At 55.1% G+C, this 140,692-nt stretch overlaps 3 protein-coding genes across 6 annotated transcripts; 1 reads left to right on the plus strand and 2 right to left on the minus strand.

The window, feature by feature from the left end:
* Positions 1-19,640: 19,640 nt before the first annotated feature.
* Positions 19,641-26,615, minus strand: LOC309660888 (uncharacterized protein; the record flags this gene model as incomplete). Its single annotated transcript, XM_082461956.1, has 4 exons — positions 19,641-21,708; positions 21,821-21,987; positions 25,295-26,324; positions 26,594-26,615. 2 exons carry the CDS (start codon positions 26,613-26,615, stop codon positions 25,405-25,407), a joined length of 942 nt encoding a protein of 313 aa, XP_082318082.1. The 3' UTR covers positions 19,641-21,708; positions 21,821-21,987; positions 25,295-25,404.
* An 8,562-nt stretch (positions 26,616-35,177) lies between these two features.
* Positions 35,178-82,785, minus strand: ACOX3 (acyl-CoA oxidase 3, pristanoyl). 4 transcript variants are annotated; one of them, XM_082464360.1, is made up of 18 exons: positions 82,582-82,781; positions 75,728-75,883; positions 75,171-75,401; positions 74,194-74,268; positions 73,612-73,701; positions 71,111-71,254; positions 66,595-66,683; positions 61,327-61,423; positions 59,320-59,502; positions 57,503-57,625; positions 55,855-55,975; positions 53,655-53,777; positions 53,299-53,412; positions 48,418-48,533; positions 42,905-43,079; positions 41,695-41,762; positions 39,255-39,341; positions 35,178-35,922 (listed from the first exon to the last, which is right to left on the minus strand). In XM_082464360.1, exons 2-18 carry the CDS (start codon positions 75,869-75,871, stop codon positions 35,803-35,805), a joined length of 2,100 nt encoding a protein of 699 aa, XP_082320486.1. In that variant the 5' UTR covers positions 75,872-75,883; positions 82,582-82,781; the 3' UTR covers positions 35,178-35,802. The 4 variants fall into 4 exon arrangements, with proteins under 4 accessions (XP_082320486.1, XP_082320487.1, XP_082320488.1 ...); XM_082464361.1 differs by lacking the exon at positions 39,255-39,341 and having other exon boundaries at positions 82,582-82,784; XM_082464362.1 differs by lacking the exon at positions 57,503-57,625 and having other exon boundaries at positions 82,582-82,783.
* A 3,859-nt stretch (positions 82,786-86,644) lies between these two features.
* TRMT44 (tRNA methyltransferase 44 homolog) lies at positions 86,645-110,225 on the plus strand. The gene is made up of 11 exons (XM_082464359.1): positions 86,645-87,774; positions 89,446-89,560; positions 92,107-92,326; positions 94,300-94,368; positions 95,160-95,267; positions 96,509-96,580; positions 100,008-100,114; positions 101,415-101,598; positions 103,480-103,885; positions 105,093-105,209; positions 109,511-110,225. The coding sequence occupies exons 1-11, from the start codon at positions 87,066-87,068 to the stop codon at positions 109,738-109,740; spliced, it is 2,337 nt and encodes a 778-aa protein (XP_082320485.1). The 5' UTR covers positions 86,645-87,065; the 3' UTR covers positions 109,741-110,225.
* Positions 110,226-140,692: the final 30,467 nt, after the last annotated feature.

Raw genomic sequence — 140,692 nt, forward strand, 5'->3', positions numbered from 1 at the left:
GGCCTGGGCCGTGGTCTCGGCTCGGCCCCTCCCTGGCTGACCTCTGTCAGGGCCCTTGACTCTACGCTTCTGCATCCAGGGAGGCCTATGGATGCCACCTCCCGGGCGGAGGGACCCCTCGCCTGATGCTGGGGGCCGCCTGCTCGCTCGCCCCAGCCGGCCCTGCAGTGGTGGGCTCTGTGGCAGTCAAGGCCTCTGTCCTCCGCCAGCCACTCAGCCCTGACCGCCCCCCGCTGGGCAGAGCTGGCCTCTCCGCGGCTACTCCGGCTGCTCCTGGAGAAGAACAACCTTCTCAGAGCCCCCCAGCTGCCGCCCAAGCCGTGTGCAACCCCCAGGCTCCTGACGCAGCCCCTGGTGGCTGAGCTCACAGCCCACCCCCTACTCTGCGTCCCAGGAGCTGTAAACAAGGTGCTGAGAAGATCAGAGCCCCGTGGGGAGGGGGACCCCTGCTTCCAGCCTTGGGGTCCCTCCCTAAACACCTGGAGTTCCAGAAGGATGGGACTGAAAGGGGCATCACAGCTTACCAAACAACCCATTGCACAGAAGCTGAAACTGAGGCCCAGAGAGGAGAAGGACCTGGGGTCACACATGAGCTGGGGGCTGGCCTGCAGGGGACAGGGCTGGGCCGGAGCAGACAGCTGTGGTCACAGCTGCAGCTGGACAAACATGCGTCTGCCCGAGCACGTGGGACCGGACCGGGCCAGGAGCTCCCAGAGCCAACGTTCCGGGGTAGGGTCGCTGTGAGCAGCAGACCTGCAGGTCATGGCATCTTCCTCCCAGAGTTCCTCCGCGGCCCCCTCCGGGATTAGTGGATGCAGAACACAGAGACCAAAGATGCAACTTCTGGAATGGGTCAGAAACATGCGAGGGAAACAGCAGAGGACCTGGCACTGACACCCCAGCCTTGAGCCGTGCCTGGGGGAGACCAGGCTGGGGCCCACCTGCCAACACTGCCCAGCTCTGTGTCTCCATAGGGCGGGTCCCGCCTCCCGTCACCCCCTGCCCTCCACCGCAGGCATGGAAACTCACCTCCCTGCCTCCCCGCAGCCCCCATGGCTGCCCCGCTCTTGTTGCATGTTTATCAGGTCTTTCGGGATCTGGCTCTGCTCTCATCTCCCTCCGCTCACTTTCCCCCGTCCCGCCTTTGTGCGAGCCGCTCCCTCTCCCTGGATGCTCTCCCAGGCTGCCTTGTGCCTGCTTCTTTCTACTGACCATCCCCTCCTGAAAAATGGTCCCACAGGTGTCCACGTCATACCCCCCGGAACCTGTCATGTCACCTCACGTGGCCAGAGGGACCTTGCAGCTGTCATCAGGTGCAGGATCCTGAGATGGGAGGTCACCCTGGATTCTCCGGCGGGGGGGCACGTGACCACAGCGTCCTGATAGAGCGAGGCAGGAGGGTCAGACAATGGATGCAAGGTTGGGGTGACATGAAGGGGCTGAAGACTGTGGGAGCCCCTGGAAGCTGGAAAAGACGGGGAAATGGGTTCTCCCCTGGAGCCCCCAGAGGAACCAGCCCTGCCCACACCTGGAATTCAGCAGTGACACTGACCCTGAGAACTGTGAGAGTAAGTTGCACTGTTTTAAGTCACTGCATTTATGGTGATTCGTGACAGCAGGAGCCTGAACCCTCTCTAAAGCCCATCCATCCTCTCTCCCCAGGAAGCCTGGCCGCACCAGGTCCCCAGGGAAGTCCCTGCTTCCCACATCCGGTCTGTCCCACTGTTCAGTTGTATACTGACCGCTTCCTTTCCCAGAAGGCCGGCTCCAGGAGTTTGTGAATTTCTCTGAAGTCCCAGCCACGTCCCCAGAGCCAGCCTGGTGCCTGCAGCAGAGCAGGTGCTCAGGGAAAACACTCCACTCAGGTGGGGCTCGTGAAACCAAGGTCCTCTTAGCTCTAACATTCTGGGGCCCGTGCCTGCCGCGTCACTGCAAGCCAGACCCCCAAGTTCCATATCAGGGAAGGCCAGATACCCAGGGGCGTGGAGACTCGGGGAGGGGAGGGGAAGGGCGATAGGGGAGGGCGGAGAATGGCCCCAATTTCCTCATTGCCACGGATTTCTCTGAGCCCCGGGAACAAGCCTCCCTACACCCACAGGTGTCCACTCTGATGGAGCAGACCACGTGCTGTCCCTTTACCCACCCGGAGTCACCAAGCTCCACCCGGGACCCGCTCCAGGCTCTGGGGACATCTCTGGCCAGGAGAGCCTCCTGGGGAAATGGACCGTCCTCCTCAGTTTGGCCTCCATCCCGTTCCCTCCCCTCACTTCAAAGGAGGCTCCCCCACTCTGGGGCCACCCCTCCAGGGCTCCTCAGAGGCGGTGAGCCTCTCCCCTCACCCCTCACCCCTCACCCACTGAGAGGGGCCCTCCTCCCTCCGGCTGCCCAAGTCCTCTCTGACGTCCGTCATCTCTAAACACGGTGGTCACAAGCCACACACTGTCCCACAAACAGCTGCCCTCTGTCTTCTCAGGTCCAGAGGCGAGGCCAGAGTCTGGCCCTTACCCACCTCTGCAGACCCTCCCAGACTCACAGCCCCGGCCCCTCCAAACCCAGGTAAACGGAACAAGATGAGAAAGCACACGCGCTCACACTGCACACGTGACTATGCACACGGCCACATGTAAATATACACACGCAGACACATGTGCACACACACAGCACACGTGAGTGTGCACAGGGCACACACGTGAATATACACACAGACATGTGCACGCACACACAGCATACACGCACGCGATCGCCCCGCTCCCCACCGCACCTCTGTCGGCGTGCCGTGTCCTTGCGCACATTTCTTTTCATTCCACGTGTCAGGTTATACCCACTTTTCTTGAACTCAATGTCGTCTTCTTCTATCAATGTCTTTTTCGTTTTGGTTGAAATGCTTCTTCAGGTAAATGTTTTCTAAAAACGGCACAGTGGGTAAATGAAGAGTTGACATGCTTGAAACGTTTTTATTTTTTCAGAAACATTTTTCCTGTGAAATGTGACACATAGAGAAAAGGGCCCACGCCTACGGTGGAGGGTATCATCTGAAAACAAACCCACACCACCACCCCCCCTTGTCAAGAACAGAAGCCTGACAGCCCCCAGACCGCCTGCAGTCCCTCCCACGACGCCCCCTCCTTCCCTCACTTTGTGGTCATCATTTCCTCCCTTAGCTTTAAAGTTTTATCACCTACGCCTGCATTGCTAAACACAAGCTGAGTTTCACGTGCATCTTTCACTATTAAAAATGGGACCCCACGGTGGGTCCTCATTTGTGTGTTTTACCAAATATGGTGCTTGTGCGCCTCATCCACAGCGATTGTGGCTTTAGTTATTGATGTTCATCAGCACTGCAGAGCGTCTGGTCCACGAGTACCTGTCTCCTGGTGACAGACCCTTGGGCTGTTTCCAGCTGGGGGCTGTGCCCCAGCTCCTCCACGCAGCCGTGAGCACGCGTGTGTGTCTCCAGCGACTGGGCGAGCATTTCTGCTGGGTGCCTTTCTAGGAGTGAAACGGCTGGGTCATTGGGTGCATGTGTATCCCGTTTGGGTGGAAATATAAGCTTTTCGAAGTGGTTTTACTAACTTGCACTCCCCGCGCTCCCCGCGTGGATGAGAGTTCTCACTGCGCCACACCCTCACCAGCGCTTGATGTAGCCAGCCTCGAATGTGAGGCATTCTGTGGCCACGGAGCAGTAGCTCTTGATTTCAGTTTGCAAATCTGTGACTCCTGGGAGCCTGGGCAGCTTTGCAAACACTTGTTGGTCATTTAGATGTGCTCTCTGGTGCAGGACGTTTCACATCTTGCCCGTTACTCTCTAGAACAGCCTTTTTCTTATTGCTTGGTGGTTCTTTTATACACTGTAGAAATGAGCTCTTTTCAGGATTGTTGTGCTGAGAATACCTTCTCCGTCTCTGTAGCTTGCATTGCCACTCTCCAAACGGTATCCTTTGATGAACAGAAGGGTTTGTTTTAATAGCCCAATTTACCCATCTTTTCCTTCCTAGCCAATGTTTTTTATATCTGGCTTAGAAAGTATCTTCCTACCTCAGGATCCCTACCTTCCTGATAGCTTCCTGAAGCTTTATTATTTTACGGTTTACACTTAGATACATAATCCAGCTGGAACTGACTTTTATGTGTGGTGCAAAGGAGAGGTCAAGTCCCATCCTTTTCCATCTGGACATATGGAGATATCATTGTCCCATAAAAGGCAATTATTTCTCCCTTTGTCAGAGCCCAAGCTCCCATATATGCCTGGTCTGTTTCTGGACTCTTCTGTCCTATGGCTCTGCCCCTCTATCCTTGTCCCAACACCATCCAGTCAAAATCACTTTAGTTTTATGATATATTTTATTATCGAGTACAGTAAAACCATCCACATTGTTCTTTTCCTTCAAGGGTGCTTAGCTGTCCTTGACTCTTTGCTTTTCTGCATATATTCTAGAATATGTTTGTCAAGTTCCACCTCTTGTGAATTTCATTAGTATGGCACTGGATCTACAGATCAACTTTGAGAGAGGTGACATTTATAATATCCAGGCTTCTACTACATGAACATGGGTATTCCCCCATTTATTTAAATTTCCATTAATTTCTCCAAAAATGTCATATAGTTTTCTGTGTAGATAGCTTACATTTGATGTTGTAAATAGTATCCTTCAAAATTTTTTAAAACTTTCTGACTATTGCTGATATATAGCCTTGTTATTATGATTTTTTCCTTATTTTTCAATAATTTTGTATACTGGTCTTATATCCAGCAACCTTGTTAATTCTAACAATATATAGAGAGGGAGTATTTTGGATTTTCTACATACTCAATAATATCATCTATAAATAATGAGTTTTGTTTCTTCCTTTTCAATCTTAATACATTTTACTTGTTTCTCTTGCCTTGTTGCACTGGCTAAAACCGCTAGTTCAATGTTATGTAGAAAAACTGATAATGGACATCTTAATCTTGTTTCTGATCTCAAAAGAAGAGATTTCCACATTTTACCATTAAAAATAATGTTTCCTGTAAGTTTTTTATACTAACATTTATCAGCTTAAGAAAGTTTCCTTTTATTGCTAGTTTGCAATAATAATAAAAACTATGAATATTGAATTTTAACAAAAGCCTTTTCTGCTTCTACTAAAATGATTAAATGATTTCCTCCTTTGCTCTGTTACCGTACTGAAATACCTTGATTTTAAAATGCTATACCAACCTTGCACTACTGGACAAAATCTTATTATGGTGTAATATCCTTTTTTAATATTTCTGGCATTTTGTTTGAGTTTTCTGTGTTCATTAGTAGTTGGTCTATAATTTTCCTTTTTCCAGGTGTTCACTTTGGAGTTTTCTATCACGATTATTCTGACCTCATAAAATGACTTGGGCAGTGTTTAATCTTTTTCTGTTCTCTGCAAAAATTTGTATAAGATTGACATTATTTCTCTCTTAAATGGTGATAGAATTTTCTGGTAATGACGTCTATTCTTGGAGTTTTCTCCAAGAACCTTCTTGGGAAGGTCTGAACTATGGATTCAACCTCTTTAGTGTAACAGGGACAATTCAAATTTCCCATTTCTTCTTATGTCAGCTTAGGCAAGTTGTGTTTCTCTGGGAATGTGTTTATTTCATCTAAATTTTGCAAGTATTGACAAAATTGTTCATAATTTCCTCTTTTTATTTCTTTAATGGCCTCTGTTTCTCGCATTATGTCCCATTTTCATTCTTGACATCACCATTTGTGCTTTCCCCTCTTTTTATCCTGATTAGTCCTATCAGGGGGTAATACATTTTATTACTCTTTAAAGAAGATTTGACTTTGTCGACCCTTTCCATTGTATATTTGTTTTCTATTTCACTGATTCACAGACGTGTCTCAGTGTCCAGCCCAGAGTGGACGCCCAGACCTGCTGTGCCCCAACTCCTTGTTCAGAAGATGAACCATTTCCAAACAGACCCAGCTCTGTTCTCAACTCCCCTTGGCTCACAGCTTTCCCAGGGCTCCCGCCCCAAAGCTGGCATACCTTTGGGCTGGGATGGATATGTCTGAGTCTCTGGGGGTCAAGCTTAGGCGCAGCTGATTCCCCGCCACCTGCAACCTGCTCACACACGCGGACAGCGTGCCATCCCGCCCTCCTCTCTGCCACCCAGGCCCCCCTCTCCATCAGTCAGGGCTGAGCTTTGAGCAAATCTCCTGACAAAAGACTGTGCATGTGAAGAGCTCAGGGACCCAGGGCCGAACCAGCCAGGGGCCAACAAGGCCCTGTGTATATGCTTACGTTCACTGAAATAAAACTATGAAGACCACCAATCTGTTAGATGATCTGTCACGACCCAGATCACAGGGTACTGAGAGGCAGGGAGTCAGTGAATCAGTGTACTGAGAGGCAGGGAGTCGTGAATCAGTGTACTGAGAGGCAGGGAGTCGTGAATCAGTGTACTGAGAGGCAGGGAGTCGTGAATCAGTGTACTGAGGGCCAGGGAGGCCTGGGCGCCTGCTTTCCCTTCAGTCCAGACCTGCTCTGCTGGCCCCACAGAGAGCAAGAAGCGTGCCCCTCTGTGTTCACTCCTCCCGGCCTTCTGACCCAGCATCCTCACTCCTGCCTTCAGGCCCACCTGGATTCCTGAGACCCTGAGCAACTCCGCTGCTTGACATGCTGTGGGCTCATCCATCCCACAGTCACCCAGGGTCGCGGCATCCCCGCCGGGCTGTGCCGCTTCCTGCGCCCGGTCCTCCTCCCGCACCTGGCTCCCTTCCATGGTTCCAAGTCCAGGCTCACCTGCGCGTTCTCAGCCTCTTTGAGGCCCCAGGACTTCTTTGCAAACCCTCTATTCTTCCCAGCCATCGTCTTTACCTTTATCTTCTATCCCCACCTGGGACCTCTTTTTCTGCTTGTTCTAAATAGTAACGACAGACTTGTCAGATAACAGAAGTCATTGTCGCTGAGCGGCAGGTGTGCAGGAAAAAACACCATATCCTGGAATTCTCTGAAAAGAAGAGTTGGCAGGAGGTGAGGGTTGGAGGCACACCAAGGTCGAAGCATTTACACACGAGGTGTCTGAGGCCAGGTCCCTCAGATGTTGACCCTGAGCCATGGATTCAGGCGTAGGTGACCCCCAGAAGCCCTGCAGGGAGTGGGGAGTTGGGACAGGGAGGGAAAGGGAGCCAAGAACCTGGTGATTTCAGAGGCACCTGGGGCGTGATCCTGCTGGGGGAGAAGGGAGAAGGGGGAGGAGGAAGGGGAGGAGGGGGAGGAGACAGAGGCTCCTGTCTGAGCCTCCATTTTCTCATCTATGAAATGGGATAGCAATGTATCCATCTCATGGGGTGGTTATGTGGCTTGAGAGAGGATTCAGGTGAAGTATTAGTACAGCACCAGCCCATAGTGAGAATGCAATGAATAACTAGGGGCTATTATGATTTCTGTGTTCCTGAGATGGTCCAAAACTCCCAGTTCCCACATCCAGTGGCTTTCTAACTCAGGGAAGCCATGATAACGATAAACGACATCGAGCACACTCCTTTAGCAAGTAGGATCCACTGTCTGCCTGAGGTCTGCCTGTTCCCGCATGCCTGACACCGAGATCTGCCCCAGGAAGAAGTGCCTTTTTCTGAGGTTAACTGCAACGTGTTTCTGCAAGCATTTTTATACTGTATTTGGGTAGGAAGCATCGATGTGTCCGGGTCATCCAAGGGCGGGGCTGTCTGGATCTGTCCGCTGAAGGCGAAGCCTTGGCCAGCAGGCCATGACATCCACAGATAGAGCCATTTTCTATTTTGGTGTCGCAGAGTGGGCTGCTCGTGGACAGGATCCAAGTTGGCCACTATCTTGACAATGTGTTTGCGTTTGGAGCTGAAATGGGTCTAAAAGTAGGTCTGGGAGAGATGGCTGCTGAGGCCGGCATTCTGAGTGCCCAGTGGCAGGTTTGGGGGCTCAGGATGGAGCCCCGGCTGAGAATGTGAGCAGAGCAAATACAAGACCCTGCCTGCTGGCCTCCCCAAGCTGCCATCTGAGCACGCCTCCCCTTCTCTCCAGGGCCAAAGGCCACCTCCTCCAGGAAGCCTTCCCGACCCCTCAGCTGAGGTGGCTTTCTTGTTCCTCCCCTGTGGTCAGTTTACCAGCCTGTCTCCTCCATGAGACTGTGAGCTCCTTGAGGCAGGGCTGCTGCTTCTTTGCCTTTCTATCACTTGGCCTAGATGCTTAGTGAAAGCTCTGAATCAAGCTGACATGAATTTTCATCTTGTCTCTGAGTCCCCAGCTCTGTGACCTTAGGCACAGGCTCTCCCTCTCTGGGCCTCAGTTTCTGCACCTGGGAGGCAGAACAGCAATCCCTCCTCATAGGGGGTGGTTGTGAGGCTCAGCACATTCAGGCACCCCCTTCCTTGGTGCCCTTGCACTCTTACACCTGCAGGAGCAGCTCTTTCACCTGGAGCAATAGGGACATGGAACTCATGCTGGGAACGATAATGGTGTACACTTAGAGAGGGTTCATTAGGAATAAATGGGATAAATCAGGTAAAATAAAATTAATACTGTGCCTGAGACTTAGTAGGTGTCCCCAAGTATTAGGAGCCATCATCATGATTACCATCAACATCATCACCATCACCATCACCATCATCGTCACCACCACCATTAACATCATCATCATCATCATCACCATCATCATTACCACCATCATCATCATCATCACCATCATCGTCACCACCACCATTAACATCACCATCATCATCACCACAATCATCATCATTACCACCATCATCATCATCACCATCACCATCACCGTCATCGTCACCACCACCATTAACATCACCGTCATCATCACCACCATCATCATCATTACCACCATCATCACCATCATCACCATCATCATCATCATCACCACAATCATTATCATTACCACCATCATCATCACCACCATCATCATCATCACCATCATCATCACCAACACTACCATCATCATCACCACTACCCCATCATCAGCATCACTATTGTGATCACCATCTTCTTCAGTACTTCTCAAGAAGAATCCTCTTGCAAACTATATGAGAGAAATATTGACTACTGAAGATTTCATGGAGAACAAGGGAGGGAAGGTACATCACAGCCTCACAGCAAACAACTTAAAAATGTCTGCAAACTACAATAGGGTTGCTTCCCCTGGAACCCCAGTCCTCACTGGAGGACCGCCTTCCACTCTGACCCCGCTCCACCTGCTCTCTGCACACTCCCCCTTCCCCTCCCTGGTTTCCCCAACGAGCAGCAAATCCCCTGCCCTGGTTTGCAGAGTATCCTCCCAGCAGGCAGGCTCGCCACGAGGCATTCCCTGACTCAAGCACATCCATGGTGGCTTCCACACACTTGTTCCACAGTGTTAATGAACATGCACCCAGCCCCATGCTAAGTATTCAGGGCACAGCATCTCATCCAGTCTTTCCAGAAGAAGCTACAGCTCAGAGATGCCAGAGGACGCACACTCAGGGCACAGCTGTAGGTGGTGGTTCCCACAGAAGCACTGCCGAGCAGGGTCAGCTGTTATGTCATCAGCTGTTCAGTGGAACTAATGTGGGGCCTGGAACTGGCTGAGTGGGCCTCAGTTTCCTCACCTGTAAAATGGGGATAATAATACCTGTCCTTGTGGTTTGGGAAGGACGGACACAGGCAGGCGGAGAAGGCGTCCACGAGGCTCCTCTGAGGAAAGTGGGCCCAGCAGGTTTTTCTGTGAAACTCCGAGGACGGTCACGGCTGGTCTCAGCCACACAGTTCAGCGGGCAGGCCCGAAGTGTCCGGGACAAACCCTGCCCACTGGGGGAGCTGCCCACATACAGAGAGGGACGCCTGACCCAAGCAGAGCCCCTCGTCTCGGGGGACAAATGCTCTGGCCCCAGAGGAGCCCACCTGTGGATTAAGGTGCCGCCTGCCCAGCTGCTTCTCTGACCCTCCTTGAAGCAGGAACAGCTGGGCCCGGGAGGCTGCGGTGGGGAAAGCCTTCCTGGGTTGTCCCCACCAGGCTGGACTGTGTGCCCCTCCCAGCGCCAATGCTCACCAGCATCATGTTGGTGGCTCAAAATCAGCCACTGTGGGAGAATTTACACGTGACAAGTGGCAGACTCCACAAATCAGGGCTCTGTCTTTGTTTTACCCACGGAGCCAGTGGTTAAACAGGTACCAGCACCTGGCCCTCCCTCTGCACCTACCTCCTGCATTTACACGGGACCCAAGTGTGCCTCTACCCAGCCACCCTGGGGAGTCAGCCAGACAACCCCCTCCCCGCCTCCCAAAGCCTCAGTTTCCCCATCTGTGAAATGGGGCATCTGGGCTCAGACTTTTGGAGTCTAGAAAATGAAGTCTTTCTAAAACTGGGACAGTTTTTCTGCCTCACTTCTCCTAGCGCTGTTCTTAAATAATTACCGTAGACTCAGGGCGCCTGAGTTACCTTCCACCCCCCTGCCTGCAGGCTTCTGACCGTCTGGGAAGCCAGCCGTCCAGGTAGTGGGCTGGTCTGTCTCAGCCTCAGCATCGGCCCCGCAGGCTGCGGTCCCGGCTCCCTGCTCCTAGGGACAAGGCCTCCGCCACCAGAGCCCCAGTGAGCGCTGCTGATGTTCCCCAGAGAGGGGACGTGTCCCCTGCCTGCTTGTATGAGGACAGGGCCAGGCACACCACACAGAGGACAAACAAATGTCAGCAAGCACAAGGGAAGGGGCCAGCGTCACCAGGAACGGGGGATGGAAAGTGACAACCACCACGAGATGCCATGCTACCATCACCAGCGGAGCTTGGAGGCACTTAGGTCCATCCGGGCCCAGGTGCGGAGACAGGCCACACACCCACCGCGGGCAGGAGACCTTCTTGCAGGGCAGTTTGGCCCATGTGTCTATTAGAGGGTTAAATGCTCATCGCTCCAACCCAGAAAGCCATACCAGAAAAATACACGTCTGCGCCAAAGTATGTGCACTCCTGGCTGGTCCACTCATTCCACGGCTAACGAGAGTCTCGCAGGGCTGCCCTCGGGAAAACTGTGGTCACTTCCCCGGCTTCTGCTTCCCACAGGCCACCCCTCCCTGCTGCTCTCCCTGGGGCCACTTGCCCTGACAGGAGGCCTCCCGGGCCGGCCACTCTGCAACGTGGCTTCAACCCCTCCGCCCTGCAAGCGCTGGTGCTCCTCCCCCGTCTCCCTGCTCGCCTGGTACCCTCGGATTTTCCACGGCCGCGCCCAGCTCTGTGCGGCTCGGAGAGACATCTTTCTGCCGGCAAGCGGTTCTCTCCAAGCCCCGCACCCGGCTTGGGGCCTGCACGTGCCTCTCCTCTCACCTGCGGATGGAAGCGCACGGCTCCCGGGCAGCTCGCCCCCGAGCACACTCGCTCAGGTCCCTCTCAATCACGATCACCAGAAGCGGGTGACGGCTCGGGTCGGTGTGCCCAGCACCCCTTAGTCACCCCTCAGTCACCTTTTCAGAGAGGTTCTGGCTCCTTCTTTAGAAAGGGTGGGCATTAGCCCGCTTTGCTCTCAGAAACAAATTCTGGGTGGGGAGAGCCCCATCTCATGGCCCGTTACCATTGTGATGCTGTGCTGACCGCTCGCCAGGTGGAAGGCGGTGCTCTGAGCACGTGACGTCTGGGTGGCATGGAATCCTCTGATGACCCTGTAACTGAGTTTGTTTCCCACTTTTGCAGATGAGAGACGTGATCAGAGAGGTTAAGGGTGTGCCCAGGCCACACAGCACAAAGCGGGTGGAGCTGGAATGCGATTCCAAAGTCAAGCTGCGAGCTCCGCGCACACTGCCTGCAGGGCCAGCGCCCCTCCCGGGCCCGAGCCTGTTTTACAGGGACCAAGGGTCCTGCTTTGACTCAGAGTCTTGGAGCTACTACCAGCTCCTGTGACAGCCTCAGGTTCAGGGCCTGGCAGATCTGGGGCTGCCGATAAATATTGGTTGGATGAATGAAAGCTTGTCGCCTCCCCGGGATGGGTCAGAGCTGGCACGGACTCTCCCGGCTCTGTTTTCTTCATCAAACCTCCGGATACCTGCTCTGGGAGCAAGGAGAGAGGGGCTGGGGGACGTGGCAGGCGACCTACCTGGGTCCTCAGCCTGCCTTGCATCAAATGTCACTCCGGGCTAGCGTGGGGGGCGCAGCCTCTGGGGTCCTGTGGTTGCCCCAGGACACGGGAGGAGGCGTGGTGACGCCCCATCCCCTCCCCTAGGCCAGCCCACCTGCTGACGGTCCCGTCACTCCAGCCAAAGGCTGCCTCTGTCTGCCATTTCAGGCCAAAGGACCAGCCTGCAAGTGTCCCAGCAGGTGCCCAGGCAGGACGGACATGCCTGGGAGGCTACGCCCAGGAGCGGCCCTCAGCCAGTGAGGGATGGCCGCCTGCGGGTGATGCCAGCTTCCTCATGCCTGGGTGAGACCACTCGAGGTGTGCTCCACAGTCTCCCAGGGGGCCCCACTGGGATTGAGCCCCAGGAGCCTGCAGCTGGGATTCTTGATGCACCCTCCGTCCCCCACTCACTTCCTCACTCCCCTGTCAGGGGTCACTGGGGTCAGCCTGATCCCCTTCCCTAGGTTCCGCCACGAGGAGAAAAAGCTCAGTGACCCAAGACAAGGGCAGGTCAAGCACACTAGGACACCAGGCAAAGGGGTGAGCACTGTGGGCCCAGGAAACCAGAGGGGGCTTCCTGGAGGAGGTGGCACTGGAGAAAGGCCTTAAAGCCAGAGCAGAGTCCAAGGAGCAATGCCCTCACAGTCCTTGGGCCTCCTTGGGGCCTTTCCGCTGCAGGCTCTGTGGACAGGGGACTTGACCGTGAGGAACTGCAGTTGGGCTTTTCGGCAATATCTGCTCCATCATCTATTTCAAAAGCCTTTTAAAAGAAAGGACTCCAGCTGGAGAAATAATCCCCTCTCGGCCCATCCAGACCATAGAAAATGGATGCTTCCCAGGTGTTCCATCTCCGCAGATGTAAAATGCAGAGAGGCCCAGACCCCAGGCCAGTCTGAGTTGAATTTCACTGTGGGACTATCTCTCCAGCAAAGCGCTTGGATGGGGCAGGCTGGGGGCGGGGTGCCCAGACACCGGGAAGGAGACGTATGACAGCTGGCCCCAGTGACACTCCTGGGTCCCGTCCAGCCAACTCCAAAAGGCTCTGCTGCTAAACTCTTCTGCCCGGCCCCTCTCTGCTTACTTTTCTTTCTTTCTGCATTTATTTCTTTTAAAAAATATATAACTTCATTGCTCTTTTCTAATGTTAAAAGCAGCGTATGCTCATGGCAGAAAAATCAGAAAAGCACAAGTAAAAAAATGAAATCACTCGTAATGTCAGGGCACAGTGGCAGTATCTGCTGACTTTGCTGTGTCCTTCTAAGTCTTTTATCGACGTCCACAACAAAACAGGCTGAGATTTTAATTGGGTTGCTGTGAATCTATAGATCAAGTTGGGAAACTGACATCTTGACAATATAGAGGTTTCCTGTCCACGAACATGAAATACCTCTCCGTTTATTCTCTGATGTTCGTCTTTTTCCTATGTCCGAATCTTGCTGCATTGAGATCACACTGTAGGTAAATTTCAGTGCTGCTTTCCCACTTCATATTATGTAACGTTAAGCCTTTCTTCAAGCACAGATGCTAATTCCTGCCTAATTTTCCGATATGTGGAGACACAAGAATGCACTAATCATCCCCCATTATTGTACCTCTAGGTTGTTTCCAGACTTGTTTTGAACTATAATAACAATAATGAAGAAATGCTTGTCTTCTGTTCGCTGAAACTTGAAAGCGGTTCAGCAAAAAGCTCAGGAAACGGTTCATGCACGCTCAGTCAGCTGTCCTTCTCACCATGCAAGCTGCACCCACCCTGTGTGATCACTGAGACCTACTGTGAGCAGGCCCGGGGCACTCAGAGCACAGGAGAGTCCTAAAAGCATGGGGTTAGGACAGGAGACCCATTCACCGATGCTCGACCAGCCTGAGGGCACGGGACTCACCCCCACCCCCACCCCGGGCATAGATCCTTCTGTTTCCAAAGCACCTCAGACTGATTCCCTTGGGGGCCCTTTGAGCCTCTGCACACCGTGGGCACCCTCAGAGCTCGCTGTTGATGTAAGACCCTGAAACATTACGACATGTCCTTCATCCTACTTTCCTGTGATTCCTTTGTTAATGAACCTTCTCCTGGCTATAACATACATACAGAGCAGCTCTAATCATCAGGGTACAGCTGGTGACTCTTCACAAGGTGACCGTGCCGTGCACCCAGCCCCGGATCTGAAAGGGAACGGTACCAGGAATGCCTAGGGGTAACCTCTAGTCCGGGGCTCTCGGCTGGGGCAGTGTTGACCCCGGGGCACGTCTGGCAAGGAATGCAGACACTTTTGATGGTCACAACTGAGAGGGCGCTGCTGGCATCGAGTGGGCAGGGGCCAGGGACGCTGTTCAAAACTCTGTTCTGCACAGGCCGGTCCCCAAATGGAGGACGATTCAGCCCCAGGTGTCCACAAGCCTGAGTCTGGGAAGCCCTGCTCTCGTCTATCCTGACTTCCAACTGCATAGACTAGTTCTGTCTGTCACTTAATTCAACGACCAAACCCAGTTCAATTTGGTCTTTCCAGAATCAGTTCACAGTTCCCATCCATTCCTTCCTATCCTCCCCGACCTCTGAGTCCAGACTCTCATCACATCCTGCCTGAGTGAGGGTCAAGCCTCCCCAGCCCAGACGCGGCGTGGTGCCTGACTTAGAGGTCAGGGACGAGTGAATGGAGGAACAATGCCTGCCACATCGAGCGAATGCTCCCCAGGGCTGGGACAGGTCACCAGGGTCCCATCTCTGAGCAGGACCCCAGCGCCAGGCAGGCCCCCAAGTCGGGTTCTAGAGAAACCCCAGGCCCCTGGGAAGAACAGCGATACCCCAAGGGAGGAGGGGTGGTCAGGGACTCTCCCACGCTGGGCACCCGGAGATGGACCCAGGAGGCCCGTGCCCCTCAGGAGCCCCTGTGCCGAGCCCGACCAGGAAACAGTCAGGGGACCTGCAAGACAGTGACTCTGGCCAGTGGCTGGGGGGCAGCAGAGGCAGATGGAGAAGCGGGAGGAGTGTCAGCCTGGGAGGAGGCCGGAACGGGGGAGACCAGGAGAGATGGGGAGGCCGTGACTTCTCAGGGAAGCAGGAGGCCAGGTGACGGTCCTGGGGGAGGGGACAAGCCAGGCCCAGGAGCTGGATGCCGGGAACAGGGGCCAGGAAGGCACACGGGGTGTGGGGGACGAGGTGCAGCTGAGCAGCAGGGCCACCGGGCTGGGTCCCTGGCATCGGGTGACACCCCCATCCACACTCCTGGCAGGCTGGAGGCTGCCTGGCAACCCAGGAGAGGCAGCTCTGCCCTCTCCGTGCGCCACAGCCGCTGGTCACCCAGCTGCCGAGCAGGCATCAGGCTGCACCTAGGATGCCCAAGTCACGCCTCTGCACTTGCACGCCCCCGAGAGTGGGCACCTCGTTAACCTGTGCCCTGGGCACCCACCCTAGTCCAGCCCTGCGTGAGCCACTGGGAACAGGGACCCATTAGCACGTGAGGCCCCCTGGGTAGGGCCTCACCCTTCACCTCCCGAGCGCCAGGCCCAGGAGGACGGCACCCTGCATGGAGCTGGCTCGTGAGGGAGCCGTGTGGTGGAGACACCCGGGACCTTCCGGGGTGTCAGCGTCTCCCCAGAAGCCAGCAGGGAGCAGACGGGCTGCCGACTGAGGGTGAGGGTGGGGAGGAGGGCGGGTTTCAGACCCCTGTCCCAGTCGGCTGTACAGACCGCATGCTGCTTCTGAGGGCACTGGAGGTGGCACGTTTGATGAGACTATGTTATTCTTCAAACCAGAAAGAAATGAATTGTATCTAACCGAAAATTAAAGCCTGAGAATGTTTTAGCACTACAGCCCTCCGGGGAGAATTGCTCCTGGAACCAGAGATCAGACTCCCCGGCGTGAGACTGGACCAACTCCGGAACATCGAAGCCTGGAGTCCTGGATGCCTCGGCTGGCCCTCGCATTCTTTTCTTTTTGGCCATCCGCGCGGCATGTGGGATCTTAGTTCCCCGACCAGGGATCGAACCCACGCCTCCTGCACTGGAAGCTTGGAGTCTTAACCACTGGACCGCCAGTGGAGTCCCCTGCCCTCTTATTCTAAACAGGTCCTTGCTGCCCAAACCATGACTCCCGGCCCCCACTCCCACCCCCTACCTGGGGGGGACCAGACAAGGAAAGCGAGGCACCCGGCGCAGCACTGGAGGAGGTGCCGCTCGCAGGCCGACACCCGAGAGAGAGAGAGCTCGGCCTCCTTAAATGTTGCCCCTGGTGCCTCTCTCCCCTCGCCTGCCCCACCCTGGGCTCAGGCCTCGACCTTGACTTCTGGACCACAGAAGACAGCGACCTGTCACCTCCTCACCACGTGAAAGGCTCCAGCAGGCTCCACGCTCAGCCTGAGGCTCGTTGGTGGCATTTCAGGAGGTCATTGGGCCTGCTGTCATCAGAAGGCAGGGAAGTGCATCCTGGCCCCTCCACCCACGGCTCTGAGACCCTGAATTGATCAGTTTACTTCTCAGACCTCAGTTTTCTCATCTGTTAAATGGGTACGGGCTCTACCCCACAGGGTCACTATGAAGAGTCTCCGAGACCACCCCTGGGCGAGTGGTCCAGCGCTGCACGCACTGCCTGCCCCTCCGTCCTCATGATGTGAGTAGCAGGATGAGTCTGAGACACGAACCACACCCACCCACCCACCCCCAGATCCCACACCCAGCTCGAAGCAGACTCAGGAACTTTTGTCCCCTCTCTTGGGCTGGCCGGCTGGCCGTGGCCATGGTCCCGCAGCTGGCAGCCCTGGGCGGGTGAGGTAGTGTCTGTGCCGGGCCCGGCTCTGGTGCCCGCATGATGTGGGTGCAGGAGTGGGGGGCTGGCGGTGCAGAGCGGAGGTCTTTGGGGAGACTCAGGGCACAGCAAGCTGGCTCCCTCAGGCAGGGGCCCAGGTGGAGGGCACTGGGCCACCCCTCAGCCCCTTCCCCTCGTGGGACCACCCCCCCACCTGTGCTGCAGGAGAGAAAACTGAGCTGGCCTCCTGCCCAGGGGACTCAGGGAGGTGGGCAGAAAGATGAGGTCACAGGGACAGAGGGCGTCACTTGTTTACAGTCAAACACCCACAGCCAGAGACACTGCATGGACACACACGCAATCCTGTGGACAGACAGCCCTGCACGGAGAGGGTCAGGCAGGCGGGGCCTCAGTCGTCAGCCGGCTGGCATGTCTGGACAGCAAGGAGGTGACACATGTCACATGCAAGCAGCGGGCTATCAGGGCTTCCGCCACATGGCCCAGTAGGAGCCGTGCACAAGGCTCCCTGCTGGGCTCCACACGAGGGGCCCAGGCACAGCCAGGAGACCTGCACGGGGAAGGGGCCCAAGGGCGAACCTGGGTGGCCTCGGACCCATAGACAGAGAGACCCCGAAGGCCTCAGAGGGACCACAGGCCTCGGTCTCCCCAGGGCACCTGGGGGACCGGATCACAGAGGTATCAACCCCTCCTGGGTTTTTTGTTTTGTTTTGTTGTTGTTTTTGGTTTTCAGGTTTTTTGGCCAGGCCGCGCAGCTCGTAGGATCTTAGTTCCCCGACCAGGGATTGAACTCTTGCCCCAGCAGTGGAAGCACCAAGTCCTAACCACTGGACGCCAGGGAATTCCCAACCCCTCCTGTTGTAAAGCAGGAGCCACTAAGGCATGTTGAACGGGAGTGAGGGGTGACCAGGAGTGTGCCAGGTGGCCTGGGCTCCCCTGCCGCCCTGGGAGAGGGGGAGGCGGGCAAGTCTGGGGGCTGCAGTGATGGGCAGCCAGGAGGTCACCAGCCAGGAAGTAACACACACCCCTACTGAACTCACATGCACACTAGGCGGACTCACAAGTTCCCACCCACTGAACTCACGCTCACACACACGCACACCCCGTGCAGTCCCAGCCCCAGGAAGACGTGGGCGGCCCTCCTCTCAGCTCACCAGCTGGCACCGCATCCCACACGCAACACCTGAGCCTCCGCCGCCCAGAGGAAGGGAATGAGAACACCAGGTCCACGTCAGCCTGGTGGCAGGACACCGCATCCCACACGCAACACCTGAGCCTCCGCCGCCCAGAGGAAGGGAATGAGAACACCACGTCCACGTCAGCCTGGTGGCGGGACACCGCATCCCACACGCAACACCTGAGCCTCCGCCGCCCAGAGGAAGGGAATGAGAACACCAGGTCCACGTCAGCCTGGTGGCGGGACACCGCATCCCACACGCAACACCTGAGCCTCCGCCGCCCAGAGGAAGGGAATGAGAACACCACGTTCAGGACGCGCACAGCTACCTCCCGCCCAGAAGCCGCCAGAACCAAGGAGGCTGCCCTCAGACGACCCCTTGCCTGCGGTCGGCAGGAGGAAATTGAAAGAAGGGAGCAGGTTGACCCGCCCACAGGTGAGATCAACGTACTGCAGCCCCTGAAGCACTGCTCGAGCACCATTTATGCACCAGGCCCAGTGTCTGTCCCACGAGACAGAAACTACTACTCACTGCTAACCAGGGGCTCCCAGGGCTGTGGACGGGTGGTCTTCACCACTGGGGCAGCCGAGCTGGCACTGCGGGACTGCTGAGAGAACAGAGAGCCCGTCTGAGAGGCACGGAGGGGTCTGGGCCCTGGCAACACTGTTTGAGCCCTGGATCCAGCAGTGCCTGAATCCTGACGTGCACTTAGACTTATCAGTCACTGAGTCAATCAGTCACCCTTTGGCTGAAGCTGGTCTGGGTTGTGTTTCTGCACCTTGTGACCAAGAGGGTCCAAATGAACCCAGTAAATGTTTTCTGAGTCTGAAAGTCATCATTTGAAGACCTGTGTCCTGAGGAAGCACGAGGAGACACCGCACGTGCACCCCACTTAGCCCACATGCCTACTTTGCCCAGGGCTGTATGATGACCTCCGTGGTGCTCAGTACTTCTGCTTTCGTGGATTCCTTCCTTCATTAAAAAATATTAAAATTATATTTTACAACTGTGTTGGTACAAGTATGAATGTGATCCAGGCCAGATTCATTATTATGTATTTACTATTATTTTCACTTTTTATTCTATTTTAAAAAAAATTAAAATCGAACATTTCCAGGGGCCCCTAGGAGCCTGTCAGGCCCTCAGGTATGTGGGTGCTGTGTCTGCTGGAGAAGTCGGCCCTGACCTAGCCCAGCAGAGACCGGGTGCTGTGCCCACCCAGCAGCGCACCCTAAATGCGGGGCGAAGCTGACACAGAGGAAAACCGCCCTCCTGGCAAACTGTGTTCATGGAGGGGGCAGGAGGGGGCAGAAATCCTGCTCAAAACTCCCACAAAGGCACCAATACTCGAGGACCCCGCTGACTTGGACCCGTGGACCACCAGGGAAGGGAAAATCCCAAGGATGGAGACCCGAGAGGCGTGATCCAGGAGACAAAGATCAGAGCATCCCAGGCAGGCCCTGGGGACACAGAGGGAGTCCTCCCCCCAGCACCTGGCCAGGTACCCAGTGACCTCCTGGATCCCTCCCACCCGCCCCATCCCGTCACAGAAATCATTCTGGACACCGCCCGCTCCCTCAACCCCACGTCCGGGAAGTGCACACTGTCCGGCGGCCCCTGGGGTCCCCAGGGTAAGGGCCGGTTCCTCATTCCAGGGTTCCAGCCTCTGCCCATCTCTGCCTCGGGTCCACCCTCTGTAGCCACGCTCACCTGCCTGCAAGAGAGGCTTCCGACGCGATCCTCACCCACGCCTGGAAGGCCCACCGGCCACCCAGCCCAGGCCTGCTCACGGACCCCAAGTCCACGTCAGGCCCTCCTCCACCGCCTTTCTGGAAGGTGCAGGTCCCCTGGCTTGACCCTGCTGAGCTGACGGCACTCGGGCTGTGACGGTCCCAAGGGGACGGTGAGCCATGGCGCTGCCCAACAGGGAGGGGTAAGGGAGGTGACAAGTCCTAATGAGAACCAGAGGGGGAGGGTGGCCCAGCCCTTCTTGGCGGGAGTCCCCCGCCTCCCAGAATGCCGCAGCTCCAGGTCGGGGACAAGGGGGCTGTGGTCCGCATCAGGCTCCAGCTCCCTGGGGACAAGCCTGGACCCTCTCTAAGTGGAGCCTCAAGGGCGTGTATCACAAGTGTTAGGCCCACCAAGGACCCCTGGCTCCTTGGCAGACAGTCTGACGGTGAGTGTGAGGACCCACCTTGTGCCACTAAGTGCTCATCAAACCATACCTCGTTATTGCTTTAATTTTCAAAACAGCTCTCCTCTCCCCACTTTACAGGCGTGGAAACTGAGGCCCAGCGGGTCAAGCCCCTAACCTTGGTTTACACGGCTGTGAGGGCGGCCCTATGATTTTAACCTTCTAACCCATGCTCTAACCCAACCCAGCATGATCCCACTCGAACCCAAGGCAGACAGGTGGAGGGGACAGAGTCTGCCTCCCTCGGAGGGTCGCCTGCAGCATCGGGGGCCTCATGTGCTCCCCACTCCACCCCGAGTTGGGAGAGATGCACACCGTCAGCTACCTGAAGGGCCGTGGGGACCCGGGAGGGGGCTGATGTAGAGGCGGCTGGGCCAGGTGGGCGCTCCCGCGGGTGCATGGGAGGAGGATGTAGGTGCCCTGGTGCAGGGGATGATGGGGCTGGATGCTCCCCCTGCCAAGGGCCACTGCGTGCCGGGCACTCCACACAGCGTCCGCGGCCAGTTCTGCAGCACACAGACCCACGGGAGTAAGATTCGTGACAATAAGGTTCACCCCCCAACCCTCACATCACAGTGCCCACTGGCTCCACACCAGATGGAACATAAAGCCAAGATTTACTCCTGAGATTAATCTGGGGCGTGAAGTCAGCTCCCCCGGACATACGTAAAACCAAGACTTGCTTTTGCCTGTTTGAAAGATGCAGGCGTGAGGGCCAAATGAGAGCATTCACAATTATTTTTTAAAATTACTTTAATTTTTGAATAAGTAATAGAAGAGCAAAAGGTCACACGTGAAGTATTAGGGATCAGGATGGCTTTGGACTTGACAATGGTTATACCAGCAACTAGAAGATGATAGAGAAATTCCTGCAAAACTGGCCTCTGACCACCCTTTTCTATAGGGAAATGATTTCCAAATTAGAATTTTATACCCACTGCGATAGACTGAATGTTTGTGTCCCCCACCCCCAAATTCACAGGTTGAAATCCTAACCCCCAATGCGATGGTGTCGGGAGGTGGGGTCTCTGTGAGGTGATTGGGCCACGAGGGTGGAGCCCTCATGAGTGGGATTAGTGGTCTTATAAAAGAGACCCCAGAGAGCTCACACACCCTCCACATGAGGTCACAGCAAAATGATGGCATCTATGAACTGGGAAGCTGGTGTCACCGGACACTGAGTCTGCTGGCGCTTTGATCCTGGACTTCCAGGCTCCAAAACTGTGAGAGATAAGTGCCTGTTGTTTCTACGCCGCCCAGTCAACAGCATTCTGCTGTAGCTGCACGGACGCCTTGGGACAGCCAGCCAAGCTATCAATCAAGTGTAGGATGGCATGGACCTTTCCAGACAGTTGAACTCTCCCCTGCACTCTTGTTGGAAAGCCAGCAGACTACAAGCTCCCAAGACAAGGGAGTAAATCCAGACCAAGGAAGATGCAGAACAGCCCATGTGTCTGAGGTCTGGAGATTTAGACAAGAGGCAGAGGGTCTGAAGCTGGATTAACAATAAGCACATGAAGAAAAAAAAAAAAACAGATAAAACAACATAGCGATTGATAACTGTAGGGGAAAAAGGTAAGGCAGGAAAAGTAATGATAGTATATTACCTGGCTCTGCCGTAGGCTCCATTTACATGATCGTGTGAATGTAACTGAAACTATGCTCTCTGCATCGCTGGGCTGGTGCTGGGAAGGAGGTGGTAGGGGTAGGGGCAGTGGATGAGGGGAAATTTATGCCTCTTCTCCATAAGGGAAGTCAGTAGATCCTAATTCAGCTGAAAAAACAAGAAGGAGCAATACAAGAATGTTATTTAGGAATACAGACAGAAATACCAAAAGAATTACTTTTTTAGAAAAGAGGAAGTGGCCGCCTCTGGGGAAGAATAACTGGGGTGGGTGGGGTGGGGGGTAGGGGATTGCTGTTTTTTTATAAGAAGCCCTGGGAATGACTTAACTCCTTAGATTATATGCACATACAACTGTGATTTTAAAAGACTTTAAAAAAAGGTTTTCCTGTGAGCTGTGGATAAGCGAGAGCTCAGACTGCAGCTCAAGGGAAGTAGGCCCAGGGAGGCGGATGGAGACCCTGACTTGCCTGAGAGGCACGGGGGAGGGAGGACAAGTGAGAGCCAAGGGCCCTGGGTTCCCTGGTGGAGACGGGGATCTCAGAGACCACCAGGCAGCGTGGCGGGTACCCGCTCCGTGGGGCATGTCCACCTCCCGTTGCAGGTCCGGAGGAAGACCCTCGGCAGCAGGGCCCCGAGATGCTCGGGGAAGTCACAGCGGACAGGCCGTGAGGGGTGGGACCCAGGTCTTCCCCACCTGGTCTTGCCTCCCCTTAGATCCTATCTGGAGACCCTTAGGGGCGGGGACACAGGCTTGGGCGACACTGGTGCCCCGTACTGAGCTGACTTGGCTGCCCTCAGGCCATTCCGGGGACTCTGTCCTCCCATTTCCAGGTGCAAAACCAACACTGGATTTTTGCCATTTGAAGGACGCGGGAGTGAGGGCCGAGATTCCTTTGTGTTCTGAGAAAAATACAACATCTGGCCCCTCTGCCCCCAGTGTGGGAACAAACAACCCTCAAAATGTGTGGGCGTGCGTGCGTGTGTTTATGTGTGCAGAATCACACTCCTAGGCCCCATCTGTCCTTTGGGCTTCAGGATAGTTTCCTCCACGTTGCTGACAAATTCTGCAGTTCTGACAACAGCTGTGAATACTCCGCTTAGTCTCTGTGAGCCCCATGGCCACACAAAGGGTTCAGTCTGCCGGTCCCTAAACCTGCCCCCAGCAGTGTGCCGGGCAGTGACATGGGGGGTGAGGGGCCAGCTCGGGGGCCTCGATGTGCTGGGCCCGTGTCCTTGCTGCTCAGAGTGTGACCGCAGTTGGGCAGCTGGGTGTCACTCGAGAGCTTGTTGGACAGGGGGCTTGCCAGTGGCACCCCCAGATCTACCCACTTGGGACCCGCGTTCAAGCAGATACCTGGGAGGTCAAAGTTCAGGGCTACCTGGTTTATAGGACTTAATGCTCACTCCAATCATGCAAGGTTGGGGTGTCACCTGCAGGTGAGAAAAGTGAGGTTCAGTGAAGCTGGGTGACTGACCCCCCTCACCCAGCCATGAGTAAACGCACTGGCCTTGACCCCAGGGCCGGGCCAGCTTGGCTCAGAAGGGCTGCCGGCTGGTCTGGACATGACCTCTGGTGACATACAAGGGACACCAACTGTCTGGGGCTGTTTCCTCAGCTGGAAGGTGGGGAGGATCGGATCTTAGGGCACCTGCATTTCACACACCGTTATGAACCCCACTCCGCTGTGGGCCAGGCAGGCCCGGCCAGAGCCTCCGAGGGGCCAGACACAGTCACGGGGCAGACAGGCGGTGGGCGGGCAAGGACCCAGGCAGCCAGATGCACGCACCAGGTGCCTATCTGCATCCTGACTCTGCTCCCGGCGGGCTGTGTGACACTAGGCAAGCGACCTGCCCTCTCTGTGCTTCAGGTTCCTCCTCTGTGAATGGAGAGTAACTGGAGATGAAATACTTTACTACCTGTAGGGTGCTTCCAACAGAGCCTGGCTTGACAAGCACTCTAGACTTGTTTCTTAAACAGATATTAAAAAAAAAAGCGCTAGGCCAAGTTCAGCTCAGGGGCAAGAAGGAGCGGGGGGTGAGGGGGTGGTATGTAACAGCCAGAAGGGAGGTGGGATCAGGGGAGGCTTCTGGGAGGAGGAGACCCCCAGGCTGAGATCACCTGGGACAGAAGGAGCAGGGGTGAGGGTCCAGTGGAGAGAAAGGAGACCAGGGGCCCCTCGGGGATGGGATGCACCCCCGGGAGCTGGCTGGTCCCAGTGGGGTGGGAACAGGTTCCCGGGCAGGTGGGGAGAGATGAGGGAAGGTGGGCCTGCTGGACCCAGTGCCCACCTGGTGGGTGAGATACCAGGTCCTCAAAGTCAGAAACGATGCCCGACCCCTAAGTGAGATGTTTCCAAAGAGCTTCCTTTGTCTTGTAGAAAGAGCTGAATGAAGGACGTTGCCAGGAGTGAACGCTGGGCTTGGGTTTGGACTGCTGACGGCTGCAGCCCAGGGTGCAGCTCACGGGAAGGATCCCAGGCCACTGTGGGCACAGAACCACACTCCATTACGGGCACCCCCTCTTTGGGCACCCCTCCCAGCCTCTCTTCCTTCCCAGGTGGGACAGGTGTGGACCGGTGGACCGGGAGGTGCCCAGGTGAAGGGTCCCGAGGTCCAAGGACACAGGCTCCGGACTGGGCAGGGGCAGGGAGGTCATGCAGGAGCAAGCTGGGCCACGGTGTGGAGCTGGGGGACCAGAGTGACCCCTGGGAGCTCCAGGAAACGGTGCCCAGGGATGGGGCAGATGACCAGCCTTCAGAGGAGCGGCACCAAGCACGGACGTGTAGGTGGAAGGCTTCCCGTGCAGGGGATGCGCCCAGACCTGTCCAGCAGCATGTGTGTCTCCTGAACTGTCAGGAAGCAGACTCAGGACTTGTCACCTGTCCCAAGTCACAAGGTAACAAACGGCTGGGCTCAGGCCCATCCGAATCTGCCTCCTGGCCACCTTCAAAGTCAATCTATCCCTTCAGGGTCTACCTCCTGGAGACTGTCATCTGACCAGCTGTCACCCCTCTGTCTACCACCATCTCAAGCATCTGACCAGCAAGTCCCAAAGGCCTCACCACCCGCAGACCTAGAACTTTCCCACCACCTCGCTCGGAGCCACCATCAGCTGGTGGCTGTCTGCCTATCTCCCTGCTTCCGCCCTTGCTGCCCGCGGCCTAGCCCTGCCCCGCCTTTACTTTCCCCAGAGCACATGGCGTGCTCTGTTTACTGTTTACGCTTTAATCTAATTCTCCCCATGGGGATGTCAGCGCCATGGGAGCAGTGCTGCTTTCTCCCTTTGTGCCCCCATCCTACAACAGCATCAGAGAGGGCGCAGGCAGGGAGGCCAGCTGGGGGGCTGCACTTCTGATGGAGAGAGTAGGGGTGCTGACCCAGGGGCCCAGGAGGGCTCCCTGGAGGAGGTGTGACTCAGTCGAGTGGGCTTGGCTGTGCACGCTCAGTGACTTACATCAGCAGAGGCTCAAGAAGGACGCCTCACCTCCCTGCTAATCAGGACGCAGCTTTGAAGGAGCATCTGCAGAGGCCCGGCCCTGGCCACTCAGCTTTGTGCCTCAGGAGTCAGCAGGCACCCAATGCGGTAGGACTCCGTCCCGCAAGTATTAAAAGGACTCTGTCATTTATATGCGAGGCTAGAGGAACCTGCAGGGGAACCACAAAGCCGACTTCCGCGCGACAGCACGTCTTCCGTGCGAGAGCACGTTTCCGTGCGAGAGCACGTTTCCGCGCGAGAGCACGACTTCCGCGAGAGAGCTCGTCTTCCGCGCGAGAGCACGTTTCCACGCGAGAGCACGTTTCCGCGAGAGAGCACGCCTTCCGCGCGAGAGCACGTCTTCCGCGAGAGAGCTCGTCTTCCGCGCGACAGCACGTTTCCGCGCGAGAGCACGCCTTCCGCGAGAGCACGTTTCCGCGCGAGAGCACGTCTTCCGCGAGAGAGCTCGTCTTCCGCGCGAGAGCACGTTTCCGCGCGAGAGCACGCCTTCCGCGAGAGTACGTTTCCGCGAGAGAGCACGCCTTCTGCAAGAGAGACGTGTCCGGAACGCAGGCAGGCCACCTGGGGCACAGAGACGGGGAGGCAGAGTGAGGGTCGGTCTGGGAAGAGGAGCTGCTGGGAGGACAACGAAGGGAATGGTGTTGGAGGCAGAGGGAACAGCCTGTGCAAAGGCTCTGAGCAGGAGGCCCCAGCTGCCTCTCTGTCCTCCCAGGGACCTGGCGGGATTGTGGGAGGACAGCGCTGGGCCCGCCATACCGCAGTTGCAGCTCTAGGGGTGGGTGCAGGGCCCTGTCAGGTGGACTTTCTCCAGCACAGCTGTTGGCTTTGCTCACGTGTCCGCCAGCGGCCTGGCAAACGTGCCGCTGAAACCCCACTTGGTTGTTCTGGTTTGGGTTGGTGTTTTTCTTTTTAAGGAAAAACAGCTGCAAGGCCAGGAGAGAATGGCCGTTTTGGAGAAACTTCCGATGCCATGGGCCTGGCTTATACACTCAGGGCCAGGCCCCAGAGCCACCCCCTCCCAAAGGCCTGGGCACTGGGCTCCCCCGTCCAGCAGGATGCCAGCCCTGCCCCCTCAGGCCTCGGACTCAGGCCGGCACGACATCGATCTCCCTTCAGCTTTCTCAGACGAGGGCCTCCCTCCGGGCGGAGCCCAGACCAGCTGCTCAGCGTGCTCTCCGGAGCCCAGCTCGCCAGGCCGGGCTGAGCCCAGGGCCCGTGCGCAGCTGCCCCAGCCGGGGCTCCACCCTGAGCACCTGCCAGGCCTGGGGCCGCCCGCCATGCCCCCAGAGCCCCAGACGGCGCCGTCCTCCCCGCCGTGAGCCTGCACAGCAGCAGGTGGTCACCACCTGCTAGACGTCTCATGGGAGCCCGGCCCACTATCTCCTCAAACCCTCACAGGAGCCCTGCCATGTAGGCGGGCCGCCCCATTTTACAGGTGTGGAAACTGAGGCAACAGCAGTTTGTGTCGCTTGCCTGATCCCGGGAGCAGGGGTCGGGACCCCTGATGTCAACACACAAGTTCTCTCCCCTCCGGGTATCTGGGTCCAGCCTAGAAAAGTGACGAGAAGAGGCACGGCCCCGGAAGTCCGAGCCTGGGATTGCAGGCTGGGCTCTGACGTCACTGCCGCCGGAGAGGCTGGAGATGGAGTCCCTACCTCCCTCACCCTCCACCTCTGCCGTCCCACGACCAGTGTGGGAAAGAGGGTCCCCACGTGCCTCTGAGGTGAAGCGGAGAGGGAGGGGCTATGGTGGCCGTGGGGGCAGAGGCAGGGGAAGGTCTCAGAGAGGGTCCAAGCCGAGGCTGGCCAAGGGCTTGGTGAGTGGCCTGAGGTGACTGGTGCTGGGCTGCAGGAGCAAGAAGGGGAGCAGGTGGGGGGCGTGGAGGCTGCCATGAAGGGCCCTGAATGCCGTGCAAGGAGCTCCCCCCTGGCCCCCAGGGGCAGGGAGCACGGAGAGGCCTTTCCATCAGGCCCAGGTGATGGGCGCTGGCTCAGAGAGGTTCACGGTTGGGCACGGAGAGGAGGGGCTTCTGAGGGAGGGGGCACCCCGGGGCCTTGTCAGGACCAGGTCGCTAGGGGCCAGCGGTGACTCCAGGGTGTCTGGCTGGGGCTCCCACAGCTGTGCCCTTCCCTGGGGCGGGACCTGGGGAGCAGAGGCGTAAGCTGACCATAGCCATCGGGGTGGGTGAGATGGGACCCCGGGGCTCCCGGCCTGCCCAGCGCTCTCCACGTCCACCCTGCCTCCCTCTAGTCCTGGCCCACCTACTAAATTTAAATGTCCTGCAGTAGCAGTGCCTGCACTGGGGGGTAAGCTGACAGCCGCATCCCCAAGCCTCACTGTTGACTTGACAAATTGGGGTTTAACAAGTGTGAAAAGCAAACTTACATGAGCCGGTAAACATCAAAAATGTGCATGGACCTCGACCCAGAAGTCCCACTCTGGGAGGGCACCGTATAATCCCAAATACACAGGGGAGGACACGCACATGACCTTGTCCACGCCTCGCTGGGCCATTTGTCATAGCGGGAATCAGAAAACAGCCTTCACATCCAACCACCGGGAAATGGCTACAGCAGCCGTGGCCCTGCTCGCTTGATGGAATATCACGCAGCCACTTGAAAAGATGGGTGTGAGCGCTGTACGGTGCCATGGAGAATACTTAGAGTCGAATATTAACAGAGGAAACAAGAAAAACCACGTGAGCCCAGGAGTGTAATGACGTCCAGAAAACCCACTGCAGGTGAAGGTGGGTAGGGCTCCCCACGATGAAGGATTTGCTGTTTGGAGGCGTGTGGCTCAGGCTGTGGGTGATTCTCTTCCTTCAGCTGAGAATTTTATATGATGTGTTTATGTTGTTTTTCTGATTTTAAAAAGAACCCTTAACAGAGAGAGATGATGTCAGCTGGAAGGCTCAGGGTGGAGCTTTGAGTTCACACTCGCTCCTTCGGTAGACGGGGAAGCTGGGGTGCAGAGGGGAGGGGAGGTCCGCCCAGGCTGGGGGTGCTGCCCCAGCACCAGGGCCACCCTCTCGCCCCCCGCCCTCCGCTGGGCCAGGAGCTCTGGGGGCCTCCAGGGGGCCCGACCCGGAGGCAGGGATGGGGTGGGGGAGGGACTAGGAGACGCCCCGGGGAGGGGGGGAGATGAGCACTCCCGGGGACCTGCTCTCCTCGACCTGGAACCACGTGCTTCCCCGACGCTGACAGGCAGGCAGGTGGGCTAGGCAGAGGGGCTTCCCAGAGTCTATCCCACTCTTAAAACCTCCCCCAGAAACCCCACCCCCAAACTTCTGATTACACCTCACCGCCCAGACCCACAAGGCACGGTGTGCTGGTTTCCCGGGGCCCCCGTAACACAGAACCAGACTGAAGTTTACTTCCTCACAGTCGTGGAGGCTGGAAGTCCGAGATCAAGGTGTGGGCAGGGTTGTTCCTAATGAGGCCTCTCTCCCTGGCTTGCAGACGGCCACCTTCTCCCTGTGTCCGCACAGGCTCATCCCTCTGTCCCTGTCTGTGTCCTGGTCTCTTCTTACAAGGACACCAGTCATACTGGACTCAGGCCCACCCTCAGGACCTCATTTTCCCTTAATTGCCTTTTTAAAGGCCCTAACTCCAAATGCAATCACTCTGCGGTACTGGGGCTGGGGCTTCAACATACGGATTTGGGGACAGAAGTCAGCCCGAAACACACGGCATCCCCAGCTGCAAGGGAGGCTGGGAAAGCAGGCCTGTCAGGCCCAGCCGCAGAAAGCTGTAAATCACGCACACGTGGGTCTGCGAACCAGCCCCGAGTCTGGTGAAAGGCACACGAGGATCAAGAAGGGGGCCGCGGCCCCGCGTGTCTGTGTGACCCTTCGTGCCCAAGGCTTACTGTTGATCCATTTAGGCTAAGATTTCTCTCACGATGCCATGGTTTCAGCTGGACCATATTCACGGGCTCTGCCGCGGTGGGAAGTTTGCACAAAGGTAGCAAGTCGTGAAATTCCATCGGCTTCAGCTTCTGAAACTCCGCTGCTGTTGTTGGAGCCCCTAGCTTGTGCCCGGCACGGCGGAGCGCTGGGAGCACAGAGGAGGGTCCCTGAGAGTGGCCTTCGCGAGGGTCCAGGGTAAGCGGGAGCTGTCCAGAGGCAGCGGGAAGGGTGTTCCAGGCAGGGGGAGCAGCCCGTGCAAACAGTCTGCGGACGGGCTGGAAGGGGCATTGGCTTGAGGGCAGGGGGAGCCCTGGGGAGATGGGAATCGGGCTAGGTGGGGGGGCGGGGCGAGGTCGGAACAGAAGTGCCGTGGGGAGTGGAGGCGTGAGGCTGGGGCAGAGGGACACTGGGCAAGAACCATGAGCGGCTGCAGTGAGAAGGGAGGCAGGGCGGGTTCGCCCGGACATCTGGCGTGAGTGGACGCACGGTCATTGTGGCTCAGTTAAATTTTTAAAAATTGCTTTAAGAGGCCCCATGGTGCCAGCCCTGTAGGGCAATGGCGCTCCCCGCAGGTCCCCGTCCTGCTGCGTGGGGCCCTCTGTCTGCCTCTGCAGGCTCCCGGGGTGGAGGCACGCCTGCCCACTCACCACCGTCCTCCATCCTTCTGGCGCTAGGAGGGAGGGAGACCCAGGCTGCCTGGCCCTGCCCACCCCGTCCTGACGCTGGCTCTGGGCTGAGCACCTGGCAGGTCTGCCCAGGCTGCTGAGTAGGGGACCCGAGGCAGCAGGCCTTGGCACGTGACCTGGGGTGGGTCTCGTGACCTTGCTGAGCATACCTACTGAAATCTGGGGGAGTGGGGGGTTCAAGCGGTCGCTTAGCTCAGGGGTCTGGCGCAGCCTTGGCGTGCCAGGTGGCAGACCGACTGCTGCAGCTCATCTCTGGACCGGAGCTCGGTGGCACCAGAGTGGTTAATGTACTGCCTGGCAGGAGGCTGGGAATTCGACAAAGGAGTTGTCAGAGTTTACCAGGGGGCCTCTCTTCCCAAGACGCTCGCCCTGGGGGCCTGGGCTGTCTTAGAAGCCCCCCTGCTGCAGGCGCCCCTGCCCGGCTCCCAGGGTTGGACCTGACCCACGATCGGGCCGATTAACTGGACAGCCGTGACCTCACAGGGCGGCTCCGCACAGTGCCCAGTGCTCGGTGATAAGGGACGGACAGGGTCCCGCATCTGGGATGGATCAGCCGCCCTGAACAGGCCGCGGGCCCCGGGTCAGGCCGTGCAGAGACCGCCGGGGCGGGAGAGCGGATGCCGCAGCGCAGGAGTGCGCGGCACAGCCGAGGGGAGCCGGGCACGGAGGAGCAGCCTCCCCTGGCCGCCCCGGGTCAAGGGCTGTGTGTGGCTCTGCTAGATTTGGAAGTGCCAGGCGACCGAGCCGGTGGCAGATGTGCTGCATCTCCTCCACGCCCACTGCTTGGGTGCACACTCTGCGCCCCAGACTTTGTCCCCACAGCACCCAAGAGCCAGTCAGCGGAGATGCGGAGCCGCAGCAAAGAGCACTACAGCGGCCAGCCCCCTGCTGGGCAGTTCCAAGCACGGTGACCACGGAGCACCTCCACTTCCTCACCTGCTCAGAGACCAGCACACAGCAAACACTTAGTGGGTGTTTGTTAAATAAATGCTCGGTGGTGCAAGGGGCGGGGCTGGGTGGATGTTGGGGAGGGGCTGGATGGAGGTGGGGGCGGGGCTGGGTGGATGACGGGGAGGGCCTGGATGGAGGCGGGGGCGGGGCTGGGTGGATGATGGGGGCGGGGCTGGGTGGAGGTGGAGGTGGGGGCGGGGTTGGGTGGATGATGGGGGCGGGGGCTGGCGGGTGAGGTGCCTATGGCTGCCCCGGCCCCGCTCATGCCTCTCGGAGCCCATCACCCTGGAGTTTTCCAGGTTGCTTCAGGGAAGCGTGGGACCTGGTCTAAGGCTGAGATTTGTTGAAACCACTGTGGTCCTGGAGCAGAGCAAGGAAAGGAAACCTCTTCCTGGTGACCGGACTGCGGGGGTGCTTCTCCAGCCTGGCTGTAGGAAGACGTCGTGCAAACACAGACCAGACACCGTCTGAGGCCAGCAGCTGGGCAGGATGCCCGCACCTTCTTCCCTCCCGTCCCCACAAAGGGCTCTTGTGTCCCCCTGGCTGGGCCGGTGTCACCGCTTTCTGAGCAGTGTTGTCTCTGCTGCCTCTGGCGCCTGCGGGCCAGCCAGGCAGGGGTGGGTCAGGCACCGTCAGCAGAGCTGTCACCGTCATCGTGGCTGCAGACGGAGAGGTGAGGGTCCTGCAGAGGCGCCACCAGGCCCCCAGGCCTCCCGCCTCCCCGAGGGCATCCCTGGGAGCAGGGCGTCTTCCTGGAAATGCCCACCCTCTCCGGGAGGATGTTTGCCTGGCCCCAGACCTGGGCTCCTCATGTGCGGCTCTCCCGACCTCAGGCTGCGAGCACGCCCTGGGGACCGGCCGGATGCCCGTGGTTCCTCGCCATCCTGGGGAGGATCAATCATCCCAAACCCCTCTGCTTTCCACTCCTAACATGGTCACCAGTGTGACTCTGAACACCCGCCCACCCAGCGCTCCAGACAGAACCAGCACACTGGTCCTGAGGCCCCTGCTATGGACGAAGGAACCTTCTGGAAGGACGATTTCACCACAGACCACCTGGACAGAACGCAAGGCAGCCGGTTTCCTCTTCCACACTATTCTTAGCGCACGACGGTTCTGCTGCCACCTTTGGACTCACAAAGTTAGCCCTGGAGGGGCTGCAGCCCCCAGCCCGGGAGCCCCGCCCCGAGGGACGGTGGAAGCACTTGGGACTGCAGGCTGGTCACTTGAGCTCTCGAGCAGCAGTGTCCTCACCTGGAAAATGGGGACGATCCCTACCTCTGGCATCAGATGTACACGGCCTGCAGTTTCTCCCCAGTGGCAGGCCAGTGCGCTCTGGAGCCGGGGAACCTGAGTCTGCATCCCAGCCCCTGAGTGTGGGCTGCCTGACCCGAGAGCCCACTTCCTCGCTGTGGCCACCACCCCCGGGGCTGGTGGAAGAGAAGGGCAGGCAGGGGAACGCCGGCTGTGAGGTGCCACCTGGACACCGGTCCCCAGGCCAGCCCTGCACACGTCTCCTCCTGGCTTCCCTTTCAATGTCCCACGCCAGCCAGCGCCCACATGCCCACGATTTCCCCGGAAACACACACTTAGTCCCTGTCCCCTTAGCCTTTTCCCTCTGGGCACCGGAAACACAGGTTGAAATCTGCCCACTCTGGGTGCAGAGTGCCCGCTGTCAGAGGAGCCCTGGACCAGCCACCGGGCCACCCGCTGCAACAGGTGGAATCTTCTGGCCCCTGGCTGGGCTCGCAGAGATCATACGGGAATGGGTCCTGTGCATTTCCTTGCTTGGGCTTCTGAGCCACAGAAACTGATTTCCTCACAGCCCTGGAGGCTGGAAGTCCAAGATCAAGGCGTGGGCAGGGCTGATTTCTTCTGAGGCCTCTCTCCCTGGCTTGTGGACGGCCGTCTTCTCCCTGGGTCCTCACGCGGTTATCCCTCTGTGTGTGTCTGTGTGCTGATCCCTGCTTCTCGTAAGGACACTAGTCTTACTGGATCAGGACCATGTGTATGACCTCATTTTACCTTAATCGCCTCTTGAGAGGCCCGTCTTCAAGTACAGTCACATTCTGAGGTGCTGGGGGTAGGACTTTGGCATATGGATTTGGGGGACACAGTTCAGCCATAACATCTTGTGTGGTCATTACTGTGGGGAAGAAGGACATCAAGTCCAAGGTGCCGTAGCACTGTGGTCACAAGGGAAACCCCCGGACTCCAAGTCCTCCCTGCTGAGCTCCCCCAGTTCAGAAGATGCCGAGGATGCTCCTTCCCTGGGCTTGCTCTTCCCACCTGGACCTCCCTTCTGCTTTTCCCTTCCTGTAAGTTCTCGTGGAAGGTCAGCATCCGCTCGCCGAATGACCAAGCCTGAGCATGACCACTGCTGCTTCCCTGGCCAAGTCGAGTTCGTGTTCACAAAGCCTTTATCCAGCATTCTGTCATTTGATACATGATTTTCTACATAGGAGTAGAAATACACTCGTTAAAAAAACGCTTGGTTACTGAGACGGGCAAGTGAGTAGCTCTGGAAATAGCATTTGTTCATTTAATAGGGCTGGAGGGGAGCAGTGGCTTTGGCTTTTTTTTCCTTGTGATGATTTTTAAAGAATATCAACTGCAATGATATTGCAAGATGAAAAATGGATTTTTCGCTGGCTGGTGGGCTCTGTCTGGTCACACTGTACTCCAGCATTATTTTCACGGCGGTCCACACATCCTGCCTGCTGTAGACGGGATGCCATTGGTCTTCATTGTGAAGGACGTGTCCACCCCTCTGCTCACCTCTCCCTCCACGGAGCACCTCACTGGTGGCGCCCTGTGAGGGGCAGAGCTAGGAGACCATCCCTGGTCCCGGGGATCTAGAGGGGAGGCAGCCCCACCCAGGGTAGAGACCCCTGGCTACTGCCTTGGAATGGAGCTGACCAGAAGCTGCAGCCAGTACTGGAGCTGGAAAGGTGGGCAGGGGTCAGCATGGGCTCAAAGCAACAGCACAAGCCCAGGATGGAGACAGGAAGGCCCGAATCTCACACAAGAAGGCAAGCAGCCCCACTTGATGGAGTGATTGGGACCACAGCAGTACCTGCCATCGCTGGGCACTGGGGCCAAAATGGTCCTTCTTCCTTCAGCAGCATCTAAATCCACCCAAATCATTCTTTTACTCATTCATTCATTCGTTTCTTCACTCATTCATTTGTGAGTTTTTTCATGCAACTCATTCACTCATTCGTTCATCCATCCACCCGCCCATCCATCCACCCATCAATCCACCCATGCCACCACCCATCCACGCATCCACGCCTCCCTCCAGCACTTGCCAAGCACTTCCCGTGTATGTGGCCTCGAGCTGGGAACTGGAAACAGGTGATTCAGACCTGGTCCCTGACCTCAAAGAGCTTCCAGACCAATGGGAAGACTGACTACAAGCCAGTCAGTGCTGTGCTGTCCAGGGAATTGGGCTACTCACGTGGTAATGGCAGCATGTCACATAATTCCTTCTGGCAGACGAGTGACAGCTCAGCAGGGCAAGGGACAGGCCCCCCTGCTCAGATACCAGGTGGGAAGGGAGTCCGCTGCCAACACCACATCCGTGTCCACACAGAGGCCATTGGTCGGTCAGGGAAGGGGGACACGCCAAGGAAGGACGGAGGGAGCCGGGGTTGGGACGCCACGTGGTCAGCCCTGGGACAGAGCAGATCGTCCGTGGGGCCCCTGGCCCTCGACAGCCAGGTGTTGAGGGCGCTCACAGACAAAGACCACGTGACCAGGACTCCCCCGGAGGGCAGGCTTCTGTGCAGCCCAGTATTTGCAGAGAAGGGCCAGCCTGGAGCCACCTGAAGCTCCTCCTGTGGCCCCACTGGTCCCTGGTCCTCAGACAAGACCCTCCGCCCAGGCAAGAGGGCTGGAGGCCAACGGCAGAGCCGGTCCCGGGCACACGCAGGAGGTGGGGGGGCTGCACCTGGCCAGCCTCCATCCTCCATCTCAGCCTCTTCCTACGGCCACAGGACGGCCCCTCCCCTGCCCCAGAGGCCAGGGGGAACGGAGACGGGGTGTGGCGTGAGAGCCCACCCACCAGCCATCGTCCTGACCTGGGACACTTGAGTGACAGGTGGAGACGCCCATCAACCTCTTCCATCTGTCTCCCCCCACCACCCCATCAGGGCGCTCAGGACCGCGGAGCAAACGCCCCCCCAGCGGAGCCAGGCAGCAATGGTTGTTCCATTGCCTGTAGGAACAAACCGATTCACGTAACAAAGTGACAAAGTACACAACTGGGAGGTCAGAACTTAAGGATGACCAGACGTTCAAATCATTATGCATTTTTTTTTCCTTTGGAAACATTTCTTTGATGGAAGCTTCCAGTTCCACACAACAAAGTAATAAAACTGATTTTCTTTTCCTTCAAAATCTTCAACTATGTCATTCGGGTGGTCCATGGTGCAAATTAGTAAGGTTATAATTTAATTACGTGAGAAAGTCAAACCAGAGTGAACAAAGAATCAGACTGGCATCGTATAGGGCTTACTGAAGCAGAGCCTTGTAAGAAATCTCAGATGAAGGCAGAATATTGCCTAACGCGAATTACCAGCGGCCAGTTTCATAATTAGCATATGAAAATAGAACGTACAAAGCTCTAATTATCAAAAAGTGCTCAGTCCATCAGGAAGAAATGATCTTACAGGTTTTCTTTTCACCCAGCAAATCAGGATGGACCCAAATCAGCCCTGCCCTTCAGGCTTTACCCATCCTGCTGAGACTCGGGGTGGGGGGCAGGCCAGGATGAGCGAGTCCCGCCTCGGGCTCGACAGGACGAGCAGCCGGGCAAGGGCAGAGCTGTGGGTTCGGAGAGCGGCAGTCACCTCTGGGGCCTCCGGAACTTGAACTCGAGGTCCATGTCTTCACGGCTTCATCGTAGTTAGCCAGTGCGACTACAGCTTTGATTTCAAACTTCCTATGACGGGCTTGTTGGCAGAGAATTCCGACCACCACGATGCCCTCTCTAGCACCTTGCTCTCCTGAAGCACAGCGCTCCAGAGGTTTTTATAGAGCTGCAAAAAATACATACAGAACACACACGTATGTAATAAGAAAGATTTTGAGTGTGCCAATGCAACTGTGAAAACCCAGGAAGTTCTCTCCTGTCACTTCATGGAAACATTTTAAGATGATTTAACTTTAATTTACGTAAACCAGTCTTTGTCAGTAGAGAACAATTGTGAAAATGCAACTATAAAGGACCATAATGTGCACTTAATGATGAAGACATCCTGCTTGCCCTTTGCTTTGGAAGTTCTCGTGGAAGGTGGATTCTGCAAGTTGACATTTCTCTCACACCCACGTGGCTGCTGGCTGGCCGGCAGCGGTGCAGCCAAGCAGCAGGATGACGGCTTGTCCCCTGGGCCACAGGGCCTGGGCACGCACTGCCCCCTCTCTGCCTGCCCCGTCAGACTGTGCCGACTGGGCCAGCTAGCCGTCGCCTCAGGGCCCCCCAGGCGGAACTGCTCTCAGTTGTTATCTTAGAGGAAGGTCCCGAGCGTGGCAGGCAGCCGCCTGACACCTCCCTGCTCCCAGCACGGCCAGCGTCCAGGCTGAGGTCCGTGGAGACAGGGAAGGGGCCAGTTTTGTATCTGGCTGATGTTGACAAATGTTACTTTTAAGAAGCCACCCTCCCCTGCACCTGCTAAACACACTCAGCAATTCCGCCCAGGTTCTGCTATTCTTGGCTCCCAGGGAGACACAGAGACAGGCTTTGTCTCCACAGGTCATCAATCCGAGGCCTGGAGCATTATGCTTCACTTACCGATGATCTCAACCTCCTACAGCTGTGCTTGTTCATCTAAAATGAATTTCTGGGACTTGCCTGGTGGCACAGTGGTTAGGAATCGGCCTGCCAATGCAGGGGACATGGGTTCGAGCCCTGGTCCAGGAAGATCCCACACGCCACGGAGCAACTAAGCCCGTGCACCACAACTACTGAGCCTGCACTCTAGAGTCCGTGTGCCGCAACTACTGAGCCTGTGCACCACAACTACTGAAGCCTGTGTGTGTCAAAACTACTGAGCCCATGCTCTAGAGCCTGCAAGCCACAACTACTGAGCCCACGCACCACAACTACTGAAGCCCGTGTGCTACAACTGAGCCTGCGCTCTAGAGCCTGTGAGCCACAACTACTGAGCCCACGTGCCACAACTACTGAAGCCCATTTGCCACAACTGAGCCTGCGCTCTAGAGCCTGCGAGCCACAACTACTGAGCCCGTGCTCCACAACTACTGAGCCTGCGCTCTACAGCCCGTGCGCCACAACTTCTGAAGCCCGCACACCACAACTACTGAAGCCCGCGCACCTAGGGCCTGTGCTCCGCAACAAGAGAAGCCACTTCAATGAGAAGCCCAAGCACCTCAACGAAGAATAGCCCCCGCTCGCCGCAACTAGAGAAAGCCCACGTGCAGCAACGGAGACCCAACGCAGCCAAAAATAAGTAAATAAATAAATTTATAAAAAGTAATGCCTGACATTAAAAATAAAATGAATTTCTTACCCAGGAGCACCTAGTTCAAACCTCAGCCCTTACACCAGCAGGAACACGTGCTGTGTAAGGCACCCTGTTGGGTGAAGCCTCGGGCTGGCTCTGGTGTCAGCGTGGAACCCGGGGCCCCTGTCTCGGGACAGGACAGGACGGGATGGGATGGCCCTCCCCTACTCCTCCGCCGCCCGCCCGTGAGTCAGGGCCGCCGGGCGCCACCTGTTCGGGGCTAATGCTCCCGTGTGTGCTGCCTGCTGCTGGGAGCCCCGTGTCGCAGAGGCCGGCCCCTCTCCTGTGGCCTTGTGAGCACGTCCTCCTCGTGCTCCCGCTGGGGCCCTGGCCAAGAGCGAGGTTCACCCTCTCCTGCCTTCCCTCCCCTCTCCTGTGGCCTTGTGGGCACGTCCTCCTCGTGCTCCCGCTGGGGCCCTAGCCAAGAGCGAGGTTCACCCTCTCCTGCCTTCCCTCCAGACAGTCCATCTCGGCCCCAATCCTGGCTCCGCTACAACCCGCCCGGCCCCTCCGGAGGCTGGGTTTCTCCCTGGCGAAGTGGACGTGGTAACACACACAGTGAGCGGGGATGCCCCGCCCAGCTGCGCAGCCAGAGGACAGCAGGCCCTCCACAGATGCACGGTCCTCGCCGTCCTGAATTCGATGGGGGACTCGTCCGAACTGCCCACCCCAGTGCCTGGTACTCCTGTCCCAACCCCAGGTGTGGCTTGGGCTGGTCAGAGGTCCAGGCGCCGGCCCCCCCAGACTGATTGCAGTGTCCCCTGGGGACAGACGGAGGGTTCCTAGCACCCTACGTTCAGTCTCCTGGGTCAGCAGAAGTCTCGGCAGAAAGAACACGACAGCCCTGGAACCCCAGCACGGGACCTCAACACTTTGAAATGCCACGTCTCCATGGAAACACAGGGACAACCACCTGTGGTAGTGGGCGGCATCGAGCAGACCCGTGGGTGTCGTCCGGCACGGGCACCTCCACGTGGTGGAGGAGGTCAGGTAGGGGTACCTGTGGGCACTGTGAGGGTCCCACAGCAGGACAAAGTGGGGCCACTCTTGGGGGTGGCACTTCAGCTGGAGGCCGGAGAAGACCTCTCTGAAGAGGCGGCATTCCACTTAGAATGAACAGAAGTGCTCTGGCAACAGGAACACAGGTGCAAAGGCCCTGGGGTGGGAATGAGCCCAGTACGACTGAGGAACAGGAGGACAGTGAGACTTCAGTCCAGAGGGTGGGAGGGGCGCGGTGTGAAATGACCTTGGAGAACCGGGCAGAGGTCAGGCCGCGTGGGCTGGGGACACAGGAAGGGATTTGGGTGCCATTTCAGGTGTGGGGCATGTGCAGGTGCAGGGCTCCATCACAGCAGCTGTCTGACAAGGTCTGCTTTCTAAGCCATCATTGTGGAGCGTGGGGAGGAGGGGGAAGAGAGGAGCTTGGGAGCCACGTGCGGGCTGCCGGGGAAGCACAGGGAGAAGGGTGAGGGGTTATGAGCTAGTGCTGTGAGACGGTCAGAAGACCCGGGAGTGGAGAGGCTCCCAGGAGACCGTGAAGAGAGCGAGACAGCTGCAGGGCCCCGAGCTTCGCACAGGCTCGGGCTGACCTCGGCATCACGGCCCAAGAGGGCGGCAGTGCCATCCCCTTTCTCGGAGGAGGGCGGGCTGGGGGACGGCTAACCCGCCCATGACCACACCCACTTCTCCCAGCCACTCCCTCCCTGCTGCCCACGTGTGACCAGAGACTCCCGAGCCACGCCATCATCTCAGGCTCTGCAACGACCGCCATCAGGCCCCAGAGAGCCCCCGGCTTGGGGTCCCGAGTGCAGTGCCCCCAAGCGCCACGGGAGCGGGCTGCCCTTTACCTCGCCGTCAGCTCTGCCGATCGGTGAGTCCAGGATGAAGTCAGGAGGGGCGATCACATCCACCAGGGCAACAGAATCATCTTTCAGCTGTGGGAAAACAAAGTCCGTACACTTGGCAACTCCCGGCATCTCCATGGCGACCACCGAGCAACAGAGCCTACAACCCACTAGCAACGGTAACTCCAGCAGGCAGGCGCATGCGGCTCGATTACTAAAGCCTTATCTTTTCATTGGCCTGGATTTTAGGTTCCCTGAGTGTGTGTCTGAATATTTTCACCATGTTGCTATCCACTCAAGACTTCCAGTGTTCTATTTTTTTTCAACAAGGTACGGACCGCTCGTAAAACTGACGATTCTGTAGCTCATTAATTGGCAACTGTCTTCAGAGGTTTGTCTCTGAACCCTGACTCATCTGGGCAATTACTGTTCCAACAGAGGAAAATATGTCCGGAAAAAAATGTAAGAGAAAAAGCATTTATGAGCACCTGGAAAAGCCATCATTCCAACGCTCTTCGGTTCCCAGTAGTTTTATTACCCTCCCGTCCCATTATACAAATTATTCTTCAATATGACAAGTGGAATTTATATGAGAAGACTCCCAAGAATTTTCTTGAAATGCAAAAAATAGTTTTCTTAAAATAACTATGAAATGCCGTGGCTGAACTGAAGAGAATGCTGGAACGGAGGCGACTTCAACAATGTATTACAGCAACTGTTGAGCAAAGAGTCACAAGAACAGAGGAGACGCAGCCCGCTTCGTGGTTCACATGCTGCCCCGCGGCCCCCGCACACCCTCGGCACCACGGTGGGTGAGGGGAGACGAGCCTGCCCCGCTGCAGCGGGAGACGTCAGCAGAGCAGGGTCCTGGTCTCGACCGGGGTCGGCCATCGTTTAATGTAAGGGGCCCACAGGAAAGAGCCCGGCTTCGTGGGCCGCAGGGTCTCTGTCTCACGCTCACCACTGCTGCGATGGTGTGGACAGACCCACAGACGATGCACAAGGGAATGGCTGGACCAGGGAAGGAGCTGGCGCCCTCCGCCCGGCCGACCCCGGCCTCCCCGAGTCAGGACGAGCCTGGATCTGCCAGGCGGCTCGGGCTGCATTGTGGTCCAGGACCGCCAGCCACCGGCTCCGTGGTGTAAGTGTCACGTTTGAGAGCAAGGAGAACGATGGCTGTACTTTTTATAATGGCAACTCACCACCTGTGGAACACACGAAGGAAAACCTCCTCCTGTTTAAGTAAACGTGGCCTGTGTACGCAGCACGATCACAGAGACACCCTTACCCAGAGCCAATGTGGGGAGAGACGGGCACTTAGGAAACAAACCCGGGGAGAGCCTTAATGCCAACCACAGAGCCATCACCTGGAACTACATCAATTTGAAAGCCCTGAAAGGGGAGAAACGGAGCGGCCTGTCGCCCGTCGTGTGAGACACTGGGCAAAATGCTGGGGACTTTGGTTCATGTCTTACCATCGAAAGTAGAGAAATGCCTCTAACTGCACCGCCCGATACGGCAGCCACGACACACGTGACTGTTTCGTTAAAATTAAAGAAAACTGGACTTCCCTGGTGGTGCAGTGGTTAAGAATCTGCCTGCCAATGCAGGGATCACGGGTTCGATCCCTGGTCCAGGAAGATCCCACATGCCACGGAGCAACTAAGCCCGTGCACCGCAACTACCGAGCCTGCGCTCTAGAACCCATGAGCCACAACTGCTGAGCCCATGTGCCGCAACTCCTGAAGCCCGCATGCCTAGAGCCCGTGCTCCGCAACAAGAGAAGCCACTGCAATGAGAAGCCCGTGCACTGCAACGAAGAGTAGCCCCCTCTCGCCGCAACTAGAGAAAGCCCGCATGCAGCAACGAAGACCCAACACAGCCAAAAATAAATAAATAAAATATAAATAAATTTGTTTAAAAAAAAAAATTAAAGAAAACTAAAAATCCTTGGTCACACCAGCCGCCATTCTACTGCCAACAGCCCCAGGTGGCCAGTGGTGATGGTATGGGACAGCGCCACCCCAGAACACGTCCACCCCCGCAGAAAGCTCCAGTGGACAGAGCGCCGCCAGAGCGTGACGTGGGGCTGGGGCCATCTGACTTTTCTGGGCGACAAAAGTAGAAGGATGCAATAAAAAAGGAAAATACCATGAAACGAACTAAAATTGGAGGCTAACTTGAAATGCTGGAGAGAATTATCGATTTCGCTGTAAAAAATATCATTAGAGCGAGCTGAACGTGTACAGATTCTACGACGGTCCCTGAAAGTGACGCTTCCTGAAATTTCTGACATAAGCACGTTCTCTGTAAGTTTCCCGGCTGTGCTAACGGTTGCACACACACACAAACGAGTGGGAAGCTAAGGTCAGTGAACGTTAATATACAGGTGATCGCGTGTAATATGGAAAACGTATAAGGATATAAGGCGATTTCAACTCACCTGGGCACACAGGGCCAGGATGGCGTTCTCTACCATTTTACCTGCTTGTTCACCAGAAAAGTAGCCACCTGTAAGCAGAGCACTGGTTACTCTGGGGTCTGCTACCCTAACTCCCAAATTACCCACAAATTGCAAACATGCTGAAACAGCTTTCCAAAATAGCCCATTCTGTGTGAAAATGCCTCGCTACTGCTGCCCGAGCCCCACTGCGACCCCTTCACAGAACGGCACCGGCCAGGGCTGGGTTCCTGTGTCCCCCTTCCCGCCAGCTCACTGAGCCTGTGCTGGGGGTCAGAGCCGGGAGCTGGGGAGGTGGAAGCCCAGGAAGGGCGGCCTTGGGGGGCTGGGGGGAGACCTGCGGGGCAGGGCGGGCGGCAGGCAGAGCGCAGCGTGGGCGGTGGCAGAAGGCTGGGCTGGGGGCCGACAGGGGCTGCGGGCACACAGCTGCACCTGCGGGCATGTGGGCGTCTGTAGCCACCAGGGGCTGGGCACGAGACCCAGCTCCTCCGCCTCACCTCCTACACTGCGGCGGGCTGTGCCGTGCCATCCAACAGGCCTAAAGAGGTGGCCCCGATTTTGCTGCGGGACTGGCTTTTGTCTGACTTTTGCCGCAGAGAATGGCGCCCGCTCACTCAGAGTGGGTGGGGTCCTCGCGCCACACCCCGCTGCTCCCTCCACCCGGGAGCCCTCGGGCATCACCTCCCAGGGGCAGCACCAGCCCCAAGAGGGAAAACATGGGTTCTTGGCAAGGGGGAGGGGAAAAAATCTACTCCTCACACAGCCCAGATGTACACACAGAACGGGAACAGATACACAGAATAGCTGTCGTGTTAACACGTCATGGGGGTGGTTAGGAGAAAACGTCTAAAAGGGCTCCTTGGGGGATAATAATGAAAACGAAGGTTGAGAAACTCAGATTTACCCCCTTCCCACCAGTCTTCCAGGAATCAGGCCATTCATCACCGCCTCCAGGAAGCCCTCCCGGATCCCCGGTCTGGGCATTCCTGGGGTGCTGCCCCAGCAGCCCGGGCTCAGCCCTGCGGGCGCCACCCTGCTGCCGTGCTTGTCTTCTTGTGGCCTCTGGGCTCCTCTGCTCCTCACTGAACATGTGGCGAGTGCTCAGTAAATGGCACGGAAGGGGCACCACACGGGCAAAGCAGAGTCTCCTGGGTGAAGCGGAGGGCGCCCAGCTCCTGGGCAGGGGGCTCACCTCGGTACAGCAGGGCCGTGTGCTGGTCCAGGGACCACAGGGCGTAGAGAGCACTGAGCCGCCCGAGCACAGCCCGCAGCGAGGGTGGCACGTGGGGCTGGTGCACGTGCTCGTGGAACCTCCGCACGACCGTGAGCTCCAGGAATGCCAGGGCCAAGGGGCGGCAGCAGTACACCTTCAACAGAACACAGCGCACCGCGTTAGGGGACGCACACCAAGGTCTGCGTGCCAGCAGCACTAGTGCAGCAGGGGACAGACGGGGCTGGGCAGTGCCTCTGGGGAAGCACCATGGAAAGGCCAGCTGCAGCGGCTCTGGACCTCAGGCCCGGCGACCTCTCTCAGCTCAGTCCCATCTGGGACGCGGGGTGACCCCACAGCCAACACACAGGCACGGCGGGCTTGTCCAGCGCGGCCTGGCACTGCGGAGCAGTGGCGTCTCCAGGAGGTGGGCTCCCTGAGAGCACAAGGTCAATTCTCTTGTACCCGGGGCCACAGACAAGGCTACTCCGGGGAATCACCTGAAAGTGACGTCAGCTCGTCCAAGGGTGTGGCCACGCCCCTGCCTCGCAAGTTTCTAAAGATCAGCCTTTGTCTCCCACTCTCCTATCACGTCCAGGAATAAGGGAACCGCTGAACAGGGGCCAAGATGTGCAGCCGTTCCCAGCCGAGTCTTACTTGCGTGTGAGTTCTGATGCTGGCTTTGTTTGTGGAAGCAGGAAGTCACCACGGATCTGGTGACCAATATCCAAAACATCTGCTGCTAATCATTAGCTTTGCTTGTCAGCTTTTCTTTCCCCATCTCTAATTTATCAGTTTACTGTTTTTTTATTAGAACAATTATAGATGCGTTCCTGATTTGTTATAATGAGCATGTGTTGCTTGTGTAATTAAAAAAATAATCCAGCAAGGAGGTGACCGGGGATAGGGCAGGGTGAAGACCTTTATTCGGTGCCTGCCTACTTTGCCCCCGAACATCAGCCAGAATCAACAGAGCGCGGTCCAGAGTGCGGTCCGGGGGGGGCGGGGGAAGGGGGCGCAGTCACCAAGGGGCAGGAGCTATGATTTCAAGGCCTGCTCTCGACTTTCAGAGCAAACACTGGGTCGTCCCTTGGTCACTTCCGAGGCCGAGGCTCTCCCAGGGCCTGCCCGAGACCAGGCGCCCTCAGGAGAGAATTCAAGGGGAGGAAGCTTCCCCGGCCTCGTGCCAGTCTGCCTGGTCCGACCCCAAGACCCCGCTGGGCTTCTGAAGCCGCGAGGGCACACATCCTGCGTCCCCGTGTCCTGCCTGGAGGGCCAGCCCGGGGCCTTCAGAGCGGCTTTGTCCCCTTCCCTCTCGCACATGCCGTGGTGTGTGCGCCCTTGGCTTTGGAGGGTGAGCGTTGGGGGAGGCTGGGTGAGGAGACCTCACAGGAGGGAAGCTGACAAAGCTGACGACGGAGGTGGGCAGGGAGTACCCCACCCTCACCCCAGGCCAGGCACTAAGCTAATAAGAGCCAGCAGTTTATCACCTTGATCCTCCCTGGACCCCACGGATGAAACAAGGTCACGCAACGGGCAAGAGGTGGAGACACAGTTGAACCCAGGCAGGCTGGCCCCAATGTCCACCCCTTCACTATGTCGCTAGAGCATGTCATTACAGTAACCACCAGCACCCCTAAACGTGCTCACGCGCTGTGGGCTCCGCTCTGCGCGGGGACCCTTGCGAATCCCAGAGGCCGGGCTCAGCACTGAATCCAAACTCTCCATGCCCTCCACTTTACTCTCTCCTTTTCAACCACGTGGACTTTCTAGTATTAAATCGCATTGCGTTCATCTTATTTTCCCGTGCAAGCAGCGCACGTCCATTTCAGCTATGGCATCAGCTGGTGCAGGCCTGGAAAGGCGGCGCCACCTCTGACCTCGCCACCCGAAAAACGCATCCTGCGCCCCGCTGAGCTTTGAGTCACTGACGCAGAAGTGATTCAGGGTCGAGGGGACCAGCTTCCAAATCCACTCGGCTTTTCCAAATGTGCACGTGTGGACAAGTGGTTTCCGCCCCAAGCCCAAGCTCCTTGGTCTGAGAAGAGGGAGCGTCAGGGTGCAGCCTCCGAGCGCTGCCGGCAGAACCATCGGACAGCATCTCACGTGTCCAGCAGCTGCTCGGGGTCCTAGAAGCTGCTCTGTGATGGTGGCTGCTATTCTACTCTGTCTCAATCCCAGGGCTCGGACACGCACGAAGCTGCTACGTGTGCTTCTGGAGATGTTCAGATGAGGCCATCAGCTAGCTGCCTGGGGGACATGGGCTTTGGGGGGTCCGCCCCACCGCGACCTCCGCGCCCAGGACGCCTGATGCAGCAGCGGGCTCAGGAGCCCACGTCTACTCCCCACCCCGCGGACTGGGCGCCAGGGGCTGGCTGGCTGGCTCTCCGGGCCGCCCGCCAGGCCACCTGACCTACTGCCTGAGAACCTGAATGAACAGCCGTGGAGAACACAGTGCACGGGCAGTATGTGCCGGGCCTGGGTGGTCACGTGGATGCAGGGTGACGGCCACGCCAGGCCATGGGCAGGCAGGAAGTGTCTGAAGGGAGACATGGCAGAGCCGAGATTCCACGAGCCACAGAGAACGGACCTGCTTCCGCTTCCCATCAGCTCCCCGCTCCACACAGGAGGCTCCGCTGACTCAGGGGTCCTTGACTGGGGCTGGTTTGCCCCCTGGGGCATCCGGCACCATCAGGAGACAGTTTGGGTTGTCACGACTCGGGGGTGCTGTTGGCATCTTAGTGGGTACAGGCCTGGGGTGCTGCTGGGCACCCCACAATGCACGGACAGGTCTCCCAAAATCACACCGCCCAAACATGCATAGGGGTGAGGGCCTCACTCCAGCTCCCGTGTCCTCAACTTCCCTCCCAAATCCTTACACACGGTGCCCGTCCTTGACTTCTCCCGGACAGCCTGTCCTTGCCGCCAGCAGATCTGACCGCACTATTAACAGACGTGGGCCAGTGCCCACAAAGGGTCCTGTATGGTGTCCACTCTGGGGCCGTGGTGGGGACAGAAACACTCAGGGGTGGTCCTACCCCCCGTGGCACAAGCCGCTCCATACTCAATGTTTCTGCCGCTCTGTCATCATGAAAAGCTCCAGAGAGAGACCAGCAGTCTGACGTGTGAGGCCAGGAAGGTCCGTTCCCCTCTCCCTGCACGGGTCCCAGTGCCACGCTCCTCCCTCTCATGAATTCCCGCCCCCAATAAACCTACAGCCCCAGGGAAAAGATTCGGATCCAGGTATCAGTTTCTGGTGTGCTCTGATTTCTGAGTATATTTGCATTTTAACAAGTAATAAAAATTTTAGGCAGAAAACAAACTCTGAACTATCCAAGTGTGGACATCAGCCGTGCAGTGTGGGGAAAGAGCTGGGCTCAGGGGTCAGCTGGCTTGGGTTCAATGCTTGGGAGTTCTTACAAGCAGCAGCAGATAAAGAAAAGTTTATCAGCCCCCCCCCCATCCCCCCGCTGAGTCAAAGAGTGAACACGCTTTATATTTTCACAAAAGCAGCCAGTAACCTCCCCCAAAGGGCACAGAAGATCACACCCTCGGCTGACGGCTCACGGAGTGGCCCTTGTCCGTCAGACACTGTCCTCTGACCCGCACATCCCTGGCCCTGGTTCACGGTCAGCGACTGCTCTGGCTGCCGCCTCGGGCCAGTGGCTGGTTTCCGGGCCAGGCTCACCCTCAGTCTGTAGGGACTCTTTCCTACCGTCGGTTACGTACGTTCCATGCTTCCCCAGACTGGAATCTGTCTCCTGACGTCGCTTGTAGTACCTTTTGCTGTTTAGAAAGGGTGAATGTGTGTGTAGTCAGAGCTGACGGTTCTCTCTTCTTTCACAGCCTCTGAGTTTCCTGTCATACTTGAGCAGCTCGGCCCGCCGAGGGCACGTAAACACTCGCTGAAGTTTCCCTCTCAGGCTCTACTGCTGCTCCGATCACCATACGGGCGGGGACCACATCCCCACAGGACCCTGAACGTCCAGCCCAGGGCTCTGAGGCGCTCTCAGCTGGCAGGATGACCCAGCGCTGACTCCTAATGCTCCGTGATCCAGACCAGGTCTGGAGAATGCAGCCCCCCTCTCGGGTCACCTTCCCCTCCAGGCCCCGCGGCCGCCTTCCAGCCCACATCACGGCCGCTCTGTCTGGCTGGACCCAGGCTGGGTACGCTGGCTCCTCCTATCCTCTGCCATGAGGCTCACTGAAGTGCCCTTACCAGTCAAAGGTCTAAATGTGAATTCCTTCTCAAACGACCAAGCCACACACTCGGGTTCTGTTTTCTGTGTGTGCAGGTGCCGGGCACAGGCCGGCGGGCACGGCTGTGTCGCAGAACGGCTCAGACGAGACCTGTGGTGACCTTCTGGGCAGCTCTGCGGGATGCGGATGTGGTGGGAATGGGCGGCCTCTGTGTCCTCCAACTCTTCGGGATCTTGGGCTACAATGCAGAGAAAGGAGGAGCTCCGCAGCCGTCCGTGTCCGAGTGACCGCGTGTGCCGCGGCCCCAGCCCACGCGGAAGGATCGTGTTCACACCTCCTCTCTCGGGTTCCTGGACTGAACTAGGGTTTCACCGACCTTGACGTCCGCCGAATTCATTTAAGACACAGGTGTGATCTTGGTTCATTCGCCCTCGGTCGGAGCCTTTCCAGTCGAGACCCATCCTTGTGAGCCCCTCTCCCTCCCTGGGGCAGGCATGCCCAGCCGGTCCCTGGATGCCTGCTCTGCTCTGGCTGCATCTGCTCAAGGGCGTGAAGCTGCCCCTCGCAGCACAGGGGGCGGGGCCCTCGGAGGTGATGGGCAGACGCGGCCCCAGGCTCCCGGGGGAGGCTCCATTGCCCAGTGTCCAAGGAGAAGGGATGACACCAGTTTTAGAAGCTTCCTGGGCTACGTTTTTCCCAAATGACACCCGTCACTGTAGATGCACGGGGCCCACGGACCACAGCAGGACCAGATCCCGCGTAAAGAGGTGTTTAGAGCGGCTGTTTTCGTGCTGGGGATTCCAGACACGAGAGGCAGCCCTGTCCCGGAGTGAGAACCAGAGCTGCCCTTGGGCCGATCTCACCAAGCCTCCTTGGAGAGAAGCACGATGACTAAGGAAGCAAATGCAGACAGAGCGCGGGTGGGACCTCACAGGAGTCACCGAGCCGTCACTCTGCTGGTCGGGAGGGACCCTGGCGGCTGATGGGCTCCACTGTGTGCCTCAGGCTCCCACAGCCCCGGGTCCCCCCTCCAACCAGCACAGCTCCGGCCGACGGGCCACACACTTGTCAGGCACCTTAGATATGATGCCCACAACCTCTTCCACACGGGGCAAGGGCGGCGCCACCGTCCCAACAGCAAACCAAGGTGCGGAGAGGTCAGGCCAAGTGCCCGAGGTCACAGGGGCTGAGCACCAGGGCCTGCCACCACCAGGACGTGCAGCTCACCAAGGACACGACAGTGCGGGAATTAGGAGCGAACCGTTAGAAAAGCAACTTTTAAAACAAACACATACCTGACAGTTGTTTCTTGCTTCAAAGTCGTTGCTTCCCGATTGTTTCTCTTGATTTAATTTCTGATAACTCTCGCGGAGCAGGTAACAGACCAACCACTCGTAGGCCGCCAGCGGGACTTCAAAACGAGAAACAGAGAGAACTGTAACCGATGCAACCGCAGGGCGCCTCACCCTTGTCGAGAACTCAGTTCTCCAGTTTACACGTGCGGAAACTGAGGCCCAGAGACGGGGGACTGCCCGCGGCACCCCCCCAGGGGGTGGCCGGGCTGGGACAGGCGCAGGTGAGGGTATTTCCTGGCTCTGCTGTGAGGCCAGCCGTGTTCTACACGGTTCTAGCGGCCACGGAGTCCACAGGGCCACGGAGTCCACAGGGCCACGGAGTCCACAGGGCCACGGAGTCACTCTGGGGGCAGCCACCTGGTTTACGATGAGGATACACAGTCTGGAAGGAGCTCGGATCCGCACGGACGTCGGGACGACTTTCCAGCAGGTGGTAGGAGGAGGGGCTCCCTGTCCACCTGGCCAGCCCGGCCCTGGGGCCCTGGGCCTCACACCGGCCCCCCCGAGGCCTCGCCCGAGAGCCCTGAAGGGCAGAGAGGAAGCACCACGGCAGGGGTGTAGACAGACAGGGGTGGGCTGGAAGGGGCTGGAGGGAGACCCCCGTCCTCCTCCCCATCCCCCAGCGCTGTGCCCGCATCTGCGGGTCCTTCTCGTCACATCTCCGCTAGTTCCGAGGCCTCGGCGACCTCAGAACACACACCCTGCCCGGCAGGACTGCTACCGCCTCTTCCGTTAAGGACACAGGGCGTGAGGAGGAGCCCAGGCACATGGCGAGTGAGCGGGGCAGGGGTTAGGAGTCTGAAGCCACCACGCTTTCACCCCCGACCCAGGCAGAGGGCCCAGGGCCAGGGCGCCCAGGCCTGCGGGACCTGCAGCTGCTCTCGGCTCCGGACTCCCGGGTGGGATCTGGCCGAACTGGGTCTGGGCACAAAGGCGGGCCACAGGGGACCTGGGATCTCCTTCGAGGTCACGCAGCCCGTTCCCTGGGAAGATGACACACGGTACCCACGGGGGTCCTGCTACAGACCCCCGACCGTCTCACGCTGTCGTATCCGTTACCTCAAAGCACAGCTGAGAACTTCATTAAACAGCAAACGATCCGTCTCACTGGGCTGAGGAATCGAGGGCTCCAAGGCTGCAAGCAGCCCGGCCGAGCTCACACAGCTGTTCTCAGGGAGCCCAGTGAGGCGGGGGCGGGGACCTGGGACGAGGCACCCCTCCCAGAGGCCTGCCAGGTGGAGTGGCTGGAACGGGGCCCCCCGAAGTCACATCCATGTCCTAACCCCCTGAAACCTGTGAATGCGCCCTTACTTGGGCACAGGGTCTTTGCAGATGGAATGACGTGACAACACGGGGTCATCCTAGATCAGGGTGGCCCTGAATCCAATGAGAAAAAGGAGAAGCGCAGACACAGAAGAGAGGCCGTGCGAGGGCAGAGGCAGAGATGCGGGATGCGGCCACAAGCCCAGGGACGCCTGCAGCCCCCATGAGCTGCGGAGACGAGGAGCGAGCCTCCCCGGAGCCTCCGGAGGGAGTGCGGCCCCGCCCACACTGGGACTTTGAGCTTCGGTCCAGGACACATTCCTGCTGTTTTCACACCCGGTCCTGTGCCACGGGACGTCCACAAACCAGTGGCCCAGGGCGCTGCCCTTCAGGACATCCCTGAAAAGCCAGGTGGATGCTGGAAACCAGCTCTGATGCCGACGGGGCCCACTCTGACGCACGTGTGTCCCAGGGTCTTTGTGGCTAAACTCTTCCTGCCAGATGGACCGTCACCAAGACGGTAACAGGTGGGCGCCACGGGGACTCAGATTTTCCATGATTTATTGACGTGGCAACAAAACCCAAGGAAGTCGCCAAGGCCAGAAGCCGCTCAGGCTAATTCCTGACTCCAGCCAGAGGCCCCACCATCCCAGGACGCAGCAACCGCGGCTGCTCCGGACTGTTCCCAGACGCTGCCCGGGCAGGCGACCCTCTGCAGAAGTGACCGGGCTCCCCGAGGGTCCCGCACCACGTGGAGCCACCGTGCCTGACGTCAGCAACCTGTTTAGTTTGCTCTGTGCTCCGCGTGAGAAGCAAGCTTGATACGTGAGTTGCTGGAACGTTTTTCTTTAGAAATTCCACGTTTAGCCCTTAATTCTTCAGAGAGAAGTGGGTCACGCTGCTCTGTGCCCACACGGAAGTGGGGAGCCCCCAGCGAGCACACAAAAGGTACAGTCGTAGCCGGGCGGCGTGTGGGCCACTCGGAGAGTCCGTCTGGGCGTGAGGAGTCGTCGGGAACAAACGGGGAAACTGGCACAGGTGGGCGGTAACGCTGCTGCTTGGGGGGCTGCTGAAGGCCCAAGACAAATGCTGCTTCAACTGCAGTCCTCAAGGCCTTCCCGGTCTCCTGGGTCACAAATGGCCTTTGAGGAGCTGCCACACGGGGCCTCCTCGGGGCTCCCCTGGCTGCTTCCCTGCATCCCTCGAAGGCCCTGAGCGCCGCCTGTCTCCCCATGCCGGCCCCCCAAACCCAGGCGTGCTCCCAGGGCGGCCACTGTCACTACCGTCAATCACTCCGAGGTCTGCCCACCTGCATGGCCTCTCAGCGTCGGGGCTCCCCGACACGCCCACCGGGCACTCAACGTGGGACACCTGAACTCCCAGCTTCACCAGCACCCACCCACCCCGGGGCGGGGCCTCACCTGGCCCTCCATCAAATGTACCACTCAAGCCGTCCTTTCCATCTGACCATCTCCCCTGCCCTCACCCAGCTCTCCCAACTCTCTCCTGCACTGCCCCTGCCCGGGTTCTGGTTTCCTGGCTGGTCTCCCGAGTCCAGCCTTGCTCTGCGTCGGCACCAGAGCATGCCTTCCAAAGTGGGGCTCTGGCCCAGGTGCGGCCCAGAAAGCAAGGCTTGGCCACCTGGCCCCAGGTCCTCGGCTGGCACACAGCCCCAGGTGTGGGAGCCACCTGCTCTCCCATCACGCCCACCCCACGGCTCCTGTGTGGCTGACTGCCCCCCCCCGCACACCGCTCTGAACCTCCAAGACCCACCTCGCAAGCCGCCTTCCTGGGAAGCAGCTAAGCTCACACTGCAGGGGTCGCTCTGCACCCACCATTCCCAAGGGAGGGCCCCAGCTCATGGTGGCGAGCCCCCCACGAGGGCGGGGGCTACCGCATTCCCTCCTGATACCTTACAGGGGAAACTGAGGCTCAGAGAGGTTAAGCATCTAGCTCGAGGTTACACAGCTGACTCCAGACCCTGAGCTCCCAACCTCTGGGCGGTGTGCTGACCGCACCATGTACCCCTCTGAACACGTGATGCTACACAATCCTACTGTCCTGTGTATGTACACAAGGGTCAGAGCAGCCAACACGCTGAACTCCAATTATTTAATATTTTTGCAAATAAGCCAACTAAAGGAAAGAACTGGGCCTCAGTTATTAAGCGACGTGCAGCTCCTCAACGCTCAGGACCATTTGTTACACCCATCCTCAGCACACACGCACCCTCAGCACATAAATCAGAGGAACCAGACAGAGAACTGCCCCACCCGGCCCCTCCCTCTCCAAATAAACCTTTTAATCCCTGAAGGAAAAATCTCCTGACCTTGCAGACAGCCCTTGCTCAATACTGGAAAGGTCCTGAGTGTCCAGCCCTACGGAGCCCCAGGGTCATATGTCATTTACGGACTTTTTACCAAAAATGCAGCTGAGACAAAGGCTGGCCCCGAGATGTGGGACTTGATGATCGAATGCCCTGGAGACCAACGGCTGGCCGTGGGCGCCCTTCTCCACGTGGGGAAGATCGTCAGTGTTGGATGCCAAGCCCCTGTTGTCAAATGAATTTTGTTTGCGTTCTTTGCTCCAGAAAATGTTTTCACTTTGTTGGAACGAGCAGAAATTAGAGCACCCACAAGAAAAACAGATGGCGCTGCCCTGGCGTGCTTCCTGATGCCGGTGCACAAAACAGCTTCTGCGCCCACAGTTCCAGCGAGCGGGGAAGGGACACAGCAGGCATAGCGGACACATCCTGAAGCTGGCACACCACGTGTTTACGTTCTGATTTTACAGTGGGGGACAGTATTAGGGGAAAAAATTCCGGTGGGGTTGATGTTATTAGAATGATTAGGTCATTCCCGGGGGCTTCCTGGAGCACCATTTGGGGAGCTCTGTAACCATCAGAAAGAGATCTTCAAGTGTGTCCCTGCGTCCTCTTAGCGCTTTAAAAAGGGAGATGAAGGAGGTGAGTTATTGTCAGAAAAGCTGTAACAAAGCGTGGCGAGGGAGACGAAGCAATTACTAGCAGCAACGTTTCTGGCTGATGATGGTGATGAAGAAGATGGAGGAGAGACGGCTGGCAAGTCAGCCCAGCCGGGGTCTGACGCCTGCTCCGGCCGCTGGCACGCACTGGGGTGGACTGGGCAGCCGTGGTCTCCTCTCCTGGAGACGTGAGCAGCGGTGCAGCCCGGCGGGGTCCCCCAGAGACGGCACGCCCAGTGCCCGCAGCTGCCGATGCTGCGGTGTGTCACACGCCCTCCATCCTCCGAGTAAGGGAGGGGGCGGCTCCTTCACCCGGAGGACCCGGCGACCCGCCCCCAGGGGACACAAACACTCCGTAAAGCCAGGTGCCCTCCTGCCACGCCGAAGGCTCTCTGCTAACAGCGTTCCGTGGAACACACAGCATCTAGACAGCGGATTTTGCGATTAAAATCACAACCGTAACACGGTGGGGGGCCAGGAGCAGACCCAGCGCCCCTTGCTCTCTGGCAGATGGGCTGCCATTCCAGCTTCTGCCGGGCACAGTGCCCCCTGGAGACACGGAGGGAGTGTACTTACCTGACGAGTCCAAGCAGTCCTCAGGGCTGCAACCCTCGAACCTGTGGCCAAGGATGTTGGGATAGGCTTCCAGAAAGTCCACAGTCTTCAGCGGGCTCTCGATGCGGGCACCGCCTAGGAGCACAGCCAGTGACTCAGGAGAGCCAGGGACCCCCCCCCCCAACCCCAGGGGATGTCTGGCAGAAGGACCCCACCTGGCCCAGCCCATCACTTCAGACGCTGGTCCATCCCCATTTGATCACACATTTCCTTCCTGCAAACCCAGGGTCCATCCTGACAGAAGAGCTAACTCAAGGGGGCCTGGGAACCGCACCCTCCCACCCCCAACTGGGCTGCAGGGGCACCAGCCTCCTCACCTTGGTCCCGGTGCACCAGCAGGCCAAGCAGGTAGTTGCTGGTCTGCTGCAGCAAGACGTTGTTGTCGCCTTCGTATGTGCAGTTCGGGTCGTTGTCATCTCTGAGGTCTCCCAGACGGTTCACTGCAAGGAGGCCCCAGCATTCTCGTCACTGGGGGTGCACATGTGAGAAGTGCCCCCCAACCCCCAACTGCCACCTGGGACTCTGAGGTCCCAGGCCCGGCTGGACCGGATGAAGCACTTCCCACCCTGCTCCCAGTGCCGACTCCACCCCCGACCCGCGGTGTGCCCTCTCGATCCAGCTGCTCCCTCTTTAAAGACATATTGGTGACACCCGCAAGGTCCCCAGGAAGGGAAGCGGGTGGCTCCCCATGAAGTCCCAGTGCCGCGCTCGAGAAGCATCTGCTGGCATCAGCCTCCCTGTCCCTATCATGAGCCTCTCAGGTCACCTGGCAAAGCGCCCTCCAGTGGGGTCACTGACAGAGCTGACTACCTGAGCGGCGGGAGGGTGCCCTTCTTCCTCTTCCAACTGAAGGAACCCTTCTTTTGACACGAGACATTTCAAATGTCTGAAGACAACTCTCGTTTTTCTCTCGTCTTTCCTACCAGTGAAATAACCCAATTCCTTTGCAGATTTTATAAAGTATGCTTCCCAGATCCTCACCACCTAGGTTTCCATCCTCTGACAGAGAATATTCTCCAAACGTGAGGCTGAGACGGGAGAAAGGGTAGGACCTAACTGCTCACACTCACGTATTGCTATGAACAGCCCAAGAGGGTGTAAGATGTTCTGCAGCGGACGTGAGGCTTGTGGTCACCTATGACACGCTGATCGTCTTCCTCTGACTTGCTGCCCATGCCACAGTTAGACCACTGAACATGAAGGGCTAAGAGTGCCCTTAGAGAAGTGATTTGCAACTGATATTTAAATCTAGATAAACGGCTTTACATTTATCCCCGCTGAGTTGGGCCTCACTGGCTTCAGCCCTGTTTGTATTATGTGATGACACTTCCTTTAGTCATTTTTGTTGTCTGCAGGGCTGCATGATTCAAGTTCCTCCTTCTAAACTATTTATAGTGTCTCTATGAGCTATAACAACAAATAAATACTACAAAGAGCATTGCACAGAGGACAAAACACATGGATGAGTAACTTCTGCAGCCCCACGGTTACCCACACGTCAGTAAACGTGGAGTGTGGAGGAGGGGAGGGGCCCCCCTGCCTGCTGCCCCCGCACGAGGAGTAACTGGGACACATCCCAGTTACTAAAAGCTCCTAAAAGGCTTCCGGAGGAATAAACTGTCAAGAAGGTCTCTGCCAGTTCTGTTGTTGCCTTCTCTGAGTAACCAGACTTCAACCAATCCGTTACTGAAGATTAGCACATGGGCAGTTAGGCAGGTAAGCTGCAATAATGATGATGACCACAATAAAAATGATAATAATAACAGACCAAAATAACCGGGCACACGCCATATGCCCCCACTGTGCTAAACCCTTCACGTGGGTTAGTTCACTTACTCGTTGCAAAAACCCCCGTTGTGCTATCCTATCATTAGTCCCATTTTATGGAGAAGAAAGCTGAGGAGCGGTGAGGGTGGGCAGCTTGCCCGCGGCTATGAAGCCCGTGACCGGCAGAGCCGGGATCCGGTCCCGGGCTGTCGGTCACCCCTCTCTCCACCATCCACCAGCTGACCGAACAGCTGCCAGTGTCAATAAAAGCCAACTCTCTTTTTCTAAGTTTCAGAATTTTTCTTCGGAACAAAACTTGGTGCCGGTTTACTGCCAAAGTCATTAACTAAAAAGTTCCAATTCAGATGAACAGATAAGCTCCTTTCTGTTCTGGTTTTCGGTCTCCACGCTGCCTCGTGACACCCGGATTTCGACAGAGGAACATCAGGTGGCAGCGAGCCGAGGGACTGGACTAGAGCAGGGGTTGGCAAACTTGCTCTAGAAAGTTCCAGCCAGTAAATGTTTTAGGCTTTGCTGAGACGGCTCAGCTCGGCGAGTGGAGTGGGAACACGGCCACAGGAAGTGTGTAAACGAATGGGCGTGACCGGGGGCCAATAAATCTTTATTCACAAAAACCTTTACCCACAGAGACAGCCTTTGGCCCGCAGGCTGTCGTTTGCCGACCCCTGGCCGTGAGCCGCATGGTGCGGGCGAGGACAGCAGACCAGCCCACGTGTCCCCAAAACCTACTGGCCAGATAGCCGTGTCCTCCGCACGCCTCCCGGCACTCCTGGATTCCGCGCTGGGCCGTCCACGAGGCCAGGGGCTTGCCGGCCGACGCCAAGGCGTGGATCTCGCGTCCCAGCTCTGCCTTGGGAGAGAGAAGCCAACGAGAACAGGTGAAAAAAAGGCTCCGACCCCAGAGGTCAGGGGTCAGTTCAAGCACAGCCTCAGAGGCTTACGTCCCCTCCAGTCTAATCCGAGGTACCCGACAACTACAAAGGAAAGAAACCCAATTTTAGTTTAAAAAACAGGATTCAACTAAACACGATACCCTGCAGTACAGTCACACAACTTCATGACAGTGAAAATAAAGGACCACAGCTCTGCCTAGCCGGTAAACACGGGGTGGGAGTGCGGGGGAGCGGGAAAGGCTGATCGCAGAAGAACATAACGTTATGACTCGGTTTACGCGAAGTTTGCAGCGGAGACTAAGAAGAAACCCAAGGGGTGGGAGGCGGTGCTGAGACACTGCCCCCAGGGGAGAGGGTGGCAGGCGGCCCCAGAGGACTGCACAGACATGGCCACTCGGTCCACACTGCGCGGAGGGCCCAGCCAGCATCCCCAGCCTTAAAACGTCTAGTAGATACTCTTTCGCCTCGACTCTATGTTCAATATGAACAATTACAAGAAAGACACACACGCACACCCGCTAAATAACGTGATGTGTTTTACCAGCATTTTCAACTTCAGAGAAGGGCTACTTTATAACCTGTGCCTGGGCTGAAGCACTGAGTTTCAGAAAGAACAGAGCTCGATGACACTTCAAAACATTTTTAACAGGACAACTCCATTGTCAGCTGGCAAAAGTTTCAATGACTCACGCTTGGGAGAAAAAACACGCGTAACCCTGCACTCCTGATGAAACGGTCTTCAGGGTCACGGTCGTCGCGGTCGGCCTGACTGCTCAGCAGTGCACACTGCCGGCAACCCCCCCCCACCCCCCCCCACCTCTTGACTCCTGGATGTTTACGCTGAATATTCCAAAACGTGCTAATTTGATACAGGCTTTTCAGGGTGTGGTACATAACCCCGATCTGCACCATTCCTAATCAGTTTTCAGACGCCCTTGGTGTGATTCACATTTCACCGCTGCCCATGAGGCAGCATAAGGGGGGAAGAAAACAACACATGAACCGTCCACATAGAAATTAGCGGAGGACCCCTTTCTACGAAGGGGCCGATCTCAGTGGATTTGCACACTCATTTCTGGAGCAAAGCCTCGCCTGTCAAGTCAAATCCAGTCAGCTGGATTCAGACCTTTGTCGGGTTGTTTACAAAGGGATCAGAACCGTGAAATCGACGGAGGGGCCGGTAATGTGGATTTTGCAAAACCATCATGTTCTCAAGAGGAGAACAGCAGCTGAACTCACAGACGGGAACCAGGAGACGTGTCAGCACATCCTTGAGAATCGGGAATGTGGACACGTGCCTGACACGTTCCCATCGCAGCGAGGGCTCCAAGAGGACACAGCCCAGGGGTCAAGTCGGACGGAGCCTTCATCCCCGCAAATCCACGCACTGAGGTTGTTTTGAAAGAAAGGCTGAATCTGTGCTGTCCAACCCCAGTGAAATTTAAAGGATGATAAACGCTGCGGAGAAAAGCGGAGACCCTCACCTGCCTGGTGCTCCGGTCTTTCCCCAGAAGGCCTTGCTGAAGCTCCACCAGATCCAGGAAGAGCGATTTGGAAAAGTGGTCCAAGGCATAGGCCGCGGCCAGGTACGGAAGTAGGCGCCATTGCTGAAACAGACAAATCCCTGCCTGGAGACCTCCAAGTGCCCCCAGGGCCCGCCTGCCTTCCCGGGTGGGCAACAGGGCTGGAGCGCCAGGAACCCGCTGCCCACCGTCCCCACTTGTTGCAGAAGGTCCTGCATGTCTCCCGGACCCACCCCTGTGACACCTGCCCCCCGACGCTCTTCCAGTGCGGCCAGGTCTCCCGCACCACCCTGATGACCCCACTCAAGGAGAAACTGTGCCGTGTGCACCGCCCTGCACGGCCCCCTCACCGCTCTCCCATCCACGTGACCCCTGAGCCAGAGCAAATGCTGATCTACAAGAGAACTAAGAAAGCCAGGTGGCCGTGCCTGAGCGCGGGGCCCACCCGGCGATGCCTGTGCTTTGGGAGCTTACGGGCGATGAAGCGACCAACCCCCGAGCCAGACGGGGAAACAGGCTCACGGAGAGCCGAGGGAGGGTGTCTCTTTCACCAGTGCACATCCGCTGTTGCGTGGATGGAGGGGGCGGGGCCTGAAAGGACCTGGGAGACAGGTGCCACCATCGGCAGCACGATGGTCACCTGCCGTTTCCTGGGTGTGGTCACGGTGCCAACTGCTTCTCATGCACTAACGTATTTAATCCTTACAGCCACTCACAGAGAGGTCTTATCACCAGTCCCAACTTATAAAGGAGAAAACTAGAGCACAGAGAGGTTCAGTGGCTTGCCCAAGGACACACAGCAGGGAGGGGGTGGACCTGGGGTCAGGAGCCCAAGCATGTGGCTCAGGTGGGCTCTCGTGACCGCTGAGCCAGGCCTGATGCCCAGGCAGTCGGACGTGCCGTGACCTCACCAAGGCCACGGGGTTAGTGGTGTGGTGGACACTGTGCCAGCCAGGCATGAACCAGGCACTGGGCTTTTCCTTACTTGTTTATTTGGCATTAAAACAGGTTCACGGCCATAGCAAAAGAAGTGTTAAAAGAAACAACTTCGATTCAGTTACAATTTCCTGAAACTTTCGCTCAGATACACCTTTGCTCACGCTTAACTGACCAAGACCTGGGTCCGATTTAGCTGCTGACTCTGGCAGGAGCCACCGACTCGATCCTCGGGGACCCACCTGGAACCTGGGGACAACCACCAGCCCACCTGGTGTGCAGGGCAGCTGCACGGTGTGCACGGAAGGGCTGGGGGCTGGGGGCACCGGTGGGGGCTCGCTGTGATAAAATGCATCCCCCGCCCCGCCCCGGCGTCCAGGTGAAGCTCAGCCTGAGCTGCACCTTTGCCATCGAGGGCTGCCTCATCTCGGAGGACCTGGGAGGTGAGCATCCCCTCTGCCTAAGGACGTCACCACGAGCAGGGTTGCCCACGCAGCCGCTGGGTCCTGGGGTCACTGCCCAGGGACGGGACGGGCGCGTTGGAGCGCGGCCCGGACGTGCAGGGCCCTGCAGGTGGGCTGAGCGTGCACACCTGCTCCCTCGGCCTCACCAGAGCGCCTCCTGCTGGTCGTACACGCTCCTTTTCAACTAAAGACCGCTCATCGAGACCACGCGGGGCCCCAGACGCCGCACTCCTTCCCTGGGAGTGTCTGTCACTCCCGCTGTGAACTCCCGAAGAGGGCTGATCAGCGACCAGTAACCCCGGTGCAGCGACCTAAGAGAGAAGCTATGCCTGCACGCGGAGCAGAAAGGAAGTGAACTCACGCCTGCGCAAGCTGTACCTGCATCGGATACTCCAGCACCGGTGCTTCCTCCTCGTCTGCTGGTCCAAACTGACGCCTGGTGGCTGAGAAACGCAGAGCTATGGACACGGCCAGCTTCAGGTTCACGACGGACATGCCCGCGATGGCGACCCGGCCGGAGGACAGGCTGCCCAGGGACTCGCTGAAGTGCTGCCTGGCGTCCTGCAGGAGGAAAGCAGGTGAGGGCGGACCCGGGACCCGCAAGCTGCCTCGGGGACGGGCAAAGACGTGGAGGGGCGCTCCTTTATTCATTCAACCCTTCCAGGCCCTGCCCCCGGGGCGCCCCAGACACAGGGCCCTGGGCCCAGGAGGCCAAGCTGCATGGGGGCCGGCGTCCCCGTCACGGGAGGCTGTGGGGGGGCATGGAGGATGCCCAGTGACAGGAGGACGGGGCCCCGGGCAGATGCACCACCTGCAGAGACCTGCAAGCTGCCCCCTGGAAGTACGAAGCCCTGCTCCCGATCCCACCGAGGACCGGACAGCGTGCTGAGAGCAAGGCAGGAGCCGAGGGCAGAGGGCACGGCGGGCACCGACATTTCCTTCGTAGAACAGGCTCCTTCCCCCACCCCCTCACCCCCGACCTGGGATTCCTCCTGGCCCATCAAACCACCATTCTAAGGGGTGTGATGGTCATCTGTTGTCCTCTGTGATCTTTGAAACTGGGTAATTGCCTGCGTGCATCTATTTTTAATGTGTGGTAAATCACAATGCACTTATCGCTGTTTCCAACAGTGGCTTGTGCTTTAAGGGCCGTCGGCGGCGTTAGGGTACATCCGCCCGTAAGCCTCACCAAATTATTCGATCACGTACACCTCCCTTACCCTCTGCTGCTTCTCCCGGGTTCACTTATTTTACTATTCGGGCTTTTCTTCCAAAATTATGTCCACTCTGGTATTTGTATGGCAACACTTCAAGCCTCTGGCCGAGAATATTTATTATGTTCCCACGCACGAATGACAGTCCAGTTGGATTTAGAAGAAGCATGTTTACAGTTGTCTTCCCTCAGTGGTTTGAAATGTCATCTCGCTGACTTCTTGCGTCTGGCGTTGCGCCGCAGAGCTCTGAGACGAAAGGGGGTTTCATTCCGTGGGAGGTGGCTCAGCGTCCTGTCTCCGGAAGACCTCAGCATCTTCTCTACGAGGTTCTGCCATTTCTCCACAGTGAGCATGGGATGGGAGATCCTGACTCCCCCTGTATGCGCCCCTCCGTCAAGGTTTTCTTCCTTCCTTACTTTAGAGACATTTATCTTCATCATTTCTGCAAAACATTGTCTCCGTGGTTCTCTCCATCCCTTCCTGCCGCCTCCTTCACTCTGATTTCCAACCGCTAATTCACTCTCCCGCTGTATGCACCCCATCTGTCGGGTTCTCTCAATGACTTACTTTCGTACTTTTCGTTCATTTTTTTATATCGCTGTTTCCATTCTTGAACGGCTTCCTGTGTCACCTCTAGCTTCTCTCGTCATCTGAAGGTACTTGTCACACTCGTTGAAGCCCTGTTCTCTCGGCTCCAAGCAGCCGACGCTCAATGTCAGGCAGGGATCTCACACGCACACGTGCTCCCGGGACGCGTCATCCCGGCCGTGGGTTCAGGACCGGGAGGGCTCAGCTACCCTGACTTGGCCACGTCTGGAAAGTGCCCGGGGCCGTGCCACTGCATGTCTACACTCAATGAACTTAGGGGCGTGGTCACCCCCGTTGGTGCACAGCCCACCAGGCGACCCTTCACTCTTAAGCCCCTGGTGGGAAACAGAACTGGCGGGGGCAACCTCCCTAACTGAAGTGCCGGGGGGCTGGCAGGGGCGGGGCGGGGGGAGGTCATCGTGCTTGGGGCCCTGGGGGTGTGGCCGACCCATGCACTCCCGTCCCTGTTGGCGGCACTGGGACCTGATCCTAGGCAGGCCTGCACGGGCCACGGGCTCCTGTGGTGACTATCCCCCTCTGAGCACAGGGGGTGGGTGTCTTGTGGGCCTGGAGGCAGCTGTACCTTAACATGGGTGACGTAGGTGCCCTCGGGGGTGATATCTCCTGATCGGTTCAGCAGGTCCTGGCGAGGAATCCTGACCTTGTGGAACATGGCAAATCTGTGCGGAGACACAGCGCTTCTGGTTAAACTGGGGTCGGCCCCCGGGGCTTATCTCCTCTCCCTCCTGAAACTCAGTCAAATAAAAGCAAAGGACAGCTCAAAAGGTGACATAATCCCCAAAAGACCAAAAAAAAAACCCAGAAAACCCAACAAGACAAAAACGCAGGAGAGAGAAGGCACCAGTACACAGGACATTTCAACAAATTTTTCTATCCAAAAAAGCAGGCGTAAGCAAAAGGTGGTGTGAGTGATGGGCTCTGCGTGAGATAAAGCGGCCGTCTGCTGGTAATGATGGAGGCCAGCCCCCCCACCCCCCTACCCCCGGCGCTTGGACCTCAGGGCTGCACGCGGGCTCCCGCTACACTGCACGCTGGGAGGAAACGTCCTCGCTCGCTGCGGCCAGAACACCTGGGACCGGTCATTCAGCAGAAAAGGCGGGACCGTTTTCGTAAAGATGAGAATCTCCGGTTCTCACACTTGAATCCCACGCCAGAGTCCACACACGGAGTGACAAAGTCAGCAATCTGAGGTTTTAAACGTCCCACGTCAAAAAAGAGAACCGCACCATCCCATTAGGGCTCCAGAGGCAGGCGAGTCAGCTCCCCTGAGCAGCTGAGAACACGCGTGCACACGCATCCCTGGGGATCACGCGTGTGTCAGTAATCGAAGGTATTTTCTGTGGTTGTCACAAGGAAAATCTATCTCATGATAGTGCAGGGAACAAGGTTATGTGAAGTAACAGGTGGTACAGACACTGTGCAAAAAAACCCAAACCATCTTAAAATATCAATAGTTCCGACGGTGCCTTATCTGATTTCTAAGCAGTTTCGATGTCACACGGAACATTCTTTTACGGAACCACAGGAAGCGGCTCTGGGAAGAGCAGCGGCGCCCTGCGGAGAAGGGGGTCAGCTCCTCGTGCCACCCCCCAGCTCCTCCTTGGACCCCAGGCTGCGCGGCTCCCCAGGCACCGTCCCGAGCCACGGTGCTCCCCCCGACCCCGAGCTGTGTCTCGATGGTCTGTACCTCTTCTTGCTCCATTTCCTGCAACAGTCCCCCCCTCAGCTCTCTCCAGACCCCGCCTCGTGCCCCTGTCCCGCACACGGGAGCAGAGGCCTTTTTAAACTTCAGCTCGGAACGGTCACACCCGGCACGAGAATCGTGGGTCCCTGGGGCCAACAGAATCTAAACCCGTAGGAAAACGTGGTAAGCCCTCCGGCGGGACACCTGTCAGCTGCTGCAACAGCACCGGCCTCCTGGTAGCCCGCAGCCCACAGCTGGGTCACATCTGCCTGCGACCGTCAAGCCGGCCAGGCCCTCTCCTGACCTCTGAGCCGACGGCCCTCAGAGCACTGCCACCTCCTCCAAGATGCCTGCCACGATTCTCATCCCTGCCCCGAGGTAAGCACCCAGGGGTCCCACAGCACCATTAGGTGGCGGTCCTGGCCACGTTGCCCACTGAGCCGCTTGCTTCTCGGTGGCAGTTAGTGACCCTGTTATAAGGGGGCCACATGCCTGGCACCTAGCAGACACGTAATAAGTGCCGGGGATGAGTCGACAGCGGCGAGACATCGTCCTTAGGGCGCTGGTGCACCTCCACAGAACCCCGAGTCCCGGGGCAGCCTTGAGGGGTGACACAGCCAGTGCACCTGGGGAAGAGCTGAGACCCGGGGCTGGGCGCGGGGCGGCTGGAGGGGCCCCTCCCCAATTCCTTCGGAAGCGACTAGGATTTCTGCACGTGAGGCCGCCAGGCCCCCACCAGCATCCAGGCCAGGGTCTCCCTCCGGCGTGTGAAACGCAGGCCCGGCCCAAGCATCCGAAGGCACTGCCTGGAGGGAGCCACTCGTCAGGGCCTTTGTGGGGTGGCTCTGACTGGCCCCAGGAGGCTATGGGGGGGTTCAGACACCCACGTCTCAAGAACGCCCGGCCTCAGTGCCGATGTCCCTGGTCTGGTCCAGCTCGTCACTTGAAAGGCAAGGAATGCTTCTCCAAGTCTGATGTTGTCAACTCAGAGCGCCCTTTTTAAGGAGTGGAAAATCTTCACCCCTCCCTGCCGCACAGGGATGCAACAAGGCTGAATATATTTATAGTTGCGAAAATATTCGCTGGACTTTAACTGAAATCAAAATTTTACACATTCTCTTTTGAGCACTGCCATGTGGCAAAGGCTGTTCCAGAAACAGTCGATGCTGGCCAGCCTGGTCAGAATCCCCAGTGTCCCCAGAGGGCACGGGGGGCGGGGGCCCGCATAGGTTGTATCTGACATGGGGTGTGCGTGACTTGGGGTGTGTGACACGATAGTGTGAGCATACGGCAGGGCTGGGGAGCTTGCGGGCGGCAGGCCCTGCTCCCAGGCCCCGCACCCCCTTCCTCCCGGGCCTCTCGCTCCACGTCCCAGTGACCTTGCTCCTGGGGCCTCTCACTGCTGCCCCAGCCCCACCGGGGCCCCAGCGCCTCGTGGGACGTCCTCCCAGCCGCTCTCGAGATGCTTCCCCGCCTCACCTCTGAGCAAGTGTGAGGAGGCCCTGCAGCCCACCTTGAAGGTGAGGTTCAACAGTTCACTTGAGGGATCTTTACTGGTTTGCTTTCAGAGTTATTTGGCTACAAGTAATCCGTGCGATTTACGTCTGCCTCTGATTTCCAGACAGTCTTCCCACAGACGCGCGAATTCTTGTGACCTACCTATGAATTGTTAACCACTCTTTCAAAATAAAAGATCTCGGACAAAACTCACTCAATCGTGACACTGCTCCGCACGCAGCAGGCAAGCGGGGAAAGCCGGGGACTCAGACCCGCGCGCCCTCTGCTGGGCGTGCGCCCCGAGGCTGGCGGGGACAGCTGCGTTTCTGGCGGGGCGGGCACTGCCTGCGTCACCGCCCCTGGCCCACATCCCAGCCCCAGCCCTGGGGCCGAGGGACGCCAGGCACCACTGAACCTTCAAAGGCTCAGGGACCGGGTACGGCTGCTTCCACGGCCCGTCCGCCGGCCTCCAAGTGGCCCCGTGGGAACGGCGACTCTGGTTTGGGGGGGCCGCTCTGAGCCGGCTTCAGGGTGGTCACCATGCTGCCCCCTGGCGGCACCCGGGCTGGCACTGCTGAGTCCCAGAAGAGCTTGGCTCCTCTGACGTGACATGTTTATTTAGGAGGGCCTTTGCGACATCGGCGTGACTCCCTGGGACCATCGCCATAAGAGACAAATACTCAGGCTCTAAAACGGGACTTGATTTGGGAGAACCAAGTGCAGAGTTTTTCACGGATGTCCCAAAACGGTGTTAAAGGTTCTAACTTGTAAAACCAAATGAACGGAGACTGGAGATCTGTGACCTCGCCCAAGGCCTTCCTTGGACAGCAGTGACCTGGAAGCACTTGTTCACAGCTGGAGGGTCATTTCCCACCGCCAGGCGCCTGGAGATACACCTGCCCGGCCTTACGTGTGAGCACAGACCCTTCCACAGACGGAGTCACCACACACTCATTCTCCGGGTCCCACACTGGGACGTGTGGATCTAATAAAAGGACGCTCGTGCTCAGAGCCCAGAGCAAGACGGGGCCTTCCACCTCCACCTCCTGCACGGTCCTCCTTGGTGCTGCCTCACCTCGGCCAGATCGGGTGCATCTTCTCAAACACACCGAGCCGCATGGCGGCCTCGCTTTGAGGGCTGCAGAGCTTCCCCTGCCCCAAGGACCACAGGCCACATGGCCCATCCCTGCCGGGGGGGCCCCATGCACCCGCACAAAGCAGTGATGGAAGGAAACTGACACCCTCCTCCCCCCACCCCAGGCTCCAGCGTTAATTAACACAGGCCAGCGAGAGAGGCACTCGAAGCTCTAGACAGGTATTGGATAGAAGGGGTGTGTGTGTGTGTGTGTGTGTGTGTGTGTGTGTGTGTGTGTGTGTGTGTGTGTGTGTGTGTGTGTGTGTGTGTGTGTTTCTGGTTTCACTTTTTAGCGACATCCTTCCATTTTCTCCTCCAGCTACACACAGTGAAAATCGATGGTTCTCCCGCCCTGTCTGGTACAGGCTGGGGCCCCACCTGTTCTGAGGGTCCAAGCAGAGGTTTGAGGCACTCTCCGTGCCCCCAGCTCCCTGACCTCTGGGGAGGGGCGACAGCTGAAAGGAGGTTTCTCCACGCTTAGGGTGGTGGGAGACCACCTGGCCCAGCTTCTGTCTCAGAGATGAACTGTCTCCTGATTTACACTCAAAATGACCGGGGTCAGGATAACCAGAGGGGTCAAACTACGGCGAGGCGGGCTCCTCTGTTCTCTGCCCCCCGACGAAGCGGCAGGTATGCAAACGTTCCCGAGACGCAGTGTGAGGTACATGACTAAGGAACCCCCAGCTGTGCTTTCCCCCCAGGTAGAAAGCATCTCAGGAGAACAGAGGGGCACAAAGCATCTCAGCCAGGCTTTCCGGGAGACGGCATGTGAGTCCCGCCCGCAGGCGCAGGTGGGGGAGCGCTGACAGGTAGCAAAGGTTGGTAAGACCATGCCTGGCCCCCAGGCAGGGCTACGTGGGGGCCCGGCTTGCAGACATCATGCCCACCTTACAGACGAGGAGACAGCCAAGAAAGCTGGTCAAGACAACACAAAGAGGCAGAGGTGGACCCAGGATTTGAACCCAAATCTGTCTGATTCCAAAACTCATGCCATGAATGAGCCCGGGAATCCCTCAGGGAGACTCCAAGGCCCTTCCTGACGTGGCTCCCCTGCCCACCCGCCCCCCTCCAGCTCCCCAAGCCCAGGTCTCATCTCAGACCACTCTGCCCCCGCTACCCGGAACCCGGCTCTATCCCCAGAAGCAGCGTGGACACCTGTTGGGTGCCTGAGCTCCAGGATGCGGAGCAGGCCTGGGTCACAGGCTGAGGCCCCACGGGATATGGGTGTCCAGCCTGAGCCTGGCCTGAGAGCTGGAGCGGCCACCTGCTGGGGAGAAGTTTTTGTGCTCTGCACTTGGGGCCACTTATGTCTCCTGAGGTTGGAGTACAAACAGGACCCGGCCCTTTCCAACACAATCTCAGGTGCAGAGGTGAGGCGCATCCTGCAGGAGCCTGGGAGGGTACGGGGACAGCACTGAGGGACCCGGTGGGCTCACAGGTAGGACGTACTGAGCAGGCAGCCTTGAGGAACGACCCCTGGAGGAGTGACCGTCAAGCACAACGTGCGCGCTCACCCATTGTCCAGACCGTTCTGTCCAAGCTTCTTTCCGATGTCGCCAACCATCACCCCTGGCATGGGAAGAAGGGTCTTCGGGTCCCGAATCTGCACAAACCACAGATGGCAACTCTCATGACCACAGGAAAATCAGCATGAAAATGTTCGAAACCCCCCGTGACCGAGCCACAGGCTCCCTCCGTGTAGCTGCCGTGGGTTAAAGTGTCCTCCAAACACGTGACCTTGATGGGACCCAGGGTCCTTGCAGATGTAATTAAGGATCTGGAGGTGAGGTCCCTCTGGGTTACCTGGGTGGGCCCTGAGTCCAATGACCGCTGTCCTCCAAGAGTCAGGGGAGGAGAGGGCATGGAGAGAGCGGGGCCACGTGCAGACGGAAGCAGAGACGGGAGGGAAGCAGCCACAGCCCAGGAACTCTGGGGTCACCAGAAGATGGAAGAGACAGAGGAAGGACCCTCCCACAGAGCCTCCGGGGGGAGTGTGGACTTTCTGACACCTTGATTTCAGACCTCTGGCCTCCAGACTGTGGAGAGTAAACTTCTGTGGTTTCAGGCCCCCAGTCTGTGATGCTTTGTTTGGTTATGGTGGCCCCAGGATGCTGACATAGGAGCTGATTAGTACGTGCTGCCTGGAGAATGCCAGGCATTTTCCAGTCACATTTTAGATGGAGGACTTTCCACTGGCTTTTAATGAAATGACAAAACGGTTGTGCGCATACTTGCTGTGGATTATTTCTGTAAATCTCTGCTCCCCCAAATGAGCTTCCAGTAAATATACTTACTAACATACACACAGACAGCTAGCTGACTGGCCCTCGCTTTGTGCGCCCTAAGCGGACAGTATGGAGTTTCGTTCTCAAAGACTTTTAGTGATTTGTACCAGGCGTGACTGCGCCACCCTCCCCTCCCAGCGTCATTTGCCGACGTCTGCTGATATTTTTGGTTGTCATGAGTGGCGGGTACTACAGGCGTCAAGTGGGTAGAGGCCAGCAATGCTAAGCATCCTACGGTGCATAGGGTGGTCCCGCAGCCTGGAATTTTCCAGCCCCGAATGCCAACGGCACGAAGGCTGACAAAAACATCCGTGTTAAAGAACTACTGAATTTGCACTATTAGAAATTTAGCTGTTTGTATGAATTGCTAGTTTTTCTTTCTTTCAGTGGAACAGTTAGCTAATTTAGTTGAACTTTATAATACAGATAAAATAAAATTGAAGGCTAGCGACAAACAATAAGGCTCAGTAAAGATTCAGATAAAAACTCTTGAAATCCTTAGGAAACAGAAAAAAATAGTTTTACAAAAAAGATGGAGACGAGAAGAGAGATAAAAAACAGTTAGTGATTTTCAAGTCATCAAACAGAAAAATACTGCTAATGCCAGTTTTCAGTTCATCTAGAAAGAAATGATAACATAGTCCTTACAAACTTCATGTTAACCTCTCAAATCAAGGAAAGGACGCTCACTAAAGTCAAAACCAGAATTAAGTTAACGGTCTCCTCCTCTCAAAAGTATTTAATTGTATCAATTTACATATAACATTTCCCACAATATTTGGAGACTGTCCACCTGATATGATAACAAACCTGCAATAAATTATGCCCTCCAGTAGGTACACACTACTACGTATAAAGTAAATAAGCTACAAGGATATGTTGTATAGCACAGGGAATATAGCCAATATTTAATAATAACTTTAAATGGAGTATAATCTATAAAAATTCTGAATCACTGTATTGTACACCTGAAACTAATATAACGTTGTAAATCAAGTACCTCAATAAAAAAAAAAAAACTTTTTTACTTAAAGAAAAAGAAGTATTGGTACCTAAGTAGTGTAAGCCACTACACTGTATTAAACTAATCCTGTTGAATTTTCCAATAAAAAAATTATACCCTTCCACTTTATCAGCTAATGACCTATGGCACATATCACATTCTAATTAAATAGTTTTGTGATGACTTATGTCAACCTCTCTTTCTGAGTAGATGGTAAACTCCAGGAGGACAGGATTCACGCCACCCTCGAGCCTGCACTGGATATGCACTAGTTACACAGAGAGGATATGCCAGATGGAGGGGCGACCCTACCGAGTGTTTAAAGCACAACGTGTAACAGAATCCAGAACACCATGGCTCTATAGTCTAAGAACCAGAGACACTGAAAGACGTTGCATTCAAGTCCAATTTCCATAGGAAGTTCACTTCGGGTACAAATCTATACTCCAGAAACAGTGTGTGGTGGCTTTAGGTATCAAAAAATACACCTGGTCTGCAGGGGTTCATTGCAAATTGAAAAATAAGGACATGAGCACCAAAGGGAAATGGGTCAACTGGACGTTGTCAAAATTCAAGCCCTTGTGCACAGAGGACGTTATCGAGAAAGTGAAGATAATTTTAGAACAGGAGGAAATATTTGCACACCATCCATCTGATAAGGCTTAGTATGCAGAATATATAAAGAACCCTTGTGACTCACCAAAAATCACAAACAATCCGATTAAGAAATGAACTGAGAGTCTGAACATACAACTGGACGATGACCAGACCACGTGTGAAAGCAGGGCTCTGACCCTCGGCCCGCAGCCGCCAGCACCGGGAGCCAGCCTGCTGGGAGTCAGACCTGCGGGAGGGCAGACTGCTGTCTCTAGTGACAAGCCAGGAAGCCAAACAGCCACCCCTGGACAATCGGCCAGGACTCGATCAATACTGACAGCCTGCCTAATCGTTGTCCTGCTTCCAACTCAGGACCAACCCCAGAAGGTCCAACCTGCCCCCTGAATAGACATGGGATGCCTCCCTCTTCTGGTAGCCCCTCCTCCCAACCAGGCCTCCAGCCCCATCAGGCACCCTGAGCCCCCTTTTCCCCACTGGGAAGCTCACCCACTCCTCTGCCTGCCTCTGGGTCTCTGCCAATCACAATGACGAAGGCTGACCCCCGGCTCAGCCAGCTCTGAGCAAACAGCCTTTGTTTTCTCAGTCCCTGCTTGGTTCCACAGGGCAAAGGATTTGAATAGACATTTTGACAAAGAAGATAAGCAAATGGCACAGGAAAATATGTTCCACATCGTTGGTTATTAAGAAAATGCAAATCAAAATCACAACCAGATACTGCTTCATACCCACTAGGGTGGTTATGGGGGGAAAAAATGAAAATAACAAGTGTTGGTGAGGATGTGAAGAAACTGGAGCCCTCGGCATTGCAGGTGGGGATGTAAAATGGTGGAAACTAGTATGGGATTCTACAAAAAGTTTAACACAGAATGACCATACGACCCAGCAATTCCACTCCTAGGTACCTACCCCAAAGAACTGAAGACTGGTGTCCGAACAGACACTGCTCATGAATGTTGACAGGGACATTACTCCCGACAGCCAAAAGGTGAAACCACCCAAGATCCATCGAAGGACGAATGGATACACAAACTGTGGACCACCCACATAACGGCTCATTCAGGATTAACAAGGAAGGGGGTCCTGGGACAGGCTGCCACGTGGATGGACTTCAAAAACACGTGAAGAGAAAGATGTCAGACACAAAAGGTCACATAGTGCATGATGTGTTTTATATGAAACATCCAGAAGAGGCAGATGCATAGAGACAGAAAGCAGACCACTGGTTGCCAGAGCTGGGGAGGGTGGCAGGGAGGCAGTGCTGAATGAGGGCGGGGTTTCTTCTAGAAAGGAAACGCTCTGAAACTAGAGAGATACAACATCGTGAATTCCCTAAATGCCACTAAATTGTTCACTTTAAAATGGTTAATTTTGATAATTCCCTGGTGGTCCAGTGGTTCAGACTCTGTGCTTTCACTGCTGTGGGCCCGGGTTCAATCCCTGGTCGGGGAACTAAGATCCCGCAAGCCACACAGCGTGGCCAAAAAAATAAATAAATTTAATTTAATTTAAAAATAAATAAAATGGTTATTTTCTTCTCATGAGAGCACCGCCCCCATCAGAAAAGCCACTGAGAATAAAAAATGCCAGGATGGGTCTGAGGGCGGGGGAAGCAGGGTGTCATTCAGTATCCAGTCAGCCCAGATAGAAAGGTCCTGGAGAACCTCCCAGAGCTCCAAGTCCAGGGACACTGCAGCCGCCCTTGGCAGCGGGAAACAGGCCGGCCATCCCAGGTACCCCCGATGGCCAAAGCTCCGTTTGTGACCCAGGAAGGGGCTACATGAAAGCCCCCAAGTCAGACTTCACGTCGGAACGCCTGGAGCCCCTGAGACCAGCTGCCAGAGCCTGGGGGGTGGGGACAGGTGTCCCACCATGCCAGTGTGGCCCCCAGGAGGATGGAGATTCTCCCCCAGATGATCCTGGGCTCAGGGTTTCTCAGCAGCAGCACACTGACATTTGGGGCTGATCAGGCTTCTGGCGGGGGGTGGCAGCAGGGCTGTCGTGTGTACTACAGGGTGTTTAAGCCACCCTTGGTCTGTACCCCAGATGCCAGAAGCACCCCGTCCCCAGCTGTGATGAAAATGTCTCCAGACTGGCCAGACACCCCCGGGTAAAACCTGCCCCTACCTGCACGACAAAGGGGTGCAGCCCGTGGCACTGGCCCCCTGGCGTGTACAGCTGAGCGAACACCACCGCGTGCGTAGCCGTCTTGCCCATATTGCCAACCCAGAACTTGGCGGCTTCGAAATCAGGCGAATGTATGATGATTTCCTGCACGAGGAAAAAAAATTAAAGTTACAGTTGGAGACTGGGGAATACACGGAATTTCTTTCTCTCTTTGACACACTCGATTTTCTCTGTTCAAAATCTTTTGAGGCAAGAGCAAGAACGGGCTGAAGGTTATCTCCTGCATGGCACAGGTAGCCCTGCTTTTAAACAGAGCATATCCTGGGTCTTATGACTTAAAGAAGCACCTTCCTATGGAAAACGATGACCAGTATGTCGAACAATAAACTATACGCAAGATACCTTGGAAGCTGCCAACACCCGACAGCCTTTACCTTCCCAGCAAGCCTCCCCTGAACACGGCCTTTGGGAGGAGGGACGGGTCCCCTCCTCTGCCTCACGCCTGCCTGACCCCTCATCCGCCTCTGATTCACGACGTTCTGTCCCTCCGCTCGCCCTGTCTCTCCCACCTACAGGCTGGGGGAGATGACGGGGGGATGACGCCCCACGAGCCCAGGAGCACGAGGCAGACAAGCACAGGAATTAAAGAAGGAGCAGACAGGAGGACACAGCCGGGGCCCTGGGGAGGCAGGACACAGCAGGAGAGCAAGAGGAAAGCAGGGCTGGGGGCTGCCCCCGGGGAGGCGCCCACTGGAGGGCCCGGGAAAGACTGAGCCACTCCAAGGAGAGGGCCTCCTGGTCACTGGACGGACAGCGCCTGCGGGCAGAGGAGAGCGTGTCACCTCCCGCATAAATTCCCGAGGCCCCTGGAGGCCAGCTCCAGTTCAGCTTTCCTTGTTCTTGCAGGACTCACGGGGAGAATTTCCTTCTGTAACCGGCGGTGTGTATGATTTTATAAGCTGTACGTGTGCTACTGCACGAGACAGTACACAGGCACCGTCCCCGCACCCTCCACACTCTCCCCTCACCCGCCGCGTCTCCGCAGCCCGGGCACACCCAGCTTCTCCACGCCGGTGACCGTCGGCATCTCCCCTCCAGCATAAGAGGCCCACCGGCCTGCTCACCGCTATGAGTCCAGGCCCTCGCCGCAGCTTCTAGCACACAGTAGGTGCTCAACAAATACCCGTTGTCTAGACCAACACAACCCGCGGCCCGTGGGAGGCTCGGGGATCCTAATCTTGACCGACCTGCACTTAAGGACAAACGCCAAGAGGAACGGGGTCAGAAACAACTGCCTGTCCGCGTTCCGCCCAGGCCACCAGGCCAAAGAGGCACTGACCTCTCTGTGCCGGAGTTGGAAGCCCCCCTTCCCCCCACACCGAGAGCCCAGGGGCACGGGAGCCGAGGAAAGAGAAGGCCGAGAGCCAGAAAGACCTGTTCAAAGGTATGTCGTGGCTTAAATGACAGGTAAGAACCCAAGAGGCCACGCGGCCTGCTCTCAGCCCCGAGAGCGTGGCTGGCCCCCGGCTCTGCTCCCAGGCGCCACCCGGCAGCCTGCGGGCGCCCGCTGTGACCCCCTCCACTGCCCCTGCTCCGCCGGGGGCTCCTCGCGTTCGTCCTCTTGAGCCCCCAGCCTGCAGCAGGCAGGCACACAGCCCACACTCGGCCGGCGCTGCCCCGCGAATGACTGGGCGCGTGGTGAGCAGACGCACGGGACACGGCTTCACTCTGCCGAACCGCACGACCAACCGGGCGGGTGACGGCCAAAGGGTCCCACGACACCAGAACCGTGAGAAAGTGGCAGAAGGACGCGGGCCTCTGGGAGACATGGGGGCAAAGGGGCCCGACGCCAGTGATGGGAGAGGGGCCGCAGAATGCGAGCAGCAGAGGTCACAGATCCCCCGCACGCCCCGTCCTCTCCGCCTCCCTCACTGCCGTCCACAGCGCCGACCGCCCCGCACACCACGACCCCATCTGTTCACAGGCTCGCCTCCTCTAGAGCACGTGCCCCCTGACAGCGAGGACCGCCGGGATCCCACGGACACGTGCCACGAGAATCCACGAATGCAGGAGGAGTGCCAGGACCGGAGGGGCCGGGCCACTGCCCGAAAGAGCCTGGCCACAGGCAGGGGACACAGACAGACAGCTAGAGAGGGACAGGAGTCACAGAGAATCGTCTTTACTGTTTGTTCTACAAAGCAGGAGCAGATTGAACGGTTTACAAATCATACACCAAACCTGGTAAACAAAGAAATAAATTTTACCAAGTGATAGCTCGTGCCTTCACCACATTCAAATTCCACCCAAATCCAAACCAGGACAGATTTCCGGGTGGGACTGGGTTTCACCTCTCACAGCCTTTATCTCCTAAGCTCCACTGTTCTGCGTGACAGATCTCAGTGTGCACTCACGTAGAAAGACGGGTTTCTTGGTCTAATTACATGACAACACCACGTTTCATGTGCTCGAAGCCCACAGACAGACGGGCGGGTATCACCTACCTCAGTGGTGGGGTCATAGTGAGCGGTCGTCCGCATGGCCTTGGTATTACTCCCGTGACTCACTTCAGTCAGAGCAAAACATCCAAAAATCTAATGTGCAAACAGAAAATGATGTAAGGCGAGGGTCCCCTTCGTGGAGGGACCCTGTCAACACCCTTCCCTTACGGCCTAAACCACCCATCAAAGCCCCAAATCTCCATTTCCTATCTAACAACCAGTGACCTTACTGAGCCATCCCGCCGTGCCGGCCGCTGGCCGCAGCTCCCGCCTGTGAGAACAGCAGGTTGGATGAGCGGACGGCGGCCTCGCTAAGTCAGCACGGCGGCAAGAACGGCTCCCGGGCGGCAGGAGACAACGGGAGGCTTTACCTCGATAACAAAAACCTAAATTCCTATAACGCTGGGAATCTGGCACACCCCAGTGTGGTAAACAACAGCCTTAGCTATTTGGTGAAAAGCCTGAGAACATCATGAAATAAGACGGGCATCCCTACCCTCTGCTGCAAGCTGCCCCTTCCACAAACCTCTAAGGGGAACAGGGAACAGGACATGAGCTCGCGACTTACCACGAACCTCCACTGACCTCCATATTGAAGATCTTTGGAAGGTATTTGAAATGCCTTTCAGAACCAGAGTTGTAGATCGCTGATCCAAAGGTCTGAAAATATAACATCATGACGTAAAAAGGTGGAAGCTAATGAGTGCTGCCCCCCTGGGACTTCACACCCACCCTACCACGGTCCCTCAGCACCACAGCGTCCCACAGCGAGGTCACCAGGTTCCCAGAGGTAAGGGCACTGGCGTCCAAGGTCCAGGGTCCCCTGAGACACAGCCTTGAGCTCGTGCAGTGGCGAGACCTGCTTGTCCCAAGCAGTTTATGTGAGTTACACAGAACTGTGAGGGTCCATGAACAGCAAGGAGATGGGGATTGGGTGAGGGATGAGGGTGCAGGAAGGGCAGAGTGAGCCCACCTTTCCTTCACACAGCACGTGGATGAGGCCTCCTTCTCAAGTTCAGCTCTACCCATGTATTTGAGGCAGAAACACGGGCTTCACCTTTGACCTACTTTCTCTCTCTGTCTCTCTCTCTCTCTCTCTCTCTCTCTCTATCTTTCTTTCTCTCTCTCTCTCCCTCCCTTTCTTTCTTTCTTTATTTTTTGGTATAAAGCAAAAGTCCCAAAGCTCCTGTTCCTATGGGGCTTTAACTTCACAGCACTGCACTTTATCCAAGGACTTAACGCGTAAATATTTGCATAAATGGCTGAAAAAACATCGGCCTTCTCACTAAAAGTCACAAGATCTGCCCACACGTTCTCATCTCTGCTTTTGTTTCCTATCTTATTTTCTAGAAATCGCTTTAAATGAACATTTCCCCAACGCACAGATCTCCCGAAACTTTAGAAGCAGGCAAACGCTGACAACCACGAACCCACAAAGGCACTCGTCTCCCTCTCACGGGCCGAGTGTGCCTTAGGTCCACGTGGACAGACAGCCGTCGTGGCCCCGGGGCGCAGGGTGAGAGTGGGGATCTCTCTCCTCTCCTCTCCTGGGGCTGACTCACCAGCGTGTGCAGGAAGAACTTGGTGGCCAGGGACCAGTCGTACATGCCCAGGCACTGGATCAGTGCCAGGACCCTCTGCGGGCTCCCCAGCAAGTCCTCCACGCGGAGGAAGTCGTATTCGAAGACCCGCTTGCAGCGCAGGAAGTTCAGCTCCCGGTACTTCTCCAGCGAGAGACTGCCGGGGGGATGGGCGAAGAGGGGGTCGTTCTCCAGAGCCGAGAAGATGTTTTTCTGGAAACGCAGGGGGCACGGAATGGCTGATTTGGAGGTAAAGTATGGAATGTCGCTATGCTCTGGCTTATGTGGATTTCTCATGGCCACGTCTCATGGCCTCAGACGTGCAGTCTAACCCAGAAATGCAGGCACAGAGGGGAGAGTCCTTCCCAGGGGGGAGCGGAGGGCCCCAGGCTTAGGAAGCTCCACCTGTCTGTGTTCATTCGTTCCCAGCTCCCTATGATTCCCCGAGGGCCTGCCCCACCTTTCTGCCGAGGAACCAGCCACCCAGCAGACCCTGCCCAACCGCGAGGGTCCCCCGGCGCCGCCCAGCCCAGCCTCACCTTGAAGCGCAGCATGTCCGGCCCTTCCCAGAACAGCGCCAGTTCCTTCCAGGGGAAGGAGGCGCGGGTGCGGGCCGCATGCAGGGGCCCCCGGGGCAGGTCTGGCAGCAGGGGGTCATCGCTCCCTTCCCCAAGGGGCGCCATCGCTCCCGCCACCTGCACCGACACATGAGCCAAGTCAGCTCGTGTCCTACTCACACCATCACCAACGACGGCATATGTGCAGCAGGACGTGAAGGACAAACGAGCTCTGACTCTGAAGGGACAGCCAGCGGGGACCACAGAGCTGACAGCCATTCTCCCAGGAGAGAAGGTGAGCGCTCCGCGTTTCTATTCCTGAACCAAGGTGATGAGGAGTTAGTTGGACGGGGGCAAAGGGCAGCCCAGGGCCGGCGCTGTGAAGCACCAAGGTCCAGGGCTCTGTGTGCTACAGCCTGGCCTGAAGACACCTCGCCCCCGCTGGGCCATCCAGACCAGCGGCCCAGGAAGCCTCGCCCTGGAGTCGAGCCAGTGCTGGCCAGTGCACTCTGGCCACACCCCCTAGGGTGCCCTTGAGCCCGCCTGGATGGGGGATGCCTGCCCAGAGCCTGGATGGGGGATGTCTGCCCAGAACCTGGATGGGGGATGTCTGGCTTCTACTAACAGAGCAACCCAGCTCTCTTGACCAAAGGTTCGATCTGGAATTTTCTGAGCAGACTGGCTCCTTTTCCACGGTGCCTGGGCCAATGAAGCCAGGGACGGGAGAGGCTTGTGAACACAGACCTAGAGGGCCACCAGGAGAGCAGAGTCCTGGGTGTGAACCCCCAGCTCAACTCTCTAAGGCCCAAGGGAACCTTAAAATCCTTCTAGTTAAACATTAGAATAGTCTAGGATGTCGGACTCTGAGTGTGATGGTCAAGGTCGCTGATACACAATGGGAAAGTGGTCTCTTTACTGGTGAAGCACCTCTGTCTTCTGTGTGTGTGACAGGGGAAAAGATGGGAAGGGGCACATCTGACCACCCACTTGTGTGTCAGGGATGATACCGCGACAGACTGCAGCTTATTTCACCCCCCAAACTGTGAGCCAAGTACTACTCTCCCTCTCGAAAGATGCAAGAACCCCAGCTCAGAGAGGCTTGCTGTCTTTTGGGAGCTCCCACCGCTGAGAAGTGGTAGAGAAGGGACCTGAACCCAGAGTCTGACCCCAAGGCAAGCTCTTCAGGCACCACTTTAAGATGCTGGGAAAAAAGCACAAACTAAACCTAGAGCAAGGAGAAAGGAAGAAGATAAAAGATTAGAGCCAAAATTATGGAATAGAAAAGAGAAAATCAACAAAAATAGAAGTTGGTTCTTTGAAAAGACTGACAAAATTGACAAACTTCTAGCTCGATTGACCCAGTTAAAAAAGAGGGAAAACACAAATTACCAACTTCAGGAACCAAGGAGGGACTAGACTATTACTACTGACCTTAAAGAAATAAAAAGGATTCTAAGGGAATCCTATGAACCACTGTATGCCAACAAATCTGATACACTCCATAAAATGGACAAATTCCTCAGAAGACACAATCTACCAAAACTGACTCATGAAGAAATAGAAAATGTGAATAGACCTATAACAAGTAAAGAGATTGAATTAGGAATCAATAAACGACACACAAAGAAAAGCCAGAGGCCTTCGGTTGTGAATTCTACCAAACATTTAAAGAAGAATATCAGTAATCTACAAACTCTTCCCCCCATCCCCTGCCCCCCAAAAAAGAGGAAGGAACATGTCTGTTCCATTGTTCCATTAAGCCAGTATTGCCTTGAAACCAAAGACATCACAAGAAAACTACAGACCAACACCCCTCATGAATATAGCAAAAGTCCTCAATAAATCTTGCAAACTAAATCCAGCAACATACAAAAAAGATTATACACCATGACCAAGTGAAATTTATACCAGGAATGTAAGGCTGATTCAACATTTGAAAATCAATTCATGTAATACACCATATCAACAGAATAAAGGACAAAAAATACATGGTCATATCAACAGTTGCAGACAAAGCATTTGACAAAATCGAACACCCTTTCATGATAAAAACTCAATAAACTAGAAATAGTTTGATAAAAGCTATTTAACCTGATAAAAGGCATCTACGAAAACCCCATAGCTATCATTGTACTTAAATATGAAAGACTGAATGCCTTTCCCCTAAGATCAGGAACAAGACAAGGATGTCCACTACCTCTTCTAGTCAACACTATACTGGACATGCGAGTCAATATAATTAGGCAAGAAATGAAATTAAAGGCATCCAGATTAGAAACCTATCTCTATCTGCAGATGACATGACTTTGTATATAGAAATTCCAAAAAACGATTAGAATTAATAAATCAGTTCAGCCAGTTTGCAGAGTACAAGATCAGTAAGCAAAAGTCAACTGGTTTCTATATACTAGCAATGAACAACTCAAAAATGAAATTAAGAAAACAATTCCATCAACAACAGCATTAAATATGATAAAATACTTGGAAATAAATTCAACAAAAGAAATGCAAAACTTGTACTCTGAAAACTATGAGACATTTTTGAAAGAAAACTAAGACCTAAATAAGACTGCCCTGGTGGCGGAAGTCTTGTACCCCTTGTTCACGGATCAGAAGACTTAATATTGTTAAGATACCAATATTCCCCAACTCATCTACAGATTCAGTGTTATCCCAATCAAAATTCCAGCTGGCTTTTTTTGCAAGAATTAAAAAGCTGACCCTAAAATTCATATGGAAATATAAGGAACTCAGAATAGACAAAAACACCTTGAAAAACAAAGTTGGAGGGTTCACACTTCTTCTTGATTTCAAAATTTGCTACAAAGTGACAATAATGAAGACACTGTGGTACTGGCATAAAGATAGACATATTTACCAATCGAATAGGATTGAGAGTCCAGCAATAAACCTTAACATGTAGGGTCAATTGCTTTTTGAGAAGGGTGCCAAGACAGTTCAACAGAGAAAAACAGTCTTTTCTCAAATGGTGCTGGGGCAGCTGAATAACCACATGCAAAGGAATGAAGTTGAACTCTTTCCACACGCATACACAAAAATTAACTCAGACTGGATCACAGATCTAAATGTAAGAGCTACAACTATAAACTCTTAGAAATATATATAAGAGTAAATCTTTATAATTTCAGGATAGGCAAAGCCTTCTTAGAGATTATACCAAAAGCACAAGCAACAAAAGAAAAAACATACATATTGGACTTCATCAAAATGAAAATGTTTTGCTGCAAAGGACACCATCAAGAAAGTGGCAAATCAAAACTACAATGAGGTATCACCACACACCGGTCAGAATGGCCGTCACCAAAATATCTACAAACAATAAATGCTGGAGAGGGTGTGGAGAAAAGGGACCCCTCCTACGCTGTGGGTAGGAATGTAAACTGGTACAGCTGAGACAGGCCTGGGACCTGGGACCCTTTGTTGCAGTGCTTGCACATGGACACACCTCTCCTTGAGCAATAAAAGACAAAGAAACTATATGGGACTAAAAATAACTGTGTGCACAGGCATTTGGGGCAAATTCTGGACAAAATATACAAAAGACCAAAAAACTGAAATGCCACTTCTGAAGAGCCGGGAGCAAAAGCAGGGTACTGTGCGTGCCCCCTGCACTCAACCCCACCTAAGGGGTGGGCAGACCACCTAAGCCACCCCTCCGGCTCGACCCCTGTACACACCCCTACCCTCACCCCATATACGGAACCAGCTCGCACCCCCTCAGGGAGCGAGCCAGCAAGGGAACCTGTCATTTGCTCCCCCCTGCTGCAGCAGAGGTCCCAATAAAGCCTTGTTTGAATTTCTTGTCTGGCCTCTGATCAATTTCTATTGGTTGGGCAAGGCCAAGAACCCTGGTCACTATCACAGCCACTATGGAAAACAGTATGGAGGTTCCTTAAAAAACTAAATATAGAGTTGCCATATGATCCAGGAATTCCACTCCTGGGCATATACCCGGAGGAAACCATAATTCAAAAAGATACATGCACCCCAATGTTCATTGCAGCACTATTTACAATAGCCAGGACATGAAAGCAACCTAAATGTCCATCAACAGAAGAATGGATAAAGAAGATGTGGTACATATATACAGTGGAATATTACTCAGCCATAAAAAAGAACAAAATAATGCCATTGGCAGCAACGTGGAAGGACCTAGAGATTGTCATACTGAGTGAAGTAAGTCAGACACAGAAAGACAAATATCATATGATATCGCTTATATGTGGAATCTAAAAAAAAGGGTACAAATGAACTTATTTACAAAGCAGAAGTAGAGCCACAGAAGTAGAAAACAAACTTATGGTTACTGGGGTAAGGGGGAGGGAGGGATAAACTGGAAGATTGGGACTGACACATACACACTACTATATATAAAATAGATAACTAATAAGAAACTGCTGCATAGCACAGGGAACTCTACTCAATACTCTGTAATGGCCTATATGGGAAAAGAATCTTTAAAAAAAAAAAGAGTGGCTATATGTATAACTGATTCACTTTGCTGTACACCTGAAGCTAACACAACATTGCAAATAAACTATACTCCAATAAAAATTTTTTTTAAAAAGTGAAATGACAACCCAGAGAATGGGGTAAGAGATCTGAAAATCATATTGATCAATCAATCATATCAATCATATTGATAAGGGACTTGTACCCAGGCTACATGAAGAATCTTAAAACTTAATAATAAAGCCAAATAACCCAATTTAAAGGGCTCAAATAGACATTTCTCCAAAGATATACGAATGGCCAACAAGCTCATGAAAAGACTCTCAACATCATTAGCCATCAGAGAAATGAAAATCAAAACCAAAATAAGATACCACTTTGCATACCCTAGGATGGCCATGGATCAAAAAGATAGATAATAACAAGTGTTTATGAGGATGCGGAGAAACTGGAACCCTTATACATTGCTGGTGGGAATGTAAAATGGTGCAGTGACTTTGGAAAATTTGGTAATTTTTCAAAAGCTTAAGTATACTGTTACCACATGACCCGGCAATTCCGCTTCTAGGTATATAGCCAAGAGAAATGAAAATAAATATCCACACAGAAATTTGTATAAGAATATTCATAGCAGCATTCATAATAACCCAAAAGTAGAAACAACCCATATGTTCATCAATAAAATGTAGTCTCTCCATACAATGAAATATTTGCCACAAAAAGGAAGGCAGTACTGGCATATGCTACAATGTAGACGAACCTTGAAAACATGATGCTGGGTGAAAAGAAGTCAGACTTGAAAGATAACAGACTGCATGATCCCATTTAAGTGAAATGATCAGATAGGGTAAAAAGAGAGACGGAAAGTAGGTTAGCAGCTGCCAGGAGCTGGGGAGGTGGGAAGATAAGGATTGTGACAACTAATGTGTCCAAGGTTTCTTTTGGAGTGATGAACATGTCCTGGAATTAAACAGTGGGGTTGGTTGCACAACTCTGTGAATACAGGATAGGGAAAACCACTGATCTGTACACTTTAGATGGGTGAATTGTACAGTGAGTTATAGCTCAACAAATAGGTTAAATTAAAAAAAAAAAAAAAAGTAAGGCACAGCTCTTGGCAGAGACCAAGTGCCCCCAAATGCAAGCTACAAAGTCCAAGGGAACTCTGTATCTTTCTGGACTTCCCTGCAGGTGGCCCCATCCCTGTTGCTCCTCAGGGTCCCTCCTGTTCGTTGGTCCAGACACCACAATTCTCCCTCTGCTGCTCCTCTTCTGTCTCCCTGCAGACTGGGCCTCAGCCACTCTCGCCCTGCATCATCTCATCCGTTTACATTGACTTAATTCGCCAAGGGCTCCCAACTCCACACCTCCAGCCCCATGTGCTCATTGGCAGCTTCCTGGACACCCCTCTCCTCTCATGTTCCAGAGATCCTCAAACTCTGAATGTTCAGCATGGAACTCACCCTCAGCCCCTGGCTCTACCTGTCCCTTTGCAGGGCCAGTTCCTTGCTGCCAGTAGCCCAAGGGTTAGTTGATCTATAAACCCAAGTGTCATCCTGGAACTCCCCTCTCCCTTGTGCCCCATAATCCAATTAGTTTCCAAGCCCTCCTCCCCTCCCCGACCCCCCATTGCACCTCTTTAATGCCAACCGAACCCTTTCGTTTCTCGTTGCTCCTATTACATCTATCATAATAACCTCCAATTATTGAGCAAACATTGCGTGTGGGTGGGTATGTTAATCTCACACTTTGCTAACAGAGATTGAATAGTTGATCTCCATGGTGCTGGCAACCCCAGTATAATCAGTACTCTCACTTTCCACGTGAGGAAACCGCAGCCTGTCAGAGTGGAGTAAATTGTCCAAGGTCTTAACGCTGTCATCAGGTACATCCCACCCCAAATGCCAGGATCCTAAGCAGCAAAATGCCGCCTGAGGTCACCAACAGTACTGCATGATGGTTCAGCTGTTACATACAAGGATCTGAAGCCAGTCGCCTGGTGTCAGATCCCAACTCTAGAGCTTACGCGTCGGGCGAATTTGGCAAAGTCACTTCACCTCTCGGGGGTGATGACAACACGGTAAGGCTAGTCCTTTATCTAGTCTGCAGGCTGTTGCCATTTACGGGGGCACTTGGAGCAGTTCCCCGCATGGAATGTCCATACCACTACTGTGGCAATAGCCGCTTGCAGACAATTTCAGAGATGGCCCTAACATGCGGATCCGATCATTCTCCCTTTAGGTGACCTCAGGGGACAATGTCGTAACTCCTCAAAACGTCTCGCGCAGTTACCCGCCCGGCCGCCGGCTCTTGCAACCTCTGCACCCAGCAATCCCGCGCGGGACACACATTTGCCCCCGGACCTTTGCACGTGCCGCCCCCGCGCTAATGCGGGCTGGACCTTCGGAACTCGCCAGGCCCTCCGGCTCGCGGGTCCTCGCACCGCCCAGCGAACACAGCAGGAACTCAACACTCGTCCCCAGGACGGAGGCCGAAGTCCCAGACGAAGAGAAGCGCGCGCAGCCGCAGACAGGCCCTGCCGTCCGCACCGCCCCGCTTCTCCTCCCCCGCCCCTGACGTCATCTCGCCGCGCCACCCGCCCCGTCGCCCGGGAAACGCAGGACGCGTCCGCGCGCAGAGGCCGCTGAGGCTGCGCGCAAACGGGGGACCTTCCTCGGACGGTCCCTGGCGCTCTTCCCAGTGGACCTTCCTGCAGAAGAATCCCGGGGATTCTGTTCCCTCCCTGGTTTTAGGGCACTGCTTGACGTGCATTTGACAAGGAACGTGCTTTGGACATCTCTAGGTGGAATTGGGTGGACATAATGACTTTTTGGGCGGCGGCGAGGTGGGGAGAGAAGAAGGGTTCACACACTACTCAGGGTTGTTTTGCTGGGTAGATAGAGATGCCATGGAGACCGACATAGGAGGAGCCACTTGGGGGAAGAGAAAGGGAGTTCTGTTTTGCACATGTTTTCTTAGCTGCTTCCTGGTAAAGCTGCCAGGAGCTGGTGTGAGCAGTAGGGCAGGGTGTGAGCTCTTTCGGTAACTCAGCTGGCGATGATCTGGCTGTCCTCTGCTGGGGCTCTGCTGTCAGTCCCCAACCGCCCACTCTTGTCCTTTTGACATCTGTCCCACTCCACCCTGTTGGGCGCACCCATTCCCTGCTCATTTTGAGTCATTTGCTCTTTTGGCCATTGTCGGTAACTGCAATTATTTGAACACATTGTTAACACTAAAGTCTCCTCCAAAACTCTGGCCACTTGTCTCTCCTTATCCCCTTTCTCCTTTCTCTCCCACCACCACCACCTCCCTTACCAGTTCAGGATCCGCAGAAGAGTGGTTGGAAAGGAGTCACCAGGTCACTGGGTTGGGATGGGCCGTGATGATTTGGTACCAAGTATGGTCCTGTCACAGCTCTGCCAGGACCACAAGCATCAACCTCCTTCCCCGTAGTAAACCTACATCAAGTACTAGGCAGCTGAGAATGGTATTGGGAAAGAGTTATGCAATGCAATATGGTTTTGTATGAGATGCACACACAAAGGGCCGAAGCTTTGATCTTCATGGCAAATGTTACAGGCATGAGTCAATGAAAGAATTTATTTTTGGAAACCATAAACCCAACAATTCAATCAGGGGAGTGTCTGGCTGAGGACCTAGAAAGTAATGGGGAGGATGGGCTCCTACTGAAGTGGCGTGAAGCCCATGTTCAGTCAGCACGATGGGGCTGGCACTCAGGACACTCAGAGCCTAGAGGGCCTTCCCGCTGAAGCCTCAGCCGCTGCTTTCCCTGAGCTCTACCAGGCGTCCAGCACTTAGATGTTGAGGACCCAGCCTGGAGGGTGTTTGGGAGTCCCACTTGGGTCTCTCTAGAGCCACACTGTCCAATACAGTAGCCACTAGCCTCATGCGCCTATTTTAATTCAAATGTGCATTAGTTAAATACATTTCACATTAAGTTCCCCTGTTGCATTAGCTACAGTTCACATGCTCCAGAGCCACATGTGGCTACTGTTTCAGACAATGCAGACATAGAACATTTCCATCCTCACTGGAAGTTCTCTAGGCTAGCAGTATCCTGAGACCACTCCCAACCCCAGGCCACGGCTTGCAACCTTGACCTAAGCCTGGCTCTGACACACTGCCTTCCCTCACGGACATTTTCACTCAGAAATTATCATTGGGTGTGTCCAGTGTGCCAAAAACTAAGCTAGGGCTATGGTGGCAAACAAGCCAGACAGAGATCCTGACCTAAGGATGCTTGTGTTCCAGAGTTAGGAAACAAAACACACTACAACGCTTGGATAATTATAAGAAAACAAAACAGGGCAATAAGATATGAGGTGTCTGGAGGGCTCTTTTTTTGGCGGGGGGGGGGGGGGCGTTCAGGAAGCCCCGTCTGAGGAGAGGACATTTAATCTGAGCTCTTAATTGGGAGAAGATAGGGAACGAGCATTCCAGGCAGAGGGAACAGAGTGGGAGAGAGGGGAATGAGCTTCCAAGTTCCAAGGACGAGAAGCGCCCCGTGCAGGGCTTAGCAGGTGAGGGAAGGGAAACGAGGTGTCAAGGGAGGCAGGAACCAGCCCGTGTGGGACGTCAGAGGCAGGAGCCCAAGAGGCAGGTTACCTGCAATTTTGATTCAATGTGTGGGCTTCTGGCAGGGAACCAGCGTGAGCTTATGCAGGGATACTGCCCCCATCGAACTGGAATTTTCCACCTCCCCCTAAACATTGGCCTCTGGATTTATGACCTCACATTGCTGCAGTCAGGTCCAACTGCTTGCCACTTGAAAGCTGATACTTGAGAGGCAGGTGTTGGTATAAAGGAAACGTTGCTTTATTCAGGAGTAAACAACCAGGGGAAAAGGTGGACTCCTGTCCAAAGGCCAACTACCCACTGCCAATCAGTGGGCAAGGGCTTTTATTTTTATTTTTTATTTAAAATTAATTTATTTATTTTTGGCTGCGTTGGGTCTTTGTTGCTGTGCGCAGGCTTTCTCTCATTGCGGCGAGCAGGGGCTACTCTTCGTTGAGGTGCATGGGCTTCTCATTGCGCTGGCTTCTCTTGTTGCGGAGCACGGGCTCTAGGCGCGCGGGCTTCAGTAGCTGTGGCGCACGGGCTTAGTTGCTCTGCGGCATGTGGGATCGTCCCCGACCAGGGATCAAACCCGTGTCCCCTGCATTGGCAGGCGGATTTCCTGCGCCACCAGGGAAGTCCCAGAGGAGCCTTATAGTGTAAAAAATCTTCCCCTCCTTCTGCAGCCTCTGCACCCCGTATATCTTGACTGTTGCACTTTTCATATTCCTTGATCATTGTCTTACCTGTCTGCCTCCTCTGTCGGCCTGAAGGTTCCTCAAGGGCAGGATCTTACTTCACCCTGCATCCTCAATACTTAGCCCAGGTCCCTCCACATGTTAGCAACTAATAAAGTTTGTAATTATTAATCTTTTGGCTGTCCCACCTGGCTAAACATCTTTGGATAGTGGCGGAGGTTGAATTATGTCTCCCCCCAAAGACATGCCAAAGTCCTAACCCACCATACCTGTGACCTTATTTGGAAATAGGGTCTTTGCAGGAGAAGAGACACAGAGAAACACAAGAAGGCCACATGATCATAGAGGCAGCGATTAGAGTTATGTGGCCACAAGCCCAGGAACACTTACAATTGCTGGCGACCACCAGAAGTTGAGAGGCAAGAAATAGATTCCCCCTCCAAGCATTCAGATCTGTGAGAGAATAAATTTCCATTGTTTTAAACCACCTAGTTTGTGGTAATTTTTTATGGCAGCCCTGGGAAAGCAATACAGACGGCATGAAAATCAACTCCGTGGTCAAAGACTATGAGGTTTAGCATTCATTTATCTTTTACGTAATTCAACAGACATTTGGTTTTTGCTCTTCTCTCTGATAAATCACATGATCTGAGTTAGTTTTCACTCCTTGATTCTGACAGAGACCCTTTAGGGAAAATCCCAACTGAGGGACTATAATGTACAAAAAGAATGAAGAATCTTTGAGGTTTTCGGGATATCACTAGATTCTGCAGACTGTGCCGGTGATGTTGGCCTAAACCCACAGTACCTGCCCGTCTCTGCTCCTCCTGGGAACACGCAGGTGACAGCTGACGTTCACCTGTCCTAATAAACACCCCAGGGCAGTGGTCAGACGCAGGAACGCACCAGCTGCAACTCTCCCACACGAGAAAGCACGCCAGAGTAAACATGGAGACGCGCGAGCTTTCATAAGAGCACAACCCTGAACATTCACAAACGTAGGCTCCATGACATTGATCGGTAACAATACGGAGACAATCAGATGTCGGATGCAGGATTGACCTTTATGATGCCATAAATACACCACCTCCAGAATTCTCCAAAACTCAGCTCTGGTCATGTTACTATCCGGCACCGACACGCTTGAATGTTTCCCGAGAATAAAGCAAAGGTTAAATTCCTCAGCCCCCTGAAGTAAGTCAGAAAGAGAAAAACAAATATCGTATATTAACGCATATATGTGGAACCTAGAAAAATGGTACAGATGAACCGGTTTGCAGGGCAGAAATTGAGACACATGTAGAGAACAAAGGTATGGACACCAAGGCGGTAAAGCGGCAGGGCGTGGGGCTGGTGGTGTGATGAATTGGGAGATTGGGATTGACATGTATACACTAATATGTATAAAATGGATAACTAATAACAACCTGCAGTATAAAAAAAAAAAAAAAAAAAAAAAAAAAAAATTCCTCAGCCCTGAACTCCCCAGTCGAATGATGCCAATGAATCCAAAGCAGGAAAGGCAGTGAGTCCGTCTTCTTCCCTTTCACTTCCGGCCCCAGCGTCCCGCCCCCATGACGCAAACACGCCGCGCCGTAACGTGCGTCATCCCGGCGCGCCGCCGAGGTTCTCGGCAGAGACAGAACATGGCGGAGCTGGGAAGGGTTGCTGTGCGCGACCCGGATTCGCTGCTCCCTGGGGGCTTCTGGGCGGCGGTGGCCGTGTGGGTGGAGAGGCCGCAGGTGGCCAACAAGCGGCTGTGTGGCGCTCGCCTAGAGGCCCGGCGGAGCGTCTCCTTGCCCCGGGCCGAGCATGCCGGCCCCCGGCCGAGCTCAGGCCCCGAGCGGGAGGAGCAGGCCCCGGCGGAATGCGGGCCCAAGGAGGGGCCGGGATACGGCCAGCGTTTCCCCGAGGGGGGGCCCGGCCCTCGGCCGAGCGCAGGCCCCGAGCAAGGCCCCCAGGAGTCCCAGGGCCGGCGCCAGCAAGGGGAGGACCAGCGGGAAGCAGCCAAAGCGCCTCTGCTCTCTGGGGCCCCTGGGCAGCCCGACAAGGCTGGAGCCGGGGAGGGCGACTTCCCCGCCTCGGACCTGGATTCTCTCTGGGACGATTTCTCCCGAAGCCTCGCCAGCGGCAATCGAGAGATGCTAGCCTTCTTCACCCGCTCCTGGGCGGAATCGCAGCTAGAGGCTCAGCACGAGCTCGACGTGATTCTCAGAACCGTCATCCCGAAAACGAACACGCATTGCCCGCTCAGTGCTCCGAGGAGAGAAATTGTCGTGCAAGGTAAGAGTGTTTCTGATAGTGGCAGGTGCCAAAGATACATAGAGTCGGACACTAGTGGAAGTGGCAAGGATAGGTTTTAATTGGTGATGCGCACTATCACAGTAGGGAGAAGAGTCCAGCGTGAACTGAACTCCACTGCGATTTGTGCAGAGGTGACTGGGCTTTTCACAGGGAGAGTGAAGGAAGAGGATGGGGCGGTAGAGTCAGGGAGGTGAAAAATTAACCAGAAGCAGGAAAGGTGGGGGATCGGCCCCTGTGACACCCATCTGGGTTTGCTAACTGGAGCCTGTGGATGTTAGGTCCTCCCCTCCCACAGAGGCGGTCACAGGGGCTCTTGTTCAGGTGTGGGCTGGAACAGTCTATTCTTCTCTCACCCTTGAGTTTTTTCAGGTGGGCACTTTAAGGGGGCCTAGGGTCATGCTAGGGATGTGGCCTTGAGCTATTGGGAACTGTGACAGTGTAGGCCAAGGTTGAACCCTAATTGACACAGGCCTCAGAGGAGCCTGCCTAGAGTTTGGTCCCGAGGAGAGTCTTTCACAGAGGCTGCAGTTAGATTAAAAACCAGCCAGTAAGTGAAGAGGCACTAAAGGCACCTAGTCTGCCAGTTTCCTTGCCATGCCCTAGGGAGGTTGTAGATTTTTCATTGTTTTTGGAGGGGGCACGTAGAAATGTGAATCCTTAGTACAGAGGGTGGGGTTGTGGATTGGGGTGGTGTCTGGAAGGCTTGGGGAAGACCGCGAAGGAGCGCTGGACCATGAGTGGTAAAGAGGAATTTACTAGGTAAAGGGATAAGGGAAAAGGCCAGCTCCTGGGGCAGCTCGTAGAGGCCTCCCTCCATCTCAGAGCCGCACCCGTGCCGAATTTGTCTCATGCTCAGAGCCTCATTGGCTTCCCCTGCTGCTGCATCTTTTCTGCCTCTAGCTGGAGACGGTTCTCAGCTGTTCAGGGCTCACGTGGCTAGGCTGAGCCCACCTGCGTAATCCAGGATACCCTCTCTCTCTTCCAAGGTCCGTAACCCTCGTCACATCTGTGGAGTCCCTTTTTGCCATGAAACAACTCCGTGTGGTCACAGGTTCTGGGTGTCAGGGTGCGGGTGTCTCTGGAGGTTGTTCTGTCCACCACAAGCAGCGATGCTGAACTACTGGTGGGTGCGTACCCCCTCCCCGCCCCCCAATGCTGTGGGCCTCTGTGCCCCGTAAGACTCTCGGCAGGTGTCCCCTCCTCCAGGAGGCCCTCTCTGACCCTGCTGCCCAGACTAGTTTAGGAGCCCTTCCAGCTTTGATCACCTTTTACACTTCACCTCTCCCGGCCTGAGGGGATGAGCGCATCTGCCCACGAGGCCTTCAGACGTGGATGTCTGCGTTCTCACATGGGCTTCACGGAAGAGCAGGGCCGGCTAAGCCCGTCCTCTTCCTCTCGGTGAGCATCGCTCCTCCACAGGGGGCGCCCTTTCTGGACTACGCTCAGCTCTTTGAACACGGCTGCTCCGTGTGGCGCGGTGCAGGCTCAGGGATGCGGCCGTGGCCAGGACATTCGCCGATGTAAATCGAGTGGGGAAAAGCCCTGGGGGTTGAAGGCACGGTGGATTCAGTACTATTTTTTTGAGACCACTTTTGATGAGACTCTGAACTAAGCAGTTTTAATTGATCATCTCTATCTTTTTTTCCCCAGATGTCCTCAATGGAACTGTAATTTTTTTACCTTTGGAAGAAGACAATGAAGGGAATTTAAAGGTCAAGACGAGCAACGTGTATCAAATTCAGCTCAGTCATAGCGAAGGAGAATGGTAAGGACTGGAAAACTTATTCCTTTCTCTCAATGATTGATGCCTTAAATCGATGATTTTTTAAAATTAATTAATTAATTAATTTTGGGGGGCTGCATCGGGCCTTGGTTGCTGTGTGCGGGCTTTCTCTAGTTGCAGTGAGTGCGGGCTACTCTTTGTTGCGGTGCACGGGCTTCTCATCACGTTGGCTTCTCTTGTCGCGGAGCACGGACTCTAGGTGCACGGGCTTCAGTAGTTGTGGCACACGGGCTCTGGAGCACAGGCTCACTAGTTGTGGCTCTACGGCACGTGGGATCTTCTGGACCAAGGCTCGAACCCGTGTCCCCTGCATTGGCAGGCGGATTCTTAACCACTGCGCCACCAGGGAAGCCCCAGTCAGGGATTTCCTTAGGCGGCTGTAAGATTCCGGTCACCAGGGAGCAGCAGGGACTCTCTCTCAGGCGGTTCAGGTTTGTGGGAATGTGTTTTCTAGTTGGTGTTTCCCTGACGCGTCCTTGTTCCTGTTGGCACCTGGGTGGTCATAGCCTGGCTGGAGGGCCCGTACATTCCGTGTAGCCTTGATGGTTAGTAGCACCTGGTTCTAGCACCGGATTCAAATAAACACAGTCCTTTCGTTATTTTGTTATTTCTTACACCTTGGTAATGGGTGGTAAGTGGAACCTTCTTTTTTATTGTCCACTGAGGCTCACGTGGTCTTAGACGTAGTGGGTATTCTGTGATGTTTATTATAAAAGCAGCAGTTTCATCCGTTCCCTTAATTCCATGTGGTGTTTGGGCCTGTCTGGAAAGTGTGAAATTTGATTTACTTCCATTTGGTATTTTTTAAATGAAAAAGTCAGAGGAAGGTTAAATCACTCGCTATTCTTCTGCTGATGTTTTCCTGAGAGCCACATGGGTCTATTCTTTCAAGACAACCTTGGTGATGAGCTTTGCATATGGTTTCATAGAGAGCTGAGGGGTACATTGGGAAGAGCTTGGTTTTGGAGTCACGTAGACCTGGGTTTCCCCACCAGCATTGAGCTTGGGTACGTTGCCTCTGTGGCCCTCAGTCTTCTCACCTCTGAAACGGGTTTAATCATTTTTGAGCCCCCCAGGAGGGGGCTGGGCTGGGCTTACCAGGGACCTGTTGCAGGCTTACACGCTGGGTGGAATACTCAGGGTCTGCTGGGGCGAAGCCTCTTGCCAGTTGTTAAATGCTCCCCGAGGGGCCTTGCCCCGAGGCCCTTTCCTCTCCCCTGGAGAGTGAGGGCAGACCCTGTGGGAAAGCTGGTGTGCCCGTGTGGGTCACCCAGGGGGCGCCGATGCCGGAGCTGCGGGGTGCGCGCTGGAGGCTGCTGTCCCCTCGCCTGGTTGGGGAAGCCCGGCCCGAGTCCGGCCGCGGCAGGCGCTCAGTGTGGCTGATGCGGTGGAATCCCAGCCCCTGTTCTCCATGAGCTTCTGAGTGCCCGGGTGGCTACTCCCCACCTTTCCCGGCTGACATCTCCTGTCCCCGGGGACACCTGGGAAAGAGCGTGGGGCCCAGGAAGAGCAGAGGAAAGGCCCGAGGCCATCAGCCCCAGCAGGATAGCTTCCGAGGGGAAGGGACGGGAAAGGTGAGCATCTTGGGGCGTGTCTTTCAGTGGACACTTGGCACCTGTTACTTACGGGAGTGAACTGTGTCCCTTTGATGTGCCTGGTGGCAAAAGCCTGACAGTCCTAACTCTCAGCAGACGGGCCACCCCTTGCCCTTGCCCCTGCCCCACGCCTGCCCCCAGCCCCGCCCCCAGCCCCGCCCCCTCACCCAGCCGCCTGTGCTTCTGCTCCTTCTTAGGGGCCCCCATTGAGCGCCACCTCCTTCTCTGTGTGCCAGCGAACTTGATGCTTCTCCCCTTCATCGCACTGCCTGGGGCGCAGCCTCGGTGGATGTGTTGTCGTGACCTGGGCCCGCGGGTTGCGCGTTTACTCAGCGCCCAGACAGCGAGCGCCCGCTGTGATCAGGCACTGCTGGGGCCCGGGTTGAGCAGCGAACAGAACAGACAGGGCCGCGGCCTCTGCGCTCTGGTGGCAGAGGACACACGGTGACCTAGAAGGCCTGTGAGCCACAGGGACTGTGTATGTGTCCTCAGCTTGGTGACCGAGCACTCAGCTTTCTGGATGGGAGATACTCAGTGGACCAGCGTTCTACATCTGGGTAGCACATGTGAAACGTATAAAACCTAGAGAAGTTAAAGAAATCCATGCATGTTTTAGAATCTAGCTAATCAGTGCATGAAGTGGGAGGTGAGAGGAACTTCGTCGTTTGCCATCCTTCTGATGGGCTTCGTAAGTTGTGTAAATGCATTTTAACAACGTTTGCAAGAGAGGAGGAATTCTTGCTGGTTTTTAAATGTGTTTTTCTCTGTAGGATGAAAATTCTGTAACTAGTTCCAGATTGTCTTGTGTTTGGGGTACAATATTTTGTCATCGTAGCTGTCTTAATTTCTCTGTTCTTTTGGCAAAGAAATGTGTAGTTTAAAAATAAGAATTGAAACCAGCTCTGCTTATTCATATTTCTCTTATTTTCAAAGGTTCATATCTGTTTTAATTTTCTGTCCAGAAAGATGGCATTCAGATGGCATTGTGTATCCCAAACCCACCTGGCTTGGAGAAGAGTTGCTGGCCAAACTGGCCAGGTGGTGTGTGGGGAGCAGGCAGAGTGGGTTCAAAAGCACCCTGTCCCTCATTTCCATCATGAAGTACAGCAAGGCTTACCAGGCGCTTAAAGAGAAGTATAAAGACATGGTCAAGGTAATTCTGGGGAAAGACATCTGTGACCTCCCCCACCCCCATTTAAACGAGGTGATATACCAAGCTACTGCAGGTAACGTTGTTTCGCCTGTGTGCTACAGATGCAGACATTAAGTCAAAACATACCCACCTGAAGTCCCACATTGCAGCCTGTACTTTGACATAGTTAGGGATGCAGACCATAAAAACATTGGGAGTTACGCTGTGGAAAAGGATTTGGTTTTTTTTGTTTTGTTTTGTTTTGGCACGTTACTCTTTTTTTTCAAGAGAACAAAAGGAAAATAATTTAATTTAAAATAATTGAATATTTAAATACTAAATTACCATAATTCTTTAGTACAAACATAAAGGTATTTGAAGAAAATACATGAAAAATTAAAGTACAAAAGCATATACTTCCAAAAAGGAGACAAATCTTGTAAAATGTCCTTAACTTTAAGATGTAAAAAGAAGGTAACAACAAACATCTGTGTATTCACACCCAGCTTAAGAAATAAAGTATCACAAGCATATCTCCATTTATTGTGCTTTGCAAATATTGTATTTTTTACGAATTGAAGGTTTGTAACGGCCCTGCACGGAATAGGTCTGTTGGCACCATTTTCCAACAGCGTTTGCTCACTTCGTATATCTGTGTCACATTTTGGTAATTTGCACAATATTTCAAACTTTTTCATTATTATTATATTTGTCATGGTGACCTGTGATCAGTGACCTTTGATGTTACTACTATAACTCACTGAAGACTCAGATGATGGTTGGCATTTTTTAGCAATCAAGTATTTTATTTTTTGGCTGCGCTAGGTGGCTTACGGGATCTTAAGTCCCCAGCCAGGGGTTAAACCCACGCTCTCTGCTGTGAAAGTGCTGAGTCTTAACCACTGGACTGCCAGGGAATTCCCAGCAATAAAGTATTTTTTAATTAAAGTACGTCCGTTGTTTTTTTAGACGCAATGCTATTGCACACTTAATAGACTACTCTATAGTGTAAACGGAACTTTTATATGCACTGGAAAGCCAAAAAGTCTGTGTGACTCGCCTTACTGCAATATTTACTTTGTTGGGGTGTCTGGAACTGAACTCGCAGTATCTCCGAGGCGCCTGTGCTAACGGAGTTGAACTTGCTTTGTCCTCTTCCTGTTCGTATCTCCCTCCCTTCTCCTAGAAGTAACCGCAGTTCATCGTTGCCGGGTGTTTTTGTATCAGTCCCCTCCCGCTGTGTAGCAAAGCATCCTCCAGAGTCTCAGGCGTGAAACAGTAACCACCCGTTCCTGCTGGAGCTGGCTGACCTCGGCTGGGTTCCCCTTCTCTCCCAGGTCCTGGCCTAGTGGTCCTGCATTATCGTACTGTTTAGTACCTTTAAGAAGGGACTTCTTTATTCTTCCAGCTTTTAAAATTGTCCTTGGTGAGATGGTTCGTCCAAACTGTCTAATCCACTAGACTGGAAACAGAAATCTGAACGTTTAACATTGGCCATTGGTTTTTTTCTCATCTCCCAAACTCCCGTTCTGCATGTTACTGATTTTAATAATGAGGCCTCACGCTTGCACAGCCAGTGTTTTCTAGTTTCATAGTACCTGATGGTCATCCTGCATGGTAATTAAGTCAAAGTCTTTATCCCTGCTTTACAGATAGGGAGATGGGGACAAAACAGCTGAGTGACACTCCTGACAAGTGACAGCAACTCACTGACAGACCGGAGGGTGGAGCACTGACCTCCTGACCCCTGCGCCTTTGTGTCCTCGACCCCCCCCCCCGCCCCGCCCCTCATTTCCTTGTTTGTCATACTCGTCTAGATAAGTGATGAGGGTAGCATAGCTCAGCGTTTCCCTCTGATGCCCAGTGGCCCCACCTAAATGTCTTACAGACAATGTCTTTATTCCACAGTCTTGCTTCAGACTCCATTGGTCTCAATGTGTCCTGTTACACACAGATGCGGTGAAAATTTACATATGCCCTTGAAAATGTTGTAGGTGTGGCCTGAAGTAACTGACCCTGAGAAGTTCGTGTATGAAGACGTGGCCCTTGCTGCCTACCTGCTGGTAAGACTGTGGGCTGAGTTCAGGTGGAAGGGCGGGAGGTTGCTACGGGTAGCTCAGGGCTTTTATAGTTCTGTTTGCCAAGGTTGGTTACACAAGTGATTTTTTTTTTTAACTTTGCATGGTGCTTTTGCATGAATGTAGAACAAGTCTGAATTGTGAAATGTAACCTCAGGAACTGAACTGAAGCAGTGCTTTCCTAATTAGTAGTCAGCGTGGAGCACGGAGATGCTGGCTGCGTGTGGGGGCTGCCGTCGGGGCCCGTCTGAGAAGCACCTGCCTTCCCGTCCTCGCGTGCGGTCTTTCTAGTTCTAGACCTTCTTGGCTGCCTTGCTGACCGCCTGGATCTGGGCAAGCCTTTAACTTCATAGTCTTGATTTTCTCATCTATGAGCTGTTTAGAGGAGATACCTTCCAATTTCCTTTCACCCGTAATTCTCTTAGTCTTCGAAATAACATTGCTTCTCAAAGCACACAAAGCTTGAAGAGTTGAGAGAACGCCTGAAGGAGCTAACAGTAATCTGTACAGCCCTTGCCCAGAGACGACCACGTGAACGTGGACCCTGGGTGGAAGAAGACCGCTTCGATGCCCGCGCGGCGTCCAGCCGGGGCCGCGGGCGAATCCCGCCTCCCCCTGCTCACCCGGGCACCACCTGCGCGGAGGCCCAGGGCCTCGGAGGAGGCCGCTCCTCCTGTGTGCGAGAGGATCTGTCGTTCCACGTGGGCTTGTGTCTGAATTACTCTGGCGTAGAGTGAATCACAAACTGACTTTGGTTTTTTTTTCTGTTTCCTTAGATTCTGTGGGAAGAAGAGAGAGCTGAGCGGGGAGAGCCAACCAGGCAGTCCTTTGTCGACCTCGGCTGTGGGAACGGCCTCCTGGTCCACATCCTGAGCAGCGAGGGGGTAAAGCATGCTCGGGGCCGTTTCTCGTACCTTTGCTAGAGCGTCTTCAAGCCCAGCGCGAGGTCTTTCTCTGCTGGTCTGGTCTGGACTCAGAGGCGGCCTGGCTGTCGGCGTAGTGGCCGGTTGTGAACTGTGGAGCAGGCAGCTTGTAAACAGGACCAGAGACAGTGGTCTCGTTAGACTGGAAGAGGGCTCTCAGACACTCGGCCTGTGGAACCACACGCTTTCAACAGCTCTGATGTTTTTGTTGTCAGTATTTTCTTGGGAAAACCCACCATTTCAAGGCACAGGGAGGGGAATATAAAGGATAAGGTGGGTTCTGCCCTAGAGAAGTTTAGATTCTAGCTCAGAGGACAGTCAGGCACCCGTATATTGTATTGATACACATACATATGTAAAACTGTGATAGTCAGTCTTGCACCCATTTTCTGGATTGTGAAGCAGAGGCATTGAGAGCTGAGAACAGCCCCGGCCCTGGGAGCAGTTCAGGACTCGCAAGCGTCAGCTTTTCCCCGGCGTCTCGCAGCGTCCGGCGAGACCAGTGACCTGGGTACAGCAGCGCCGTCACCTGGCCCAGTGAGCTTCGTGCTCGAGAGTGACAGTGGGGATTGAAGCCCAATGGTGGTGACCCAAAGGCTGGTTTCTTGTGACCATAGCGTCCTGCCTTATGGACAGACACATTTGTCCTCACCTGTGGGACTTTGGAATGGGGCTGTTAGACGGGGCTTTCTGAGGTGCTTTGTAAAGGAGTGAGGCTGTAGTTGTGACCCCTGTGAACAGGTTGTCTGTGGGGTGTTAGCGCACCTGGTGGTGACTAGGAGCCAGTGGGTGGATACATGGGGGTGGGGCCCCGGGAGAGCGGCGTGTGGTCAGGGTGCGCTGGGTGAGAATGACCCTGAGGACGAGGCTCGTCTGGGGGCTGGAAGAGAAGGTGAGCCCGGGAGCTGAACTTGACCAGCTCAGAGGAGCCGGCGCCCTTTCCGGGCAGGCGTATTTCCCGGGGCTGCGTGTGGCCATGGAGGTGTTCCCACGCCTTGGCTCTGTTCCCCCTTCACGAAGCCTCGGCAGCACAGGTTCTGTCTGTGCCCCGCGGGACGCGAGTGTCTGTTCTCAGCAGCCGAGGAGCTGAGGGTCTCCTGCACTTCACGCAGGGGGTGATACCTGCAGAGTTTGATTTGTTCTTGCTAATTTATTATGGTGTATTGGCCTTAACCTTTGATTCCTGAAATTCCTCGTTTCAGCACCCAGGCAGAGGGATTGATGTCCGAAGACGAAAAGTTTGGGACATGTACGGACCAGAGACGCACTTAGAGGTACTGGCTCTGTCCCTTCCCTTGACCTCAGCGCGGTTGTCTTAAGGGGTGTCTCTGTGTACGGGCCAGTCAGAGATGCTCATAACCACAGCAGTCCACATTCGTCTCAGTGCTCTGAGACTGTAAAAGCGGATGAAGCTTTAGACCTCCACAGCCTTCCGGTTAAACCGAGGGAGGGATGCCAGAGCCGGAGGCGTGTCTCCTTCCCCGGGTCTGCCACAGGCCCTTTGCATCTCCTGTGGGTGCCCGAGGGGGCTCTCGGCCGCCTTGGGGGCAGGGGCGGAGGATGACCCCTCCTCTGCATCTCCTCTGGTGCCTGGCACAGGCCGCACGTTCAGACCTCCACTAGGCAGTGGGTGCCCACCCTGCCAGGACTGGGCCGGGGCGGGCACCGTGGGCGGTCCCGCTCTGTGAGCAGCGTGGCCAAGAGTGGCCTCCAGCAAGACGGTGAGCTGGCGAGGAGTCGGGGGAGGGGAGCGCAGTGGAGGGGCCAGACCGGGCCGCACACGTGCAGCCGTCCAGTGGAGACGGACAGCACGCCTGGCCTCAGTCGTGACCGCGGGGCTACAGGGAGCCCCGTCCGCCCCGCCGTGGTCCAGGGCAGCTCCGAGCCATCAGAGAGCGGGGTCTCCTCCGCAGCACCCCACGGCAGGTCTGGGCTCTAGCGTTTCCCGGCGTTGGTCTCTAAGAGCCCAGGCCTCCAAGCCGGCAGGGAAGCGCAGCGGTGGGGCTGCACCCTTGGCTCCGGGGCGCCGTGGGGCCTTTGCTGTCCAGCTGCCCGCATCGCCTGTAGACCCTGTCCCCGCGTGAAGACGCGCAGGGGTGACCGGGACGCCACGTCTCATCTGCTCAAGGGCAGGATGCTGGCCGGAAAAATGAAAAGGGCATTTGCTCTTCATTGTGGGGAATGTCAGGAATATACCAAAGTGGAGGGAAACGCGTGCCAAACCCCAGAAACTCATCGGCCCGCCTCAGCAATTCTTTTGTCTCATTCCTCCCCGTCCCCAACCACAGCATCCGCCCAGCCGTGGTTTCGAAGCAGATCCCGGGTATATCATTTCATCTATGAAAAGAAAACGAAAGTTTCAAGACTTACTTGGATATTTTCTCTTTGCCTTTCTATTAAAGTCGGGAATATTATTGCAAAATATAAAAAGATTGGAGGAAGGGAGGTTTGTTGCAGCTGCCCGACAGCTTTTTATTTGCTCAGTTTCTCATTAAATTTTTATACTTTGCTTTATGCTACAAGGGTTTACATTTGCTTGTATGTTCATACATTACAATAAATTAGAACATTTAAAAAAAAATCTCAGGTTTGAGGAATGGTGGTAAACCAGGTGAAGGACTAGGGGAGGCTCTGTAGCTACATGTACAGACCACGTGTCCTTACGCAGGTAATAAAATGGGGCTCTGAATTTCCATGAGGCTGATGATCACAGCTAAGGGAATAACGTGGTTGATTCCAAAATCCCCTGTGTCCCAGGTGAAAAAGCAAAATAATTTCTTTGGGTAAAAAGTTCACACAGCAGTTGAATAGGCTCTGTTTAAATCATGACCCCAAGGAAGAGCTGGCTGGCACAATGTGCCCCTTGGAGAACAGGTGGAAGATTCTAGTTCTTTATTCGAGGTTCCCTGTGGAGTGGGGGAAACCCCACCTCATCACTCCGTCAAGGCCTGCTAGTAGGAGTGCTGTGTCTCACCTCTTGTGGATTTTTTTCTCGTTACACCTGGACCTCTGGTCGCGGAGCTGGAAGAGTCCCGCGTGTTCCGGTGTTAAACGTGAGGGTGGAGGCTGGCCACGCTTCGAGGACACCTCTGCTCTAGAAGAACGTGGCCAGGAGCGAGCCTGCCTTTGTTGGCAAGGGCTTGGGGCTGTGTGTTTCCTAGTAAATGGCTGATTTCCACGAATAGGCACAGTCTGGGCATTCAAAGGCCAAGCATGGGGTACAACTTTCCTTTATTTCAAAAACCTCATTTGATTGTAAGCAAGAGACAGTTAAGAAAAACACATGCTTTTGATAACAGCATTGTGATGAGCACAAAGTGTCCTAATTTTGTTTGTGAAGCTCTGTAGGAAATAGGAATATTGCAATTTGCCATATTCAAAATCCCAAAACTTTTTCTAAGACAGGTAGAGCTTTGTTGTCTAGCATGTTGTTGGAAAGAAAACTGTAAATGTGATTATAATAATTACTAAGCGCAATTTGTTTTTGTAAATATAGACCATTTAAAGAGGCAGGCAAATTTAAATGTAGACTGGGTGGGAAGAAAGAATAAATAGTATCAAAAGTTTGTTTTGCCTACTTTTGAATTACGTATAGACCATTTTCAGTATTTCACTGAAATACTGTTTTCAGCATTTTAACATATGTGAAAATAGCACATATGCTTATTCAAGAACCAAAAAGATGAATTTAAATTCAATTTTTATATCCATCAGCTTTGCAAAACACTCCCGTGACCTTGAAAGGTGAGTGTTAACATCACGTCTTCCCCATTTGTTCTGACCGAGAACTAACACGTCTGCTTACTTGCCTTGGGGGTTCATTCTTCAATTCTAAAATTAGAGGATTTTGAGTGGTTATATAGTCTCTTTTGTCTCTCTTTCCAGTTTTTTTTTTTTAACCCTTTTTTTACATTGAAGTATAGTGAATTTGCAGTGTTGTGTTAGTTTCGGCTGTAGTCTCCAGTTCTCACTGACAGCTTCACCATTGAGACTGTTGACTTTGATAATTAATGACGGCCTGCTGATTAGCAGAAAGGATAAGGTGTTCACTTGAAGTTCTTAAATCCTCAAAGCAAGCTGTTCCCAGCTTAACTACAGAAACTATCACAGTGGTGAACATGCCTGTTCAGTGGGTAAAAACTTGCTGTCTGAGAGTTCACAAAAGATAATAGCGTAATAGCAAAGGCGGGCACACACTTCTGTAAATTCTTCCTGTATTTTCTCTTTTCACAGATGCGCTCATTCCGTGGGTTGTGTAAGTGCATCAGGTTCTATGTCAAGTCAGCCTCAGACCTCCCAGCTTTGCGCTCACCCCTCTGCAGGCCGTTTCTTGCTCCTCCTCCTGCCAAAAGTAAAACGGTTCACATGTCCCCTGTCTCCTTTAGCTGCGCTTACATTTATGTGAAAAGGCTATTTTTAATATCAAAAGGAGACGAGCACCCGGAAGTGTTGGCTCATCCGGCGCAGCGATGATGCTAAAAGTTGTCAGTAGCCGTGCCCTCGGGCAGGCCGGGCCGGGCACACGCTTCTTCACTCCTGGCCCAGCTTCCGCCTTTTGCAGATGAAGACCTGCAGCCCAGAGGGTCTGAGACCGGCCCGGGAACAGCTGCGGTTCTGCAGGGGTGGCTGCGTTTGTTGTTGCCCTCTGTGCTCTGATCTTATTTACTAGACGTTTAGTCTTGTTCCGTGTCTTCCTTTCAGGAAAGTGCAATCACACCAAATGATAAGACCCTCTTCCCGGACGTCGATTGGTTAATCGGAAACCATTCTGATGAACTGACGCCATGGATACCTGTGATTGCGGCCAGGTGAGTAGGTGGAGGTGTTAGCACAGTGGTGTCCGGGGATGTTTTGTTGCCTGAACCGCGCTGTCCAGAACCGTAGCCACTGGCTGCTTGTGGCTATGGCGTACTTGAAACGTGGCTGGTCCGGATTGATGAGATGATAATCTGTTGGATATATTGGGTTAAATTTAAAATAAATTCCACCTGTTTTATTTTGCTATTGAAGATACGGATACTAGAAAATATAAAATTATGTATGTGGTTCACACGTCCACATTATATTTTCATTGTGATTACTTCCACAGTGTTTATATCCAGTGTTGAAAGATGTGTTTTTCCTAATAACAGGAGGGTTTGTCTTTCAGTGTAAAGACCCTCTGCTGAAATGTTTGTCTCTTCAATTTTGGGCTCTCTGCCTCAGTCAGACTTCTTTAAGATGCATGTTACCTTGCTGCCCTTTCATATTTCATTGCCGAGTCTCTTTTATCCAAGGTTCTTTTGGACTGTTCTATTTATTTTTTTTTTAATGCCCTCCCCCCCCCTTTTCTTTTAGGTACAGTTGATTTACAATATTATGTAGTTTCAGGCGTACAACGTAGTGATTAAACATTTTTTTGGTCGTACTGTATTTGTAGTTATCATAAAATATTTCCTGTGTTCCCTGTGCTGTACAACATATTCTTGTAGCTTATTTATGTTATACATAGTAGTTTGTACCTCTTAATCCTCTACCCCTGCCTCGCCCCTCCCCGCTTCCCTCTCCCCACTGGTGACCACTAATTCATTCTCTATATCTGTGAGTCTGTTTCTTTTTGGTTATTTTCATTCGTTTGTTTTATTTTTTAGATTCAGCATACAAGTGATAATGCACAGTATTTGTCTTTCTCTGTCTGACTTCATTTCACTAAGCATAATTCCTTCCAGGGCCATTCTTTTGGACTTTTTTAGAATAATATAGGTCAAGGAGCAAATCATAATCTTTTTTGTGCTTACCTCTGAAATTTCCTATCCAACAGCTGAAATCTCCAAGTACTTCAGAAAGTTTTAGATTACAGTTGATGATCATAATTGCAATAGAAAAAAAATATTTTTAATAAAAGTAATTAGATTCATATTTTATTGAAAAGATACTATGCTACATTGTTTCTAGAAATTAAATTGGGGAAGGCTATAATGCTTCTTTTTATATAAAAAACAAAATTAGCCAGTAGCACATCGTTTGCATTTTGCCCTGACACACTATTGCCGTGTGGCTTTCTGGGGAATTTTCTTTATTGAATCTGTTTAAGACTCTGGGTTTCCGTGTCGCTGATTGTCTTTGAAGGTCTTCCTACAACTGCCGCTTCTTCATCGTGCCCTGCTGCTTCTTTGACTTCATCGGGAAATACCAGCGGAGGCAGAGCAAGAAGACCCAGTACCGAGGGTACCTGGATTTCATCACCGAGGTGGGGTCGACCTGTGGCTTCCACGTGGAGGAGGATTGCCTTAGGATTCCTTCCACCAAGAGGGTGCGTCCTGGTCACCCGGGCTGTCCTCGGCGGGCGACACGTGGTGTTTAGATGGAAAGCTTGGGGCCGTCCTTGTCACAGAACCGTAGACGACACTGGGATGGTAGCAGGTGTGACTGTCTCAGAGGTGCCCTTGCTGATCCCAACATCCCCGTCACTGGCGGGTCCAGAGGCTTGTTCTGTGCCTGCAGTCCCCTGCTTTGCAGGCGTTCTGGCACTTCCTTCTCCAGCCCTGTGGCAGCTCTGCAGGAACCCTCAGCGGGTCTTCATCTCTTTTCCAGAAACTGTGACTGCCCCTCGGGGACCCTCCCAGAGTGGGTGTCAGCTTGGCTTCTCTACAGGTTTCTGGTAGTGCTGCCTGCGGCTGAACGCTCTAACTTCTGACTTAGGGTCCCAAATGACTGGCTGAAATCGCTTTAGAAGTTCAAAATGATTTCACATTTCCTCATTAAAAGACTCATTGATTCAGATTTACTTGAAATGAATTTTTCCAGGTAGAAATTGACCCTTGCACTGCCTGTGACCCTGCCAGGTGGTCGGGGCTGACCTGCTCACCACGCAGGGGGCTTGAACTTATGAGAGAGTCAGGGGAACCGTTGACATCGGTTTTATTAATCTCTGGTAACTTTCTTTCATGAGACTCTATGGCCGTCAGTGCTTTTTGTGAAAAACTAAACACAAAAACCTGTCATCCGATCTCAGCTTGATGGCTTGACAGTGGTGAAAAGGATCGAAGGTTTGAGCTTGACTCTGGGCTCTGCCACTTCCTAGCAGTGCATTCGGGGGCACAGTACAGACACTCCCTGCCCGTGTCCTCACTGCCAACGAGGGGGAGCAGCTCGCCGGCCGGTGCTGGGCCCTCACTCGGGCTCCCCTGCCTGCGCTGGGCCCTCTGTCGGCTTCAGTTACGTCACTGCTGTCGCTGCTCAAGATCGTTTTGGAACGTCCTTTAGGGCTCACCTTCAGAGCCTTCATGTCATTCTATTAAATGTCCTCTCTTCTGGCAAGTCAGCCTTCTGAGGTTGGAATGGAATTCTGCTGGAGTCTGGGTCACGTAGGTACGAAGAGCCTACAGTTTTGATGTTTGCATTTGCTATTCCGTTACTGGTTGCTGGAGACCATGGAGCATTGCTTAATCTCTCCGAACCTCAGTTTTCATATAACTGGGGGTCAGATGCAAGTGCGGGTGTCCACACACAGCAGCTGTTAATTGAGGACTGATTACGTGCCCCGCCTTCTCATTCCACGCACACAGAAGTTGTCACCTGCCCAAGATCACACATTCAGCAGGTGGCACAGCTGGAGAGCAGTGAGGGGTGGCTCTGATGCAACCAGATTCGCCTTCATCGGGTTCGGGCCCGGAGAGGACGTCCAGAGACGCTGTACCCACTGCAGCGTCGCCGGACGGGGCCTGGCTCTCCCCGGGGCTCCTGAGGGCAGCCTTCGTCTGGACGTGCGAACGGGGAAGGGGACGGCGTGAACTGGACGTCCCCGCCATGCCGAGTGCTCTGCTAGGTGCACACGTGCTCTCCTCGCTCTGGCAGCGCTGCCCTTGAGAGCTCTGGAGGGTTACCGTCAGGGTCTGTGTGTGGGGCGGAAGAGGGGTGCAGTGGGGTGCGGCTGGTTGGCTCAGTAGAGGTGACCTTGGTCTGTCGTGTCTGTTAGGCTCTGTGGAAGTCTGAGGAGTGAAGCTTCCTGTGGGCTTTTGCTGATAGTATATTAAGTCATTGATTGGTATGAGTTTTTAAAATAAGGATTCCTTTCATGATGGGTGTCTAAGACATTCGTGGAATTTATTCTCCAGAGCAAGAGAGTTCCCTGGAGAACGTTGAAATACGATTGGAACCTGCTAAAGTACTTCTGTGCTCTTTTCACGTGCAGGTGTGTCTCATTGGGAAATCCAGAACATACCCGCCCGCTGGAGAAGATTCTGTGGATGAGCGGAGAACCCGCTACATTAACAGCAGGCCGGGCGGCCCTGTGAGCCCACCTGGCCAGGTCCCTGCCCCTCCTCCACCCGGGGCCGCCGCCGGTGGTGCCGATGGCCCCGAGGGGCGTGGAGCCCTGGACGCCGGGGCCGGGCACACACCAGAGTCCTCCGCTGAAGGGCTCTGGCTGTCTGGATTTCAGCCCAGAGAAAAAGTCAAGCGCGTGAGGAACTGTGCCGCCCTCCCTCGAGATTTTATCGACCGAGTGGTTTTGCAAGTGGCGAATTTGTTGTTGGGTGGAAAGCAGTTAAACATGAGAAGTTCTCAGAGCAGGAGTGCGAAGGCCTGGAATCGAGGAGGTAACGACCACCCTGGGTACTGGCTGGGTTTCAGGCAGTGACTCTCTTCTCTTCTTAGAACCAACTTAAAACTGTGTGGTCATTTTTATTTTTATTTTTTTTATTTTTTAAATATTTGGCCGCACCGGATCTTAGTTGCCCACCTGCGGGATCTTCCTTGCGGTGTGCGGGATCTTTTAGTTGCCGCAAGTGGGCTCTTAGTTGCTGCATGCGTGTGGATCTAGTTCCCTGACCAGGGATCAGACCCGGGCCCCCGCACTGGGAGCGCGGCGTCTTACCCACTGGGCCGCCAGGGACGTGCCTGTGTGGTCATTTTTAATTAAACGTCAAGAGGAGTCTTTGTCATTTTCGTCAAGTCGTTAGGAGTGTGCAGATGGGCTGAGGGAAGGAGCTTGTTGGTGGGCTGCCGCCCGAGGGGGCTGTAGGGCTTCCTGTGCCGCCAGGCGCTCGCCCTCTGAGTTTTGGGGTCACTGGAGGAGATGGAGGCCCCACCCTCAGCCTGTCGGGGACGCTGCCCGCTGGCCCCGTGGGTGGGCCGGCCCGGGGGGGGTGAGCAGTGGGTCCTTCTCCCCCCGCAGCGTGGATGGCGCTGTGCTGAGTCTCCTTCTTCATCCTCACGCCCCTCCCATCCCAGCCTCGCAGCTGCACGCTCCCCCCTTGGTCGCTGGACTTAGTGAGCCCTGCCCCAGCGTCAGGCTCGGGACCCCCAGTGTGTCTGAGCCCTGCGTGACGTCAGTGAGCGGGTCTGTCCCCAGGACCTCACTCATCCCAGGCTGGGGTCTACCCTCTGCCAGGCATGGCCGAGGGGACGCGGGGTGGGAGGTGGCGGGGTCGGGACACGCACACGTGGAAGGGTGAGAGGCGGCGGTGCGGGGCTGCACGTGCGAGCCCGTGCCATGGGGTTCTGGGTGGGGGGGGGGCGGGGGTTTAATTTTCCCCTCAGACTTCCCGTCTCCTCTCGGAAGGGGTTTGAGGTGGCTGCGAGGTGGGCTTGGTGCGGGGAATTGCAGTCCCCCCCGCCGAGCAGCGGCCGGGCCGCGCGGCAGGGCTGGCTTTCCGTGTCTGGGAGGCTCGGTTGTCCTCGAGGGTCAGACATGAGCGCGCGGCCTGGCATCTCAGGTGCGATGGCTCTGCCTGCGGAGTTCCAGCCAGCTGTGGACTCAGTTTAACTAAAGTTCTCGTGTGGGGGAAACCCCGTCTTCCACAGGGAGCCTGTCCTTGGCGGAAGTGGCCGGGGAGCTGGACAGAGACACGCTGCGGAGGCTGAGGCGGGAGCGCGGGGGCCTGCGGACACTGCTGAGGAACAGCTCGCAGGTGTTCCACGGTGAGGGCTGCGCCGGGGCTGCCTCGGCTCTCGGCGCCTGAGGGCGGGCTCCACGGTTCCCGAGGCAGCGAGAGGTGGCTCTCGTGCAGATTCTACCACCACCCTCTCCTTCCTTTCCCCCCGTTTTTTAATGAAATGAACCTTATTGGAGAGGAGTTTCAGAGCTAGAGGATAGATCCCCTCATGTGCATCTCAAGTCCCGACAGGACGTGGGTCGCACCTCTGCTTCTGTGATGCTGCCAGCCTCTGCCCGGCACCCCCGGGCCCAGCCCCGTCCCGTCCAGGACGCGCCCCCTCCTCCCACGGAGGGAAGAGTCGCTGGCAGGGCCTTCTGTCGCTGGGGAGCTTTTTCGGGTGGAGCTTCAGTACTTGCTTTGCTTTGGCCTCTGGCTGCCTGCAAACTGGAAGCATCCTGAGCTCCCATCCAGGCCCTGGGCCTAGAGGAGGGAGGCCTCCCTAGCCCGGCCCATGTGCCTGCACCCACCCCTACCCCCCCCCCCCCCACACACACACTGGCGCCCTGGGATCCAGGTGGGTGGAGGGAGAAGGGCCCGGGGCCTGCGTGCTCTGCCACGCAGGCTGCAGAGCTCTGCAGAGCAGGGCGCCGCCACTCCTGCCCTCCTGGAGTTTGCAGCCTGACGGGGAGGGGAAACGTCGCAGATGTTTACATGGGCACCTGGGGTTCCAAGAAGTTCTGTTAAACTTCACCAACGTACACAGAGGAGGTTCTGTGTACACATCAGCCGGAGGGTCCATCAGTTGTCGTGTTTGCTTCTTAAAGCTTTTTTCCCTTTGTCTTTGTGGAAGTATTTTAAGCACAGCCCAGCTGATGTGCTAGTCACCCCTAAGTACTTCTGTGCGTGGCTTTAAGAATAGTGGGCGTCTTCTTGCATCACCCTAATGTCGTAGGTGACCTTCTCGCCCAGGGAGGCCTGGCCTCACCTCAGACAGGCATCAGGAAGGCTTTGCTTAGGAAATGACATCTGAGCTGGGACTTGGCGAAGTGAACAAGGAAAAGCACTTCAGGCAGAGGGAACAGCGTGTGTGAAGTGGCAGGGTGGGGGCTTGATGAGCGAGGGGGAGGGGGAGGTAGCGCTGGCAGGCTGCAGCCCCCCGTGGCCGTGCGGAGGATTTGGGCTTCTGTGACTGGCAGGGGCATGCTGACTCGCTGTGATGGTGGGGAGGGGCAGGCCCAACCGGACCGTGGGCTCGTGCAGGCGGGGCCGAGAGGTGGCCGGAGACCAGTGCGTCAGGCTCAGCACCTGCGTGGATGAAGGATGGGGTGTCCGACAAGGAGGACATGCCTGCCTGACCCCACTCTGTCCGTGCTGGGGGCTGCACGCCCAGGTGACGGCCTCCCTGTCCCCACCCATCCCCAGGACCCGGCGGGTGGGTGGGCACTTCAAGCAGTGGGTCCAGCCCCTTGGGACAGGTGCCTTGGGGGTGTGTGTGGGGAGGGGTGACGGGCCCTGCTGGGCTGGGGCCTTTGCAGAGGTGGGAGGCCACTGTGGCAGCACGGAATAGAAGTCTGTCCCGAGGGCGCTGGCCAGCACTGGGCCTGAAGGCCTTGTCCCGAGCCCCGGGATCTGGACCTATCCGCCACACCGCACCTTTGTGCTCCTACCACCAGGGTGGTCGCCGCGTGACGGGGGCCGTGGGTGGAGGGGCTGCGCACGGAGATGCGGAAGCACATCTGTCCACTCCTCGGCCTGTGGACCTCCTCGGGAGGTGAGCGCTGCCACCTTGTGGTCCCGCCTCCACGCGTGCACCTGAGAGCTCCGTGTGCACCGCCGTGTGTGCACCACCCCGAGGCATACACACCTGTACCACCCGCCCCGTGTGTGTGCCCCTGAGAGCGCGTGTGTTCACGCCCGCAGCGCCTTCGGGGGCCTGGTTGTTCTGCCAGAGCTAACGTTGGTTTTCATTTCCACTTGACCTCAGTCGGCTAAATGCTGCTGTTGCGGTGGCAGTGAGCCCCGCAGTGGAGCTGGCGGGTCCAGGGTTGGGGGTGTGGAGGGCAGCCCACTGGTGGGCGGAGAGGCAGGGGGAGGGTGGGCCTTGCGGCTGGGAGTCCCCACCCAGCTGGGCTCCACCGCATGGCGCTTTAGCGACTACAACTCGCTGTGCCCGGGGGCTGCTCCGCTTTCTGCTGTTCCCAGCATGTTGTTCGGTTTGGTTTCACGAAACAGTGTTCTTTTCTCCCCCGCCATAAATATGCACGTGTGTGATGGGTCTTCTGTGCGGTTTGCATCGAGGAGCACGTTTATTTTTGGAAACACTTCTGAGTAGGTGGCTTGGGGATTGAACTCCAGTGAACATTCTACACACAGTCATGCAAAAAGTAAGCACCAAAGCTGGGTCTGACCTCTGTAGGAGATTTTTTTTTAAACTAGCATGGTTAGTTTTACACGAGTGAGGAGGTGAAAACAGTTTCGGGTGAGCACCTTGTGGGGCGGGCATGGGCCGGGCGGGCGCGGGAGGGCAGGCGCCGCCCTGGGCCGGGCGTGGAGCCCGCGCTCAGCCTTGAGGACACGGACGCAGCTCAGCAGAGGGGGGCCTGCCCAGCCTGGGGGCGGGGGCCTGTCAGCCAGCCTGGCCCCCCGGGACTCGCCGGCCCCTGCCCCCTGCAGGGCCACCCCTCGTCATCAGCGCCTGCTCCACAGGCCGTACAAATCCTGCCTGGGTCCCCTTCCCCCGACCCTGCAGGGATTGCTCTAGAAACGTGGTACGGCCGGTGGAGGGCCCGCTGCGAGCCAGCCCACCCTGAGGGGAGGGGATGGGCCAGCCTCTGTGGAGGGTGAGGGTCTGCACTCGGCTTTGGCCCCAGCGAGCCCCTCGCCCTCTCGCCCGGCTTTCTCTTGAGCCTGTCCAGGCCATCAGGGGCTCCTCCTCTTTCTGGGGCACCCACGGCGGGAGTCTGGGGGAGTCCCGCCTCCCAGGCTCCTTGCACACGGCCGGGGGGCTCCGGCCGCCCCGCCCCGGCTGGGGCGTGTCGTTCCCGGCTGTGCCGGGAGGGGCTGCTGTGGGAGCGCCTGTGGAAGGCCGTGGCTGCCTGCCCAGCTGCCGGGCCAGGACAGCCGAGCTTCTCTGTGTCTGCCGCGTTGGAAGCAGGGCTGGCCTGGCCCTTCCGAGGTGCTTCTCGGCCGCCCCCGAGGGTGAATCCCTGCCTTGTGTCCCTCGTGCGGAGAGGCATCTCTGCAGTTCCTTCCTCTGGTTTCAGGGGACAGTTTTCGATAAACATCAGTCTGCAGAGACAGACAGTCTGGTTATTGTTGCAACACGAGGCAATTTGAAAGTGAAATTCAAGCTTGAATGCACACTTTCAAGTTTTCCTTAGAAGTTGGAGAGCCAGATTTGTTCACTAAGCTTCCTTTATTTCTGCTGAGCCTTTCCGTCTCCAGGTGGCTGTATAGCTTCCAGGAAAAGCAGGACGGGTTTGGTTGCTCTGGCCCCGTCTCACGTGGGGGTGTTGGCTTCTCGGGAGGAAACGGCCCAGCGGAAGCTCCCAGCGCAGCTTCAGCTGAGTTGGGGCGACCGGTTCAGGAGGCGTTTGGGCAGTCCCGGGCCCTCCCCCTGCACTGCCCTGGGGTCCTCCAGCGGCCCAGCTCTGCGGTCACCCCATCCACACAGGTCGCCCCGCCGCATCTCAGCCCCCTGCTGCTCTGTGAAGGCCTCCCGCCCTGCCCCTGCCGACAGGGCTGCCGTGCCCCTACCCCCTACTTCCTGTTTACGTTTGGGGGCTCTGCCTGTAACCCTGGTGGCCCCCGCAGCCTGCCCCTCGTCTCCACCTGCCCGGACAGGGCCTCTCCCCCGCTCCCTCCGCTCCCTCCTCATGATGCGGACGTGTGCCCTCGAGGGCCAGTGCCGCCACGCGGACGTCCTGCCCGCGTCGGGACCACGCTCGGGGTCGTCGTTAGCCTTGTTCCACGAGCCGGTGCCCACGAGTGGTCACGCCGGGTCCTGTCACCACCAGGACCTCCGGCGCCGGCCCCTCGCCCTCCCCCTGGTGTGTGGCAGCTCCTGACGGCTCCCAGGCGCCACAACCCTGTCCTTGCTCCCCCCAGCCCCTCCCTCGTGCTCCCGTGTGTGTAGGGGGGACTGCAGGCCGCGGGCAGGTGGGGGGCTGGGGCCACCGCCCGGGATCCCAGCGCCTCTCCCCCTCCCGCCGCCGAGCCTGCCGGGGGCTGCGTCTCCCGTGGCCGCACCCCGGCCCTGGACAGCTGTCCCCACAGAGCCCGGCGACCTGCCCAGCTTGCAGTTCACGCCTCGGCCGTGTCTTTTCTCCTTGTTCCCACCCCCAGTTCTGAACGGGCGAGTTCGCCTCCGCGACTGGCGGGAAGAGAGGCCTCGGAAAGAAAAGGAACCAGAAGCAAAACGGAGGCTGTTCTCAGAAACCTTCAAAACCCGAATCTGTTGGTTTTTCGCTCATCACCCTGACGGTTGTGTTCTGCCTTCGGACCGTTGCCCGTTTGCCCACGGGCCTGGGGAGCTGCAGCCGGCCACCACCAGGAAGAAAAAGCAGCCTCTTTGAGCTGCTCCGCCTGCGTGGAGGCCTGGTGCGGGGACGCCGAGCATGAGGGAGACTCCCAGCTCCGCCGAGCGCTGCGCTTCTGACCTGGTGGCGTTCAAGGTCGTTTTCCTTCCTCCTCCCTCCAGGTTCTCACAGGGGACGTGATCACGCCCCACAGAAGCTAAAATCACTCACCCCTCCCCCCGCCCCGTCCGAGTGCTGGGTTTGTTTTAAATGTGGTCAGCATCTTTACATCAGGAAGAGAGGGTGACAGTCTCCTGGTGTCTCGTGTCTCAGGAGGTGCAGGAAGTGCTTGAACTGGCCCTTCTCAGTCTGTAGCAGGGTGGCCGTCCCCGCCAACCACTAGCCGCTCCGGGGTTGGCCTCCTTCTCCTGCCCTAGATCTTCTCCCCACAGGTACCGTTAATTCTCATTCCAGGAAAACAAAAAAATCCCCAAATCCCGATGTGCTTCTATTTAAAATTGCGTTTATAGTTTTACATAAAAGGCCGTGTCAGTGACACTGTTCTGCCCCTTGATTTTCCGTGGAACGTATCCGGCGGCCTTTCCCTTGTGGAGTGTTCCTCGTGCGGGATTCTCCGTTCATTCGTGAGTGATGAGAAGGAACCCACTCCCTTCCGCTCCGTGCAGCATGACTGGGGCTGCCGCGGGGCACAGGGCCCTGCCCTCGGGAAGCCCTGGTCAGCTGGGAGCCCCCGGTGCCAGGTTGAGGTCAAGGACAGGCCAGCAGGCGCCTGGCCAGCCTCCAGGAACGGGCAGAGTTGGCCCGGTGGAGACGTGGGCTGTGCCTGCCTACCACCCGCCCAGCCTCTCCCTTGCGTGAGGCCCCGCGAGGACATCCTAGAGGGCCTGAGTAGCCGCAGTGACGCCACTCCGGCCGTGGTTGGCTTGGCCTGTGCAGATGGAGCCATTCTTTTTTTTTTTTTTTTTTTGCTGCACTGTGCAGCATGCGGGCTCTTAGATCAGGGACGGAGCCTGCACCCCCTGCAGTGGAAGCTCGGAGTCTTAACCACCGCACCGCCAGGGAAGTCCCAGATGGAGCCATTCTGACCATCCTGACCAGTGAGGTGGGAGGGGACCACTAGGGCTCCCGGGGGCGGTTTCCTGGCTGTGGAGACCCCTCCTGGTGTAGGAAGTCAAGGGGGGCAGAGCAAAAGCTGGGAGGAGCCCAGGTTCCCAGAGTCTCTGAGCTGTTATTCCCAGAGCTGAGGCGCCTCCATCCTTGAAGCCGCTGAGCTGAGGCTGCTGTTGCCGGCTGCCCGGCACATCCGGGCTGGTGCCCTTCCGGACGAGCCCCCTGGCCTCCCTGCGTTGGGATCCTACCCCCTTCTCCTCTTGGAAGGGAAGCATCCCTACGGGGTGAGCCCTGGGGCTGCCTCAGGCCTGCCCCACGTGCAGGGTGTGCCCCCCAGGCAGCCCGTCTGCCTGGGCCCGCGAGCACCTGCTCTCATTTTCCAGCACGAGGGTGTGCACTGCGGCCACCATAGCCTGGGTCTGCGGGATCTGGACTCAAAACCCCACCCAGAGCTGCCTGTCCTGGGGCAGGCGGAGTGGCCCTCAGGAAAATGAGCTACACCCCTACCCCCAGGTCCCGGGACGGACATCTTGTCCTGAAAAGCCCCAAGGATACGTTCTCAGCCCAGCGTCCAGTTTGGGGTCAGGAAGATGACCTCAGCCCTCCCTGTTGCCCCGGGGACACCTGCCCCAGCTGGCGGCGTGGTCTCTGCCTGTCCCAATGGGGGCTGCCAGGCTGAGAGCTGCGCTGAGCGGGGCGCCACGCCTGTAGTTCCCCCGTGTGCCACCCAGCGTTGCCGAAATGGCTACGATGGGCCGTGTCACCCAGATCCAGCCTCTGGGTTCCGGGAGCCATTTCTTACCAGCCCCCAGGACCGCCGTGCCCTCTGCCCAAAGGTCACCGTGGCATTGGGCGTCACACACGCTGTAGCATCGCAGCAACGTGCCGCCCATCTGTGGGTGCACAGGCCAGGTGATCGCTGAGCACAGTGGCCTGGCTGCGGCCTGCCCCGAGGACACGCCGGGTGACGGCTCTGAGCCGGAGCGTCTTGTGGGACGTGGGCTCTCGTGGGCGCCGCACAGGTGGCTGTGAGGTGGACTGAACCAGGCCCACGCGGTCTAGCCGCGGGCCAGGCGGCGTCAGGGCCCACAGCGGCCTGTGTCCAGGCGGCCCAGCCCGAAGTCCCATTTCCTCCAAGGACCCAGGGAGCCCTGTGGACTCACAGGTGCGTGGCCCTGCAGACCTCACCCGTCCCCAGAGCCTGCCTCACCCCGTCTGCCTCGGAGGAGGTGCACCGAGGGGAACAGTGGTTACCATAGTGACTGGCCTGCCGCCAGCCGTGGCTGGTCGGGGTTAGCAGGGCAGGAGGTGACCTCTGAGTGTCCCGAGGGCTGGGTGGCTGTGAGCCTGGTGGCTGGTGCGTTTAGAGGCCGTGGGCTGAGTCAGTGCTGGTGGTGGAGTGAGACCCAGAGGGGAGGCTCCTGGGGGGTCCTGCGGGCAGGGGAGTGACCTCGGGTCACGTGGCACATCTTCCAGGTGCCGTCCAGCCTCTCTCCGTTCTCCACCCTGTTCTGTTCTGTGTCCCTGGCCGGCAGGGGGTCTGCTCCCCTAGGCAGCCACCTTCCTGTCCCACCCAGAGGTGACCCCCACCCCCATCTCCCCATTAAAGACCCCCATCACCTCAAAGGGGATCAGGAGCTGAGGCTGTGCTTCGTCCCTCTGGGCTCTGCTTCTGGGGTGACTGCCCGCCAAGGGTCACCGTGGAGGCCCAGGGCTGCTGCAGGGAGAGCTCCGGCACAGAGAGGTGAGAGCGCCCTTTAACCTCCTCCCCGCCCGTTTCAGGCTGGCCCCTTCCTGGGGTCGTTTTTCTTGGGGTCTCTGTGGTTAGGGGAAGAGGCAGCTCATAGGAAGGTGCATTAAAAGTGGGTGAACGGTGGGTCTTCACTCAGGAAACGGTTACCGTAGCTGCTTGGAGCCACCCGACTCATCCCAGATGGAGCCCTTGGTCCAGTGTGGGAGACAGGACTTTTGGGAGGTCCTGGACCCGGCGAGGATGGGCTGCCTGCAAAGAGATTGCTCTGGTCCAGACAGGAGGCGGACAGGACAGCCACAGCCGTCCCCCGAGTCCTGTTGCACTTGACGGTTTATATCTGTTATCATAGTTAAACCTCACCACCCATAGGGTGTCAGTGACCTGGTCCCCCAGAAAGCAAATTGAGGCTCAGAGAGGTTGGGTGACTTGCCCAAAATCACACAGCAACTGCCAGAGTCAAAATTCAAACCTGGGACCCCACCTCCCAGGTGGCTCTTTCCTGGTGGGGCCCTTGAGCCGAGGGGCCGAGCAGAGGTTTAATCTGGGTGTGTGTTTATTTCTCACCCTCCATTTAGGGCAGGTGGTGCCGGTCTCCCATGGTCAGTGGTGAAGTGTATTTTCAAAACGAATCCGTTTTAGTAAAAAGCAAGTCAATAATTAATACAAAATGTTAAGTAGATGATGATTTAGTTGGTTCGTGGATGGGGCCAACTTCACAAAAGCGGTACGGACTCGAATGATCCCAGTGTAGAAATCGCTGCCCTCTGACTTCTTCCAGAATTAAGATCAGGCAGCATCCCCATCTCGCTGTTTTGCAGGCAGAAACCACTGATCTCCTTGTCCCCGCCCCACCCTGAGCCGCAGTGGCAGTGGCTGTTTCCTTGTCTGTCAGGCTTCAAGGATGCGACTAAGGGGGGAGGGGTGGATGGGTTTTTGGGGTCGCCGGCCGGCCCCCAGGCAGGAGCTCGGCTGGGTGGTTGGTATGGTGTCAGTTGGTGCAGTGGGTCGGGCTCCAGAAAGGCCCGATGGCTCAGGATCGGCTGGGAGGTTAATTAAAAGCACATTAATCCACGTGGCCTTCCCAGCCAGTAAATTTCCGCCTTGGGTGATAAGCAGTCCAGTGATTCTTAGTCTGTAGAGGCCGAGGCAGGCCTTTGTAGTAGCCCCTGCATCCCCCCCATTCAGGTGGTTTATCCAGGTGAGGGCTGCCAAGCATTTGCCCACTGGGGCTTTTCTGCTTTTTTACCCCACACCGGGCATCGTGGGCTGGATGCACCGTTCCGGTAGAGAGGCAGTGGGGATGGGTGCGGGGCAGGAAGAGACAGCCAAGCCGGTGCTCAGAAAACAACAAAACCAGCCCGAACAGACCTGGGTTTGAATGTGGGCTCTGCCTCTTAGCTGTGTGACCTCGGGCAGGTTAGGGAGCCTCCATTTCCCATCTGTAAAATGGGAACGTGAACGCCGGCTGTGAGAGAGGCTCGCGTGGCCCACCCAGTGCAGACCCAGTCTCTCCCTCCACCTGAGGCTCAGTCTCTCCACGCCTGGTGAAGGTACATGTGATATATTTCTTACTATAAATCACAATATCACACCTGCCCACCCACAGCTGATGGGACCAGACCAGAAGATCAGACCCCAGGGAATCAGCCCGGAGCAACAGACTCAATCGTGTGGGAATCTGAACCCGAGAGGTGCGGGGTGTGGGCTCAGGTGGAGGGTCCCGAGCAGAAAGGCCAGCAGGGCCACGTGCCGACTGGCGAGGGGCAGGGAACTCCTGCCCAGTAAGATGTAGATCGTGGGTGGATGTCCCGGGTGGGGGATTAGCTGGCAGTGCTGCAGCCTCGGCTTATGAGACTTGGGGTGGCTAGAGACCCCCATGGCCTCCTCTGTGGCCCTGGAGAGGCAGCGGGGTGGGCGGGCTGGGGTCACGGGGTGAGACGGAGCTGGTGCAGCGGAGGTGCAGGAAGTCTGCTCATCCTCAACCCCCAGAGAAGGGTGTCCTCATCGTCCCTCTCTTTGTACTGATGAGAAGTCAGAGACAATAGAGAGGTTGAGACACTTGCTTAAGGCCACACAGTCAATGGCAGCACCAGAGCTGGAACCCAGGGCTGTCTGGCTGGAGTGCACGCGGGACATGAAAGGAGAGAGGGCTCCCTGCTCTAGGGGGTACTTTACGAGGAGACGGCGCTCAGAGGGACGTCCAGGAGCCGAAGGAGGGTGTCACGGCGCTCCAGATGGGCAGTCCCCCGGCTTTCAACAGCAGGGGGTGAAGCAAAAGGAATTGCTCCTAAACCCTCAGCGCCCCAGAAAACGAGTTTGCTGGAATTCCCCATTTCTTAAACTGCCTTTTTAACCATGAGAACTTGATGCCACTAAAACGAAAGCAGAGCCCTCAGCCGGGCCTCGGCCAGGGACCCACAACGCTCAGCGCCCCTTTAGCCTGATTTAACCTCGGGCTCTGCGGCCCCTGCCTGGCTCGGGGAGTTCCCTCCCTCGCCCGGGGGTCCCTGCAAGCGGGGGAGCGAGGGCTCTGCCCGGGGAAGCAGGCCAAGTGCTGCACTGCTCTTCCCCTTGGTGCCACCCCTCCTCAGCACCCACCCGTCCCAGGCTCCAGCAGAGGCCCAGCTGGGAGTGCTGGGAGCCGTTTCCTGACACAAGTGGAAACCCCAACTCAAGCTCCCTGTGGCTCCAAATGAAAACTGTGGCTTGGTTAGCAGGGCAGCCCATCCCCCTGTCCCGGCTCACTGAAGGCCTGGCTGCAGCCGGGGAGCTGGGGGCCTCGGTACCGGCTGGCTTCTTCTTAGATCGGCTGATGGAGCTGCCCTCGAAGCGCCCCTGGTGCCCGGTCAAGGGGTCAGCCCACGGCCTGTGACCATGCCAGCTTCCCCTGCCCGGCCTGGGGCCAGCGAACCCTTGTAACCACTCTCCGCCACCAGCACTGAACTCCCCACAGAGCCGGATTGGGCTGGGAGAGGCAGGAAGGTGACATTCCAGGCACTTGGGCTGTTAGTAGCTAGTGGCTAGGGGCTGCAAGGGCGGGTGAGGGCTGCCGGCCCTGCCTGTGGCCGTAGGCTACTGCTGGGCTGGTGAAGGCGGCAGGAGCCCCAGAACCCCCGCCCCAGCTACTCCCCAGCCAGAGGGAGGCCTGATGCACCCAAAGGCCGCTCCATGTCACCTGTTTGTGCAGGCGGACACTTGGAGGCCCCAGGGGGGCTGGGTGGAAGGGAAGCCTGTCTCAGCCCCTCAGGGCCTTGGGGTCCGCCAGCCCCGACTGTGGCCATGTGGTTTTGGTGACCCAGACAGCAGCTGTAACGTAAAGTGCTGGCTGTGAGCCTCAGATGATGTGCGCACAACACAATCATGTTTGCCAGGGTCCCGAAACTGGTCTGTGGGGTTTGGGGCAAGTCCCTTCCCCTTCCCGAGCCTCAGCTTGCTCACCTGTAAAGTGGGGGAAGAGCCCTTCTCCAAGCCAGTAGCTGCTTCTGAGACCTTGGGCTGCCCGTCTCCTCTGGGCCCTTCCCCTTCCCAGATCAGGCGCTGGCTGGCCAGCCTCACACCCCATCCCGTGAAGCCCTGAGGGGCTGGCAGCTGGCCGCTCGGAGGGGGCCCTGTCAGGCACTCCTCTCCTGAGCACGTGCCGGGTAATGCTTGGGGTTTCCATGGAAACTGGAAAGCAGAATACAGGTAAGCCTGAGATTTTGTGATTGTACCTCTCCTAGAATAACCAAAGAAGCACAAGCAATCGTAAATGTAACTCTAGCCTTTGGGGTTGGGATTGCTCCACAGTCCTGAGCACCGGTGCCTCCCGTGAAAGGGGAGCCCGAGGAGGCAGGGAGGGAGGGAGGGGCGCCTGTGCCCCTCGATGGATGCCCACCGGCATTTCCCGACGGGCAGGACAGCTGAGGGCCTCAGCCGCTGACCGCTGGGCCACCCTGCACAAGTGACACTCGGGAAACACCAGGCGGGCGTCGGTTACCTCTGCACCCAGCCTGTGAGAAGCAGGGGGCCAGGTCCCCTGGAAGCGGAGCCTGAGACAGGGATCCCGGAACGTCAGGACCAGGCAGGGCAAGGAGTTAGGCAAGAAAGTAGTCTCGCTGGAGTCACGCTGGGTCTCTCGGGAGCTGTGTGTGAGCAGTGCCCTCCGGCAGGCCCAGCTGGCAGCAAGGGCCCTTTTGTACCTCCCTGTGCTCTGGGCTGGGCGGGAAGCAATCCCCCAGGGGTGGCCCTGATGAGGGCGATTTCCATTGAAAGAGGCAGAGCCGGGCCTTCCCTGCCTGCCGCGCTGCTCTCGTGAGCAGGAGCCCGTTTCAGTGTGGAAACTGCAGCCCGGGCGGTTGGGCCCCGCGAGGAGGGTCTCACAGGTGAACCGGATCAGAGGCGCTTGACACGTGCCCCCCCGTGTCGAAGCCCACCTCGGGTGGCTTCCGGTCATGGTGTTTGACCCAGTGTCCGTCACTCGGTGGGAATGCGAAAGGGGTGGCACGGTGGGTGGGTGGTGAATTCATTCTTGGATGTGCTGAGTTTGGGGTGACATCCCCGTGGAGACATAGGGGGCAGTTGGGTTCATGTGTCTGGACTCAGGAGCGGGATCTGGGCTGGAGCTGTCCTTTGGACCACCCAGGTAGAGATGGAGATGGTACGTTAGCTTCCTTTTGCTGCTGTAACAAATTAGCACAGACATGGCGGCTTATACAACCCAAATCATTACCGGTCTCACGGGCTAAAGTCAGGTGTGGTCAGGGCCACACCCCATCTGGAGGCTCCAGGGCGAATCCACTCCTCACCTTTTCTAGCTTCTAGAGGCACCCGCACTCCTTGGCTTGTGGTCCCTCCTCGTCTGCAGAGCCAGCCCTGTCACATCCCCCGCCCCATTTCCGCAGTCACGTCCTCTGCTGATGACCCTCCCTCGTCCACACTGAGGGACCCTCTGATGCCATTGGGCCCGCCCGACAGCCCAGGACCATCGCCCATCTCAAGGTCAGCTGGTGAGCAACTTCCTGCCGTCTGCACCCTTCACTCCCCCTTGCAGTGCGACCTGACCTCACGGCTTACAGGGATTCCCGCGGGGACGTGTTGGGTGGGGGGGACACTATTCTGCTGACCCCAGATGGTACCTGGGGTAGTGGGAGGGCATGAAACCAGCAGGGAGTGTGTGCAGAGGATGGAGCGCGGGGGCCCCGGAGGGAGAAAGCATTCGGTATAGACGCGGATCTGAGGTGGCACTGCAGGACGCAGCCGGCAGGGACAGCGAGGGGGCTGGATGGGAACCCCTGGGCCTCCGGGACACGGAAGCCGAGAAGGGAGTCGTGGGGCTGAGGGGCGCAGGCCCCCACGGTCCCAGGTCTGCTTCAGCGTCTGTGCTGCTCCCCGGCCTCCTCCCTCTGCCTGGCCACCTCCACCTGCGACCATGAGCGTCGGTTACCCCAAGAGGACAGAAAGTGACCGCGGCCGGAGGCTCCTGGGGGGCGAGCTCAGCCCGGGGTCTCGATGACGAGGGGTGAGCGTGGAGATGGAGCCGGAGGGCGCTCCCTGCGGTCACATGTAACCAACGCTGGGGACCGCCCGAGCGTGCCACCGCGGGAAAGCGGCCGCCGCTGCCGCTTTAGTGTCCGATGGGCGGGGGTCCTCGCAGCCGTACAGGGCCCTGTGCTGAGTGTCACGGAAACGCCCCGGACGCATTGAGCTTTCACAATAGCGAGTCCCAGAGAGCATGGGTCCCTTCCTGAAACCACGCGCGCTCAGAGAAGAGTCTGGAAGGACAGATGGGGACATGCTGAGTGATGATTTCCGGGGGACTGGTGCCGGGGGCTGCTTACTTTCTCCCCGGTGGTGGTCTGTGTTTGCGGTCAGATGATGGCCCCCCAAAGATGTCCCCCACCGTGGGGACCAGAAGCCAGCCGCCCTCCTCGCTCACCCTGTGTGGGTGGCCCCCAAAGAGCACGGGTGCGTCCATCGGCCAGGCGGCTCTGCGCCTGCCCCTGACAGAGGGACAGACCCAGGTACGTGGGCACGTGAGTCGCCCAGAGATCTCAGAGGTTCGAGCGCTAAGTCGATGGGAACCTCCAAGGAACCGCTTCAGGGGCATGATGGCAGGTGACAGTCCGGCAGAGACAGAATGGATGAGGGAAGGGGTGCGGGGCCATGACCTGGGAGAGGGGTGACCTCGGGAGAGGCAGCAGGAGGGCCGAGGCCCCGGCGGGGAGGGAGCTCGTGTCACTTCGGCAGCACAGAGCAGGGGGGCTCCGGGAGGGCCCGGGCCTGTGAGCGGAGGCGAGGCCCACGACGGGTCCCACGGGTGACATCGTTCCTGTCTTGGTCCTGCTCAGAAGCCTGGGGTCCGCCCGGTGTCTCCTCCCCGACCCCAGGGCCAGTCAGCAGCCTAGCCCTGTCAGCGTCGCCGCCACTCCTCTCTCAAGTCGCATCCCGCCCCACGCCGCACCCCACCCTACCGGCGAGTCCCCGGCCACCACGCGAGGCCAGCCGCCCTCACGTGACTTTGGGTGCTGGGGTCAGCCTCGGAGCACGAAGCTTGAAGGACCTTGCTGGCTGGGTCCGCTGCTGTGTGCTCAGCACGAGGACCGGGCGGGACAGAGAGTGGACACAGCAAACATCGTGGACGAGGGAGCGGGTGCGCCTGGCCTGCGTCTGCCACGACGCAGCCCAGGCTCCCTCCTCCAGGCCCTCGGCCGTGCTCACGGTTGCTGACGGCCTCTGTCTGTGCAGGCCCCTGTCTGTGTCCTGGCCCCGCTCCCGGCTGGCACAGAGGGAAAGGAGGCACTGTGGCCTGTGCTGGGTGCATCTCAGGGGCCAGACCCCTGGGGGAGGCTGTCGTGTGCCTCCCATGACCCGCAGGACCTGGGGGCTGGGAGAGCAGAGCTGGGCCGGCGCCTGGCTCAGCACCTTCCTCCAGCCCTGCAGTGGCTCCTTCCCCCCAGCGACACGCCTCCCGTCGCCTGCCCGGCGGACACCTCGTGGGACCTGGATTGGGGTGGCAGGGACGGGTTGGGGGTGGCAGGGACGGGTTGGGGGGGTCACTGCCGGGGTCTCAGGTGAGGGAGCCAGGCAGACCCACCTGGGGTCTCAGCTCAGCCACTGAGTATGCGTTCGCGAAACTCCCTCACCAGCCTGCGCCTCAGCCTCTTCATCTGTAAAATGGGGCACTGGCCTCCCCCGTGGGATCTCGGGAGGGCGGGATGAGAGGCTGGTGGGATCCCGGTATCTGCTTGTTAAACGTGAGCATTCTGGGTGCACCGGGAGCTCACGATGACCCACCGTGGGGGCTCACGATGACCCACCGTTTGAGCTCCTGACGGGGAGCCTTCCCTAGGCGGCGTTTCCCGCAAGGATCCACCTACACCAGTTTAGTCTGACTTGGGCGCAGAGAATTGCTCGAATTGGAAGAGCAGCCCCAGTCGGCTTTAGGTGCCCCGGAAGCCAGCTTGTGCCGAGTCAGCTCCGCGGCACGTGGGCAGTACAGCCCGAGGGCCGTCTCCCTGGGTCTTGGCTGTCTAACATCTGCGGCGCTGTCCCCTTCCTCGACAGGAGTGATGGAAACCGGGAGAAACGGGAGCGAGCTCTGTGAAGGGCTGAAGGAAAATAACTGCCAATAAAACCCCAGTGATTCCTTGTTTGGGAAAAATCGACGGGGAATGTCAAAGGTGCATGGAAATGTGAAGAACCGAGAACAGTCGCAGCGATCTTGAAAAAGCAGAGCTACGCTGGAGGGACTCACTGACAGGGTTAATCCCTGTTATAAAGGGGCATAAACGAGCCGGGGAGGTGTTGGCACCCGGACAGGCAGCCAGACCGAGAGCGCGGGGCATCAAGAGCAGCCCCCAAGTCCCTGCGCTGATGGGGGAGGAAGGTACCTCTGCAGGGGAAGCGTGCACTTTCCCGTTAAGGTGCTGCAGCCCGTGTCTGGGAAAGTGAGCCTTGCCCCCGGCTCTCCGTACACCCCAGCTCAGTCTATGATGGACAGCAGATCCGAGCATGGAGGTCAAAACAGAAAGCCTTTTGGAGGACAATGTAGAACACCATCTTCAGGACTCGGGGCGGTGGGGGTGGTGGGGGCGGGGGGCGGGAAGGCAGAGGTTTCTCCACTGGGACACACACATAAGTTCTACTCATAAAGACAGCATTGTAAATTGGGCTATAGTAGAATTAAAGATGACAGCCCATCAAAAGCTACCGGTAAGAAAAGGAACCAGCGAGCTGAAAACGGAGGTGTTCGCAGTACGTACAATGGACAAAAATGTCTGAATCTACAATAAAGAACAACTGCAAACCATTAAGAAAAAGGCAGATAAAACATACAAACGGGTAAAAGACTTTAAAGAGACACCTCAGGAAAGAGGATATTCGAAGGATCGGGAAACCTGAAGAGGTGCTCAGCTTTCCCAGTTCTCGGGGAGATGCAGATTGAACCACACGCAGGGTCATTAAACGCCCACCAGAAAGAAGTCCTGAAATACACCAGACGTTCCACGTGCTGCGGCAGCCGGAGCTCGTGGGGTGCCGCTGGGGCAAGCGGGTTCTGGCGCTTTGAGCCAAAGTTTGGGTCACACCGTCTGGCAGCATCTGCTGGGCGGCGACTCAGCACTCCCACTCCCGGGTGGACACCCAGCAAAAATGCGCACGTCGGGCACCCACTGGAAACCACTTAGGTGTCTCCAACAGCGACCTGAGTGCGAGGGAGAACCGCACGGCAGTGACACGGCCTCGCATGGCACACAGCGTGGGTGGATCCTGGGCGCGGGACGGCTGCGCGGGGCGGCCGGACAGAGATGTGTCGTGTGTGCCGCCTTTGAGAAGGTCCCGCCCAGGCAAGGCCATCTGCACCTGCGGGGGAAGGATGTGCTGCTTTCAGGAGGGATGTGGTGCTTGCGGTGGGGGCGGGCAGAGGCCTCAGAGCGCAGGTGCTGGTCTGTGCTTTCTGATCTGGGCAGTGGCTGCACGGCTGTGGCCGCTTCATGAAACTTCGTCCAGCTGCCCAGTGAGGGTACTTTCTCTAGCTCCCTAAGAAATTTACCAAATACGCCCCCCCATCTCAGGGCTGCACAGAAAAACAATTAACAAGACTCCCCGGCACACAGGCCGGAGGACCTGTGTGGGAGGACCACGTGAGGTGCCCGGCCACACGCACCGGGACTTCGAGTTCATTTATTTAACAAATACTCTCAGAACTCCTGCTCTGGGCTGGGTCCTGTTCTAGGCTCGGAGGAAGCGATCTCGAAGAATCCAAGCTGAGCCCCGCCAAGCTGGCTGCTAGGAGCTCACCGTCCAGTGAAGGGCACCCCGTGACCCGCACCCTGGGTTCTCACTCTGTGCCAGGCTCTAAAACGGTGCTGCAGACACAGCCCCTGTCCCCACGCAGCTCCCGGGCTGGCGAGGACTCCAAGAGAGGCTAACACAAGTGTCACCAGGGGCAGAACCCGGGCCGTGGGAGCCCGGAGGAGTGTCGGACCCAGACTGGGGAGGGGTGAATCTGGGAAGGCTTCCACGGGGAGGTGACCCTGGGATGAGCCTGAAGAACGTGTAGGAGGCTGGGGCTGGACTGGGGGTTGGTGTTGCCTCTGGTCCAGGGAGCAGGGTGTCCCTCTGCCTGCGGTATTCTTTCACCAAAATACTCATGCAGCTCACTCGCTGCTGTCTCTCAGCCTTGGCTCAAATATCCTCTCCCCGGGCCAGATGATCTGAGGGGGTTCACTTCTGCTTCTAGAAACAGGACTTTGTGTTCTGCCTGGCTGGACCCCAGGAGTTCAGCCCAGGGCCTGGTATGTCCTGGCAGCTCAAGAAATATTTGTGCAGCTGATGCTTGATCAGCTGGCTGACGTAGCAGCCAGGACCTCCGTGCTTTGGGCCGGCTTTTCTGTGCCTGTGAGATGGGCCTTTCAGCTACAAATATGCCAGATTTTGCTGCTGGCGCTCTGAGGTCCCAGTCTCAGCGCTAACACTTAAATGTTCTGTGATTTTGGTCAGAACATGTCTCTTCTCTGAGCCTTGGTTTCCCTTGTGTTTCAAGGGAGCTACACCTGCTCCCTACGCTGGGTCAGAGCCCGGCATACAGCAGGTGCTCAGCGGGTGCAGAAGACACCATTATTTTGTACGAGGCCATTTATTGGAAGGATTGGGCTGCCTGAGTCTTGGCCAGGAAGGGCCATGGCCACCGGCTTCAGGGGGACAGAGCACCCCTGGAGGCCAACACGTTGACCGGCACAGCCGGCGAGACCCTTCTGTGCCGCTTGTCTGGCCTCGGATCTCGTGACCGGGAATACACCGCAGGCTGCCTGTGACTACCCCGCCTGCTACCTACCACCCCCATTCCCCCGCTCGACCCGGAGGCCGCCAGCTGCACCAACATTGTCTTCTATTTGTAAACAAACTGCTTTCCTTCTGCTGAAGACAAGAGAGACTTAAGTGGTGGGGGCCCAGCCCAGACTCTCTGCAGACGGGACAGACCCCTCCTGGCCTCTGTCCCTGACAGCCTGGCCTTCATGCTCCTCTGACTTCCCTGAGGCCTCTTACGCAGCCATCATGAAGGTTCCCTGGGGGTGCTGAGGCTGAGGGGATCAACTTCTAAGAGGGAGTCTCGAATAAGCTGGTTTCTATTCCCAGGAGGTCCCTGAGCTGGGGAGTTTAGGGATGGGGGAGAAGAATGGGCCGACAGAAAGGAACCTGGTTCTGTGTGAGGATGAGAGACCCTGAGTCCCCACGTGGCGGCGCGGGGCTGCGACAGCAAGACCCTCAGGAAAATAGACCCTCTTTTTTCTTAAGCGTTCAGATCGGCACTTCTCAAATGATCTATGCGGAAGAACGGTTTCAAAAAATTCCCAATCTGTCAGAGCAATACTTTTGGAAAATATAATAAACTGTTAGAAAATGAAATAAAAAGGTAGTCATTCAAAAGACAGGCTCATTTAAACATCATTGTTTTAAGATTTAACAACAAACAAAATTGCTTTGTCAAATTGTCACAAACGTTTCTGTCTACTCTCGATTTCTGTGCCTTTTTTCCCCCGACCAGTCACAATGGTTTGCCGATGGCTCTGGGCCAGGGCCAGCTCGGGGTCATGCTCTCCCAGTGGGGTCAGCCTCAGGAAGATGGCTTGTGCTTGGCCGGAGACGGTGAGTTGCCTGGAACTGAGAGGCCTGAGGGCCCTGGGGGTTGGGCGCCCTGCGGAGCTGCAGGCCCAGGTCCACCTGGGGCCACTCAGCGCCTGAGGGGGGGGGGTGGCTGGTGCCAAGTCCATTTTGACCCTGAGAGATGGGGGGGGGTCACGGGCAGAAGTTTGCAGGTGGATGTGCTGCCTCAAGACAAGGAAGATGGTTGGGGAAGGAAGGCTTAACTTTGGGGGGGGGTTCCCTTTGGACCGCGTGAAAAGTCAGTCTGATTAGACAGGTTTACATTCTTTCCTTTTTACACTGTCGTGTCTTTTAATTTCTTAACCTTCGGAGGGAATTTCATGATTCTTTACAACTTTGGCAGGAGGACCAAAGAGAGAAACAAGGGGTGGGGAGATAAACGGGAGTGGGGTTTGCTCCTTGCCCCTCTGATAGCCCAGGGCAGCCTGGCAGCATCAACAGCAAACCGAGAGGGGGTTGGATGCTTGCGGTGGGGCCTGGGCCTTGGACAGAATGTCTGTGAGCTGCCTAGGTAGGTTCACAGGGCCATAGGGAGCACTGAAAAGACCCCTCCTCCAGGAAAGGAACAGTGGTTCAAGGGACAGGATGGGTCCTGTAGGTAAACACCCTTATGTTTGCAGTACTCAAGAGGGAGGATAAAGCTGACAGTTGAGGCACATTCATAGAAGCTGCCACTTATTGAGAGCATTACATTCTCTCATTCAATTTCCATGACGGCACTGCAAATGGGGACAATTACTTCCATTGAATAGGTGAAGAAACAGACCAAGAGAAGTGAACTGACTTGCCCATGTTACACAGCAGGTAAGCACCTATGCATTGATTTAACCTGATCAGACTCCAGAGTGCAGGCTCCTTCTAATGCACCACACTGCCTTTTATTACAACTGAGCTCACGACACAAATGCAGACATATTCAGCCAAGATTGAACTGCACTGGCTTATGCAAAAGGGGAAACTGCCTTCTGCATTCCTTCTGTGGAAATGGAGCCTGACTTTTTGTTCCCCTTCCAGTTCCAGGCTGTGAACTCCAGGAAGAAAGACTGTGTCTTTCTTGATTACCACTGAATCCCCAGTGTCTGGAATGGGTTTGGTGCATAATAGGTGCTCAATAAATGTTTGTGGAATGAATGAATGAATGTACCTGTGGGGATGTAGGATCTATCCTCACAGTTACCCATCTTACCAGCCATCCATCATCATCCATTCATCCATCCATTCATCCAACCACCCACTCATCCATACACCCACTCACCCATCTATCCATCCATCCTTTATCTACCCACCATCCACCTGTCTATCCATTCACTCTCCCTTCCTTCCTCCCTCCCTCCCTCCCTTCCTTCTGTCCTTCCTTTCTTCCTCCTTCCCTCCCTCCTACCCTTCCTGCTTTCTTCATTCAGTTCAGCAAGATGTTATTGAACCAGGGACATTCCATGTGCTAAGCACCGTGTTATCCCGAGCGGGGTCCCTAGTGACATTTGCAGTAATGTAGCCTTGTAATAGTGTAACCCGTGCTACCAAGCAGACAATTTCTTGAGAAGCCTGGCGTCTCTCCTAGCTGATTTCAGACATTGCATGAGGGGTTGGTGTGCGGATGGAGCCTCTTCTTGATGGCGATGCTCTGTCCCCCGGTTCATTCCTGTCTGGAAAGAGAAGGAACTTGAACAACTGCAGAAGGTGCCTAGTACTGGGCGACTGGTCATGATTACCAGGCAGCCTTCAGTGCGGCTCTAGCTGGTTGGGTGGCCCAGTGTTGTAGCCACATAGCATTTGTTCCGAATGAACCATTAGCAATGAGTTATTTCCAGGATTTAAAAAAGGAGACAGCAGGAAGCCGCTTGACAGGTCAGACGGGACAGAAGCCTCCAGCAGACACAGGCAGTTTTCGGTTTCCTGGTACCATGATTCATCCAGAAATTTATTTTGAAATTCATTTCTATCCGGTGGTAATCAAGGCCAGACCCTGGGGAAGTTCTCTCCCCTAGTGCCAGGGAGGGAGGAGGGGGAGGGAGCTGAGGGAAGGGCTGGCCATTTGGAGGGGAGGGGCACAGTCTCCTGGGTTTGGGAGGCAGTGGCAGGCATGTCCCAGCCCTGTCACCAACCTGCTGTGTGAGGCCGGTGGCCCCCACCCTCTCTGGGCCTCCAAGTCCTCACCTGAGGACAGGCTGGGTGGCTCTCTTCTCCTTCCAGCTCAGCTGTCCTCTGACGTTGACAGTCTCCTGGGTTCCTGCTCCTTCACAGAGTCTGTTTTCAGCCCCCAAGAGGCCATGGCCGGGGAGGGCACAGGTTCTGGGGTCAGGAACTCCTGGCCTTGCCACGCACTCTGAGTAACCTGGGTCAGACCCTTCTGCCCTTACCTGCACAGGTGCCCAGGGCAGCACCTCCTGTCTGCAGGAAGGAGGGAGGGTATGGCAGGGCTGCTGGGGGGGGACAGGGGCTGGGATGGAGGCCCTGCAGGGTCTGTGCACTCCTGGGGCCAAATAACAGAGGGGAGCCCGAGGCGCCTGTTGAGGGGGTCCGCTCCGCTTCGTCTCCAGCCCCCTCGCCCAGAAAGCCCCCAAAGACACGCCTGGTGGAGGCTTGTCCCTCTGGCCAGGAGGGGCCCAGGCAATTTGGCTCCCTCGTCCTCCTACTGGTGGCCAGGCTCGAGGCCACGTCAGCTGCAGGCCCACGGCTGGGAGGCGGCCCCCTCCTCTCAGGGTTTTCACGAGGTACAAACTCCTGGCAGGACGCGAAGAGGGCGGGCACCTGGGGAGAGAGAAGGAAAAAGTGACTTCCAAGAACTGAGTTGCATTCAGGAATCTCTTTGCCTTGACGGTGCCCTTTCCCTGTGCTGGCCCGCACTGGCCTGACTTTGCCCGTCCAGGCTTCAGTTGGGTGTTAGGGCAGAAGGGGGGCAGGAAGCCTGCCGAGGTTCTCCTGACTGGGCTGGTGTGGGGTGGACGACAAAGGGGCTGGGTCAGGGGAGTTAGGGCTCTGGGCGGGACAGCAGAGCAAGGGGTCTGAAGTACCTTGGGGCAGTTTAACTTAAGTTCCCGTCTGCAAAATGAGAAAGGGCCTTCCCGGTGCAGGGTGGCTGGGAGATGACTGACCGAGGGCACGGAGTAGCCTTTGCTGCGGACGCGTGTCTGCTCACAGCCCGCCTGCAGCCAGGCCCTGACTCTCGTGGCTGCATCAGCCTGGACAAGGTGCTTCTGGGACCCTCAGGCGGTCCACCTGTGGGCGGGGGACAGAAGACAGCGTAGGGGAGCTGCTGTAGGATCATCTAGAACTTTCTCCAGTTCTTTCCAACCCTGGTGATCTGAGTGTAGGGTGGGATTGTGCCCGTGCTCTGGGGTCATTTGCCTGTTTCTGTCCCGGTGTTTCCTCAGCTGAGGACACGGGCAGGGGTCAGCGGTGCCCACCCTCTGGGAGATGGGAGGTGAGTGAGTCGCATTAGGGACTGAAGCACTGTTCTAGGAAGACAAAAGGACCCTTTGCTGAACCCTCATGCTCGGCACCACGTCTGACCTGTGTTGGGGGCTGAGCGGACTTGGGGAGTGGATGAGAGAACCCCCCATGGTCAGCAGGACCACAGCCCCGTTTCTGGAGGGCTCAGAGGCACCTGGCACCTTGGCTGTGAGGTGACTCATTCAGCCGCTTACTGGGTGGTCCTGGATCCTGCAATCAGTCTCTTGGAATGTCATCTTCAGAGAGCCAGACGGACTGTGCCAGCCAGAGCTCTGGGCGGGAGTAGTGGCTGGCATGGTCGCCCTTCTGGGGCAGCAACTTTATGAGACCCTGGGTGAGCCCCTTCTCTTAGGGCCTGAGTTTCCCCATCTGTAGAGTAATGGGGAATGAGGACCATCCTCTGAGCCTCTGGTGGGAAGGAGATGGGGCACAGAAGTCTGGTGCGGAGTTGTGTTGGGGAATGAGTGGGCTTGGTGAGACCCCAAGAGACAGGCTGAAGGGAGGAGCAGGTGAAGTTGGAGCTGCAGGTATGGCCAGTGGAGTGGAGTGGAGGTACCGGAGTAGAAAATTAGGAATGTTCCTTAAAGGGGGACAGATAGCAGGTGCTCACCCCCTTAACCTCTCCTCTTCCCTTCTTCTTGGCTGGAATGCATGTGTGCTAGTTGGAGCTGCAGCAGCCAGATTGTGACTTTGAAGATACATACCACACAGTGAGTATGTGGAAGCAGAAAGGGAGCAGGCTCTGGGGTCTCTGCTGACCTCATGTCTCCTGACATATTTTACCTGAGAAAGTAAACTGCTGAACTCTTTAAGCCATTTAATTCTGTTTTCTGTTGTATGCAGCCATACCTGGTCCTACCTTGCTTGGCCATCTTTGGGGCTCAACTGGATACAGGACCAGATGGTGTGAGCAGAAGGGAAGGAGGGGAGGAAATGTTAGGGGTTCCAGAAAGAATGTGAAGTAGCTACTGGAGAAGCCAATTCAGCATGTCTTTACTATTTTGTAGGAAATCCTGTTTGGGCAAAGCCTACCAATATTACCAATATCAGGGATGAGAGAGGTGACATCACTACAGATTTCATAGATATTAAAAGGAAAATAGGGAATAGTACATACAACTTCATAAAACTCAGCAACTTAGCTACAATGGACAAATTCCTTGAAAGACATGAACTACCAAAGCTCAAGAAAAAAAAGATTATCTTTTCAGAGTATAGCCCTATAGCTATTAGAGAAATTGAATTAGTAATTGAAACCTCCCCAAAGAGAAAATTCAGGCCCAGATGGTTTCACTGGAAAATGCTACCAAAAATCTAAGGAAGAAATAACACCAATTATCCCCAGACTCTTCTGGAAAATAGAAGAGGAAGGAATATTTCTCAACTCATTCTATGAAGCCAGCATTATCCTGATACCAAAACCAGACACCGACATTACAGAAAGTACAGACTAACTTCTTTTATGAACATAAGTGGAAAAATTTTAAACAACTTGAATCCAATAATATATAAATAGAATAATATATTATGACCAAGCCAGATTTATCCCAGGAATGCAAGGGTGGTTTAACATTTTAAAAGCAATCGATGTAATTTGCCGCATTAATAAGCTAAAAATGAAAAACCACATGATCATCTCAATAGATGCAAAAAAAGCTTTGATAAAACCCAACGTGTGTTTTTGATAAAAACTCTCAGCACACTAGGAATAGAAGGGAACTTCCTTCAGCTGAGCAAGGACACTTATAAAACACCCCTGTTCATGTCGTACTTTGTGGAGGAAGACAGACTGCCTCTGAGAAGAGGGACAGGACAAGGTTATACGCTGCCCCACTCCTGGTCAGCATTGTACTGAAGGGCCGGCCAGTGCAAGGAGGCAACAGAAAGAAATAAAGGGCATGCATATTGGAAATGAAGAAGTAAAACTGTCTTTTTCACATGCACCATGGTCATCTATGTAGGAAATCTGATGGAATCTGATGGAATCTACAAAAAAGCTATTAGAACGAATAAGGGAGTTTAACAAGGTTGCAGGATACAAGCACAATATATAAAGCCATTTTTAATACACTAGCAATGAATGATTGGAAATTGAAATATAAAAGAACCATTTACGAGAACATCAAGAAGTACGAAATACTTGGGAATAAATCTGACAAAAGAGATGAAAGGCTGGTGCACTGAAAACCGCCAAATACTGCTGAAAGTAAAGACCTAAAGACAAAAAAGAGGTTAAGATGACTCTTCTCCCTAAATTTATCTGTAGATTCGACGTAATCCCAGGCAAGCTCTCAGTGGGCTTTTTAGTAGAAATTGACAAACCGATTCTAAAATTCATATGGAAATGCAAAAGACCAAAAGTATCCAAAACAAGTTGAAAAGAACGAAGCTGGGAATTCCCTGGTGGTCCAGTGGTTAGGGCTCAGTGCTTTCACTGCCCAGGACGCTGGTTCAGTCCCTGGTTGGAGAACTAAGGTCCTGCAAGCCACGTGGTGGGAACAAACAAAGTGAAGCTGAAGTATCCACTATTTGAAGGAGGACACACACAACACGGTATCTCATGGCATCCTTTCAACGAGCCCAAGAGGAAGCAGGTGTAGGGAAGTTGTTGCCTTACCCAGATCCCACAGGTCGCGGGTGCTGGGCTGGAGGCTCAGGTGGGCAGGACCGTGCCTGCCCTGCTCACTTCTGCATCCTCAGCTTCTAGCCTTGTGCCTGGCACATCGCAAGGGCTTAGCAAGTAATAATAGTAAGAATCATAACAGCCAATGTTAGTGTGCACCATCTGCACACCTGGCACTCTCTAAGCACTTTCTATCCATATCCACCCTGTGTAGACAGAGTGGGAGCGGCAGACGGCATTTTTCCTCACCTAGTGTCCTTAAGGAGGGATTTTCCTAAACCTGCCTGGAGGTGAGGGCTCTTCCCTGCTGGGGGAGCAGGCCGTGCACGAGCTTCTCCGCCCTCTGTCCCCTCTGAGTTCGCAGCGTGGTCAGCTCCCCCCGGTGGCAGGGTTTCGGGGCAGCCCTGACAGGAGGCCTGCAGGGGTCACTGCTGCCCGTGGCCCGACGATAGCCTAACCCTGGTGGCCGGCACTAGGAAACCACGGTTGCTACCCATCCCAGCTATGTTCTACTGAATCCAGCTTTGTTTGTCTGTTTTAAGTATTAAAGCTGGTATTTTATTCCCAGTCCCATCTGCCTGATTCCTTTGTCCCCAGTTGGCTCCAGGCTTGGGCAGGACAGACGAGCGTGATCAGTGAAGGCCTCCTCCCTCTGGGAAGTAATCCACACGCCATCCCTATGGTACGGGCACTATTTTTTATTTTTATTTTTGGCTGCATTGGGTCTTCGTTGCTGTGCACGGGCTTTCTCCAGTTGTGGCGAGCAGGGGCTGCTCTTTGTTGCAGTGCGTGGGCTCTAGGCACGCGGGCTTCAGTAGTTGTGGCACGTGGGCTCAGTAGTTGTGGTGCACGGGCTTAGCTGCTCCGCGGCATGTGGAATCTTCCCGGACCAGGGCTCGAACCCGTGTCCCCTGCATTGGCAGGTGGATTCTTAACCACTGCGCCACCAGGGAAGCCTGCGGGCACTATTAATATCCTCATTTTTCAGATGAAGAAATGGAAGCACAGAGAGATGAACGAATGAATGAATGGATGAATGAACAAATGAAAGGACAATTTGCCGTCTGGGCTCTGTCATGATCTATCCTGCCTTTGACATGAAGAGCCAGGTTTGGCTGGAGGGAGGTGGGTGGGTCAGTAGCTGGCCCGGCTGCAGACCATCTGGGGGGTAGACAGCAGCTGCCCTGTGCCCTGTTGCTGTGACTGGCCGGACAAAACCCCCCAGGGCCCGTCAGCTCCTCTCTCAGCGATGGCGTCTCGGCCCGGGACTTGGGTGGGCTCCATCCTCTCTGACCCCCTGCTCCTATCACAGGCTGGACACAGAAAGGGCAGGAAAGTCGTGTTGAAAGGACTGGTGGGTTTTAAACATGTCACCTTTTCCGTTCTGACTTTTAGTGCAGGAGGGGAAGCTGAAGGCCTGGGTCCCTATGCTGACCCTGCTTGGCTGTGTCCCCAGTGGGGCGACGGGAAACAAGGTGGCAATGAGCAGCCCACCCTCTGCGCCGGGCTCAGGGCTGCCGCCGCGGGCTGGAGAGCGTTCTCAGCAGGAATTCAGCCGCGGTGCTCCGGGGCCATCTGGAGAAGCCCTCTCCAGGGCTCGCCCGCTAGTGCTTGTACGTCCAGCGGGAGGTTGCCAGGGCCTATTTTCCACTGTGAATAGAGACGCTCTGGAAGGGATGCGGTGGCCACGTGGATTGGAGCCCCGATTCCAAGCCAAGCCCAGGCTGCTCTTCCTTTTAACCGCCTCCTCCCCGTCGTGATGGCCGAAGCTGGGTCCTCTCGCTGTCCTGGGATGCGAAGCTGCCTTCTGTTCAACAACGCAAACACCCCCGTGGGGCAGACCCAGTTCTTGCCCCCAGGAAGCTTTCCGTCTACTGGGGGAAACAGACAAGGAAAGAGATGGTCACAACATCCACAATCAGCATTGCAGCTATAATGATCATTTATGGAGTTTTTGTAATATTCTAGGAAGCTTATAAAGATTCCTTATTTAATTCTTTTTTTTTTTAAAGTTGTCAATTTATTTATTTATTTATTTTTGGCTGTGTTGGGTCTTCATTGCTGTGCGCGGGTTTTCTCTAATGGCGAGCGGGGGCTACTCTTCGTTGCAGTGCGTGGGTTTCTCATTGTCGTGGCTTCTCTTGTTGCGGAGCACGGGCTCTAGGCGCGTGGGCTTCAGTAGTTGTGGCACGCAGGCTCAGTAGTTGTGGCACGCAGGCTCAGTAGTTGTGGCTCATGGGCTCAGTAGTTGTGGCACGTGGGCTCAGTAGTTGTGGCTCATGGGCTCAGTAGCTGTGGCACGTGAGCTCAGTAGTTGTGGCTCGCGGGCTCTAGAGCGCAGGCTCAGTAGTTGTGGCACACGGGCTTAGTTGCTCCGCGGCATGTGGGATCTTCCCGGACCAGGGCTGGAACCCGTGTCCCCTGCACTGGCAGGCGGATTCTTAACCCCTGTGCCACCAGGGAAGCCCCTCCTTATTTAATTCTTACCACAACCCTTAGGGCATACATTATTACCCTTGTTTTATAGACAAGGGAACTGAGCTAATAGAAGTTAAGGAATTTGCCCAAGGTCACACAAGTAAAAGAGGAGAAGGATTTCAACCTTTCACGACCTACCCCAGTTTATCAGACTTCATTTCTGTGTTTTCTGCTGTGGCAGAGGGAAGCAGAGAGGCTGCAGGAGCCCAGAGGAAACACCAAACCCAGGCCTGGTATCAGAGAAGTCTGCCTGGGAGCAGTGAGCACATCGGGTATTGAAGGATGAATAGGAGTTGGTCAGGGGGAGGAGGTGAGGGAGGGCATTCCGGATCCCAAGTCAGAGAGCTGGTCTTGGCTCCCCTCTGTCATTTAGTGTGGAAAGGGCAGGCACTTTGACAGATGGGGCTGAAATAATTGCTTGTCTGTGTGGGCAATGAAGACGTAGGGCCCTATCGTACACAAAGCAAATTCTGGATGCATTGAAGACCTACATGGGAAAAGCAAAACTCCAAAACGTTGAGAAGAACATCCAGGAGAATGTTCTTGCGATCTCAGGTTAGAGAACGCTTTCTCCACCAGGACGGGAAAGTCCAGACCGTAAACGGAAGTAGTGACGTACAGCGTGTGCCGCAGGGCGCCGACACACAGTCGGGGTCGCTCGCACGGCACATGGCTGCAGAGGGCAGCATCCGGTGCCCACCGTGCGCTCCCAGAGGCAGAGTGCCTCCCTCCTCTCGGCCACGGGCCCCTTCTCCTGTTCACATTCACTCATTTCTTCCTTCAACGCGGCTTCTGCCCGGAGGCCTCCCGCTGGGACGTGGCGCCCACGCACTGCTCGGGGGCCCAGCCTGGGATCGGGACACACCACAGCCGAGAGGCCCCAACAGGCGGTTCTGCGCAGTCCACACCAGGGGGCTGTCGCAAGATGCTTGTCCCGGGCTCCCGGCGAGTGCTGGGAGACTTCACCGCACTTTGCCTGGTGGCAGCACCCAGCACGTGCTCGTCAGAGGTCATCCTGATGCAGACATGCCAGTTGCCGTGGCGAATCCCACGTGGCGCAGGCTGCACGCCCACGCACAGTAGGACCTGTAGGTTTTGGTCTGGGATGAGTTGCTTCTTCCCCACGGATGCCTTGCCCAGGTGCTGCCCCGGGGTGGGGCTGGCTGTCAGGAGGGCTTCCCAGGGGAGGTGTCTCCCAAGGTGATACAAGGTTCGGAATCCATCTGCATGGAGGCCCATGGGACCCACAGAGGCTGAAAACTCACAGCCTCTCAGTAAGGCCCCTCCAGGGAACCCTGCTCAAAAGGACGCAGGCCTTCCTGTGAGCCAGAGAAATTTCTGGGCTGCGGGAGAGGCAAAGGGCAGCAGAGAAAGCAGGACAGAAGGAAAATGCATTTCAAAAAAGGCTCAAGAATTTGCTGCTCAGGAAATATTTCTGGAAAAGTTCAATGGGGCCACTGTGTGGAATCTCAAATATTCCCAGTTTAAGAGGAAGGAGGGATTGTGTTCCTGGGGTGTGAGGGCCGGAGAGGCCTCCGGAGCTGGCCTGGGGAGGGCCGAGGTCGGCAGTGGAGGGGGCTCGGGCAGGGAGGCTGCCCGGGGAGGGCGGATATCAGGCCAGAGCTGAGCTCAGAGCGTGGACACTTGAGGCGACCTTGCTCCGCCACTCACTCACCCCGCTTGTGCAGAACTGCATGGTCCACAGCCCTGGGCCCCGGCTTCCTTCTTCAGTGAAGCCCCCGCCGGCACACTGCCCGTGTCAGCCGCAGGAATGAGTAACCAGCACATCGTCCTGACTCTTAGACATGGACCACTGCTAGACGCTCCCTCGTCTACCTGCCGCTAAGAGATAAAACCTGCTGCCTGGAAACCAGACCCGGTGCTTTCATCTCAGCGCCGGACACCGCCTTTCTGAAGACACGCTTAGTGGCCATGAACTGGACTGCGTGCTGAGAGGGGTCTGGGCGACCGCCCGGCTGAGCTCGAGGGGGGGATGCCGGTGTCCACGGCAAAGTCGGGACAGGCAGTGAGGGTGATGGTCTCATTCCCCGGGCGCTGGAGTCTTGGCACCTCCTGTTTCTGTGTCTTCCTGGGGCTCCTTGGGGAACCAGACCTGGCCGCTCTGTGCGCCCCCAGCTCCCTCCTGGACCCGGCGTGGTGCCCACACATCACAGGTCGAGTGTCAGGACTCTCTCCTCTGGGGAGCTGGTGTTTCCTCTCCAGTGGTCCAGTGGTCCAGTGAGCCACCCCAGAGCTGCCCGTGGTCTCCCCCAGCCGTAACCTCTGGCCACCAGTGACTTGCTTTCCATCACCACGGTTCTGTCTTTTCTAGAACATCTTATAAATGAAATAAGACATTGGGATTATCTGAAAAAGGCTTTGAGCAACGACTGTGAAAGAAACCCAAGGGGAAAGGGAGGCCTGGAGAATGGCTTCCTTCCTCACCGAGATGCCCTGGGGACCAGCCAAGGAGTTTCCTGTGTCAGCGGGACCTTCCTTTGTCCACTGGGTGGTTTCCGTTGTACAGATGTAGCCTCATTCGTTTATCTGTTTACCCACTGGAGGACATTTGGGTTGTCTCAAGCTTATGTCTTGCCAAATGTGGCAAGTTTTCAGCAATTCTTTCTTGAGGTTTTTTTCTGCACTGCCCCCTTCCTCCTCTCGGTCTGGGACTCTGATGAGTTACATTATTCCTCACAGGCTTGGGAAGCTTTATTCAGTTTTTTCCTTTTTAAAAAAAAAGTTTTGGCTGCACTGCACGGCATGTGGGATCTTAACTCCCCAACCAGGGATCGAACCCACATCTCCTGCAGAGGGAGCTTGGAGTCTTAACCATGGGACCGCCAGGGAAGTCCATTTTTTTCCTTTTATTAAATTGTATTTTTTATTGAGATATAATTTATGTAACATAAAAGTCACCGTTTTAACCATTTTAAAGTGCACAAATCAGTGGTGTTTAGTATGTTCACAATGCTGTGCAATCATCACCATTATCTAATTTCACAATATTTCTGTCATCCCAAGAGGAAATCCCACACCTGTTAGTGGTCATTCCCAATTCCCCCCTCTCCCTCATCCCCTAATGACCCCTAATCTGCTTTCTGTCTCTATAAGTTTGCCTACTATGAACGTTTATAAATGAAATCCTATAATATGTGGCCTTTGTGTCTGGCCTCTTTCACTTAGCATAATGTTTTCAAAGATTCATCCATGTTGTGGCTATGTCAGTGCATCACTCCTTTTAATGGTTGAATAATCTTCCATCGTATGGATGGACCACTTTAAAAAAAAGCTATTAGTTGATGGACATGTAGGCTGTTTCCGCTTTTTGGCTGTTGTGAATAATGCTGCTATGAACATTTATGTGCGGGTTTTTGTGTGGACTTATGTTTTCATTTCTCTTGTTCTCTTCATTTTTCTTATATACTTAGGAGTAGAATCGCTGTGTCACATGAAAATTCCATGTTTAACTTTTGGAGGCACTGACAACTTTTCCACAGTGGCTGCACCATTTTACATTCCCACCACCAATGTACAAGGGTTCCAATTTCTCCACATCCTCACCAGCACTAGTTGTTTCTGTTTTTGATGACAGCCATCCTAGTGGGTGTGAAGTGGTGTTTCACTGTGGTTTTGATTTGCATTTCCCTGATGACTAATGATGTTGAGCATCTTTTCATGTGCCTGTTGGCCATTTATACATCTTCTTTGGAGACGTGTCTTTCAGATCCTTTGCTCATTTTAAAGTTGGATTATTTGGGTTTTTTATTGTTATATTCTAGACACCAGATAGTTATCAGATATATGGTTTGCCAATATTTCTTCCCATTCTGTGTGTTGCCTTTTCACTTTCTTGAGAATGTCCTTGGTAGCAAGTTATTAATTTTTTAAAATAGATCTTTATTGGAGTATAATTGCTTCACAATACCGTGTTAGTTTCTGTTGCACAACAAAGCGAATCAGCCACATGCATACACGTCCCCATATCCCTTCCCTCTTGAGCCTCCCTCCCATCCTCCCTATCCCACCCCTCTAGGTCATCGCAAAGCATCGAGCCAATCTCCCTGTGCTATGCTGCTGCTTCCCGTTAGCTAACTATTTTACATTCGGTAGTGTATATATGTCGATGCTACTCTCACTTCACCCCAGCTTCCCCCTCCCACCCCATGTCCTCAAGTCCATTCTCTATGTCTACCTCTTTATTCCTGCCCTGCAACTAGGTTCATCAGTACCATTTTTTTTTTTTAGAGCCCATATATATGTGTCAGCATATGGTATTTGTTTTTATCTTTCTGACTTACTTCATTCTGTATGACAGACTCTAGGTCCATCCACCTCACTACAAATAACTCAATTTCATTTCTTTCTATGGCTGAGTAATATTCCATTGTATATATGTGCCACATCTTCTTTATCCATTCATCTGTCGATGGACACTTAGGTTGCTTCCATATCCTGGCTATTGTAAATAGAGCTGCAATGAACATTGTGGTACATGTATCTTTTTGAATTATGGTTTTCTCAGGGTATATGCCCAGTAGTGGGATTGCTGGGTCGTATGGTAGTTCTATTTTTAGTGTTTTAAGGAACCTCCGTACTGTTTTCCATAGTGGTTGTATCAATTTACATTTCCATCAACAGTGTAGGGGGGTTCCCTTTTCACCACACCCTTTCCAGAATTTGTTTCTATTTGTTTCTATTGTTTCTAGCTTTTTTGATAATGGCCATTCTGACCGGCGTGAGGTGATACTTCATTGTAGTTTTGATTTGCATTTTCTCTAATAATTAGTGATGTTGAATATCTTTTCATGTGCCTCTTGGCCATCTGTATCTCTTCCTTGGTGAAATGTCTATTTAGGTCTTCCACCCATTTTTTAACTGGATTGTTTGTTTTTTCGATATTGAGCTCCATGAGCTGTTTGTATATTTTGGAGATTAATCCTTTGTCTGTTGTTTCATTTGCAAATATTTTCTCCCATTCTGAGGGTTGTCTTTTTGTCTTGTTTATGGTTTCCTTTGCTGTACAAAAGCTTTTAAGTTTAATTAAGTCCCATTTATTTATTTTTGTTTTTATTTCTGTTACTCTAGGAGTTGAGTCAAAAAAGATCTTGCTGTGGTTTATGTCAAAGAGTGATTTCCTATGTTTTCCTCTAAAAGTTTTATAGTGTCTGGTCTTACATTTAAGTCTTTAATCCATTTGGGGTTTATTTTTGTGTATGGTGTTTGGTAGTGTTCGAATTTCATTCTTTTACATGTAGCTGTCCAGTTTTCCCAGCACCACTTATTGAAGAGGCTGTCTTTTCTCCATTGTATGTTCTTGCCTCCTTTGTCATAAATTAGGTGCCCATATGTGCATGGGTTTATCTCTGGGCATTCTATCCTGTACCACTGATCTATATTTCTGTTTTTGTGCCAGTAGCATACTGTCTTGATTACTGTAGCTTTGTGGCATAGTTTGAAGTTGGGGAACCTGATTCTTCCAACTCCATTTTTCTTTCTCAAGATTGCTTTGGCTATTCAGGGTCTTTTGTGTTTCCATAAGAATTGTAAGATTTTCTGTTCTAATTCTGTGAAGAATGCCATTGGTAGTTTGATAGGGATTGCACTGAATCTGTAGATTGCTTTGGGTAGTATAGTCATTTTCACTATATTGATTCTTCCAGTCCAAGAACTTGGTATATTTCTCCATCTGTTTATGTCATCTTTGATTTCTTTCATCAGTGTTTTATAGTTTTCTGAGTACAAGTCTTTCACCTCCTTAGGTAGGTTTATTCCTAGGTATTTTATTCTTTTTGTTGCAATGGTAAATGAGAGTGTTTCCTTAATTTCCCTTTCTGATTTTTCATTGTTGGTGTATGGGAATGCCAGAGATTTCTGTGCATTAATTTTGTATCCTGCAACCTTACCAAATTCATTGATTAGTTCTAGTAGTTTTCTGGTGGCATCTTTAGGATCTTCTATATATAGTATCATGTCATCGGCAAATAGTGACAGTTTTACTTCTTCTTTTCCAATTTGTATTTCTTTTTCTTCCCTGATTGCCATGGCTAGGACTTCCAAAACTATGTTGAACAAGAGTGGTGAGAGTGGACACCCTTGTCTTGTTCCTGATTCTAGTGGAAATGCTTTCAGTTTTTCACCATTGAGAATGATGCTTGCTGTGGATTTGTCATATATGGCCTTTATTATGTTGAGGTAGGTTCCCTCTATGCCCATTTTCTGGAGAGTTTTTATCATAAATGGGTGTTGAATTTTGTCAAAAGCTTTTTCTGCATCTATTGAGATGATCATACGGTTTTTATTCCTTAATTTGTTAATGTGGTGTATCACATTAATTGATTTGTGTATATTGAAGAATCCTTGCATGCCTTGGATAAATCCCACTTGATCATGGTGTATGATCCTTTTAATGTGCTGTTGGATTCTGTTTGCTAGTATTTTGTTCAGGATTTTTGGTTCTATATTCACCAGTGATATTGATCTATAATTTTCTTTTTTTGTGATATATCTTCTTCTGTTTTTGGTATCAGGGTGATGGTGGCTTCATAGAATGAATTTGGGAGTATTTCTCCCTCTGCAATTTTTTGGAAGAGTTTGGGAAGGATGGGTGTTAGCTCTTCTCTAAATGTTTGATAGAATTCGCCTGTGAAGCCATCTGGTCCTGGACTTTTGTTTGTTGGAAGATTTTTAATTATGGTTTCAATTTCATTACCTGTGATAGGTCTGTTTATATTTTCTAATTTTTCAGTCTTGCAAAATTGTACCTTTCCAAGATTTTGTCCATTTCTTCGTGGTTGTCCATTTTATTGGCATATAGTTGTTTGTAGTAGCCTCTTATAATCCTTTGTATTTCTGCAACGTCAGTTGTGATTTCTCCTTTTTCATTTCTAATTTTATTGATTTGCGTCCTCTCCCTTTTATTCTTGATGAGTCGGGCTAAGGGTTTTTCAATTTTGTTTATCTTCTCAAAGAACCAGCTTTTAGTTTTTTTGACCTTTGCTATGTTTTCTTCATTTCTATTTCATTTATTTCTACTCTGATCATTATGATTTCTTTCCTTCTACTGACTTTGGGTTTTCTTTGTTCTTCTTTCTCTAGTTGTTTTAAGTGTAGGGTTAGATTGTTAATTTGAGATTTCTCTTGTTTCTTGAAGTGAGATTGAATTGCTATAAACTTCCCTCTTAGAACTGTTTTTGCTGTGTCCCATAGGTGTTGGGTCATCGTGTTTCATTGTCATTTGTTTCTCTGTATTTTTAATTTCTTCTTTGATTTCTTCCATGATCTCTTGCTTATTTAGTAGCGCACTGGTTAACCTCCATGTATTTGTGTTTTTTACATTTTTTTTCCTGTAATTCATTTCTAATCTCATAGTGTTGTGGTCAGAAAAGATGCTTGATACGATTTCAATTTTCTTAAATTTTCTGAGGCTTGATTTGTGACCTACGATGTGATCTATCCTGGAGAATGTTCCATGTGCACTTGAGAAGAAAGTGTATTCTGCCACTTTTGGATGGAATGTTCTATAAATATCAATTAAATCTATCTGGTCTATTGTGTCATTTAAAGTTTGTGTTTCCTTATTTATTTTCTGTTTGGATAATCTGTCCATTGGTGTAAGTGGGGTGTTAAAGTCCCCTACTATTGTTGTGTTACTGTTGATTTCTCCTTTCATGGTTGTTAGCATTTGTCTTAGGTATTGAGATGCTCCTATGTTGGGTGCATAAACATTATAATTGTTATATCTTCTTCTTGGATTGATCCTTTGATCATTATGTGGTGTCCCTCCTTATCTCTTGTAACACTCTTTATAAATTATTAATTTTGATGGAGTCCAGTGTATATATTTTTTCTTTTATTGATTATGCTTTTGGTTTTATATCTAAAAAAACTGTTGCCAAATCTGAGGTCACAAAGTCTTATACCTATGTTTCGAGTTAGTAGTTTTAGCTCTTACATTGAGGTCTTTGTGTTAATTTTGAGTTAATTTTTGTATATGGTGTGAGGTAGGTGTCTAAATTCATTATCTTTTGCATGTGGCTGTCCAATTATTCCTCCACTATGTGTTAAAAAGACTATTCTTTCCCCATTGAGTGGTCTCGGTGTCCTTGTAGAAAATCAATTGGCCATAAGTGTATGGGTTATTTCTGGTCTCTAACTTCTACTCCATTGATCTATTTGTTAATCCTCATGCCAGAACCACACTGTCTCAATGACGCTAGCTTGGTAGTAAGTTTTGAAACCATGAAGTGTGCATCCTCCAACTTTGTTATTCTTTTTCAAGGTGGTTTTGGCTATTTGGGCTCCCTTTCAATGAGTTTTAGGGTCAGTGTATCCATTTCTGAAAAACAGGAAGTTAGAATTTTGATGGGGATTGCATTGAATCTGTAGATCGTTTTGGGGAGTATTGCCTAAAATATTAAGCCTTCCAA

The sequence above is a fragment of the Balaenoptera physalus genome (genome assembly GCF_965194825.1).
Source record: "Balaenoptera physalus genome assembly, chromosome: 5".
Taxonomy (NCBI): domain Eukaryota; kingdom Metazoa; phylum Chordata; class Mammalia; order Artiodactyla; family Balaenopteridae; genus Balaenoptera; species Balaenoptera physalus.

Excerpts from the sequence above, each read along its gene's own strand:
- ACOX3 (XM_082464360.1), bottom strand. The coding sequence starts at position 75,871 with ATGGCGCCCCTTGGGGAAGGGAGCGATGACCCCCTGCTGCCAGACCTG. Across the intron at positions 73,702-74,193 it reads CAAAGATCTTCAATATGGAG|ATTTTTGGATGTTTTGCTCT; the intron begins GTCAGTGGAGGT and ends TTTGCACATTAG. Across the intron at positions 53,778-55,854 it reads AGGACACGGCTATCTGGCCA|TGAACCGTCTGGGAGACCTC; the intron begins GTAGGTTTTGGG and ends GCCTCCTTGCAG.
- TRMT44 (XM_082464359.1), top strand. The coding sequence starts at position 87,066 with ATGACGCAAACACGCCGCGCCGTAACGTGCGTCATCCCGGCGCGCCGC. Across the intron at positions 87,775-89,445 it reads GAGAGAAATTGTCGTGCAAG|ATGTCCTCAATGGAACTGTA; the intron begins GTAAGAGTGTTT and ends TTTTTTCCCCAG. Across the intron at positions 96,581-100,007 it reads GACCAGAGACGCACTTAGAG|GAAAGTGCAATCACACCAAA; the intron begins GTACTGGCTCTG and ends TCTTCCTTTCAG.